The following is a 108,204-nucleotide window of genomic DNA, read 5'->3' as shown; positions in this document are numbered from 1 at the left end:
GCATAGAAAACGTCGCTCTTGAAAATCTAAACATGATTGATCATCTTGAATATCAGACAGAATCAGTAAAAAGGAAAGTCATCACTGGCCAAAAAATTCGAATTTCAAGTTCGAAGTTCGAAAGAAAAATGGCTGTGACCTTGACCCCGTTTGGAACAATTCCAAAACTGAACCATGACTTGAGAACTACAGTTCCAGCATCTACAGTTCCAGGCCTGTAAATAGTAGCAATTTTTGCGAACTGACAAGTGCAGATAAATATGTACATAAATGAGGGCATTTGGTTGGCAAAGTAAAGAAACATACCTCGGTTTGTTTAATGATCGTAACATTTCAGAGTCTATCAAGATTTAGCTTGTTATATCTTTAGTTCTTCGGGAAAATAACGAGCAGTATGATGGACTCACTCTTTACAGAAACACACATTTAATACTTTTTATAACTGTAGCACATTTTTCATTAGCAAATGCATTTGGTAAAGAACAAAATGATTTATAAAGAAAAACTGAATTAAAAAGATTAAACTGAACTGAATGACAAATTATTTGTTATTAAAACTTCCATAGTTACTACAAAACTCCCATCATGCAGAGAAAGTTTCATGTCAAACTAAATTTAAAATGAATATATAAGCTCTATGGCAGATGTGATGAAGTGTGATAATGAGTCTAATAACTCAGAGAATGAACACAAGTCACTGTCACTGGGCGGTTTGTTTTGGTAACTCGAGACATTTTGTTCCCAACCAACAGAAAAAACTAACAAAGTCCATAAGCCTCACCTCAGTACTGAAACATACTGCTCATTAAAATAGATGCGAGGCTGAACATGGACTTGTGCACAGAATCAGGGTCATACAGCATCAGAGTTTTGGAATGACATGGGAGAAGTTGTGCATTGTTACATTTATTTTTATTATACGACTATGCAGAGGGGAGGCTTTTTACTTCGTACATTATAGCACAGTGAAATTGTTTCTTCGCTTATCCCAGCGGAAGGAAGCTGGGGTCAGAGTGCTGCCAAATGCAGTGCACAATGGTTTAAGGGCCTTGCTCAGGGGCCCATGAGTGGCAGCGCTGCTGGGGCTTGAATCCTCTGACCTACTGATCAGTACCCCAAAGCCTTAACTACTGAACTACTACTTCTGCCAGTGTTCATCATGAGTTAAGCATATCGAGCACTTTTTTTTTACAACTCACAAAATGTCATTTATTCATAAAGAAATCCCAGAGAAATACTGTGAAAAGTAAAAATACAATCAGCTGTGATAAGAAAAACAGAATCATTCAAGCGGAATAAACTAGAAGACACAATGCATCCCAGAGGTGTATCTGAAAATCATACTTGAGTAAAAGTATAGATACTTTACTGCCAAACATTACAAGTTAATAAAAGTCACCAATTCCAATATGGCTTGAGTAAAGATCTGATTTAAACATTATTTGAGTATTTAAACGTAGGCTCAAAGATGCACCAGTCATCAACATAATATATTTTTTATATATTTGCACATTTCTTTTTCTTTGCTGCTGTAACACAGAAATCTTATCTTATGTTAACTTAACTTAACAACAGTCTCTTCAACATCAACATAACCTCTTCTGCAGAATAAATAAGCCACCACATATAAAGCTGCAGTGCAAAATGTTATTGGTAACAGTCATTGTCAATCACAATTGTAATTGTAATAAAAATTTAAATAGCGCAGTAAAATGTATATATTGAATCATAAATGTAGTTGTGTAGAGAGTGAATGTTGCTTGTATCTTTGATACTCTGTAAAACTAGAAAGTAGTTGAAAAATGACTTTTACTCAAAAACTTTACACCACTGCTTCATCAATATTTTAAACATTAAAAAAAAAAGTAATATAAGGCAATTATTTGTATTCATCCCTAATGAGCGGCCTGGGGTGACTGTGGCAAAGAAAAAATGCCTTAGATGGTATGAGGAAGAAACCTTCAAAGAAACCAGACTCAAAACTGGAACCTATTCTCATCTGGGCAACACCAATAGACTGATTATAAATCTTACAAACAATAAAAACACCAAAATATCATGAGTGTGTGTGATTATGAGTAATGTCCTTTCTACAGTCTTATTCAGTCAGTTGACGTTGTGGAACCAGGAGCTACTGAGCAACCTCATAAAATAGCTTAACATCTGAGCTCATCATAGACCCAACTCCTCCATGCCAGAGCCTTTAACTGCTCAAAAAAGTCCAATGTCCAAACTCTACATGAAGTGGAATACAAATGGCGCTGGTACATCTCTAGATAGTTTTGGGTCGGCATCTACTCTTTAAAGATCCATAATCTTAATGAGGTGGGACGTGACTGGAGCTGGCGCAACCTAGAGATGGGGAAAGAGAGAGAAACAGTGAGGGATGAATTAGTGTAGCTGCTGTTTATAATATTAACAAGCACAAGTTGATAATGTGCATGTGATCAGATGTACTGGAGCACAAGGTTATGATATGTAAAGTATGTTATGTGTAGAATTCGCTAAAAAGTTTTTAATCTGCGCTTAAATTGGGAGAGTGTGTCTGAGCTCCAAACACTGTCAGGAAGACTATTCCAAAGTTTAGGAGCTAAATGTGAGAAGGTTCTACCACCTTTAGTGGACTTTGCTATTCTAGGAACTACTAGAAGTGCGGAGTTTTGAGATGTCAAGGACCATGATGGATTGTAGCGTGTTAAAAGACTGGAGCTAAACCATTTAGGGCTTTGTAAGTAAATAGCAATAGTTTGTAGTTGATTCGAAACTTAACATGTAGCCAGTGTAGGGATGATAAGATTGACTCAGGATTACAGTTTGCTTCTGATCATCATCAATGTACCCCACAACATCATATATCTGCAATAAATGGACATTCGGTGCAACCCAGATGAGGATGGGTTCCCTCTTGAATCAGGTTCCTCTCAAGGTTTCTTCCTTATGCCATCTCAGGGAGTTTTTCTTGCCACAGTTGCTCGATCATCAGGGACAAACTTACACTTACAAAGAACAAATACATTTTTATCACCACATTATCTGTGTAAAGCTGCTTTGAGACAATGTTCATTGGTAAATAGCGCTATACAAATAAAAATGAATTGAATTGAATTAAGATTGGGGTTATATGGGCATATTTTCTCGACCCTGTGAGGAATCTGACTGCTGCATTCTGGATTAACTGTAGCTTGTTTATTTATTAATGATGCCGAATAACCACCTGGTAATGCATTACAATAGTCCAGTCTGGAGGACATGAATGCATGGATGAGCTTTTCTGCATCAGATATAGACATGTTTCTTAGGTTAGCAATATTTCTAAGGTGGAAGAAGGGTGTGTTTGTAATATGGGTGATCTGATTTTTAAAAGATTTTCACAAGAATATTTCACAAGCCAGCTGTCTAAAATAACTCCCAGGTATTTTACTGTTGAACTAGAATTTATAGTACAACCTTCTAAATGCTAGTTGAATTGCTGGAGCTTCTGTGTACTGGTTTTTGAACCGATTAGCAAAAACTCTATCTTATCAGAATTTAATAATTGGACCATTCATAGGCCTGAGACCTTTAAAGATGTCATGTGCGATAGCAGGTAACTGGTTAGAACCAAATAGAGCAGAAAAATACTTTTTTTTTAATTCTTTTGTTTTCGATTATACTACAAAATACAAGATCATGTTCTAGCAACCGAAGGCACAATACCTCAGCTCTGAGTGTGCTTTATCTAACGTTTAAAAGAGGATTATATTGGATTATAAAGGTTCTGGCGAGAATGCTGCGTCCTGTATTGAAACTAAGACTGGTGAAAATATTTACTCTCTATAGAGCACGCTTTTGAGCAACAGGACAGACTATGCTCTCTTCCACGGAGAGAACAAATAGCACCACTGACAGGAAGTTTATTAAGCAGGGAATAGTATATCTTTATATTTGCTGTCCGATGTGGTGTTTGTTTTAGCTGCAAAAAATAATCAGGCCATGCGATAGGATGTTAGTATGTGATTATTTACAATTACATCCTATGTGACATTTCAGCTATCTTTCAAAATTGCTAGTTGCAAATAAACACACACACACACACACACACACACACACACACACACACACACACACACACACACCCATGTAGACACACACCGCAAACAACAAATACTTTACAACACCTCAGTGGATGCCCCACCCACTCTTTAGTATTTGGTGCTAAAGCTACATGACTCAGCGTTGTACCTTTGTGGGATTTAAAAGGTGTGTGTACTTGTGAAAAATAAATGCTTAGGAATTAAAAGTCTGGTCAGACAGGTTAGCGATACAAAAATTTACTGTAGGCTTCTGGGTATGAAGCGCAAAAAATGACAAGAGCACAACACAACACAAATTACAGAAAGGAAATCCTTATACAGGTATTCTAATGTAAAATGTATAATAAATCTATAAATATTAAATTCAATTCAATTCATTTTTATTTGTATAGCACTTTTAACAATGAACATTGTCTCAAAGCAGCTTTACACAAATAATGTGGTGATAAAAGATTAATATGTTCTTTATAAGTGTAAGTTTGTCCCTGATGAGCGAGCCGGTGGCGACTGTGTAAAAGAAAAACTCCCCGAGACGGCATAAGGGAGAAACCTTGAGAGGAACCAGACTCAAGAGGGAACCCATCATCATCTGGGTTGCACCGAATGTCCATTTATTTAAGATATACGATGTTGCGGGGTACAGTGATGTTGATCAGAAGCAAACTGTAATCCTGAGTCAATGTAGCAGACTGTTGATGAAATGACAAATTTTCTGACACATTGAAAATTACTAATTACAAATACAATATTCGTACATACAACTTTATAACCTCTTTATCTCTGTAAAGCTGCTTTGAGACCATGTAAATTTGTTAAAAGCACCAAACAGATAAATACTTGAAAATACTTTTGTAATACTTTTTCATGTTGTCAGTCATATAATGAAAATCATAGTATCATTGTTGAAATAATGAGAATATGAAAGGTGACATTGTACATTGGTCACATATGGACCAAAATACTGGAACACCTGATTTTTTAAAGCCATATGAGGTTCTTCCCCAAACTGGTACCACAAAGTTTGAGGCACACAATTGTTAAGGACGTCTTTAGATGGTGTAGATTAAAATTTTCCCTTCACTTGAAATACGAGGCTCCAACCAGTTCAAGCATGACACTGCCACTGTGCACAAAGCCAACTTCATAAAGATATACTTTACATGGGTTGGAGTGGAGGATCTCCTGCTAAAGAGCTCTGACCTTAACCCTATTGAATAACTTTGGGATGAATTGGAGCACTGACTGCACCCCAGGCGTCTTGATCTCATCTACATCAGTACCTGACTTTACTAACTGGCTGAAAAGCACAGAAGAATGGAGGTTACTGCGGTTTAAAATAGGGATTCCTGAGCTGGGATTTGAGTAAAATGGTTATGGGAGTGTTTTTGTGGCAATTGAGTTTACAGTTTTTCTCAGTTGCTTTGGAGCGTTTCTCAGATCAGAAATAAAATTCTCAAAACTACTTGTTCAACCTCCACATCATTTAGTCATTTTTTGCTCATCATAAAAAACATTTCTTGTTGCTTTGATTAAATTGCGAATGCTTTTGTACATTCATTTAATCGATTGTGTACAAGTGTCTGCTGTTTCCTACATTATCAGTTGTTTATGTTCATGTTGATCAAAATGTATTATACTGGTTTCACCTGAATAGTTTTAACCCCCAAAACATCTCAGCATCAGTTCATTGCATAAGTCATTAAATGCAAAATGATTAAACCAGTTGTCATCATCTGTCATCTGAAATGTCTATTAAACTTTGTTTCTTGTAAATGTGACTTGAATTGATGAATTGTGCAGATGAATCTTGAATGTCACTAATGAACTAGTTCTCTAAAACAGGTCAAAGGTGAATCTTGTGAACCTTCAATTGGCAACAGAGCAAAACACAGAATTACAAATTCTAAAAAATAGATGAACAACCAAGAAACGAATAGACACTATTACAGTACAGTAAAAGTGTGAATCCTGGACTCAATCAATATGAATTGAATATCCAATCAAATAAATTTGTGCTGTTGAAATTCATAGATGCCATAGTGAAGAAATTCAAATTTTATGCATTTTTAATCACTGTAATCCAAATTGTAGTTTATTTTAAGAGATACTAAAACTGTTCACTGACAACAAGACAAAACATTTTAACGATCTTGTTTGTGAACAATGACAAAGGGACTCAGTCTGATGGGAATGACACCTTTGCGAGCTGAACTAAGGATCTTGAGAAGGATTTTAAGAAAAGTATAAGGTTTTGCAAGAAATCTAATGTATTGTGCTGTTTGTACCAAAGCAACTAAAAAAAATTTAACATTGAAAATATGAGAGAAAGCTGATCTCTAAATTGAAGTAAATTTAGTGAAAATTAAATATCACTTGGACAATCTTTTCACTACAGGGTTTCATGCTCTCTTACATTGTTACCTGCACTTTACAATTCCTACATAGACTGTATAGTTATACTTTCAGCTTCTCCCATTAGGGGTCGCCACAGCGGATCATCCGCATGTTTGATTTGGCACGTGTTTTTATGCTGGATGCCCTTCCTAACGCAACCCTCCCCATTTATCCGGGCTTGGGACCAGCACTAAGGCTTGTGCAACCCTAATGGCTGGGGTTGGTTCCCTGACCGGGGATCGAACCCGGGCCGCAGCGGTGAGAGCGCCGCATCCTAACCACTAGACCACCAGGGAACCCATAGACTGTATAGTTGATGTATTTAATTATTATTTTGTTATTTTATTTTCATAGTTTCAATAGTTTTTCATATTTTTCATATCACACCATGACAAATTTCTTGAACATGCAACCCATGATACTGGGCAATTAATTATTCTGATTGTCATTCTGCTGGGTTTAATTTAGGGAAGAAGCTCGATTTTTTTATTTTATTTAATTCAGGTTATTTTTATTTGTAGAGCATTTTGTTTTAACAATAGACATTTTGTAAAAGCAGGTTATAAAGTTGCATAAAAGAATGTATAAGTTTAGAGCCTATACGTTTGTTCCTTATAAGTTTATTCCTAATAAGGGATCCAGTGGTGACTGTGGCCAGGAAAAGGTTCTGAGGAAGGAGGCATGAGGAAGAAACCATGAGAGGTATGTGGACTGTGGTCCTGAGCCATTGCAGCACCCTAACTAGGTTCCTGGATACATAGGCCCACGGCCACACCCTCTACCATGTTCAACAGTAGATACTGGGATCTTAAAAAAAGCTGGGGGTTTTTAGGCCACTTGTGTGTGTGTGTGTGTGTGTGTGTGTGTGTGTGTGTGTGTGTGTGTGTGTGTGTGTGTGTATTTGAAGTGTCTTTTGCCAAAAAGCTTTATTTCTGCCATACACGCATGTTTATATGTTTATATAGTTTATATGACCTCAAAACACTGTACTGTGTTCTGCAGATCCCTTAAGAAATATTTGCATTTTTATTTACATAGCTTTATTGCAGCTCGAATCATGTTGAGAAAAAAAGGAAATATAAAATAAAGTAAAATGTTAATACAGTACAGTACTGTATACATAAAATAGCATTTTGGTGGCCCGTGATAAACAGGGGGATTACTTTTAGACAATAATAAACAAAGATAAATACATTAACTATACAGTTATACAGATGTAATGTGAGGCAGTGCAAATAATAATGTAAAAGTAAATCAGTGCAATGATCATTTTTCCCAAATAAGTCTGAGGTGAAGGGTTGCAATATAGTGGTCTTTGTTGATTGTGTTGAATAGATCATATGAAATGAACAGTGTGGGGTTTACATTACTGTAATGTTAGTGTTTATGGACACAGAGGTGACGGTGGGACCTTGGTATTGATAATGAGGTCAATTGTGGATGGAAAGAACCTGTTTTTGTGGCGGGGGTTTCGGTCCTGATGATCTGCAGCCTCTTCCCAGAGGGGAGTGATAAAAAAAAGCACAGCGACACACTGAGTCATCTGCAGGCCAACTTGGTGGTCTCTGGCTCATATTGTAAAACATGACACCATGAATGGTTTATAAATTCTTCAACTTCATAATGTGAATTTAAACTTATTAATTATAGAGGCCCTTTTTCACAATGTATTTAATCCATCTTTATCAAGGATACCAATAATTCTGAAACAGACGCTTCTAATGCTATAAAATCCTACTCGCATGTCAGAAAACTATCATACATCATATTTTTTTTACCAGTGTATGTTTCAAACATGACACATTTGGGCTTAAAGTGTATTTTAGATAGAATTAATTTGAATAGCAACCAATGATGAAATTAATTGTTTTAAATATTGATATTATTATTTTTTAATATTATAATATTTTATAAGATTTACGCAAACATTACTGCACACGATGAGACTAACTTTAAGGCAATAAACTAACACATTCTTTTATATACCCTTATTACTGTTTATCTGTGCAAAGCTGCTTTAAGACAATGTCCATTGTAAAAAAAAAGCGCAATACAAATAAAATTGAATCGAAATAAAAATGATCTAGAAGATAAAATTCTAATTGTTTTTTTATTTGTATAGCACTTTTAACAATAGACATTGTCTTAAAGCAGCTTTACAAAATAAAGTGGTTTTAAAAGAATGTATACATTTGTTCCCTATAATAATACATTTATCTCTAAAGAGCGAGCCATTGGTGACTGTGGTGAGGAAAACTTCCTGCCATGGTATGAGGAAGAAACCTTGAGAGGGACCAGATTTAAAAGGGAGCACATCCTCATCTGGGTGTGAATGTCTATTCATTACAGTTCCATCGTTGTTGAGGTGTGCAGTTCAGTGATGAACACAAACGCAAAACTTGCAACCTGGGGTTCTGAGCCATTGCAGTAGATTGTTGAAATGAATTACAGTCTAAAAGCCATCCTCAAGTTCTTTTAGTTGCTCAGTATCTTCATGGATCTCTAGGTTGTTAATGTGGAACCCTTCCCAGCTGCACAGAGTGGTCTCCAACTGAAGAAAACTCCACCCATTGGGCAGAGGAGAAACAGACAGGATCACTGTCCACTGGTACCTCATGAGCATGTTTAACTCAATAGAGAGGGGGTGAGAGAGAGGGAGAGAGAAAGAGGGGTGACGGGGAGACAGAAATAAAGATTGTTAAGTGTTCTCATTGTTTCATAAACATTTAAAGACACTGTACAATGTGCTTAGTGTGTAAGTAGGGACTGTACACTAGCTATAACAACGTAACTAAAAGGGAGAGGCAGAAGGTCCACATGCCACACCATCACCAACAAACCTGAGCCGGCAGATGACAGCATCCGAATGTCCCAGTTCACCAAAACACTCTAAATCCATGATCCATCCAGATCTGTTACATGTACAATGCTACACAAGAGGTCAAGTGGCTTTTTATTGTCATATACAGTTCAGTACACCATGAAATGAAACACCGTTCTTTCACGACTGCATGAAAGAACACAAAGCAACACTGTATGATGCAAAACCCAAAACTAAATCGTGCATGTTATAAAGTGCACGTGTGCAAACTACATAATAAGACACCAAAAATCAGACACAGGGGACACTGTAGAATTGATTAGAGTAAAGTGTGTTAATGAGAATGCATTGTCAATATAATAATAAATAATGTACATGTTAATGGTTTGCATGGTGTGTGTGTGTGTGTGTGGGTGTGGGTGTGGGTGTGTGTGGGTGGTTGTCCACAATGCTCCTGGTTTAAATAGAAACTTGCTGATCTTCTCAGCCTTCCTTAATTTCCACTCTAGGTGCAATTGACAAACCAGGCAGTGATGCACCTTCTCAGGATGTTCTTCTGTGATGATCCCTCTGTAGATTGTTGTGAGGATGGGTGGTGGGAGCTGAGGCCTTCTACAGCTTTCTCTGTGAAGGAGCTGGTGTTGAGGTTCTGAACGATCTCCACATAGAAGCTGTTGATGTTCAGTGGTGGGTTTTCACTGTGCATGTCAGCGCGGTCCAGGCTTCTGGGATGAATCAGTTTCAGAGTCGTAATGGTCTGAATGTTTGGCACCACTTTTCAGTCAGCGGAAGGGTGAAGAGTGTGTGTACAAGGTGCGTGGTTGTGCAGATGTTGCTTGTGGTGTAAATGTTTATGACAGAGGGAAATTGGCCAACGATGATCTTCTCTGCTGTCTTTATTATCCACTGCAGGGTTTTATGATCCAGGCAGTTGCTCAGGATGTTCTCGATTGTCCCTCTGTATAATGCGATGAATTAAGGATGAGTTTTTTTTTATAATTAATGTAAGTAATAAAAAAGAAATAATAAATGTAAGCGTGTCACAGCTTCTTCAGAAGTATTGAAAACAGAACCACTGCTCATTATTACATCAAAACTCTTTCACATAACTGGCTTTAGTTTGGTGTAATAATACTGCCACCTGTTGGTTTATTAGAGACATAGAAGGTGATGGGTTTTTTTTGTTAGTTTATTTTACTTAAATGGATACCAAATATGGAAGAAATCTCATGAATAATATCACGGTTTCAGAAACATGAACATAAATTGTCTTTAAACGGTGTGATTTGATACCCGACAATCAGATCGAACACTCAAATGCTCTTCCCATTGTTCAATACAAATAAAAATATGTGCAATAACAGACAGAATAGACAGAAACTGTTACGCAGTCTAAAGGCCGAAATGCTTCGGTACCACTTTCTAGGCAGGAGAGTAAAGAGTGTGTGTGAGGTGTGTGTTTGTCCACTATCCACTGTGGGGTCTGGCGATCTAAGATGGTGCATTTATTATTAATAAAAAGAAAATCGTATTATTAAAACTATTAATTTGCAATAGTTAAAGATTAAATACAACAGAGACAAGCGATGGCATATACTGTACATTAATTTAGCACTTTTATAGAAACACATGAAAACCTGTAACGTCAAATTATTGCTTAATCAGCCAATCATGTGCCAGCAATAACGAGGTAAATGTAATTTATTACTATATTTAAGTTTTATTTATGAGTGGGTAAAAACGTAATGGTCGAAAAACAACAGCAATCCTCCAATCAGGATCGAGCAAAACATACACTTTAACGTCACAACAACAGCATGCAGAACATTTAAAGAGGAATAAATGAATGAAAAAGAAACTCCTGACTTGAACTCGTCACAACACCCGAGACCTGTGAAAAGAAGGTTTGGGGCTCATGTTATTTTTAATAGATATCAATCTAGTGAGTGTTTGAGTCATTAATATCATTCTACTTATAGATCGATGTGTTGAGAGTCACATTCCAGTCTTTTCACATAAACTCAGTTGATTGAGCAAACAGTCATGTGATAAAAATAATAATAGGAACATTACAGATATAATAAATCATATATATCTATGACCCAAGAATAAAATTCAAGGTCATAAATTAGTCCATATTAAGTTTATGCCTAATGAGTGAACCAGTGGCAACAGATATTATAAGGAATAAACGTTGAGGGAAACCTGACTTAGAAATGAAAACCTCATCTTGGTGACACCAAATCCATTTATTATAATTCCATCATCGTTGAATTTCTTAACAGTTAGTAACATAAGTGCATATATTTTTATATTAATTACAGACACTATCCAACTTCATAGTTTTTTTTCCTTCCACAGTATCAGCGCAGATCTTTAGGATCTTTCCGATTGAATTCCATCCAGCCATCCAGAAGAAGGATTGAAACCTCCTCTAGATGCTTAATGAGAAATCATGGCAGAAACATTTAAAGCTGGAACTTTTTCCTCATTTGTTTCTCAGATCAGAAAAGTAATTCTAAAAACTGCTCGTTCAACCTCCACATCATGTCGTCACTTCCTGTTTTGATCAATTTGCAAATGTTTTGGTAAATGTATTAAATTGATTGTGTACAAGTGTCTGTTGTTTCCTACATTATCAATTGTTTAAGTGTTAATCAGAATATATTATACTGGTTCTCACCTGAATAGTCGTCACCCCCGAAACAGTTCTCTGCATAAATCACTACAGTTTTTCTCAGTTGCTTTGAAGTGTTTCTTGAATCATCCTTAATATTTGCAAACCAGTAAGTGCATTTCTCACAATGTGTACAAACAGCATTGGATTTCTTGCAAAAGCCTGAACTTTTCTCAAAATCCTTAGTTCAATCCTTAGTCAAATGACATCTCATTCCCATCAGAATAAAAAGTCCCTTCTTCATTGATCACAAACAAAATCATCAAAATGTTTAGTCGTGTTTTCAGTATGATGCTGCATAGTTTCAGGATTTCTTGATTTAAACTATGGTTTGGACTGAAAATGCACAAAATTTGACTGCCTTCTGTTTGGCATCTATGAATTTCAGCAGCACAAATTTATTTATTTGATTGAATATTTGATTGATATTGATTACAAGACACAGACAGGATTCACACTTTTACTGTACAAGTGTTTGTTTTTTAGTTATTCATCCATTTTCAGAATGTATAATTCTGTGTTTTGCTCTGACTGTATTCACTCTCTAATTAAAAGTTCACAAGATTCACCTTTGACCTGTTTTAGAGAAGAGTTGATTATTGGTTGATCTGATGCCGTTCACTCGCCTTCATCAGTGACATTCAAGATTCATCTGCACAATTCATCAATTCAACACATTTACAAGAAAAAAGTGTAATATACATTTCAGATGACAGATTCTGACAACTGGTTTAATCATTTTGCATTCAATGACGTATACAATGAACTGATGCTGAGATGTTTTGGGGGTTAAAACTATTCAGGTGAAACCAGTATAATATATTTTGATCAACATGAACATAAACAACTGATAATGTAGGAAACAGCAGACACTTGTACACAATCGATTAAATGATGTACAAAAGCATTCGCAATTTGATCAAAACAACAAGAAATGTTTTTATGATGAGCACAAATGACTAAATGATGTGGAGGTTGAACAAGTATTTTTGAGAATTTTATTTCTGATCTGAGAAACGCTCCAAAGCAACTGAGAAAAACTGTAAAATGTTTAAACTAGTTGTCTGTCAGGTTTCTTTTCTTCACATTTCTGTTAAACCTTTTTTTTTGTAAATGTGTTGAATTGATGAATTGTGCAGATGAATCTTGAATGTTGTCCCTATCGAAGGCGAGTGAATCAATGAATCAATCAAATGCAGAGAATCAATGATTGACTACTTCTCGAAAACAGGTCAAAGGTGAATCTCATGAACCTTCGATCGGCAACAGAGCAAAACACCAAATTACAATTGTTTTTTAAAAATGGATCAACAATCAGGAAATGACCAAACTCTAGCACAGTACAGTGAAAGTGTGAACCCTGTTCAGTCACTTGCAATCAATATTCCACATACAGTAATGTGTACATTTGTGCGATTAAAATTCACAAATGTCATACAGAAGAAATTCAGCCTTCCAAACTGTGTTTTACACCAGGAAACACTGAAACCGTGCACCATCACATTTTGACGATTTTGTTTATCACAAAAAAGGACTTGTAATTCTGATGGCAACGAGATGTTCACTGACACAAATACTTACTTTTGAGAGATGAACTAAGGATTTTGAGGAAAATCCAGGCTTTTGCAGCTAATCCATTGTGTTGTGCTGTTTGTGTGATTTGTTTTGAGACTTTCTGGTTTGCAGCTATTAAGAATGATTATTCGAGAAATGCTCCAAAGCCACTGTGAAAAACAGCTAAACTAACCTTCTATTGTCTGCATATGAGGAATAAACAGTGTATGCATGTGTAATGATAAAGACCGTTTACGCTTTTAATATCTATATAAACACTCACATGGACACAAAATGGGGAAAAATGACTTTATAGAACTAATCAGAAAGAACCATATATTCAGTTGGACAGTAAAAAGGACAGTGTATGATTCTGAATGTATCTAAAACTTCATTTCACAAGAAATGTATTGATCATTTTTTTTATTTTCTCGTGAGCTCACGTCAAAACTAGAACGTTCAGGCACTTTACAAAATTAAGGCATTCGATTGTTATTGGTTTATACGCATGGTCGATTTATCAATAAAAAGATAGAAATCCAAGTGTCATGGTTTTTCGTTTCGCTCGCTTCACTCCATCTTCAGCAGGTGGTGGTCTGAAGCGGTGATTCTGTCAAGATGGAGGCGATGCTGTTCGAGTCGAAGCATCCATCGTCCTCCTCTGAGCTGAGAGTGGACAGCAGCATGGGACGCCGTGTCTGCTGAATCTTCCTCCTGACAAACACATCACAAATCACCAAGCCAAAAGAAATCACAGCTGAGATTAGTGTCGCAACAGAGCCCCATCACCGCAATTATTTGGTTATTTAACACCAAATGGATGCAGTTGACAAAAAAAAATTGTAAAAATACATTTTTTTGACATTTTATTGAATGAATAAATGTGTTACTAGTAAACTTTCTAAGAAAATAAAATTTCTTTCAACATCCACCACTATTTTGCTAGCAGTCAGTAAACATATACTATGATACAGTAAACACTAATATATATATCATATCACAGAAATGTCTTCTTGTGATACACATTATATATACAAATGTTTGTGGACACATCTTGCTTTCTGAACATCCCACTTCACATGTAGTCTTCATTTGCTCTTCCCTTCACTCTTCTGGGAAGAAGTTCCACTAGATTTTGGCGTGTGCATGTAGAGATTTCTTCATCCACAAGGGTGTTAGTAAAGTCAGGTACTGATGTAGGAGAGATGAGGAAGCCTGGGATTCAGTCAGCGTTCACATTCTTCCCAATAGTGTTGAATTGATCTATAGCTGGAGATCTTCCACTGCAGCCCATGTAAAGCATATCTACAAGAAGCTGGTTTTGTGCACAGGGGCATTGTAATGTTGGATCAAGTGAAGCGATAATATAATTCTACCATATCCAATACAATTGTGTAGTAACAATTTGGAGAAGAATCCCATATGGCTGGAAAATTCAAGTGTCCCAATACTTTTTGTCTATATAGTGGATATCTAATGCTCCAAATATAGGCATCTGGTCATTGATTATCAGTATTAGTGCTTAAGACATTAGATTTCTGATCAAAAGGTCGTGAGTTGAAATTCCAGCACCTACAAGTTGCCACTGCTGGGCCCTTGAGCAAGGCCCTTAACCCTCAAGTGATTGTTTATAAAATAAGTGGATTTTGATAAGCACATCTGCTAAATGCCATAAATGTTAAAGTATGTATGCAGGAAGTAAATATGAACAGACCTCAGCTCGCTGTCCAGTGTGCTGACTTTGGCCTGCAGGACGTCCTTCAGCTCCTGCTGCTCCTCCAGGTCCCTCAGAATCTTCCGCCTCACGCCTTCCAGTCTCTCCACCTCTCCCTCGCTATCATCCAACTGCCTCTTCAGTGCCTTCACACGCAGAGCGAGCTGCACACACAACATTTTATTACTTTTATTTAGATCAGAGATCTTTATGTATCTTTTACATGTAGTATCTTTGCAAAAATGAAAAGACTGCTTTCATATTAGGATGTTAATTCTCCAACCAGGAGAGGGCGCTAATTTCTGACGTCAAAATGACTTAAAAGAAAAAGAACAATGAGAATCCCAGTGAAAACAGTGTTCAAACAGAAGAAAGAAACTTGTACAGGATCAAACCGTTTTATGTAGCACTTTTAAAGCCAGCACAAGATTTATAGTAAACTCTTTACATTAATTGTACACCGAGTTCCTTCAATAAAAAAATACATTGAGTTTTTATGTAATATTTGTTAGTCTGGATTAATAATCTGGCCTCGTGGTATGAAGGAGAAAGAATGCTGGCCCTCATTAATAAAAGTTACCCATCCCTGATTTAGATCCTCCCCCAAGTGCTGTATAAGGATGGCATGTGAGAAAAATCTGGAATGTTTACAGTTACTGCTGATACTCTTGAGTATAGTATACAGGATACAGCGTAAAAGTGTAAACGTTTTTTGTATTATGAATGAAGGCGATCTAAAAATAAGACTCTGCTTAAGAAAAGACATAATGAAGATTCTCCAAGACTCAGAGACCCCCACATGCCCCTGCACATGGAATGGGATGCTCAAAAAGCAAATACAAATCTTATGCTCAGGTGTCCACAAACTTTTGCAGCGTCGCATCAGACACCCGATCCGCTATCTGCCTGCATTTGAAGCAGGTACCCAAAGTATCTGGTAGACACCCGTATTCACAGCAGGAACCTGAAGAATACAGTTGCCAGCCGTATTCACAGCAAGAACCTGAAGAATCTGGTAACCACCCACATTTGCAGCAGGTATCTAAAGAATCCGGTAGCAACCTGCATTCAAGGCAGGTACCCAAAAAATCCAATAGCTGTCATTTTTGCAGCGTATCTAGAGCAGGTATCTGAAAAACCTGGTAGCCGCTCGTATTCACAGCAGAAACACGAAAAACCTGGAGACACCCACATTTGCAACAGATACCCAAAAAATCCAGGAGCCACCCACATTCGCAGCAGCTGCCGTATGTTGCAGTGTATTTGCAGCAGGCACCCAATTGCATATGATTAAAGTCTAGTTTGACTGCAGCCTTAATAAGGTAATCCTCATTTGTGTGTGTGTGTGTGTGTGTGTGTGTGTGTGTATATATACCTGGTCTCGCTGTTCAGCATGCTGGTTTCTCTCCAGGTCCAGTGTGGCACTGACATCCTTTAATTTCCTCTCCATCCTCCTTTGTGCTGCTTGAATGCTGCTTTTCTCTCTGAACAGCCGTTTTTACACAAAACCAACCATTTAATACACAAATACTGAACATGTGCTATTTTGCATCATATAATTTTAAACCAGTCATATGATTATACATAGGTGGTGTGTGTGTGTGTGTGTGTATGTGTGTGTACGCGCACCTCTCCTCGCTGTGCAACCGATCCTCCAGCTCCTGGATTTTGCTTTCCAGTATTGTGACTCCTGCAGAAGATCGAGGTTGACTTTCCATATCTGCGACACGAGACTTCAGCTCTTTCATCTGAGAAACAAAGAAGCAAAGGAAACTGAACTTCTCTGTGGAATCAGTGTGTGTTGTTTACTTGTACTTGTTCCTGTCCTTACACACTCTCACACACACTACAGGGCTTGTGAAAATTTTAGCATTTAGCACGGTGTTCCTAGATGCATCGTACTGGATTTTTAGGTATGTGTAAAAAAAATATATACAGACAGACAGAAAGGCAGACAGAGAGATAAACAGACAGACAGACAGACAGAGAGACAATGAACATTGTCTCAAAGCAGCTTTACACAGATAATGTGTTGCTAAAATGAATAAGATGTTCTTTATAATTGTAAGTTTGTCCCTGATGTAGTTGTTTTCTCCTCGAAACATCAACGACTTCTAAACAGAGTTTTCCCTCGCGGAGAACCTCGCCAGCCAGCAGCATCTCAACTTCCTGAGAAGGCTGAGGAAATCCTAGCTTTTTAATTCATGTGGTTTTATGTAGCACCTTGGTCCTGGAGGATGATGTTTCATTTCACTGTCTTGTAAACCAACTGTGGTTGAAATGACACTAAAATCCACTTGACTTAATCCACTTTCTTTTGAACACTGTTCTCCACTAGGGGGCACTGACCAATAAAAAACATCAAAAGCTTTTTAATAATAATAATAAAAAAAAATAATCATTTTGTGCATATTGCATATATTTCATTTTTTTTCGGCACAATACTTTTAGTATTCAGAAAGTTACCAATAATTTGTGACCAATATTTTATATGCAAATTCACTTCTCCTCACTTAACTGCATTCTTGCGATCGCTTCTGCCTCAGTTATGGAAATGAAAATCCCTAATCCTAAATCTTTCCAGAGACTGGCAAAGTTAGCCATTTTGAGTGTTTTTATTTGAGATATACTCACTGGCCAATTTAATAAGAACACCTTTACACCTGCTTATTCATGTAACTCAAATCAGAGAATCACGTGGCAGCGTAACATCAAGGGCTCCATTTAATCTGCACATCCAAAAACAAATCCAGGGAAAACTACTGATCTCCTGGGATTTTTTTATTTGTTTTTACGCACAACAGTCTCGAGAGTTTAAATATAATACCGAGAAAGTAATACTGCATATTGAGCGATTGTTGAAGAATAAAAGCTGTCAAGTATATTTTTTGCTTTAAATGCATCGTGAGGCGTTCATGATCATTTTGACACGGCCATATAAAAACCTGTGTACCTGTCTCTCCACTGAACTCTTGTCCATCTCAAGGTCATGTCTGGCTGAGCGCTCTTGCATTAAATCAGAGCGGAGTTGATCCATCTTTAATAAAAAAAAAAAAAAAAAACATACATTAAGAGGTTACTGTAAAAACAAATTATAAATAAATAAATAAATAAAAAACACTTGAGGATTTGGTGGAGATTTGGCAACCTGCTCACGGCTTCGTGTGATGCGCTCGTTCAAAAGCTCTGCTCCAGTCTTTTCCTCCTCCAGTTCTATCTCCAAAGTCTTTATTTTATCCTAAGACATGTAGGCAAATATGAGGGTCACATTAACACCCCACACACACACACACACACACACACACACACGCACACGCTTCTTTATATTAACAGGAAACACTCAGCCCATAACAGATTGGATCCTGCACTATTCCCATCAGACAATGTCCTGTGTCCTGTATTTGACTATCAAATGAACACACACACACACACACACACACACACACACACACACACACACACACACACACACACACACACACACCTCTAGAAGCCGTATCTCTCTGCTGCGGTCCGTCTGAGAAGTTCTCTCATTGTCCCGCTCACTCTCCAGGTGTTTGAGACGGCTGCTCAGTAGCTCCTTATCCAGCTGAGCACCATCCCTTTCCTCAGAACACACCAGCAATTCCTTCTTCAGACGTGACACCTGATACACACCACCACACAGGTCACCATAATCAAAGAGGAAATAAACAAAATTCAAGCAAGGGTTGATAAAAGAGCACAGTATATGAGTCTGTTAAGAAACTAAGAAGGTTATGGAATCTAGATCGAAGTTTACGCCAAACATGACAAAAATTGTGAGTGATATTTGCCTGAAACTGTTCACAAAAACAAAACAGTCAGATGCAGAAGTTATAGTGGCCAAGAAGGTCCACCTTAATTTCCTTATATCTAGAACACTAAAAGAGAAAGTTGCACAGTCTTGATGTATTCACATTGTGCTGAAAGGATTTTGTCTGTTTTGATGTGATCTGCTAAATAAGAAAACATTAAACTAAACTTGTTATTGGATCTATAGTCCATTGTAAAAAAAGCAAACTGATTCTACGAAAATCTTCAACAGAGTTAAGTTTGGATATGCACTGTAATCTGCAACTCAACTTTTGCAGATTAATTGGCACCGATGATTGATTTGCGGGACTATGGATAATAATCCATACTGATAGTTTTTCCGGGTTGCGGCTGCGCCGAAGAAGGACCGCAGTCCTTTTACAGTAGGAGAGCGGCCTCTAGAGGCGAATCACTTCCATTCCGTGCTGTTTGCTTCGACACGTCAAACTGCGTGCTGTACGTCATTCATTTTATAATGCATTAAATAAAGTTAACAGATAAAATGAGCATTTATTTAATAAAAAAAAAAATTAGTAAATTTTGAAATTTATTTAAATTTTGCATTATGGGTTCTGTTTGTTTTTTTTTTAAATCAGTATTCATTTTAAAAACTTTCTCGATCGGTTAATTAATCGGTTATGAGCAAGTACAATCCAATCTAGCTATTTGTATCTGTAAAATCCACGGTCGAGCTCTAGTAACTGAAATTCAACTGAAATTCAACTGTAATTGAATTGAATTTGAGTTCTCAAATTGGATTGGTTGCAAGGTGTGCAGAATTTCTGAATAGCAGCACGACTCAGACAGTGGATCTGGAGGTACCGTGGACGGCGTAATGTACTAATGCACTTGTTCTATTGATGTTTTGTTAGTAAAAGCTCATACGCAGAGCGCCATATAACCCAAAACTGATACAAAAGATTTCTATGTTTAAATAAGTGTACGGAGACGCTGTTAAAGGAACTCCTTTGATATAATATTATGCAAGTAGCAACAGGAACATGCCAGTCATTGATAAGTAAAACACCATGATAATTTGCTTTGGTATGAGGGGAATAATACATCACTTTCCATGTTGGAGCAGTGTGATGCCATTACTGCGTCAAACCGTTATAAACATCTCTGGTCTTTAGAAATAAAACAGCAATTTTACCAGACTTTTGTATATCAGGGAGGATCGGCCGGGCACGATGATGCTTCGACTTTATAGACAATTCACCATTTGGTGTTATAATAAGTAAAAAACTCCTGTGAAGATGTTCCACTAGATTTTAAATTGTGCTTGTGGGGATTTGTGGAGATTCATTTATCCACAAGGGCTTAAGTAAAGCGCCAGTCATTCCAGAGTTCCAATTTATAGTTCATTTGATCAGAGGTCAAAACTCAAAAGCAGGCCACTTTCACATCTTCCAACCCATGTAAACCATATCTTCATGCAGTTAGTTTGGTGCAAAGGGCAGTGTCATGCCGAAACAGGTCGCTTAGCGCAAGTGAAGGGAAAATTTCATGCTACCACATCCAAAGACAATATAATTGTTTGCCTCCAACTTTGTGCTACCAGCAGTGGTGGATGAAGTAAACAAACCATGTGCTTGAGTTGAAGTAGAGATGCATTAAGTAAAATATTACTACTTTTAACTTTCACTTGACTAAAAGTACAATTAGCACAACAATCTATTAATAGAATAATATTAAAGAGTCAAACACTGTTTGGTTTCTATTAAAAATTAGGTGTTGTGGTAAGTTGGAGTCAGGAGTTTCTTCCATCATTTATTTCTCTCAAAATGTTCTGGTTGCTGTAGAACTGTATTTTGGTGATAAGTAGATACCACTATGCCCTGATTGGTGGCTTGCTGAGTGTTTGACCAGTTAAGTTTTTTATCCCCTCATTAATTAAAAGGAACGACTGATTTCACAAATTGTAGTTAAGAAAAAACATTTGACTTTAAAATGTATATCGAAGTTCAAGTCTCCTCAAATGGAAATTACAGATACGTGAAAAGGCTACTTAAGTACAGCAACGAAATTTACTCCCTCACTGTCCTCCACTGGCTACCAGTCTGCAGAAGAACCAGGTATGGCTGGAAAAGTCACATGTCTCCATACTATTGTCCATATCATGTTTTATATGTATTATATTCATTTTGGATCATGTTCTACTTACTACTTACATTTACATTTTCCAGGTTATTTGTTCATGAAAGAAATACAAAAGATTACTGTGTGTATAATTAACTAGAGCAGGACAAAATGCCAACTAAAGGTCCTGTGGTGTTTCCTCTCACCTCGTCCTGCGCTGCTTTGAGGTTGTTCTGCGTTCTCTGCAGCTCAGCCAGCCGGTCCTTATTCAGCCTCTGGGACTCCTGAAGCTCTTTACGAGAACGATCCCTGAAGTCATCTAGCTGAGCCTGCAGGCTGTGAACGGACTGCCGAGAATCGCCCATCATCAAGTCTATCTGTAATACAATGACAAATAAATGTTTACAAACACTATTTAACGATCATTTTGAGGACAATATCGTATTCTAGCAGGATTTTATATTTAAAAAAAAAAACATCAAAAAGGCATAAAATGTAGTGATGCAAAATAAGAAAGCCTTCGGGGTGAATTTGGTGTAAGCAGGAGAGTGATGGAGATTAATTATTATTGATTAGCTAGTCATGTTGTACAAATTGCAATGAATTTATTTAATTCAATGATAAACAAAACAAAATAATGGCAATTTCGCAACATAAGATTGTGTTTTTCATACGCCCTTATCCAGAGCGACGTACAAAAGTGCTTTGAGTCTCCAGCAATGAAAAATCATACTTTGTTAAAAAAAATAATAATACCAGCAAGCAGTAAAATAAACAATTTTGAAAATGTCAAACTTTAGAAATGAGTTTATTAGAGGGACAGCGCATGTAGGACGTTTTGGAGACAAGGTGAGGGAGGCGAGATTGAGATGGTTTGGACATGTGCAAAGGAGGGACATTGGGTATATCGGTAGCAGAATGCTGAGGATGGAGCTACCAGGAAGGAGAAAAATAGGAAGACCATGGAGGAGGTTTATGGATGTGCAGGTAGTTGGTTTGAAAGAGCCGAAAGAAGAAGAAAAAATTAAAAACCACTTACATATACAGGTAGTCCCCGATTTATAATAGAGATGGGTTTTGATGACCCCTTCGTAACTTGGCCTAACCTAAGACCAAACTCGGGGACTACCTGTATACCTTCTGATGTAGGTGTGGGCCTGACTTTATTAACACCCTTGTGGATGAATGAATCTCCAAAAATCTAGTGGAATATCTTCCTAATAAAGTGGAGGTCATTATAATAGCAAATAGGGGCTAAAAATGCTAAGTAATGGTTAAAAAGAACACAAGAACCCTATGGTCAGGTGTCTACAAACTTTTCTCAGTATAGTACACCATTTAAAAATAGGACCATCAATCAATTACACTCAACACAAACTATTTGTAAAGTGGAAAAATCACTGCTCTACAGTTCGTGCCTTTGAGTGTTCGCTAAAAAGTCAATCGGTCACTTATGGTTTACAGAATGTAGCCAGTGTGAGGTGTCTTGTTTTATGCCTTTATTATTATCTTCACTCATGTTGCTTTGCTAGCTGTAATAACACTACAAGAAGCTGTCTTACACATTCAAAAATACCCACATCTTTGTTCATCTTCTCCAGTGTACGATCAAGCATCCTCTTCTGCTCTTCGAGTTCAGATTTGTTACGACGCAGAGTCTCTCGCTCCTTTTCCCGTTCTTCCAGTTGCCGTCCGAGTTCCTCTTTCTCGTGGCTGAGACGGGACGCTGCACGCCGCGCTTCCTCCAGCTGCGTCTTCAGGAGTCGGTTCTCGTCCTCCAGCGCATCTGGATCCCTACCATCGGGCAGGCTGGTGTGCAGCTGGGACTGGAAAAAGGAAGTGCATGGATTGTGTTTGTTACAGCGCTTGTCACCAGTTTGGAAACAGATAGTCTTATGGTTTTTGAGACTCATGCATGTTCCTTTTTGATTCTTTGCGACAAACTAGGTAAAAGTCAAAAACAAATAAGAATTGAACAGTGAATGCGTGGAAGAATGTTTTGTGGACAGATAAATCATAATTTGACCTTTTTGGCTCTAACAGAAGAACTTATATAAGACAAAGAGCAGGAGAGATGATGTTAGTAGACTGCCTCACCCACACAGTGAAACATGGAGGTGGAAGCTTAATAGTTTGCGGTTGTTTTGGAGCAGGGAAGGCTGGAGACTTATTACGGGTGAAAGGAACCAACATGGCTCCCATTCCATACATCAACACTCATTGGAACCAACTTCACCATCCAACAAGACAATGAGCCGAAGCGCAATTCCCAGCTCTGTAAGCGTTATTTAGAGATCGTATGGGGTGCTATCAATCATGGAATAGCCTGCCCAGGCACCGCACCTAAACCTTTTGAACTGATTTGGGATGAACTGGATTATTAGGTCAAAAAGAAATCTCCAACTGGCGAAAAACACCTTTGCTAAGGGGCAAGGTATATAGAGGCAAACTATTTCAGCAGAATGTTTGGAGAAATGAACTGTGTGTAAAATTGTTAATCATGCTAAAGGATGATTTTTCAATGAAAAAAGTGTAACATCTGTACATTTACATAGTTGTTTGGTCAAACATAAAATCTATACAAAATACTGAAGTGAATTGAATATGTGAGCACTGTACCATGCGAGCAATTCTTTCTCTAAGGCGAGTGTTGGCCTCTTGAAGGTCAAGAGTAGTGTCTTTGGTAGGATCCTGAGATGACAGTGAAGCCTTGGAAAAAGGCAGATACAGTAAGTAAGGATAATTGATAAAACAAGCAGAAGAAGTAGAATAACTATGATTATAAAACAACAAAATTAGGACAAAGAAATTGAAGTCAGTTCGAACTACTTCATGAATACACAAAACAATACAGCGTATAGTATTATTTATTAACCATCCACCATACCACTGCGCTGAAAAAGATCATTCCTGCCACTTTTACCTCACTCCAAGTCAAAAGTCAAAGGAAAAGCTATCGAGCTATCGATTGCTCAGTTATTAACACAATATATCTCTCATATCATTCTGTCATCACAAACATTTATGACAGAAGTCTTGTAGCTTTGACATTTTTAAAGCTTAAACTATGATGTGTTAAATTAAAACACTTCACTACACTATGGCAAACATGGCAAGACTCATTGTTTACAGCACTGGTTTGTGCATTTCCATTTGTCAGTGTTTTATTACTACAAAGCCGAGCATTTCTTAACTAACAAAATCATAAGGCAAACTTTTTTATGTCGTCTGTGAAGCTGAGAGATCTTCACATCGATCTCCAGCATAAAAACGTCCTGTGGGATACAACTCGTGTCTGCAAATGATTGTCTAAAGTTATACATATAGATTGCCTTAGTTTCCAAAATGAAAAGGAAAAAAAAGTTAAATTTTTTCTGGGTAGAATAATAATTAAATAATCTACATTTTAATGAATCTTTTTTTATGCTTTATCAGGCCAAATAATGAAAAACCGATGGAAAATTTTTCCAGCACCTTGGAAAGCTCCTCTTTGTCCTTCTTCGATTGGTCCTTCAGTTTGTCGATCTCGGCCTTGAGCTCCTGTTCTTTGTTTTGACTGCTTCTTCTCAGGCATGTGAGCTCCTCCTCCTTCTTTACCAGCTCAGCTTTCTGCTCATTGATTGTTAATCGTGCCTGTTTCACATCGTCGAGACGGCGCTGCAGCTCTTGGGCCTAATTAAATATGGTTGTTTTGACATGACCAACAATATAATGTCCTGAAAAAATTAATGTCCGACACAAGAGTCTCCAAGTTTGGGATTTTGTAGGCAACAAGCTAGCAGCTAACTGTAAATAACAATGTACATTATAAGGACACAAGCATTGGAACATCTAACTTAACCAGCCACAATGATTCTTTCCCAATCAGCTTCCACAAAAATTGACACACAGCACATCGCTGTATTTCAAACGTCTCTGTGGCAGAACGTATGTCAAACGTCTGTTGCAGACGTGGTAACACAAGTGGTGTTGATTTATTTATTGATAAAAACTTCCAAGCAAAATGCCCTAAATCACAATAGATGTATTACCTGAGTGAGAGAGTGCGAGTCTGTTTCACACGTCTGCTTCTTTAGGCTGAGCAGTTTTTCCTCAAGATTCTTCTTTTCTTGTTGAGCCTGCAGCAGTCTAGACAAGCAGACCGTTCAGGATTATATCAACAACCCCCACACACATTCACACGACTTATCACGGAGTTAAGATAAACCATAAATCCTACACACATCAAGCCCACATCAATCATCACATTATATTGTACTTGTTTAAAGAATTCACTTCTTTACACATTCAAAAAAACTAAACACCGTGTGAAGCGAATATGGAGTTCCAATACCATTTGGCATTAATTTTTTTTCCCACTTATACACTCCGAAATTTTGGCTCAGTCCTGTCGAAGCAATTCAGTAAACAAGTAGACATTCTTCGTGAACAAAATGGTGGCAAGATTGTAAACAAAAACATAATAATAATAATAATCATTCACACACATACACAGACAATCAAAGAATCAGACATTTTGGTAATATTTTTTAGTAAATAAGCACCAGGTTAGCAAAAACATCCCACCTGAAACGCATGATCTGGTTAGTCATAACCCGATTTAATCGCCTTTGATTTAATTCGCATTGCATGTTCATTATCGCTGCCTTGATCACGAATCCTGATTTGATGGCTGTTGCTTATATACATATATAATCATTGCTTTTGCTCATTAGGTTTAAAGCTTTTGCAGATTTCAAGATGATGTTATTAGCGGTTTGTTTTGATCAAAGAAGCAATACATAGCCTTTGTGGTAAATTGTGGTAAATTGTGGTAAGTGCTTTACATCAAGGGTTCCTTCATTATTTACTGCATTAGCTTACTTTAGCATGAAAACCATAACGGTAATCTTCAACATTATTTAAAAAAACAAACATTAAGAATGTTGTAAGCAAGTAAGTTATCAGTGATGTCACACCAAGTGTCTGCATGAAATGATATTCATTCTATTACCATAAATTGGCATTAATCATCCAATAATAATATGCATAAAATGTAATGATTTATTTGGACTAAGTATACAGCCTTTTGCCACTATCATTTATGAATTTTGCCAAATAACAAATGTAAATCTAAATGAAGACACACTGCCTGGCCATAGACATACCCTGTGCTCATGGAGAAGATACTCTATTTTTACTCGAAGTACTCTACTTACTCTATTTCATAAGGGTCTGGATTTGAGTGCATCAAGCACCAAAACTAACTAAGGAGACAGCTGAAATTACTAAAATTTGGTTAAGAGCTGTCACAATATTAAAATCAGGATAAATAAATCATCTTCAAGGAAGAAATGTGATCAGAAAAAAGCTGGAACGATCGTGATCAGAGATCCGAGACCACATTGGGACTAAAATTTGTGGTTAAGAAAACCACTTCAGCAAACCATCAGCAAGGCTAATAAAATTGAGAGCGTAAAAATTGGACTCTGGAGAAAAGGTCATGTTGTCCGAGTGAGGATAAGGGAAAGAAAATATATGCATCATACCTAGTTCCTTCTGTACAAGCCTGTGGGGGCAGGGTTATGATCTGAGGTTGCTTTATTTGTTCAGGTTTAAGTTTAATAAAATTATATGCCCAAAATATGAGGTCAGCTGACTACCTAAATACACTAAATGACCAGGTTTTTGCAGTTTACGCACCTATTACTACACACCTCAACAATGGGACTGCAATGAATGGACATTCTGTGCCACCCAGATGAGGATGGGTTCCCTTTTGAGTTTGGTTCCTTTAAAGGTTTCTTCCTCATACCATCTCAGGGAGTTTTTCCCTTGCCACAGTTACCACTGAGTCGAAACCTTGAGAGGAACCAGAATCAAAAGGGGACCCATCCTCATCTGGGTTGCACCGAATGTCCATTTATAGCAGATATACGATTTTGCGGGGTACAGTGATGATGATCAGAAGTGAAAATGAGGCCTGAGTCAAAGTAGCAGACTGTTGACATTAACTACAGTCCAATCCATCCTCAAAGCTCCCGTTCTTACTCCGGAATTTCATGGAACCACCCAAAGCGTTGATGAGAAACCGTCACCAGCTGCACAGAGTGGCCTCTAATCAAAGAGAACACTATCCAGAAGCAGGCCTTAACCCCGCTGAGAGTCTTTATTTTACGTTCGTTTTCTTGAAGATCTTGAAAAGTAATCACTTTAACTTTCGGTGGAAATAAATGCTAAATGTGTTGCTGCATGAGCTTATTGACACGATGCCACAGCAAAATATTAGTGTGTGACTTTTTTTTTTTTTTTTTGGCCAGGCAGTGTATTTAATCCTTAGTCTCTGCAGATGTATTATTATTATTATTTGTAGATTGGGTGTAATTTGGTTCAATATTAAAAATAGCATTAATTCAATCAAATAATTAATAATGTCCATAATTTGACTTGTAGTTAATCCATTCTGAAGTTCTGTTAAATGCTTCCTAATGCAGTAGATAATTTTGAAAAATAAAAAAAGACCCTTAATATAAATCTTTACCACATTTAAAAGTTAAAAGTAATACATGTACAATTTTTTATGTCTTTTATTTTATAGATAACTGTGGGCATTTCAATTATATAAGCCCAAATGCCTGAAAGTGATCAGTATGTATTGCTTCTTAATGCAGTCCGAAGCCCCTCGGTAAATCTAGACATCTTTCTCACTTTTGAAAAGTGCTGTGCTGTCTGTTCCTGGCAAACAGAAACCAGAGGTAAAGTCAGTCATGAGAAAAACAAAAGCAAATAAAAAAGCAAAAACAAAACACAATTTTTAACACTAAAACTTTTCGGTCTTTTATGTTCATAAAAATATGAATACACTATATGGACAAAAATATTGGGATACTTGACGTTTCCATTCATATGTGGTTCCTCCTCAAAAATGTTACCACAATCTTGAAGGCACACAATTGACAATGACAATGCCCATGTGCACAAATCCAGCTTCATAAAAATATACTTTACATGGTTCGAAGTGGAAGATCTCTTTGACCTTAACTCAAATCTCCACAAAATCTAGTGGACCATCTTCCGAGAGGAGTGGAGGTTATAATAACAGCAAATAGAGACTAAATATGAAATGAGATATACATTTAAAAAAGCTAATTGTCAAGTGTCTATGAACATTTATCCATATAGTGTATTTATACTATCAGTTTAATCATCCTATCCTCCATTCAGTTTAATTTATTTGTACTGTGCCATACATATAAATCGAGGTCAAACCTTATGCAATTTAACTCATGATACTTCACTATAATGTGTATAAGGAACTGACAAATATCACCTGCTCCCAATGTAGTCCAAGTGATTTAAAAAAACAACAACAAAAAAACACAAAAAAACACAAAAAATGCAGGAAGAATATTGCTGATCTGATGAATATTGCCTTTAAGACTAATCATTATTATTGTATTGTATTGTATTAAAACTATTAATATTAACAGAAAGTTGGCCCATTTGGTTTCAACTGTAGAAAACTGACAAAGGCTTTAAAACACACTTCTGACTCTAAAATTCACTGCAGCTAATCGACATGGGTTGGAGCACAAATCTCCACAAGTACCTTCCAAAATCTTGTTTTGAAAAGGAAAGGTTATTCCACCTGCAAATACAGACTAAAATATGGAATTGGATGTTCAAAAACCCCACAATCTTATAGCCAGGCATACAAACTTTTGTCCATATCGTATATCTGGACTTATTGTTTTTAGCACTGCAAAAGCGACAGCTGGGGCCATACAGATGAAAGGATGTGGTGTTTAACAGACCAACCCATGAGCGTGTTTACATATGATAACTTGCATGAGGGAGAAAAAAAAAAAAAAAAAAAAAACACCTTTGGTAAATAATGAGTCAAACATTGAGAACTTTCAGGCTGCTTAAACACCCGGTGTGTATTTAGAATTAACACACTTGAACCACACTACTGTAACCCTCCAATTAAAAAAATGTAATTAAAATTAATTTTCAACATTGACACTAATGATGGACAGGAGCATGGAGCTTGGTCAGAGCCTGTCTGAGCTTCCGAAACAACCAGAAGAGGAACGCTTGGGCTTAGACAGACACTGAGCACCATATTCACAAACTACTTCTTGTATAATTACAGGAGGAAACAAATAACCGAGGATGAAGCCGCCTTGTGCAGGGAAACTCCTGACATACAAATGTGTCCCTGTGCTAATCTAAAGTACATAATAAACTTTAGGCTGCAGATAAAAGCTTAAAAACCAGATTGTCGACTTGGTTCAGCCTTTTGCATGTGCAAAGGTCAGTTTGTATGGCAAATGAAGGTCCCTAAATATAAAAAAATACTACACTAAGAGTGGGACATAGTCAAAAAAAATAATAAATAAATAAAATTATATATATATATATATATATATATATATATATATATATATATATATATATATAAAACATTTTATATATATATATATATATATATATATATATATATATAGAGAGAGAGAGAGAGAGAGAGAGAGAGAGAGAGAGAGAGAGAGAGAGAGAGAGAGAGAGATTATATAATTGTTCTAATATAAGGAGAAATGTTTGTGTTTAATTATACACCGCTTTCGTGACAGTAATCTGAAACCTGAGTCATGTACTTTTCCCAAATATTAAATATTAGGCTTAAATTCAGGTTTAAATGTAGTAGGATGTTAAAAGTTGTAGAGGAGAATGAAATTGTGTGTGCTGAATGTAAAGCTCACTCCTGCTCGACCGAGGTTATCTGCTCCTTCCAGCGCTCGCCCTGCTCCCTGTAACTGTCCAGCTCCTCCTCCAGAGCCAGAATGGAGACGTTCACTTTCTGCCGCTCTTCCTCTATCTCCTTCTGTGACTGAAAAGAGGTGGTTTTATAAATAGGCCGCCTGAATGAAATAAAAGAGGCTCAAATAATACACAGGAATTCTGATGAACTAAAGGAGCCTCTTTACACCTCATATAATATGCCCAAGACCTCTGTTCATCCAAAACCGTCTTATCCGGGGTGCTAGGTGTTTTCTTGTAGCAGCGATAAATCGTGAAAACATTGCTCTGTATGCACTAAAAAGTAGACTTCTGTGTAAAATAAAACAGGGGTCCCCAATCTACTGCCAGCGAGCCGAATACAACCTGCCCCCACAGTTGAAACAACCCTTTTCATATTTTAAATGTATGTCTTACTCATATCTGATTTTATTTGGTAATACAGTTTGTTTTTTAAACAAAAAATTCCCTTAGATATTAATGTAGCCTAGTTATTTGTTAGATTCACCCACCCACCAACAGAATGGTACATTCAACATGATGTAACATTTTGATTTCAATAGCAAGGAATATGAAAAAGTGATAGTAATAATGCTCTTTTAATAAGCTCTATATCTTGAAAAGTCATGCTCCTTTGTTTGTATGATGCATAATAAAATATGTAACTAATCTAGCATTAGGAGCCTAGTTATTTGTTAGATTCACCCACCCACCAACAGAATGGTACATTCAACATGATGTAACATTTTGATTTCAATAGCAAGGAATATGAAAAAGTGATAGTAATAATGCTCTTTTAATAAGCTCTATATCTTGAAAAGTCATGCTCCTTTGTTTGTATGATGCATAATAAAATATGTAACTAATCTAGCATTAGGAGACTTAATAATTAATTAAATAATTCTTATCCTCCGTCAGTCATTGTGGAAGGAAAAAACAGCTATTAAATCCACACAAATGTATTTCAACTTGGGCAGTTTGCTACAGATGCGGTTTGTGAGCTCTGGCTAGTGCACGTTATTGTAAAGCAACATTTTCAAGCAACATGGAACACACACTGCTGATTCTGAAGTACTCATGGGAGATTACTTTTGATCCTGGCAGCACATGATGACTGAAAGAGTCGCTTGTCAGTGTTCAGACCGTACGCCACACACTGCAACAAGTCGGTTTGCACGCCCGTCCTCCCAGAAGGAAGCTTCTTCTAAAGCTGGCTCACAAGAAAGCCTGCAAATGTTTTGCTGAAGACAAACTGTTCAAAAGCATGGATTACTGGAACCATGTCCAATGGTCTGATGTGTCCAGCATGTGTAAAGGCTTGGGACACCCTGGTGGGGGGTACCAAAGAAATTGTGTCTTGCAAACAGTGAAGCATGGTGGTGGTTGCATTATGGTCTGGGTCTGCATGAGTGCTGCTAGTACTGGGGGGCTGCGGCTCCTTGAGAGAAACATGGATTCCAACATGTACTCTAATATTCTGAAGCGTAACATGATGCTTCTCCTTTCAGAAACTGGGCTGAACGGCAGCTTTACAACATAATAACCCCAAATGTTAGCTGAAGGTGATGGAGTGGTCATGTATGTCTTCAGACCTGAACCCTATTGAGCACCTGTGGAGCATCCTCAAGTGGAAGGTGAAGAAGCGCCAGGTGTCTAACATCCAGCAGCTCCGTGATGTCATTATGGAGGAGTGGAAGAGGATCCCAGCAACAACCTGTGCAGCTCTGGTGAATTCTATGCCCAGGAGGATTAAGGCAGTGCTACATAACAATGGTGCTCACACAAAATATTAACACTTTGGACAGTAAATCAGTACTGTTTCACAAGCTGCGTGTTGACTACTCTAAAGTATCTACAAGTTTCATTTCTATAGTATTGTTGCTTAAAAAATATACTAAAATAGTTGCTGAAATGTGAGGGGTGTACTTACTTTTGTGAGATACTGTACATATATACTAAGACACACGTACACACACCTGCGAGACCTGCTCCATGCTCTTCCGAAGTGCCTCCATATTTCGGCTGTACTGTTCCCGGAGTGCCTCCATCTCCCTGTCGTGGGCAGCCACCTCGTCCTTTAGTGCCCCCTTGAGTGCAGTGAGCTCCCTTTCTCTCATGTGCAGGGTCTCTTCCTGCTTCTGCCTCAGCATCATCACCTCAGTCAGCTCGGTCTGAAGCGTCATCAGGTCCTGATGGAAAATCGGCATAATGGAAACCAGGGCTGTTTATCTCTGGGCTGCATGTGGCTTGTGAATACAGTATATGGTGGTATTTATTGGTTTGAGGGTATTATATGTATTTTGGGGTACCTGAAGACTCCGATATTAACCATATAGTAGAAATAACATGAGAACATCAGGTGTAGTCAATAAAGCCCCTGTTTGGGACAAAGACCCAAGAAACATAAGCTGACGTGACCCAAGGATCACCGCTAAAAGACTTTTACAATATAAAATATGAAAGATTCCATGGATTGGCATCCTGTCAGTGATTCCCTAAATGATTCCCAGAATTGGTCTAGCCTACAATAACCATCCATACACACATCTCCTACAATCTCTTTACGATTACAGCATGGCACTGAAAGCCGAAATGCTGTATAAAGTCAGCCGAACATCTTCCACCTGAAAAATAGACCATGGGTGTTGTGTGTCTGCTTTACCATGTGCAGTGTGTCTGATTGAGGCGTGTTCTCCGATACTCTTCTCAGCTCATCCTGGAGCTGAGCCAGCTGATCCTCCTGCTGATGAAAGCGAGACTCCAGCCCTTCCTTCTCCAAGCGCAGCTCTGCCATTCTAAACGAAAAAAAAAAAATCCATTTGGATCTAAATTCACAATTTATTTTTATTTATTATTTTTTTTTATGTATATATTTCTATTTTTCATTTTGATGCAAAAAGGCAAATAAATGCACTAAAGGGGGTTAGTTTTCACAGATATTCTTGTGTGCAATTTCAGCAATAAAAAAAATTACATTTTTCTAAAAAAGGAAACAATTTATTTGTTCATTTTAAGGGTCTTATTTTCTAAATTTAGTATTGCTCTTTAATAAAGAAAAAGTACTTCTTATCCGATTACTCGATTATTCTTCGGAATAATCGGTAGAATACTGGATTACTAAAATAATCGATAGCAGCAACTTTCAGATGTCCAAACACTTTTGTCCATATATTGTATTAAAGTGATGTGTGAACAAGCTGGAAGTAAATTGTCTATATTTCAGCTCAATGAAAGATGGATTTTAGAAGAATTTTACCGAAATACTGATATAGGTGTATAGTGCAATGTTTTCTAAACTAGAAGAAAGGTCATGTTTTGTTCGGTCCCGGCTCCCAAAATGCTTTTACACAATGTTTACCGAGTGTTACACATTTACAGAGTGTTCCTGATCGCTGGTTTAAAGCAAACTGGAAGCCAAAAGTGGTCGAAGAAAATACTGAGATGGAATCATGTTGGAAAACACTGATACACAACCAAATCTCCATGTTGTACTTCTCACACATTTTATCTGCCATCAATCTATTTATGTTGAATTCATCCTACTTCCAACTTGGAATTACGACATTTCAGCACTCAGTGGGTTTGAGCTGCAAAGTGGAAAAAACATAAAACACTTCTATGCTTGTCTTTTGTTAACAATGAGCGAACTGTGACGAGAGATGTACATTTTCCTCAGCAAATCGGTGAACTGTTATATTAATAGTGTGTTGAGTATATTCATATGGAAAGTGGGCGTTTACTTTGTTTGTTTTTTGCTGGTCAGACATTCCGAGTTATAACATTTAGACGAATTTAGCATTGAATCGCTTTCTTTGAAACACACACACACACAAATGTTGTTTTTTTTACCGATCCAGGGTATGCTGCAGTTCTCTCTTGGTCTGAGCGAGCTGCTGTTGTAAGCGAGTGTCTGTTGCCTCCTTCTCCTCCTGCACAACCACACATTACCCTTAGTAACATCAATTGATTTAACAGAGAAATAAAGCAGAGATATACACATACACTCACACAGATACACACATATACACACACACAGACTGTCACAAAGCAACTTTAGAGAACTGTATACTTTAATCCTCTGATGAATCGGCATGAGATGACTCCTGTGAGGAAAAACCTCCCTGACATAATATGAGGAAGAAACCCTGAGAGGAATCAGACTCTAAAGGGAACCCGTCCTCCCTGAGAGACACCTGATACTGTCACTCCTTGACCATCTGTAGAGTTTCAGGTGAGTCAGCTGGCAGAGGCATCCCTACACTACACATGTGTTTTTGTGCCACTTCATCAGTGTGCAACAGTCTTCTGAGGTAACACAACACAGCTCAGTCTAATTGCTCACACACTTAATTCAAATATACACCCACAACTAAATCTCACAAACACACACACACACACACACACACACACACACACACACACACACACACACACACACACACACACACACACAGAAGCAGGAAAGCTGCACAAAATGCACAAACATTAAAATATCACCTCACACAAACAACAATTCTTTCCGGCTAACAAAGAAGAAAGTGTTGCGATTGTGACAAACTTGACCTATGTTATCAATTATAAACCATCAACTGCTCACGAAGCAACAACGAGAAAGTGTCTCAGAGTACAGATCAGAGAATATAAACACAAACTGATTTTCATTCAAATAAAACAAAACTCAATGTTAATCTTAAACTTGTTTGTCAGATGGCAAAAACTACAATATCTTATTTTATATATATTACTGGCATATGATCAGACAGAACCAATAAAAAATTGTCTAGGGGGTGCACACGTATTGATACCTAACCGTTCTGGTACAGTGGCTAATCGATCCGTACAGAAAACACGATTTGTCATACACATGTGCGAAAAACTTCCTGTCAGCAGCGCCGGTTTTACCACAGTCTAACAATATGGCTTATTTTGCGTTTTATGCACAGCTACAAGAATTTCTCTTAATAAAAGCCTCTTGACTTGACTTGGAAGGAAGGAAGGAAGGAAGGAAAGAAAGAAAAAAGCAAAGACAAGTAAAAAAATAAGAAAAAAGGGAGGACAAAAAAGAAAGATAAGAGTGGAAGACAAGTAATAGAGTAGATAAGCAAGAAGATAAGAAAGAAAGCAAGAAAGAAAAAAGCAAGAAAGCAAGAAAGAAAAAAGCAAGAAAGAGCCTTCTAGTTCAGCCATGGTACAGAGTGCTTCCAGCAAAGAGAGTTAAGGGTCATGTTCCGTTTTATTTATTATCTGATTTTGAACGATGTTTATTTTGGAAAATTACATCACTTGTAGAAAAGTCAGGTACTGTAGGTGATGTGAGGAGTGCAGTCAGTGTACCAATTCCTCCAAAAAGGTGTTCAATAGGGTTATAAAAGGTCTATAGCAGGACACTCAAGATCTTCAGCACCATTCAAAGAAAACAATATCTTTATAGAGCTTTGGGCAGCAGGACATTGTCAGTGAAGAGAAATTATTTATTCTACCACATCCGCTTCTTTCTGTTTCTCTCCTAATTTGCTGTCTTTCGAAGGAACATTCATTCAGTGACAAAATCTACAACCAAACACTAGGATTCAAATAATCTCATATCTGCTTCCCTGGCAGCTCAAAACAGTATTTTATTACACCCAGATGAACCGTGAGGGTTAAGTAAGTAGAAAAGAGATCTGGTTTCAGAGTCATGAATAGTGTAGCATGGGTATATCTGATAGGTCTGACACTGAAAGGGAAGCTCTCTTAAAATGTATTAGCTTCTTAGTTCTACCTCAATTGTTAATGCATCGCTGACTTGCACGCCACTCTAATCAGCAGTCTAATTTACAGGCACGGTTACTAGGAGACCGATGGAGGATGATTCATATACAAGGGGCCTTAGGCAAACAATGAATTACCACATTTGTGTACATATACAAACACAAACACACAGACATAGAGAGATAGCGCATATAAGGACATACACACACAAACATATAGACACAAATGGAGAACACCTCTTGCCATCTCATCTCGATCATCTCTCTACACACACTCATGACAGCACACTTCCAGGAAATGCAAATTTTTTTATGTGAACGTGAGCCTGCTCACCTTCCGTTCTCTGTACCGCTCGTGAATAATATCCGCCTTTCGTCTCAGGGACTTCTCGTTCTCAGTAGATCTGATGATGTCAGGTAAAAAAAAACAATGAAATAAAGCATATAAAAGGAGAAGGATGTGTTAAGAGCTGTGCAATATGACACTGTAATACTGATATTGTGAGAAATGTTGATCTCCTTTTGCAAACTTTTCTGTAAACGTTGTACAAAAGCGTGATTTGAACACGGCTGGGTTTTACTGGCCCTTTGTTATCAACCTTCTATGTAGTCATATAGATCATGTAGGTATGTCTTCAATTAAATATAGTCACGTGACCTTTTCCGTCATGTCACCCATCCCTCCGTTTTACATCTACTGTCTGCACTGCGAAAGATGCTTACCCTTCTCTGAGCACTTCGTAGATCGCCTGCTTTTCTTCAGCTTCACCTCCATTTGTCGAACCTGTACTTTGGTTTTGGAAACTCTGAAGAACAGGAGCTACCTACAATGAAGGCAAGAGCATTTAAAAGCTACATTAAACAATGGGAACAGAAGAAACCCCAGAATTATTGCTACCCAAAATTAGACCAGCTAGTTAGAGCAGTATCATCACTCTATTACAGGTTTTAACTGGCTATGAAGTAAATTTCCCCCAGAATTTAAAACACGTCGCAGATTTTCAAACAAACGTTGCAGTCTCTCAAACATGTGTCGCAGACTCTCAACCAAACACACGTTCCAGACTCTCAAACAAACACACGTTCCAGACTCTCAACCAAACACACACCCCAGATTCTCAAACAAACACACGCCCCAGACTCTCAAACAAACAAACATCCCAGACTCTCAAACACATTTCCCAGACTCTCAAACAAACAAACATCCCACACTCTCAAACATACGTCCCAGACTCTCAAACGAACACATCCCAGACTCTCAAACAAACACACGCCCCAGACTCTCAAACAAACACACGCCCCAGACTCTCAAACAAACAAACATCCCAGACTCTCAAACACACGCCCCAGTTTCTCAAACACATTTCCCAGACTCTCAAACAAACAAACATCCCACACTTTCAAACACACGTCCAAGACTCTCAAACAAACACACGTCCAAGACCCTCAAACAAACATACGTCCCAGACTCTCAAACAAACATAGGTCCCAGACTCTCAAACACATTTCCCAGACTCTCAAACAAACAAACATCCCACACTCTCAAACACACTTCCAAGACTCTCAAACAAACATACGTCCCAGACTCTCAAACAAACACACATCCCAGACTCTCAAACAAACACACGCCCCAGTCTCTCAAACAAACACACATCCCAGACTCTCAAACACATTTCCCAGACTCTTAAACAAACAAACATCCCAGACTCTCAAACACATTTCCCAGACTCTCAAACAAACAAACATCCCACACTCTCAAACATACGTCCCAGACTCTCAAACAAACACACCTCCCAGACTCTCAAACAAACACACGCCCCAGACTCTCAAACAAACACACGCCCCAGACTCTCAAACAAACAAACATCCCACACTCTCAAACAAACACATGCCCCAGACTCTCAAACAAACATCCCACACTCTCAAACAAACACGTTCCAGATTCTCAAACACATGTTTAAGACTCTCAAATAAACACACGTCCAAGACTCTCCAGCACATGTCCCAGACTCTCCAGCACATGTCCCAGACTCTCAAACAAACACATGCAATCTCTGGGATTTTTTTTGCAATCATATTCAAGCCTTTAAATCTCTGGAATTAAAATTTATATCAGCTCTATTTGTTTATCAGTGGTGGAGGAACAGCTCTAGTCCAATGTCCCCTGAAGGAAGAGGAAGTTGTTGTGGTCCACTGATCCAATGAATAAGTCATAGCATGTGACAATATTAGCACAGAATGCTTCATAATTCCTTTTACAAACGACAAAATTGCTTACCTGTTGCTTTGCTATAGCAGGTGGCGCTTCCTTGCTAACAAATATCCTCGGAGTTTGGTTAACAGTAGGTGCCTTTGAGGCAGGAACAGCAGGCACCTTTTCGACAGAAGGAGTGCTCTGGCCAAGACTGCTGCAGTTTGTACGTTTGGGTGAAGTAAGACTGGAGGTTGGGGTGGGGGTTACTGTAGAAGCATAGGGGTTGATGGTCGGTGATAGAGGAGGCTCTTCTTCCTTTTCCTTGCGGGCGTCCAGGCTGTGAGAGCGCTTTCGCTCATCAAACTGCAGACTTGCTCGAGCTCGAGTTCGGCCTCTGACGCGGCTTGGCATGGTGGCAGTGGAACTGCTGTTAAATTTACTGATCAGTTTATTAATGGGTGTTAAAGATTTTGTGTCGACGGCTTCGGCTGGCTCATCCTCAACATTATCAGGTATTGAAGATTCTGTAGCAGTATACTGAATTCCTCTTTTCACTGGTCCACCAATTCCATTCTGCCGCACTGGCTTGAGACCAGCTTCATTCAGCTCATCATGGTCTTTCTTCTCAGAGTCTTTGGATAAAGTAGGAGGCACGAAAAATGGAGGAAGAACGGATAAAGAAGCAGGTCCAGGAATTTCTGTAGTCCCTCTTTCCCCATCTCCTTGACTTCCTGCTTGCCCATCACCAGGTGGCCTCTTCAAAGGGCTCCCAAATTCAACAGGGTCTTCCTCTGGAGAATTTGGTGACCGAACTGAGCTGTAGGGTTCTTTAGAATTCTGAGGACCATCACGTAGTCTTGGAGGAAGGCTGTTATATGGGGACGAAAGTCCTAGAATTGGAGTCTGTGTCTGAGGCTGGGTCTTTAGCTGTACTCCATACGAGTCGCCCTTTTCTCCATCCTTGAGTACCACGTAGGGATGTCCAGAAATGCCCTGAACCCTCACTGCAACCCCATACTTAGATGGGGATGGGGAAGACCCACTGCCACCAGCAGCTCCCAATCCTCCAACGCCCCGACTCCTCTCTCCATAACCTCCACCCATATCATCCAGGTCTTTGATGAAGCGGATCTGGACACCATAGTCCACTGGAGGCTTTCTGTCTGCTGAGATGGAATTCATTGTGGCTCACTGTGAAAGCAAGGTATAAAAATAATAAGTATAACTGTTTGCAGTGGCAGACAATAATAACAAGATGCAATGATGCCAAAGGTGATCTGTAAATATTGTAGAGTTGCATGCATGTTCTCAATTACAGCTTTCAGACTAACAGCTAGCCCACACAGACCCACGATCCCATCCTTGATTCAAGCAAATATAAGATCACTGGATAATAAAATGGACCACATAAAACTTAAGATCTGCGCAGCGTGAGGTAAAAGAATGCTGAGTTTTCATCTTTATGGCGACTGGGTTAAGGTTCTTATCAATGCTGGGGACTTTAATCACGACGATTTAAAGTCTTTTCTATCAAAACTTAATCAGCACATAGACTTTCCCACAAGGGGCAATAATACACTGGTCTTGGCAATAACAAACAGCATAGAAGCATACAAAGCCTTCCCCCTCCCCCAGATCAACCAAGAAGGAGGTGCGTGTGTGGCCAGGGGGGGCGCAGTTCGCTCTTAAAGACTGTTTTGACACAACAGACTGGGATATCTTTAAAAAAGCAGCAATTTACAATGACCACATAGACATAGAGGAATATACTGAGGCTGTTACTGCTTACCTCTCAAAGTGCACTGATGATGTCACACACAGAAGAAACATTACTATTTGGGCTAACCAGAAACCATGGCTGAAAGGAAATGTACCAGGCTTCTGAGGGCTTGAGAGACAGCCTTTGAGCCGGTGACACTGCAGGCTTGTCTGTTCTTGAATTTTAGTACAGCATACAACACAATCATACCTGAGCAGCTAGTAAACAAACTGAGACTCCTGGGACTCAACTCTCCTCTCTGTAACTGGCTGCTGGACTTCTTATCAGAGAGACATCTAAGACCATCATGCTAAGCACAGGGGCACAGCAAGGGTGTGTGCTCAGCCCGCTGCTCTTCACCCTGTTGATGCATGATGTGTACACAGTTACAGCACCAACCACATCACCAAGTTTGTAGATGACACGACTGTAGTGGGCCTCATCACCAACACCAATGAGGCCAACTACAGGAGCAAGGTGAGCTGACTGATCCAATGGTGTAATAATCTCTTTCTCAACGTTGGGAAAACCAAAGTAATTGTCATCCACTTCAAAAGAGGACCTCCACAGCACCCCTCACTAACCATCAGAAGGTGAGCAGAATCAAGTGCTGTGAGAGAGTGCATATCATTAGGGACCTCTCCTGCATAACAAACACCACATCACTGGCCAAGAAAGCTCAGTCATGCCTCTATTTCCTCCGCAATCTGAGGAAAGTACGAGTCCCACCTCCCATCACGTGCTCCTTTTATCCTTACCGGCTGTGTCACTGTGTGGTACGGAGTCTGCACTGCCTCCTGTCAAAAGACTCTGCAATGCATCGTAAATGCAGCCAGCAAGACCCAGACCCGCCTCACTAGCCGAGCCATTAGCATCGCTGCTGATAGTTCACACCCATCAAACCTCTACCTTAGCCGTTTGCCTTCAGGGGAGAAGGTACCAGAGCCTCCAGGCTCACTCCACAAGACTTCCAAACAGCTTCATATATCAGGCTGTCAGGATGCAGTCCATTACCTCCCCCTCACCCACCTACTCCTGAACTTTAAAAAAATTGACAGCTCACCCCACACTTCTTCATTGCACATAAGACAACGTATACTCTCTGCATAATTCTGCATTAATATAAAAAGCATTGAACCATGAAGCTTTACAGGCTTGGAGCAGCTCTCAATTAGGAACCCATGACACATTTGACATGGGTGCAAAAAAAAAAAAAAACTGCTGGGCTTTTTTCATTCCTCCCACATCATAGAGGTACTGTACCAAAATACTTAATTAATTGTATCCTCTTTATATTATTCTGTACAAAATCAAGGACCCAGTAGCTTAATTATTTGGCCAAATGCTAACCTGACAACTATTTATTCAGTAATACTGTATTGAAAGTACATAATAAAAAAAAGTCTATATGGCCAAAAGTCACTATATAGAGATGGTAAGATTCACCGATTCGCATCGATTTAAAAAAGTGTGTTTATTTGCATTTGTATCGCAATGCATCGTTTATATTTGGGTCGGTAAAACATTTATTTATATATAATTATTAATCAATGAGTTATACTTTTACTCATTTATTTTAGTTACTTTAAATATAGATCGATTTTTCCTTGCTAATCTGTTTGTCAAGCACGGTGCACTCTTAGTGCCGGTCCCAAGCCCAGATAAATGGGGAGGGTTGCATTAGGAAGGGCATCCAGCTTAAAAACATGTGCCAAATCAAACATGCGGATGATCCGCTGTATCCCCTAATGGGAGAAGCCGAAAGAAAGAAAGGGGTGAATTGTATAAGATGCAAATTGCATCGGCCTCAGTTATGGAGAAGTTTTGTGGACACCTGACCTGATGATACTTATGTAGTATTCTGTAATAAATGGGAAATTCACAGCCCTGACCACATTACATGTACAATGAGTGAACTCAGATCAAATTTATTTGCTGTAAATTTGTGATGTGCCCGTTCGAATATGTTATTTCCATGGTAACAGTTTATCCCAGGGAATTGTACAGCAAACGCACCACATAATCTAAGCTTAATAATAAATAAACCAAAAATAAAAAGATGTATAATTGCATTTTTTGAGACATTAATTGTGAATTTATGGAAGGAGTCTCCAGTGTTAGTGCAACTGTTTTTGCACATACAACTGTTTATCGCACGTAAATACGAATAGAAAATGGTCTCTGAAATGTTTCACAACTAACAATAAACCCTTAAAATATACGACTGTTTGCTCTTATAAAACACTAAATTGGAGATAATTTTATGTCGTATAATAAAACAGAATTTACAGAATATACTGATATAACTTGAATATTCTACTTAGTCCATATTGTATAGCTGTAGTTCATACAGCAGCTGAGATACAATTATCATCTTCCATGATATAAGAATGTAACTGAAGCGAAGTCTATTTACAAAGAGCCTACATTTAGTGGTGTGTATTTGCAGCTCTAAACTGCAGGGCCGTGGCAGCGTTCTGACGTCAATCCACCGGCACCGATTTACATAACACTTCCCTTCTTTGTACACCTGACTTTTCCAGGTATATGTGGTCCTTCACACAATAGTAAACAATGTCTTTGAATGTGGTAGAATGAAGTTTTTGATTCACTTGAACTAGGAGACCCAAACCTTTTCCAGTGCCTTAAGATCAATGTTCATGAAGATTTGCTTTAAATGGATAGTCAAGTCAAGTTTATTTCTTTTGCGCTTTTCAAAACAGACAGTCTCGAAGCAGCTTTACAGAATTTAACAGTTAAGGTGAACGATGTGTATTTACCCCTGATGAGCAGCCATGGCAACGTTGGCAAGGACAAACTCCCTTAGATGTTATGAGGAAGAAACCTTGAGAGAACCCAGATTCAAAAGAGGATCCTCATTTGGGTGATATAAGGGAATGGAAGATCTTGAGTGGCCTGCTTTAGAGCTTTATAACCCTGTTGAACACCCCTGGGATGAACTAGAAGGTTGACTGCACCCCCGGCCTCCTTATCTCACCTACATTAGTACTTGACTATACTAACACCCTTTTGCCTGAATGAGCAGAAATCTCCATAAGCACACTACAAAATCTAGTGGAACATCTTCCCAAAAGAATGGTGGTTACTATAACAACAAATTGTGACTAAATGTAAAAAAAACAAAACGCACATGTTAATCTTATGGTCAGGTGTCCACAAACTTTTGTCTATACTGAATCTAGAGAATAAATGTTACAATTGAAATGGCATCATCTGTCTGGCACTAGCAAACAAATGTTTCAGGGTTTGGAAACGCCTAGTATTTGATGTTTTTTAAGCGACGCGTGCCATTTACATTTATTTCATGTAAGATTTAAGATTTATTTTGAACAAACAAACATATAAATATACTAACTTTATTTTCACTGCAAAATCGTCCCTTAGCATGAAAAGCAGCTTTTCATACAATCAGCATCCAGACAGTTTGTTTCTCCAAACACTCAGCTGAAATACTTTGCCGTGCCTCTTGTAAAACTTGTAGAACTTGAAATGATGTTCTTTACTAGTTAGAAAATTCTTTCCTTGTGTACCAGTTCATCCCAGCGCAGTTCAAGAGGATTAAGGTCTCGGTGACTGGGCAGGTCGTTCCATGATAGAGATCACTCTGTAAGCTTCGGCTCATTGTCCTGTTCTATGGTGAAGTCGATTCCAATGAGCTGCAGTGCAAACAGATTTGCATTGTGAACAAGTCTTCAACTTTCCCTGCTCCAAAACAACCCCAAACCGTTAAGCTTCCACCACCATGTTTGACTGTGGGGGGTGAGGCAGTCTGCTAACATCTTCTCTCCTGTTCTCCATCTTATATAAGTTCTCTTGTTCGTGTCATGAATGTCAAATTTAGACTCATCTCTCTATAGAACATTCTTTTAGTTATTTACTGTCCAATTCATGTGTGTTTCGGTCTTTTACCGGTTTTGTTCCATAGAAACAACTTCGTGGTAACAAAAATCAAGAAGGACCAAATACGGGTGAACAGTTAAATGTGCCATACGCCTTATCCAGAAATGCTTTATACACCTGAGTAGTTGAGGGATAAGGGCCTGGTTCAAGGGTCCAGAAGTAGCACCGGGATTTAAATTCATGATCTTCTGACTGGAAGTCCAGCGTTTTACCCACTGAACTACCACACCCAATGTGCATATTTCATGCAGAAGATTTTACATGAATGGCATTTAAAAAATGCCCTAATCCTGAGAGACCTACATTTATCTGACCACCTGATAAGGATAAGGACCTTGCTCATTTTTGAATGCTTGGCATCTTTGGATATCAGTAGTATTTTAACGTTGGCGGAAAGCACAGATTGGCGGTGCTGGGATTTAAACTTTTAAAGCAAAAGTCGTATATTTTAACCACCACTTCCCCACTACAAATGGCAGCACTAGGGCTCCACGCACACATTTAAACGGAGCGCTGACCTTCATAAGTCAGTGTGCTAAAAGCCATCATCCTGTGTACATCGAGGGCTGTGCAACTAGTGCTGACCACGTGCGTTACCACGTCCGCATTTTCATATGTGGCACGTGGAAAAATTGATTCTCCACGCCGACAATGCACCCGGTTACCGAACTCTCGTCACATGTGAGTTTTTTTGCTGGAAACAATATCTCACATCCACATGGCTCATTCTAGCCAGATTTGGCTCCTGCGGACGTCGCCCTCTTTCCGAAGATGAGGGTCGCCGTTTTTCAACACCATTCTCAAAAATCGTAGAAGGTGCTCAGCATGCTTTGAAAAGAAGACTTCCAGGACACATTCCAGAAACAGCAGGAACACTGGGAGCGCTGTATGGCTGTATGGATAGTGTGTAAATACTACATAAATAAAGAACTTTCTTGTCAACAATCTTGAAACTTTTTGATGCCACTTCTTGTGTATTAGCAGCTCATCTGGTAGACATTATTCATGTCGTCAAGCTGGTTTTGTATGCTGTCTTAGACAGTTAACAGAACACACACACACACACACACACACACACTCCAATGTAAAAACTACCAGCAGCTACAGACCTCAAACATTCCCTCCGGGATTTTTCAAATCAATCAGTACCCTCTGAGCTATCAATAAATAACCGTCTGGAATGAAGGGGCTGGGTTACACTGTAACACGCAGCACCTCAGTGAGGCCCACCGCTGATCAGCCATTGTAATTTGCACATAGTCAGAATTCCACACATTCTCACTATAGACTCTCAGCTCCATGTGAGCGCACAGGGTCGTCTCAGCAAGCACAAGACATCATTTTCCCTTTTCACCAAGACACGAAATGTCTAGTTACATTCGAGTTCATCATTACGGCAGATGAATTTGCGATTTGATTTCCGTACGGAAACCTTCGGTGTGTATGAGAAAGCGTCTCTAGTTCCCCATCCCAGGGTTCATACGACGCTTTGTAAACTTTTGTTCATGTTTAACCTGTTTAGTTTTTTACTTCCTCGCTAAAAATGACCGAATCATCCGGAGCGGGGACTTTAATCTGATTTCACCTCGCCTGCTACTGAAACCGATGCATCATTGTCACAAAGAATGTGACCAAACAGGATTACCTTAACACACACACACACACACACACACACACACACACACATTTTTTATTTTTTTCCTGTTGTCCTTTTAACACCATGTTTTTTCCTTTTTTATAATTTGGTTCTGATTTTTAAGCCTTTAAGCCGAATATTTTTGAGGTGTAACAATACGCCATCTTAAGCCATGTTCAATAGAATGCTCTGAAATCAACACATCTGCAAATCGAACAATATGTTCAGTAGACTGCATAATACAGTAGATTATTCATCATCAACTACCAGGTGGCAGCTTCACACCTCACCTAAGAATTCATCATTTTAAGAGCTCATACGGTAACACACTAGCACACTAGAGCTGAAAGATTTCCATGAAATCTCGAAAGTTTGGTGTAAAGAAACACTTCGGCTTCCTGGCAAAGGTTTGACCCTGATGGACAGTGAGCGCTGGACTGAAGTTACGGTATGTCAAATACAACAAACTCCCCCAAATATGTGTACAGTTCCTCTAAACTCTCACTCTCCAGTGTTCTGTATTGTTTAAAGATTTATAATCATACTCTTGATGTCACCCAAATAAGGATGGGTGATTGATATGTGCTTTTTGTACATCTAATTCCACATTTAGTCACCATTTGTTGTTATAGTAACCACCATTCTTCTGGGAAGATGTTCCACTAGATTTTGTAGTGTTTATGGAGATTTGTGCTCATTCAGGCACAAGTGTGTTAGTACTAATGTAGGTGAGATGAGGAGGCCTGGGGTGCAGTCAACCTTCTAGTTCATCCCAGGGGCGTTCAACAGGGTTATAAAGCTCTATAGCAGGCTACTCAAGATCTTCCATTCCCTTATATCACCCAAATGAGGATCCCCTTTTGAATCTAGGTTCTCTCAAGGTTTCTTCCTCATAACATCTAAGAGAGTTTGTCCTTGCCACAGTCACCATGGCTGCTCATCTGAGATAAATGCACACCATACACCTCAACTGTTAAATTCTGTAAAGCTGCTTTGAGACGATGTCTGTTGTGAAAAGCGCAATAGAAATAAACCTGACTTGACTTAAACTACTCTTTAGCAGAAAACGCAGGATTCTACAGAGGCTAAACTGGCAACCCAACTACCACAAGTTAGGTTAAAGCTCTGCTTTTGAATTGCAGCGTTGTTTAATTTTGACAATTTTCATTATAGATTGTCAAGAGTCTTAATATCTTACAAAACAAACCCATCATTGATTTTCAATTACTTGAAAATGGAATCCGAAAGAAAGATATTCAAATCCTACTCATTTATTTATGATAGTGTATTTGCGTGTTGATATCCCCCTATAATGTGTCAAAGCCACTACTATTTGCATGTAAATACTATTTCAGGGTAATGAAATATAAATATGGGACTACAAACATAAAGAAAACCATCTGGTTCATTTTGGAGTTGAATCCCTCAGCATTGAATAATACATCGAGCTCAGGTGTTTAATAAAAATAGGTGTACAATAAGTCTAGTTCCATATTGGAGTGGTCATCATGTCACAGAAGGTCCTGGGTTCAATTCCCACTTATGTTAGAAAACTGTAGAAATGCTAATGTACTTGTGAAGAGTAAGGTTTACAAATTCCTGCTTTTTGGGAAATGGTACAGTGGTACAGTAGCTCAGTGGATAAGGTATAGATATAAGCTCTGCTCGGATGATGGTTAGTTCAAATCCAGCACCATGAAACTCCCCCTCCTAGGTCCTCAACCCCATATGCCACGTCCACACTAAACCGGAACAATTTGAAAACAGCGTCTTCGTCCAAAAACACTCCGCGTCCACACTTTCGTTTTCAACCATTTCCCAAAAGTTGCTCGTCCACACTAAAATAAAAAGGCTTACGTCCCTGTGCTGCGAATGAGCTCCGAATGAGCGAAAAGTTTTATTTACTTTCCGGCTATTTTAAACGTCACAGCAAAGACTCAAAACGTGTTTCAGAAAGCTTCGTTTTCACAGTGTGACGCGAAAACGCCAAAATGTACCCAGTTTGGAGAGCGTTTCCGTTGACTGAAAACACCACCTCAGTGTGGAACGAAAATTATACGCTTCTTAGCGTCTACATGGCCGTAATTTCTAGCTTGTAGTAATGAGATAATTGTAAGCTGTTTGTGAGAAAACATGGAAAAGCCCATACATAAGACCACTGGTCTCACCGGTCAGATCCAGCACTCGTATCTTTAACAGATTGTAGGACGTCTTTAATTATTCATTCTCCTTTGAGCGGAGACTAACCCAACAGAAACCAACAGAAACCGCTTTCTGTTTCTTGCTGTAAACAACATGATCATTTTGATTGGCCCATACTGCCATGACATTCATTTCTAGAACGATTCCTAACCTGTGAACCTTTTTGAGGAACACTTATACAACAATTGCAAAATATTCACCTACATTACAATTGTACTGTATGTCGAAAGCATGAATAAAAAAAATAAAAAATGGTGGATGAGTGATTTGTAAATACTAAAAAATTTATCTGCTAATGGCTAATAAATTAGAGCTTAGACCATCTACACATTTTTTACTTATTATTGACTTCGATTTTTACTGCAACAGGAAATAACCACTCAATTTGTCAATTATCCAGAAAATAGTTTGACTCTTATTTGTTGCAGCAATATTGGCATGCGCTCTGTCAGTCAGTCTCTCTCACACTCTCACACACTCTCACACACACACACACACACACACTCCACATTTTAATCATACCACCCCAGCAGGTTGTGAGTATCGGTCAACACAATAACAGGCTGCTGAAACTCAGCTTTTTCGATTTGATGCTCCACAAGAGTTACTCAAGAAACACATTTAAAACAAGTTTCAAGTCTAAAAGCTATAAAATAAGATTTGATTTTACTCGCGTAGCATTTTATTTTTTTAACAATATTGCCCCGAAGCAGCTTTACATAAATAATGAAATAAATAAATATATATATATATATATATATATATATATATATATATATATATATATATATATATATATATGAATATATATTTATAGATAATTTATCAACTTTTCTAAAGCCAATGGTGAAAGTAATGAGGAAAAGAACCCTGAGATGATATGAGGAAAAAACCTTGAGAGGAACCAGACATCAAAGGGAACCTGTCCTCATCATTCCATTAAATTCATTTAAATTTGTATTGTGCTTTTAATAATAAAAATGGTCAGAAAGCAGCAAAGTTGGAAGGTATAAGTTTAGTGGCTGTAAGTTTTTTTCCTTATAAGTTTGGGGAGTTACTCTGAGCTACTGATCAAAAGGTTGGGGGTTTAAGCCCTGGTATCGATGGTGGCAAGGAAAAACTTCTAAGACCCCATGAGTAAGAAACCTTGAGAGGAACCAGACTCAAAAGGGAACCCATCCTCATCTGGGTGGCACCAAATGTTTATTTATTCATTACAGTTTTATCATTGTTGAGGTGTGCTGTTAAGCAATGAGCGTTCAATGTTCATGCAAACTGCGGATCCATTGTAGCAGATTTTTTATATTAATTCCAGTCCAAATCCAATTCATTACAGTTCCACTATCAGCTTCATGGCACTTTGTGATCTTGAGTCATCTTAACTCAAAAATGTATTCTCCAAATATTACATCATATGTACGTCAGTCCAGTTTATCATGTTTTTATACTATATGATCTTTATGTGTTCATTGTATAGATTTGATTGCTTGCCAATACATTGGCTTTTCTGGTCTGGGCAAATGTCCACATACATTTGTCACATGTTCTCGATTTTAAAGCTTTCTTGAGCTTGGGAACGGTGCAATATAATATAAAAAAACAATCCATGAAATTGCTAAACAAACACAAGACATTTTAGTATGGATTTGGACTGGAATTAATATCATTCCATTTCCATTTTGTGTCTGGATCCTGAGGGTTGTGCCATCTCAGGGAGTTTTTACTTGCCACAGCCACCACTGGCTCGCTCATTAGCTACAAACATACAATAACAAGGAGCAAACATACATTATTTTATTACCGCTTTATATCTGTAAAGCTGCTTTGAGGCAATGTCCATTGTTAAAAGTGCTATACAAATAAAATGACTTTATATTATACTCTAAATTCATCTCCACGGATCCTTCATGGTTCTGTCTTTACACACTGCCGACTCATCACACCGCTTAACCAGACACTTCTCCTTTCTTACACATTGTATTTAAACCAACAAGAGCATATATTTTATAAACCAGATTGTTTTTTAACCAGCTTTTAGCTTTGATGCAGTTGTCCCACTTCACTTTAAAAAATATTTCATTTGACTGTATCTCTGTCAGAGCTTTCTGGATTACTGTGCAGAATGAGCAACGTGTACACGGATATACATCGTACACGTGCGCTTTAGTGTGTCAGTGGGACTGGCTAATCAGATCAGGCATTGTGTGGTACGTAAGAGAGGCAAGCAGTTGGACGAAATCTTTTCCAAGTCATTAAACCGACCGAAAGTGTCTTATTGCACTCGGTGTAAATGTAACCTGGTTTTAGTCACTGTATCTGATACATGCTGGTTTTATGCTTCATTACTCTCAGCCTTCTTATTCATCTTCTAATTCTAAACATTACAGCACAGGGGCCATGTCCTGCAGTGGATCTGTCCATCTTTAAAAATAACTGTGTAGGCTATGACTTTATATGTTTAAAAGAAATATGTAAACCAGATAGATTTCTAGTAGATAGTATGACTCCAATTCCCTATTTAAGCACCAAAAATGTCTGGAATAGAGAGAGTTAATATACATTAAACAATACCAAGTAAACAAACACAAGAAAGAAAGAAAGAAAGAAAGAAAGAAAGAAAGAAAGAAAGAAAGAAGTTGAAGACATAAACAGAGATACATAATAAAAGGAACACAAGCAAAAAAGAAAGAAAAACAAGAAGAAAAATAAGGAAAGGAAAACAATACAAACAAGAAAGAAAGAAAGAAAGAAAGAAAGAAAGAAAGAAAGGGGTGAAAAAATGAATAAATAATCATAAAAAGCAAATGATTGCAGTGATGCTGTAACATGGACTGAGACTGAAACTTGATTTTTATCTCTTTGTAAAATAATTTATATATAAAACAATCACTATAGATTTATATTTGAATGTTTTTAGTGGATAATAAAAAAAAAGACAATTTAAAAAGGAAACTTGAAAGAAGAGTAAAAAAAAAGTGTGAGTTCGTCACTGATGATCGTTAAATACTCACAGTAGTGAAAGTGTTAATACTTTTGGTTTTAAATTTAACACGTTTTTTCATTACAATGATATGATCAGCAAAAAGTTAGAAAACTTAGGGAGGAAAAAAATCGAATTTGTACGTCCAGATTTAGTCCCGGTATCGGTATTGGCTCATGGTTTCAGTATCGGCACAGAAAGATATCGATAGAAGTATCGTACCACAGAAACCGAGCAGGAACAAAGCAGTCTGGAAGCAACAGGTGATTTCTCATCTCATCTCCACTTCTTACACCATCCAACACCAAAACCACAAACCAAACCAAACCAAACCGTATGGAGTGACTGTCGGTGTGTGTGTGTGTGTATGTGTGTGTGTGTGTGTAAGTGTGTGTAGGTGTGTGTAACGCAGTGTAAAGACGCGACAAGCCGCACAGAGTAAATAGCAGAGTCCTGCTTTCCTACCGGATCAAACCAAGCTGTCCAGGTCTTCCACTGATCAGCGATCAGAAGCAGGTTCACCTCCTCGGCATGGAGCTTCTGCTTCTAGAAGAATGATCGACAGATCGCAGTCAACTAATAATAGTAATAATGAGGATGATGAGGATGATGATGGTAGTAGTGATAATAAAACCTCTCAACAACCTGTTGCGGCGGCGTCACGAACCCACTCCTCGCCCCGTCTCATGCTGTCTCCGATTCGTCAGAGATGTCCTAGGGCCCGCCCTCCGGAGCACGCTATTGGTCGGAAGCGCCCGTCAATCTAATACGAATATTTCTGCCTTAAGTAGGATGTAATACTCGGATAACTTGCTCTGAGCTACAGTGAGTGGTGTGAAAACCCAGAAAATACACTAGAAAAAGTTTATTTTTGAGCTTCTCAGACAGACTCCATCACTACAGACGGCATCAACCGGACCATAGTGGTTCAGTGTTTTATAATACCCAATAATAATAAAACAATATTCAATATTTTGCAGAAGAGTAAAGAAGTGTGACTTGTATTTATCACTCATGATTGTTATACTTCAACTAGTGCAATCATTTTGGTTTTAAAATTAACACCTTTTTTAATTACAAACGATATCAGCAACAAGTTAGAAACCTTAGGGGGAAAGAAATCCAATTTGTACATACATTTCTGAAGTTTGTCATCACTAAAATTAGTTTTTTGGAGGTAAACAATGATATCAGATGCCTTTGGATGTTGTAGCATGAAATTTTCCCCTCACTTGACCTACAGGACCCAGACCTTTTCCAGCATCACAATGCTCCTGTGGAGTCAAAGTTCCTCGGTGTTGTTTACAAGCATACAAGTTAGTTAGTTGGAAGCACACTGAACTTCATCTACACTAGGAGACCCAGTCCTGTTCCAGCTTAACAATACCCCTGTGCACAAAGCCAGCTCCATGAAGAAATGCTTTACACGGGTTGGGGTGGAAGATCTTCATATATATGCGTAATAGCCTCTTGAAAAGCAGCCTGGAATTCTGTTCATGCATAAATCAAGCCTGAGCACATACTTTCACTGTATCAATCAGTATAGGAGTAAAACCTGACAAACCCATTCGACATCAGCCAACATCTTGCTTTATGTCATTCAAATTCATTCTCTTGCATAACAAGTGACTCTGTTACAAATAATAGAGGACAATTAGGACACGAGAGACCCAGGTGAAATTTGAACCCCTACCTAGCAGGATCAGGATTGAAATATAGTTTTTAAAGAGAAAGTAGTGTTTTGTTTTGCACAAAAGTAATGAGTGCACCTGATTCCAGATCAGTAAACTATATTGAATTAGATTTTCAAAATATGAATTATGCACCTGGTGGAGAAATAGGAAATGATATGTGGGCTGCAAGAACAGTCACATGCCTCGCTAACGTCCTGTTTAAAAGTCTTGTTTTGTTGTCACTGTATGAAAGTCCCCTTTGTGCGAGATAGTTCTCAATTACCACTTCCTACTCGAATATCAGTGGCCTGTCTTTCTGTTTTGGATCGTCGCTGCTCACCTGGTGGTCCCTTATCACTGATAAATAATGTAAAACGACAGCTTGCAATTCAACGACTGATAGATACCGTAAACCTACAAAGTGCATCTACTTCAAACAGCCTAAAGATCCATGAAGTTACTGAGCAACTCAAGAACTATGAGGATGGATTTGGACTGTAATTGGAACTAATTGGAATGATGGAACTATAATGAATGGACATTTGGTGTTGACAATGAGGTCGAATTCCCTTTTAAATCTGGTTCCTCTCAAGGTTTCTTCCTCATACCATATCATCATGCATTTTAACTTTATAGCTTCTTTTTTTTGCATTCCAAATCCTAGGAGACAAACTCAAAAGTTAATTCAACGTATAAACAAAAAAATCCACATTGTGGCCTTGAAAATGCTCACCACAAAAAATAACTTTCATATCAGATATTTAAACATTAAATATGCCTAAGCACTAATGTCTTCAGAATAAAACTCATGATTATACATTATTAAATACACTAGTAATCAAATAAATGAAAAAATAAATGTGAGATACCGTCATAACGGGCAATAAAAAAAAAGTGGAATTGTATTAAAGCAAGACATACTTATCCTAAAATTGGGAATATTTCTAAAATCCTTAAACGTGATAAAAAAAAAAACCTGTGCTATTCATCACACACTGCAGCAGCAACCATAATTCAAATATTGTTCTCTCTGATATGATGTGACTTTTATATCATTTGGAAGTGGAATAAAATGGTGCTAAAAGCAATGTAAAAGAATGAAACAAACCATGCATTCAAAAGAGAGAAAAATAATAAATAAATATGACGTCACATTAAATTCATGACTTGGTTTACAGGGTAGTCAAACCCAAATTTAATGCAACAATAGTCTACAAAAAAAATGGCAAGTAAAAATACAAATACGTTTTCCTTTCATAACATTACCTTAACTTTTGCCCACCTCAAATGTTACTGCACAATCCTGGACAACAGAGGGCACTAGAGTAAGCACACTAGACATCAGTACAAAAAAAAAAAAAAAGGATAATTGCTAAGAAAAAGGACAGAAATCCAGACAGAAATGTGGAAACAAAAAAACCCCCATCTTTATCAGCAACAGAAACGAGCTGATATACGATTTCATTGTTATTTGGTCTACTTCACACCCCTCACTGAGGCCTAGAAAGAAATAATACATTACAAACAGCAGACAAATTACTGCATTTGGGTTCACATGCAATCCAAAAACTATACACATCTGATATGGTTATGTAGCACTAATCCCTAGGTAGCCAACCATCCACAATGACCACTCAGTGTTCAGTTTTAAATATAAAAAAGAAAAAGAAAATGGTGAATTAATGAATATTAAGACAAAAACTTGGCAACTGAGTCATTAAAAGGTCAGAGATCTTTCAGTTTACATCACTTTTCCCAAAGCAACTGAAAAACCGTGACTAATATTCATTATATACATGTGTATACACCATTTCTCTCAAAAGGTAAAGGAATTTCTTTTGGACACTGAAATGGAAACCATGGACTAGAGGCGGTGGTGTGTGGAGATCTCGCTCTAGATTTAGTCGATTTGTGCCAAAGCATGTGTACAACTGTTTCGATCTGTGAGGTAGTGAGTTGTTGTCAGTGCTTTGCTGGTAGACAAGCTGCTTTTAGAGGGAAATTTGACTCTGAATGGAAACTCTGCTGGATATTATTTAATTACTTTCAAAATATGACAAAATTCTTTTATAACCATGCGTCCAATTTAAGCAATAAGAGAAATATTTTCCGTAAACGCGAGTCAAATCGTACCGGTCACATGAAATGGCTGACTCATTACTGGTTGTCATGGTGTTCTTGGGGGACATGCTCCAACCGTCAAGAAACATAAGCCCTAAAAAGTGCTTGTGTGGTTTGCAAGAGCACTCAACACAGAAAGTACAGAGACCACATTTTACAGTCATGCTCAATCCATTGGTTTTCTCGACATTTCTTACTCTGTCCTTCTGCCTCTGTAACGTTGGCTGAAAGCCATAAAATGATCAGTTCCACGCCATTTGTTTGAGCTTCTTTCGCCATTTCCTTTTCTCCCATCCAATCCCGGTCGCTTAGCCTTCATTGGCAGCCACCAGCTGCCCCAGGCTCTGGCGTACATATACCGCCTGAATCTCCTTGGTCTTGAGGCAGAAATCGCAAGCCCATACTGCAGCACTCTCTCTGGTCAAAAGGCCGTATGCAGGTTCGGTCAGGCCCGTGCAGTCTCTGTGAAACCAGCGCTGACACGATGCCTCACAAAGAATGGCCTCCTGGTCATCGTGTACTTCTAACAAGCAGAAGCCACAATGGAACACCATCCCACTTCCTAGCTTAGGTGGTCCTGAGCCTGGACCAACTGAAGGTGGAGCTTGGCCGGTGGGAAGCGGAGACTGTGTGTTAGGTGTGGAGGCTGAGTTAGATGGAGGATTAGGGTTACTGGCACCTGTGTTGTTTAGGTTGTTCTGATTGGGATTGGATGGCTGGTTTGCCATAGGTCCACCACCAGGAGCACTGTTCTGTTGATTGTATGGGGCAGAGCCTGGGTTGGAGTTGGGTGGCGTCGGTTGTTGCTGACTGGACGGAGTGTTCGGAGCAGGGCCGCTGGCAGAATTTACCGGAGTGTGCTGATTTGGTGGTACTTGCTGAGGTTGTGGACCGTTTAGTGGACCTGTAGGTGAGGAATTAGGATTGGGTGGAGGAGGTACAGATGAAGGTTGCCCAGGGGTGTTGGGTGTTGATTGCTGAACATCAGGGTGACCAGGAAACCCTCCTCCAGCCTGTTGGGGTCCAGAAGCTGGGGATGGACCTGGTGTGGCATTGTTAGATGGAGGACCAGAGGGATTGAGGTTTGGCGGCTGTTGAGGTGGACCTTGTGGACCACCGCTTGGTCCACCGACAAAGTTTTTGCCTTCTTCACTACCAGGAGTGCCTGGCCCAGGATAAGGGCCATCTTGTGAGGGAGGAAATGGTCCCTGGGGAGGCAACCCTGTGTGGCCACCTACCATATTACCTCCACCCATTCCACCCCCCATTCCACCCATCATATTCATTCCAGTTGGCATGCCACCCATTGGATTCATCGGGCCATGGGGAGGACCACGAGGGCCTACAGGCATTGGAGGACTATTGAAAGGATGTCCACCCTGTCCATGCTGAGGCTGCTGCATCCCAAAGCGTGGGTGAGGAGGACCGCCACCTCCAGGACCACCACCCATTCCACTAGGTGACAGTATAGGGTTAAAACCTTGCCCCGGGTGCATAGGAGGGCTAAAGTTAGGTGGCATGTTAAATTGTGAGGGTCCACCTGGAGGAAAGCCACCTCCACCACTACCTCCTCCTCCTCCAGCTCCAAATCCAGGCATTCCTCCAAATCCAATTGGGTGATGTGGTCCTGTGTTAGGTGGTGGGGGTCCAAAAGGGGGTCTGCGTCCAGGCTGTCCACCACCTGGTCCTCCAGGGCCACCCATGTAGGTCATGCCCCCTCCCATTCTACCTGGTCCTCCATAGCCCCCACCTCCCCCACCAGCCCCTGGGCTTGGCATAAAAGGTGTGCTTCCCGGACCCCCAGCTCCAGCGGGACGTGATGGTTGGCCAAAGTCATCGTCAAATGGGTTTGAGGCCACAAGATGGTCTACCATAGGAGTTGGAGGAGGTGCAAACTCAGAGAGGTGGGAGAAGTTCGCCCCCTGCATGCAAGAGAAAAAAATGAAAATATGAAATGCCCAAATAAACACAAAGCTGTGACTTTAAATCTGAATTTGAAATGATTATTATTCTGCATAATAAACAATCATGACCACATTTCTTGTATTGGTTATAATGCACTGAATCGAAATCGAAAAATTTACTCTTCAGTAATCGTTTTATCCTGGTCAGGGACTATTTGTCTTGGTCAGATATGTCTGGAGCCTATACTGAGAACACTTGATGCATCATGCATGCACGCACACACAATCATCCAGGGGCAATTTATATTAGCCGATCCACATCTCTCTTTATCTAGGTAGTAAGTAAAACATGCAAGACTCCATATAGACAAAATTCTGAGCTCAGGATCGAAGCACAGACTCTGTCCTAGTGCACACTGCAACATATGTCCATCAATGTCTGTAAGGAAAGGTTTCTAGAAAGTTATTTCACCTGAGTGCTGGACTTCCTCTTTTTTTTCTCTGGGCTTTTCATCTGGGAACCTAAAACACAAGCAAAGATGGGGAGAAGATATAAAAAAAATTGAAACATTTATTGATTTATGGGCCTGTGAGAATATTGCAGCTTTGTGGGTTTACTTGTTTTGCTTATTAGAATTTGCTATGAACTTTATAGCATGTGTGCATGTTCGCTCCAGTCTGAATCCGGGTGTAAACAGCACTTCCATTGCCACTCTGCACTCAAGTTTGAGACACTGAAAGCATCACTACGCCTCATAGTAGACGGAGGACGTTTTACAAATGCAGGGAAGCAAATGCAAACCGGGTTCCACACCACACCTGCGTGCTCATGCCCCAATATTTAAGCCCGGTGAGAGAGAGAGGGCTGAAGGCGGAAGAGACTCGAGTGGAGATGGTATGAGTGGACGGAGGTAGAGACCATTGAACAGACACGCTGACATACAAGCAGCTTCCCATTGAGAGACAGAAAGAAAGAGAGAAAGAAAGAGACAGAGACAGGGAGCCCATGGGGGGGTATACGGGGCCAGTCAGTGTACACACAAGGGTGGGAAAAGGGGCAGATTTGAGTTGGAGACTCCGCTCGGGCACAGAGATTCGCATATGGCCGTTTGCCTACCTTTGCCACGCTTCCCTTGACCTTGTCCCGCCTGCAGTCTCCCCGATTCGGCAGCCATTAAAATGATAGGCGGCGAACAGCCATGTCACCGTTCACGTACAAAAAAAAAAAAAAAAAGAAAGAAAAAAGGGGAAAAAGGAGGAAGTGACGGATGTCCTCACGTCCGAGGAACCGCAGGATAGGACTACAACGTACGGGACACCTAAGATCGCTGCACACAATACTGATCAGCCAGAGGGTCTGGGTTTACCAGGGGGACACATTATTCCCTATAGACGAGGGGAAGTTCTGGAACGAAAACGGGACCACGATCAACCGTATTATCAAGCTGGTGATGGGTACTGGATGAGTACTGAATGGATCCCCCTCCCTCCTTCCTTCCTTCCTTCCCCCGTTTCCCTCCCTGCCTCCCGTGATCACTTACAGATGTGCCGCTAACGGGCTAGCACCAGCAGCCTTGTCCCGGTCATGATGCGACGCGAACGCAGCTGCACACACGCTACACGCCCGCACGACATGGAAACATCTCCCCCCCACCCCCAGAACGCCCGCCAGCCAGCCAGCATGCGCGCTCCAGCTCCCCTGCGCGCGCCCCCCCTCCGCGTTGAACTCTTTCCGTGAACGCGCGCTCCCACCCCCCCTTGCTAGCTAAGCTTTAGCTACGTTAGCCGGTTAGCTAGCATAGCTAGTAAGCCAGCTAGCTCAGGCTTTGACTGCAAGCTGTATGTGGCTTCAGGTGTTAAAAGCAAAAAAGAAAAAAAACGGTTACATTTATTCCGTATTTTTAATTAATCCTCATAAAGCAAACAGTCAACGTCAAAAAGACTTACAATTAACATTTATCCTCAACCAGCCATGACTACTACGGCCTACAGTCGCTGCCGGACAAAAGAGGGACAAGCCGGGCTAGGCGCTTACACTGAGCAACAAAAACATAGGGTGGACTCCTGTATTAGTCGTTCGAATTTATTCCAGAAAACGCACCAATATTTACAGACATTCTCATATACAATTAGTTTTAAAAGTATTATAATTCCTGCACGAATGTATTTCATTAGAATGGAATACGTCGCCTTAATGAGGGGGTTTACTAATTTCCAGACACCCCCCTGCCAGTTTGAGATTGTGGACTCGCCCATATCATCCCACGAACGAGTATGGCTCAGGGCGCTCTTGTTTCACGTGGAAAGACGTGTGCGTGTTTAACAGTGTGCGCGCGAGGCCTGCGTGCGTTTTTCTTGTGCACCAACCAGTATTAATTATTTAAAAAAGGAAAGCAGTCTGTATTTGCATGCACATTGTGTTTATAAAGCATTAAAAAGTGGCTGTTTTCATCAACATCATTTTTATTGTAAATGGACTTTGAGCAGTAAGCAGAAGGATGGACAAGTGCAAAGAAATGTGCAAATGTAGCAGTAAAGCCTGTGCATGTGCATGTGCATGTGCATGGCAGGAAGACTGAACCCAGTGAAAGCGCTAGTGTGGAATAAAAGTGCAAATTTACACTGATTGGTACTCTAGTACCAGTGATTCTGTCCATTTCTTCTTCCCGGACCTTCTAGATTCATCCCCTGACTTTGGATGGGGTTCTCTGGTGCTGCTGATGAAAATGGTTTAACATGAACAGTCTAAAGATCCATGAAGTTACTGAGCAATTCAAGAATGACGCGGATGAATTTGGCCTGTAATTAATATAACCAACACAATACCTCATGACTACAGTTGCCATAAACAGTTTTTGCATAGTGAATGCTCTGTCCTATACCATACTTTTATTTATTTTTATTTATTTGATAGGGACAATGCTCATTGATCAACAGTATGATACTGTAAATATGCCAGAGTGGCTAATTTTCCTAGCCCTATTGGCTAATTATGATGATTATGATGATTATTATTATTATTACTTATGTTATATCGTAGACACTGCTGACAAATTGTCATTGAATGTGCAGCAAATTTCAATTCAGTTTTATTTGTATAGTGTTTTTAACACGGGACATTGTCCCAAATCAGCTTCACAGAAATAAAGATGTTATTAAGTTTGAATTTATAGGTTTAGTGCCTATAAGTTTATCCCTCATACACCCTGAGATGGCATGAGGAAGAAACCTTGAGAGGAACCAGACTTAAAAGGGAATCCATTCTCATCTGGGTCGCACCAAATGTCCATTCATTACAGTTCCATCATTGTTAAGGTGTAATGTTCAGCGATGGGTGTTTAAATGCCAAAATGTTCAGGCAAACTGTGGTCCTGAGCCAATGAACCTGATTGTTGATATTAATTACAGTCTAAATCTGTCCTTATAGTTCTTGAGTTGCTCAGTAACGTCATGGATCTTTATGCTGTTAATGTGGAATAATCCTCAGCTACTCAGGTACAGCTATTAGCAATCATATATATATATATATATATATATATATATATATATATATATATATATATATATATATATATATATATATATAAACCCTCTTACTCAGAGTTACATATGTATGTTGTTACAAAGAATGTTGTTTATAGATTGCCTACTGCCACGATCAAGAAAAAGACAGCAATTAGGCCTATATTTCAAATGTACTGCGGTTTCTTGTGGACTTGTTGCATGTGTGATTGTATTGTGGGCAGTGGTGTAAAGCATTTGAGTAAATGTACTTTGTTACTGTACTTACTGTATTTTTCAGACTATAAGCCGCTACTTTTTCCCCACGTTTTGAACCCCGCGGCTTAAACAACGAAGCGGCTAATTTATGATTTTTTTCTGGGTTTTTCCGGTTTCACAAACTTCAAGCCATAAAACTGAACCCCATAACATTAGACCAATGAAATTTCCGAACGGAAACGAAAAAACGCACCTCACCTGTGTTCTGAGCTGCACGGCATCGGGAGAAAAACTTCCATCAGGTGATTTTTAAACGCACGATGATGCCAAAAGATAAACTCCTCAGAGAAATACAGTAGTTGTGAAAGGAAGGAGGAAGACAGTGAACAATGACTTTCTTGGTAGGCTACTGTTTAGATACAAGCCGTTGTAACGCGTTGAGTCTGGGTGAAGGGAGAGCTCGCTAACTCCAGTTACAACAGAAATCATATAAGCACAGACAGGTTTCCAAAACTCGTACTTTTTTATTATTCTTGGCAACAGCGTTACTGGTTAGTCAAAAAAACTTAGGACATATTCCTCATTCTCACACGCACACACATGCAGTAATAGCGGCAGAATGCAGTGACGTGCTGTTCCCAAAATACCGCTATGCTCCTAAAGGAAGCGCAACATATTTCACCCGTTACACCGTGTAACAGACAGTGTCTTTCAGTAAAGCCTGTGTAAAGTTCATTAGTGTAGACAGCTTATAGACAGGTGCGGCTTATTTATGTTAAAAATAAAAATATTTGTAAAATTCAGTGGGTGCGGCTTATATATGGGTGCGCTTTATAGTCTGGAAATTACGGTAAGTCATTTTTTGGTTACTGTCTAGTTTTACTGAGTATCAAAGATATAAGCAACTTTTATTCTTTGCTCAACTACATTTATGATTCAATAGATGTAGTTTATACACTATTATATTTTAATTAAAAATCACCAACACGATTACATTTTGTCTGGCAGGTTTATTCAGCACGGCTCATTTATTCTGCAGAAGAGGCAATTTCACCTTCTACCAAACAGCTTTTGTTGAAGTTGAATCAAAATATTGTCCCTGAGACTGAGAGGTGCATTAAATCACAGTATGGTAGATCTTCTCAAGCTTTGTCATGGCAAATATCTTTGAACTGCCAGGTGAGCTCTTCAGCTCTCTTCACAGAGGTTTTTGATCAGGTTTTTTTTTTCAGTCTGGACTTTGGCTTCTTATGTACATTCAAAAATTTTATTGAATCTACTTCAGTTCTGTTTTTGTTTTATGCTTATAGCCACTGTCATGCTGAAATGTAAACTGTTGCCCTAGTTTGAGTTTACATGCAAGTTTCTTTCGATGATGTTTCTGTGTTTGGCTGCATTCATCCTCCTTTAATTGTTGCCAGTCTCACTGTTCCTGACTCTGAGAACCACCCCAATAGCATTATGCTGCCAGCTTCACCCAATGAGATTTCATCAGACCAGAATACATTTCAACTTCAAGTTTATTTCTATATCGCTTTTCACAATAGACATTATCTCAAAGCAGCTTTACAGAACTTAAGAATTAAGAATTGTTGCCAAAAAAGTCTCTGTTGCTAGAGTTCTTGCTTTCATATGTCTTTTATTACACAAAAACATCTGTCTTGCCACTCTACTATAAATGCCTGGTGTGGAGAAATGGTGCAGCGCAACAGCTCTCAGTCACAATCCTGCTGGAGTTTCCAGACCCGATGGGGGTAATACCATCAACACCCTCAAGCACTTCTGTGATCTGCACTGGATCTCCGCAATGGTGTCAAAATTGTGACCTTTGAGCTAGATCTTCATCTTCAGGAAGAGGCGAAGTCTGCAGGAGCCAAATCTGGCGAGTAGGGTGGGTTCAGAAGTGAGATCATGTGGAGAGGTCTTCTTCTCATAATTTTTTCAATGATGTTCTTACACCTCGAACGACTCATTGTAGCATCGCTGTTTGTTAAACGTATGTCATGTCAAACATCTCAGTCAAGACTCTTTGATGAATCAAATCAGTTTATGTGAAAAGACTCGAATGTGACTCTCAGCACACCAATCTATTAATCGAATGAAATGAATGAGTCAAATCACGCAATTAAAGTGAAAGAGTGTTATGGCGAGTTCGAGTCAGGAGTTTCTTCTATTATTTATTCCTCTCAAAATGTTCTGCTTGATGTTGAACTGAGGCTGAACTGTATGTTTGTGCTTAGTAGATAAACTAAGCTGTAATCAGAACAAGTTCAAAACAGGGTGTTATGTTTATATCCTCTCATAAATAAAAAGCAACAATTGATTTAGCAAAAGGTAGTGACCACTGTTCCTGCCCCTCTTTCCTCCGTGGATCTTCCCACTTCGTCCAGGCCTGCCTCTGGATGGTGTTCTCTTCGACTGGAGGCCACTCTGTGCAGCTTGGGACGGTTTCTCATCAGCGCTTTGGGTGGTTCCATGAAATTCCGGAGTAAGAACGGGTGCTTTGAGGATGGATTGGACTGTAGTTAATGTCAACAGTCTCCTACACTGACTCAGGACTACAGTCTGCTTCTGATCATAATCACTGCACCCCGCAACATTGTTTATCTGCACTAAATGGACATTCGGTGCAACGCAGATGAGGATGGGTTCCCTCTGGAGTCTGGTTCCTTTCAAGTTTTCTTCCTTATGCCATCTCAGGGAGTTTTTCCTTCACCACAGTCACCACCAGCTCGATCATCAGGGACAAACTTACTTATAAAGAACATATTCACTTTACTCACCACATTATCTGTGTAAAGCTGCTTTGAGACAATGTTCATTGTTAAAAAAGCTATACAAATAAAAATGAATTGAATTGAAGAGTTGAGTAAAAAGAAAAATATTGGACCCAGAAATGTAGAAGTGAATATAAAAGTCTCCCAAAATGGAAATACTTCAGTAAGTGAAAAAAGCTACTTCAGTACAGTAACGAATTACATTTACTTTGTTACTGCTCACCACTGCCTACAACACAATACAAACAAAAGGGTCTGAATGCTTTTTGAATCCACTGTACATTCGACATGTTTGTACTGTCAAATAAATATGCAGCAAGGATCAAATCAGGCAGCTATTTTGGCAAACACAGTCGTCCGGAGAGATTATGAAAGAGCCTTGTGCTGGAAACTGATGCCACGCTGTTGCAATGTGGCAGCGAATGGTGTAGCAGCTGCAGTCATTTAAAATGTTATTCGTTTCTTCAAAACGTAATCACTTGAGATTTTCTGCACATTCTTAATCACTGCAGAACAGACGATGGCAAACGTCAACGTTGCACTTCTCCGACCTCATGCACACGGCTTGCAGCTCTTCATGCAAATGGTTCAAAGCTATTTTGCAAGTCAAATGATATAGAGTTAGCTCACTAGGAGTGTTTTTCAGCTTTATTATGGCTTCCTTCTCAGTTCTTCTTCATGAGACGTGTACCACACTCTGAAGTTCTCCATATTTGAATAGTGGCGCAGCATGAAAACTGAATGCTGAGAAAAAGTTATGATCCCGTATGCATCTACGGGCCAATACGTTATTCACTGTTGTGGTTTTTGTGGTAATCTCACACCATCACACCGCCGCAGGTCCTCAGCCAAGTATCAAATCTGATCTTAAAATCCTACTCTGTGATTCCGTTTTAAAGATTATAAAAAAACACTTTGTTTTTTCATTATAATTCAAAACACATTTTACCCGCTCATTTCTGATGCATTAAATAAAAAGCTTTTTTTCATTTCTAATGCATTAAAAACATTTTAATTACCAGACCACGCATTCTATCAAACCCGAGTAAAGAGAGAGTTCTATTGCTATGACTCTGTTGATGCAAAGTAGCTGGTTAGCAAAACACTAACCACTTGTCTGTTACTTCATTTCTAAGGGAACTGCAAGATCTGTTTGTATGTACAGTACAGACCAAAAGTTTGAACACACCTTTATATTATATACATAACAAAAAAGTGTGAAACAACTGAAAAATGTCATATTCTAGGTTCTTCAAAGTAGCCACTTTTGCTTTGATTACTGCTTTGCACACTCTTGGCATTCTCTTGATGAGCTTCAAGAGGTAGTCACCTGAAATGGTCTTCCAACAGTCTTGAAGGAGTTCCCCGAGAGATGCTTGGCACTTGTTGGCCCTTTTGCCTTCACTCTGCGGTCCAGCTCACCCCTAAACCATCTCGATTGGGTTCAGGTCCGGTGACTGTGGAGGCCAGGTCATCTGGCACAGCACCCCATCACTCTCCTTCTTGGTCAAATAGCCCTTGATGCCTTCAGTGTGACTCTACAATTTTCATAGTCATGAAAATAAAGAAAACTCTTTGAATGAGAAGGTGTGTCCAAACTTTTGGTCTGTACTGTATGTGTGTGTTAAGAACGTGCCTCTCTATAACTGAGGCCGATAAGATTCGCATGTTGATGAATTTAAGACACATATGAAGCAGCTACCGATGTGATACGATACGATTCACCCCCATTTCGATGCAGTTTGATCCGATTTAGATTTGATTCAACACAAGACGATGCAATTTATTGCTTTGGTTCAGACAGACAGCAAATGGTTCAGACAGTGCTTTCTGACTCCTAACGCATGGCCCTTTCACAAACAGGCATTTGTAGTGCGAATATATATATATATATATATATATATATATATATATATATATATATATATATATATATGTATATATATATATATATATATATATATATATATATATATATACATATATATATATATATATATATATATATATATATATATATACATATATATATATATATATATATATATATATATATATATATATATATATATATATATATATATATATATATATATATATTATATATATATATATATATATATATATATATATATATATATATATATATATATATATATATATATATATATATATATATATATATATATATATATATATATATATATTGTATGTGTGTGTGTGTGTGTGTAATTGCATTATTATTATTATTATTATTATTATTATTATTATTATTTTAGTAAAGTTTTAAAAACGTGTAATAATCTTATATTTAGTTATTTTAGTGTTCAACAGCAGCAGTGCAAACAGTAACACGGGGTCCCTCTAGTGGCTGTATTGTCACACTGCACGGCAACTAAACGTAGAAACAAACTCGAGAAAAAATGTAGACATTCTGCATTAAGAGACTATTTATAATTAAAGAGAGTAAGTATGGGTTGTGCAATGCTTTAAAAAAAAACTTTTTCAAGACATCCTGGGAGGTGTAATGTATTACACTTATTAATGCCAATATGACTTTACAGTACAACAAATGGTTGTAGAGTAAATGAAGGAAACAAACATGCATCTCAGTGAGATTTAAGAAGGCCCACTGATCTGTTTCTTTATTTAATTGAAGGGTTTGCTGATGTGGGATAATGATTGTTGTATGACTAAGTCCACATGTAAGGAAAAAAAGAAAAGAAAGAAAGAATGGCGCTTTTTGCGTCTCAAATGTACTTTATAGCACAGTGATATTCTTTCTTCGCATATCCCAGCAATGTTAGGAAGCTGGGTTCAAAGTTCAGTGCCAGCCATGACACAGCACCCTGGAGCACAGATCAGTAATCCAGAGCCTTATCCACTGAGATACCACCTCACCCTGAAGAAAAGTATAGGTATTATTCTCTCCTCATCATATTCGCTTCTTCATTGCTGGGAAATTGAAGATATACACAGATCATAACATTACATAACATTATGACCACCCGGCTAATATTGACTGGTCTATTGATACACAGCCCCATATGTACAGTGGAAACTTTTCAGAGCCAGCATTAACTTTTTCAGCAATTTGATCTACAGGAGCTCATCTGTTGGATCGGACCACACGGACCAGCATTCGCTTGCAATGTGCATCAATGAGCCTCGGCCACCCACGACCCTGTCACCGTTTCACCACTGCGCCACTGGTTCCAGTGAACCCTGCCAGCGGATCACCTTCCTTGGACCACTTTTCATAGATACTGACCACTGCAGACTGAGAGCATTCCACAAGAGCCGCAATTTTGGAGATGCTCCGACCCAGTCGTCTAGCCGTCACAATTCCGGCCGTTATCAAACTCGTTCAAATCCTTACGCTTGCTGGTTTTTTTTTTAACCTTCATCAACTTTGAGGACAAAATGTTCACTTGCTGCCTGGTATACTGTATCCCACTGACTAACAGGTGCCATGAAGAAAGAGATAATCAGTGTTCTTCACTTCACCTATTATAATATAATGATGTCCCAATATTATGCCTGTGTAGGTATTTTGGAATCATCACAAAGGAATTATTAGCGGTCTTGTGAATTATGAAGTAAATTAAAGCAGCTTTAATTTGTTAAATCTCTCTAAAAAAAAAAAAAAAAACATAGCGAAAGGATGCTTATTTGAGCTAAAATACGATAGCGTGATATCCGTGTACATTTATAAACAATAGGTTTGAATTGAAAAATTTAAAAACAAATTAGATTTTTATGTAATATTGCATTCTTTTTCAGGTCAGTGTCCCAAACCAAGCATTTTTGTCAACCCAGTAGCATTTTATAGAGTGTACCCAAGTTTGAGATAAGATTTGTAAACATCTTATAGTGTATTCTACAGTTATCAATAAATGAAAATACATAAAAACTAAATGGAAAATATTGAATTATATTGAACTACATTTGAAATCCTCTCAAAGCTTGTTTGTGGTAAATAAACTCGACCAATTACATTACTATTCATGTATTTATTATTATTCTTATCCTCTAGCACAATCCTGCTTCTTCTTTTCTCATGATGTTTCCTCTTTTTCTTTTTAACTTCCCAGTAGTTAAGTCCACTGGGTAGTCCTACTCGTGTGGAGTTCACTGGTTGTTGTTGTTGTTGTACTGCTGCCTCTAATTTGCAATATGTTCTGACAAAATACAGTGAAAGAGAGAAAACAACAAAGTCATCACCAGAATCCCCAAATACAAATACAAATACACTCCAGACAGAATAGACAGGGCTCTTTATTAGGCTGGTTTTCGTCTGTCTACTGTCTGGAGGCAGGAAATGAAAAACAGAATGTAAATGAATCTAAAATGAATAAAAAAATGTTTTGCCATGGTACCAAATTAATACAGTATATTTAGTAATCGATGACAATGTATATACATCATATATAATGCGTAAATAATCATTTATAATGCTGAGTTAAAGAGTCTATAATCGATATCTATGATCCAAATGCTCATTTGGGAGGTTGTAGCTCAGTAGTTAAGGATTACTGATCAGAATGTCAGGGGTTCAAGCCCCAGTATTACCAAGCTGCCACTTTTGGGGCCCTTAACCAAAGCCCTTAACCCTCTGTGCTCCAGGTGCGCTGTAACATGCCTGACCCTGTGCTCTGACCCTGGCTTTCTGTGTCACTGGGATAAGTAAAGAAATCAAAATTTTCCTGTCGTATCAATCATTTAAAAATAACAAAAATAAAAGTGTTATTGTTAAGACCTCTGGCAGAGGTTGATATGGAACAGAACAAATATCAATGTAAATACTCCAATATTATTTTAAGTCATTTTACATTCCCACATTCACTTTATTTCAATATAAGACTTTATGTCTCATTTAAGACCTCGCAAATGTTGCTGTTGCACACTTCCATTAATGTACACTACCTCTCTCCAAGTGAGTTGTACTGTAGATCCCAAAGCACCTTTATTTATGACACCCAAAGGATTCTGTTCCAGCAGAACACAGTCCACCCCTGTCATCAATCCCCCCTAATCATTAGTTATGAATTATCCCGATGGTGTTACTCTGGTGTCGGTCTCTGTTAGTCATAATTAACCGTTTCTGCACACTTAAACCCTCATTAGGGTTAATGTAAGACCGGGTATTGAATAGCTCCTGGTATTGTCTCGGAGTCAGATCAAATGTTAACTCAGCGATGCTGTAATGGTCAGGTTAAAGTCACAGTAAAGGTTAGGCGAATGGAAGAGGGAGATGATGAGATTAATGACTGTTGTCAGATCGGATGTACACCAAGCATACAGACGCCAAGGTCAAAGCTAAGGTTAGATATGCAGCAATATGTGATAGCTAGAAGACAAGCAGGACAGGTAAGGGGGGAAAAAGCAACAGAGCACCACCATGGGATCATTTCACTCCTAGTAGGCACATTTAAGGGGGAACTGATACCATGTTCCATGCGTTAAGCCCCCTCTCTTTTTACCTTTCACACACCATTACTGTGCTCTTAGCTCAGTAATATGAGTGGTCTCTTGTTACTCGCTTACCGTAGCCTGACTCAGGTGTGTGAGAAACAAACAGAAAAACAGAGCACAACATGTGGAGTAAGTCAATTAACTAGTAATCTAGAAAAGGAAGCACATACGCATTAAAAGTTACCTTCATACAATTTCAAACCACAGTTTAGTCAACCAGAGCCGCCAATTTGTGTATGACTGAGCCATCTTTTCATCCTCTTCATTTAATCAGTAGAAAGGAAGCACCATAGGACCACCACTGACCTGAACATTGCCTGGGTGTTAAATGATTCTCTGCACAGCACCTGCACTGAAAGATACAAATTCATTGGCATTGCAGTGTTTTAGGTGCAGTGGTGGATAAAGTACACAAACCATGTACTTGATTTAAAGTAGAGATACGCTGGGTAAAATGTGACTCCAGTAAAAGTAAAACTTATTTTAAACTTTTTGCTTGAGTAAAAGTACAAAATTAAGTATTTGCCTTCAAATGTACTTAAGTATCCAAAGTACTATGATTTATTATGGCTATAATGATCCTATAATCATTTTTGTTACAAAACTCTTTGCTTATTCAACTCAGTTTATGTGAAAAGACTCGAATGTGACTCTCAGCACACTGATCTATTAATAGAATAATATTAATGACTCAAACACTGATTGATTTCTATTAAAATGATCATGAGTTCAAAACCTTCTTTTCACCATCATTTATTCCTCTCAAAATGTTCTGCTTGATGTTTAACTGATGCTGAACTGTATGTCGGTGATCAGTAGATACACCAAGCGCCAATCAAAACAAGTTCGAAACAGAGCGTGTACTGTAGAGAAGTTAAAAGTAAAAATCACCCCAAATAAAAATACAGCAGTAAAGTACAGATATGAAAAAGCTACTTAAGTACAGTAACTAATTACATTTATTTCGTTACTGTCCAACACTAGAGACAGTACCAAAATATCCAACAGTCCCATTGTGAAAACCTGACCACTAAAAAGCGCTACAGGAAATTCAGCACAACATGAAAGAAGAAGAGATTTAAAATTGTATATCCTGATTTCTGTAAAACCCCTTTGTGTCAATGTCTATTGTACAAAACTGTTGCTTCTTCTAACTGCAAAACTGACACCTGCTAACTATTGTTTTAAACTGTTGATGTTATCCACATAAATTAATCCATAAGATTATGGCTTCATTTTAAATTTGGTGCCAAAAAAATGCACAATAAATATTTGTGGACACCTGATCACTAGATTGCTTTGTGAACGTCCACATTTTGTCCCCTTTTGATGTTATAATAACTTCCACTCTTCCGGGAAGATGTTTCACTATATTTTGGAGTGTTGTTGAGGAGATTTGTGATCATTAAGCTACAATGTGGTTGGTCAAATCAGGTGCTGATGTAGGTGAGGTAAGAAGATTGGGGTCCATCAGCATTACAATTCATCCCAAAATTGTACCAGTGTGAGCAAGCAGGTCATTCTGAGCCAATGTAATGTCACAAGGAAGACACAGACAGGGTTGGTAGTGTAGAAGAGTAGCAGTGTGTGGTGTGTGAAGTGAGCTGGAGTGTCTGTCAGGCCTGTTGGAGACAGTGTGGCCAGATAAGAGTGACAGGGCACACTACAGTTTCCAGCGGAGTCAGACGACACCAACGCGTCAAAGCCACAACGACAGGCCGGGTCGGCGCCAAGACACCCAAGACACGGTGTACGTGAAAGGCACAAGATCACACAAATACACAACCATTACACGTAGCATAAACACACACACACACACACATACACACACAGACCTCATTCTGCTGTTAGCATGTTTTGTGCAATATGTAGCATTAATGTTACCAGGCTAACATTAACACCATAAATTAGCTCAGGAAATAAAAATGACTACATATAAGATCCTGAAATGATCTTTAAGCAAACATTCTTTATCATAGTTTGTATTTACACACATACAGACACGCACATTCCTTTGCTACTTTTGTTTTGAAAGGCATCCCTTCATTCGCTAAAGTACAGGACGTTACATCAGGTTTAAGGAATTTGCATAAGATCAAGGAATTAGCCTAAGGATAAAGCAAAGATACAGAGAGTGACTAAGGGTTAACGAAAATGACTAAGCACTAAATAAGCACCCAAGTTTAAACGATAGCACATGTGCTTCCGCCTTCACACGCCCATGCCAAACAACCAGAAATGTATCAGACTCGTTCTCTGATTTTCTCTCTTTTTTTTTCTTTTTGATATTGAAGCCATCAACGAATCTGTGAATAGAACAGGTCTAACAGGTCAGGCAGGATGTGTGTAAAGTCCAGGATGTGTCGCAGCAAGCTGCCTAAAGTTCCTCAAACACACAAACACATAGGGAGGCTTCCATACTCCATACACTCCGTAGTTCTCTTCTCAGTGAGAAGGAATGTCGAAAATGCTATATCTTTAACCACAAGAGTTGCGTAAGAAAAGAAAGAGATGCACCAGAGACGACTCGCTCATCTCATACATCGTCAGGCATCCTGGCTATCTCAAGAATTCTGAAAAAAACCAACATTGTGTGTATTTATATATACTGTATATAAGTATTATCTATATAAACACTATATGAACATAAGTAATTGGACACCTGACTTCTCCAGTCATACATGGTTCTTTCCCAGACTGTTATAGCAAAGCTGAAGGCATGCAATTTAATAGCATGTCTTTGGTTGCAGTAGCATGAAATTTTCCATTCAGTTGAACTAGGAGACCCAAACCTGTTCCAGCAAGTTCTCCTGCTATGGATCTCTGACCTCAACCCTATTGAACACCTTTGAGATTAACTGTAACGATGACTGCACCCCAGGCGTCCTCACCTCCGCTACACCAGTACCTGACTTTACTAACACCCTTGTGTCTGAATGAGCACAAATGTTTACCAGCACACTCCAAAATCAAGTGGAACATCTTCCCAGAAGAGTGGACGGGAATTATAGGAGAGAATTAGTACTAAATGTGGAATGTGATGCTCAAAAAGCACATAGAACACACACACATATATATATATATATATATATATATATATATATATATATATATATATATATATATATATATATGTGTGTGTTTATGCTCTATTTCAGTATGAGGCAGTGTATTTGATTTTATACACATCTGGATCCTCAACACTTATAAAACTTGTTTTTTTCTGAACAACAATGTGTTTTTATGGTCAAGAATTTCAGTGCAGTCATAACTGATTCTTAAAATCTACTACTAAATGTGAGACTTTTCCATGACTGAGTAAAAGTCTTAGTTCTTTTAGAAGTGTGTATAACTAGGCACAGGTCTGGCTGAACAGATGTCTATATACAGTGCCCTCCACAATTATTGGCACCCCTGTTTAAGATGTGGTCGTGGACTTCTAAAAATTCTCCTTTTTTTTAAAACAACATAGAACCCAAATGCAAAAAAAGAGAAAAATCCAACCTTTCATTTAAGTACATAACTTTGGTGGTAAAAAAAATTATACATTTAGAAGAAAAAAAAAACTTGAAATCATGTGTCCCACAATTATTGGCACCCCTGACAATTCCTCTGAAAAATTTAATTTTTTTTTTTTTATATATATATATATATATATATTTTCTGTAGTTGCTAAGGTTGAACACACCATTCAAGTAAGGCAGATGTGTGTCGACCTTCATAAGTCAGGCAATGGCTACAAGAAAATAGCCACTCGCCTTAACTTGCCGGTATCTACAGTCAGAGGAATCATTAAGAAGTTTAAAACAACTGGAACAGTGACAAACAAGGCTGGAAGAGGTCCCAAGTTTATCTTGCCACAACGCACAGTGAGGAGGATGGTAAGAGAAGTAAAAAAATTTCCCAAGCTCACCGTCACAGAATTGCATCAAAGAGTGGCATCTTGGGGTCACAGAGTCTCCAAAACAACCATCAGACGCTCTCTACATGCCAACAAGCTGTTTGGGAGCCATGCAAGAAAAAAAACTTTTCTCACTAACACTCACAAACGTAAACGTCTGGAGTTTGCTAAGCGGTACTGGGACTTCAACTGGGATCGTGTGCTTTGGTCAGATGAGACTAAGATTGAGCTTTTGGCAACAAACACTCTAAGTGGGTCTGGCGAAACAAAAGATGAGTATGCCGAAAAGCACCTCATGCCCACCGTGAAGTATGGTGGAGGATCTGTGATGCTGTGGGCCTGTTTCTCTTCCAAAGGCCCTGGGAACCTTGTTAGGGTGCATGGCATTATGAACGCTTTGAAGTACCAGGATATTTTAAATAAAAACCTGATGGCCTCTGCCAGAAAGCTGAAGATGGGTCGTCATTGGGTCTTTCAGCAGGATAATGATCCAAAACATGTGGCAAAATCTACACAAAAGTGGTTCAGCAGTCACAAACTCAAGGTCCTCCCATGGCCATCTCAGTCCCCAGACCTCAACCCAATCGAAAACCTGTGGGGCGAGCTAAAGAGAAGAGTGCATAAGAGAGGACCCAGGACACTGATGATCTAGAAAGATTGTGCAAAGAAGAATGGTCAAAATCCTCTCTGTGTTCTCCAATCTTGTGAAATGTTATAGGAGGAGATTAAGTGCTGTCTTGTTGGCAAAAGGAGGTTGTACAAAGTATTAACATCAGGGTGCCAATAATTGTGGCACATGATTTCAAGTTTTTTTTTTTCTAAATGTGTGATTTTTTTACCACCAAAGTCATGTACTTAAATAAAAGGTTGGATTTTTCTCTTTTTTTGCATTTGGGTTCTATGTTGTTTTAAAAAAGGAGAATTTTTAGAAGTCCACCACATCTTAAACAGGGGTGCCAATAATTGTGGAGGGCACTATATATATATATATATATATATATATATATATATATATATATATATATATGTGTGCTGTCATGGTCGTCTGCAGTATGTACACTACATGAGCAAAAGTTTGTGGACACCTGATCATAAGATTGGTAGGTGCTTTTTGAACATCGCATTAAACATTTAGTCCCTATTTGCTCTTATATTAACCTGCACTCTTCTGAGAAGATGTTTCACTAGATTTTGGAGTATGTTTTGGAGATTTGTGCTCATTTTGCCACAAGGGCGCTGAGGCCTGGTGTGCAGTCAGCGTTCCAATTCATCTCATATGTGTTCAGTTGGGTTAAGTTCAGATCTCTATAGAAGGAGATCTTTCACTTCAAACCATATGGTTTAATTTTCTTTATGGAGCTGGGGTTTTGCACAGGGGATTTGTCATGCTGGAACAGGGTTGCGCCTAGTTCAAGTCAAGGGAAAATTTAATGCAACCGCATCCAAAGACATCCTACACAATTGTGTGCTCCTACTTTGTGGTAACAGTTTGAGGAAGAAGAACATATGGCTTGAAAATGTCCCAAGACTCCAGTTCATGTAGTTTTTTAATTTCATTTTTCATTTTTCATGGATTATTTTATTGTGGGGCGAGTGTTTCCTGATGATCATTTATCTCACCAGTACTGTTCATGTAATTGAGCATTACACAATAAATAGAGACGGGTGAAGATCAATTAGACGTGTTTATTGTAATGATACAGATACATATCAACATTTAACAAAACAGGCTACAAAATAGGAGCCTTGAAAAGAACTGAAATGTTCAACACTGGTGGCGCTGTTCTTAATATGTGTGTGTGTGTGTGTGTGTGTGTGTGTGTGTGTGTGTATGTGTGTGTGTGTGTGTGTGTTACAAATCAGGTTAACCCCGCACTTCGGCCTAACCCTAACCCCATCTGGTCCACATCCTCATGTGAATTTCAGGAAGGTTTTAATAATAAATCATCAGGGTACCAGATGCACTTCACCTCTACAGCTGCATTGTTGCTTATCTGCTTACCTGGGGAATTAGATTCGGGTTGGGCAAATATGTTTAATGATTGAATATGTTTAGGGCACAGAGTGATGACAAGCAATATAACTGGAAATTTCAAGTAATGAATAACACAAAACAGACAGGTCCCTTCTCAGACCGCCACTGCTTAAAGAAACCACCCGATACATTGCTCTCATTTACATGCCCTCGTCATTACTCTTTTTTCTCTCCTTCTGACTTTGCCTCAGGCTTGTTCTTGGGTGCAGGGCTGTCAAGGAAGAAGTCATTGCAGGCCACGGTGAGGGCCCCCATCAGGATAATGAACTCAGTGAAGTCCACCTCACCATCATTATTGGAATCCAGGTCATTCATCACTCGCTCCACGGCATCCTTGTCTTGTGCGTTCTTTTGACGGAATGAACAGGATTAGTGTTGGGGGTGAATTTGGAAAATACAGAATGTTTGTGAATGATTGTAAACAGATATGGGAATTGAGTGGAAATGGAATAAACTGAACCATATCAACCTTAAAGCCTAATAACCCAGAATAAGTGGACATCATATTAGGACAAGTTAACTTTTTCCTCTCAGCGTATTGCATGCGTGATTTCCGATGTCTTTTTTTGCTATTATAGAGAGACTGTGATGTCATCATTTGAAAGGTATGAGCACATTTTATTACTGTGTAGTTCCAAACCACCGTGTCATGAGTGTGAATGGGGAAATGGTTACGCAAAAGCATTGAGAGAAACATTCCAGGTATGTATCTTTAAATGCAATGAGCATTTTCGCACGTTGCAACATGCCACAAAGTGTAGATTGTCTGATACTGTGAGTACTACTGTTGAGTAATTTAATATTATTCATTCTTACTTATTAGTCATCAGGTTCTGAAATGGCATGACTTGAAAGATAAATATTTTTCTGCTCATTTTTTTCCAATAGATTGTGTGTGTGTGTGTGTGTGTGTGTGTGTGTGTGTGTGTGTTATATGCCCAACACATGATGTGTCTTCTCACCCCTAGATAGTTCCCCAACTCCTCTGTCAGCAGTTCTCTTAACTCGCCTCGGCTGAGTGTGTACTTGTCCCCTTCTTTCCCTGAGTACTTATGAAAAGTCTTGATGAGCATCTGCATGGCGCTCTCCAGGTTCGTGCTAGGTTCTTTAGCCATGCTGCAAGAATGTAGAAGGGTCAAAGGTTAAACACAGAGTAGCCTGGTGCACACTTGTCCCAGCCGCATGTGAGGTTACATGCTTGGCATGGGCAGAGCTTTAGCTTTATAGAAGTGGCACAAGCACAAGATTTGGGTGGTGTAAAAGAAACAGGATTATCCGATTACTTGAAATTAAAAAAGGTTCAATCTTAGATCACCTAAAATGGAACAAGCTTTTTTTTCTTTATGATTCTTCATAGTTTTCTCATTTAAACTGAGAGCTAGAGGGAGAGAGAAAGTTGTGGGGGGGTTGGATAGAAAAAAGGGAGCACCGCATTCTTACACATCACAGTTTGAGCGTGGCATCTTGGTTCTTCTGTCTCCAGGCTTGCCGAGCTACTGGGATTATACAGACACAAACACAGTCATTAAAAAAGGAATTAAACGAGAAAAAAAGAAATGGCAAGAAAGACCTGGAAAGCGCATGCAATTTGAGTCGAGGGAATACGACTAATGAGAGTGTTTTGTTGATGTGGACAAACTGCAGAAACAGATAATTATTAAGAGTAAGACTTTTCCATGATGAGTGGGAAGTGTGAATGCTTTGTTGAATTGAGGTCATGTTACACAAAATGTATATAGACATGTAGAAGATGGATTTTTAAGCCTTTGATGAGATCTGACCAAATAACCTGAAGCTTTCAATAAGACTGACACATTAAATGGAAGGAAATCCATGTAGTAAAAGGTCTAAAGTGACCGTAATGAAAATACTGTCATTATTATGTTAATATTTAATTTAGATTTCTGACAATGACTCCTAATTACTAGCTACAAAGCTATTTTGCAATTATGAACAAATAGATGAGGTAATTGCAATTTATAATGTTTGTTTCCTGCTTATAAATATGTAAATATATTTTAAAGCTGAAAACAAATATACTGGGATTGCGTGTCTCCAGAACTCATACCAAACCCTACTCCATCTAATGTACCTCATTAATTCATTACAGATTCTAATTACGGCGCTTGGATGCTGCTGTGGAACTAATACAGCCAGTGTGAACGATGTAATGTTGGTTTTGGATCTAGTTCGAGTTACTATGAGACTATTGAATAATATTTTTGCAGATAGACAGATGGCACAATTACAGAACAGTAAAATGGGATTACAAGCAGAACTACTGTATGGCGCATCATCCAGTCAGGGAATCCAAGCAAGAACGCAGAATATGGCACTTTTCTGGAAGAATATAGGTTTGAAGGCAAATTCATTAGCAAGGCGAACATCTGTAGGATGAAGAATCACAATGAGAAGCCACAGCAATCATGACACGGATGAAAACAAAAACTAAGTGACCTTGTAAGAGCAACATTGTAAATGAGTCTTTCTGTTTGGCAAACTGTAGGAAATAAGGACGCATCCAATTAATATGGGTGGAAAATGTTATAGATACGAAGCATGTGTGAAAAAAGACCTTTAGATGAATGCAAAATGCTAAACATCCCAAACATAAGTGTTTTCAATTAGACTTTGGTATATCAAACTGTACAATTATGATTAGCAAAATGAGATGCTATTAATTTCCACAAGTCCGATCAGCAGCCATCAGATCAAATCTGGAAAAGAAACTTTACATTTGCCGATTATTTCATCTTACCTGAGAGCTGCTGAAGAGTGTCTTTTGTCTATGCCAAAGAGTCAGAGATGCAGGCCGTTAGAAAGATGCAACAAAACGGATGAATAGAGAGCACATCTCCAGGTCTTAAATATCCTTCAGCCCTATTCCCTCCCTCCTCTTGCATGTCTCCATCAGCTTATGTTTCTCCATTCCTCCATCGTCCCCTCCTCCTGTCCTTCATGCTGTCTTGTGTTCACTTACTTGATCATGCAAGGAAACTCAGATAGCTTTGAAACCTTTCATTGCTTTTTAAATAAGCACTTTTGTAACTCTACAGCAAAATGTAGATGTTTGACCACAGAAGAGCTGTGCAAAGCTGTAAAGTTCTCAAATAGAGACATGCTAGACAAATTATTTCACCAAAACAATGTCCAATTTTTGGGGAATTGGAAGTGGGAGGGAGATTTGGAGGGAGTAGGAGGATTTATGGTGCAAGTGCAGAGTATGTTAAGCCAAAAGTATCGCTCTGAAGATCTAATATTTCAAAAAAAAAAAAAAAAAAAAAAGGAATGGGCCAGGCAGGAAGCATGTCCAGCCACGTTTGTGCATATTTGTTATTGTTATTAAAAACATCAGTAATTTATTATGAAGTAATTCTATATACAGCGTATGAAAGCAAAAAGCTCTGAACACTGAGCAGCCTGCAACATATCCAAGTGCTGCATAATAAAAGACGTTAGCCACGCTAACCTGAGGAGGCTGTCACAGCGGTGTCCCATATCGCTCTCCAGAGTGACGCCGCATTGATAATGCTAACGTAATGGAGCCCAACGTCACAGCGTCAGCCACACCAAAAGCAAACACAACCATTACACAGCCAAAGGTTTACATAGTCGAAGCACACAAGGCCTCTTTTTTACTTGCGCTCAACGTTACATTGGCCAATTATACGTGTAAGCTAAATATTTTAAAACTTCTAAGGACTGCTTAGCTAATTCATGTGCTATAGAGAAACTTCTGTTAAACATTTCTTTTTGTGGTAATCTGTGTGTGCCAGGTTAAATGAGCATCCCATTTCAGAGTTTGTAACATTTATACCACGGTTTTATTGTTTGCAACAGTTGAATGAAAAGTGAACCTTCAATCTGGTTCTGTTTTTTTTCCCAAAACAAACTTTGTCGAATACACTGGTCTACTACTATCAACTATTTTTTTTTAAACTGCTCCGAATTAGACCAAAAGCCTGAATGATACAATATATAAATCGAAATAACTAGCAATGTTTCCCGTTTGAAACCCAGGTCAGGTATAGAGGCGAATAATATATATATATAGTATACAGGATTAAGCAAAACATGGACAATTGTAATAATAACAGACCAATATCATAATTATTTTAGAAAACATACATAAATACAAATGATACATTTTAGTGGTCACTGAGATGCTTTTTTATCATTAGTAAACTAAAGTAAACCCCAATCAAGAATGTCCAGAAGTGTTGTTAGAGAAAATGACAAATTTTGTGTGAATGCATGGAGCACAGCCATAGCATATACACTGTCAAAGTGGCAAAAATGCAGGACAGGAAGTGAACTAAACTAGCAGGTGGTTTAGCATTCTGTACCAATCTCATTCATTCAGTCACTGGCTGTTGACTGTGGTGTCCCACATTATGGTGATAGCTAACTTTTAAAAAAAAATCTTATTGGAGATTTCCATACTGGATTTTCAGTCAAGACCTTGCACTATCGCAGCCGAGTTCGTTAGCAATGTGTACAAGACACACAGAACACACCCAGTTGATAGAGCGCTGTAAAAGCACTTTACTCTTATTTGAATTTAGGATCAGTGGTCCAATACTTAATGGTCCTATGGAGTCACATGGTGTACAATCTTATTTATTCTTTATCACCACATTATCTGTGTAAAGCTGCTTTGAGAAGTGCTAAACAAATAAAAATAAATTGATTGAATTAAACGTTCAAATCCATACGTTCTTGTTTGTTAGAAGTATTGGGACAAAAGTCTTATAAATTAGAATGAGAAAGGAACAGAAATGTTGTATAATTGAGCCTGTGGAGCATGAAGAGGAATATAGCTTAAGCTGTGAAGAATAGAACGAGATTAGCCAAACCGGAAAGGAGCTAAGGATGAGAACACACAAGCTACATGATAAATGCTCGAAGAAAACTGTTGGTTTATTGTCATGCAAATGGGTTTTCATTCAGATTTGGCAGTGGTGTGACAAATAGGGCTGAATATTAGTCAGCAATTGTTGTGAAACTGGGTTAGCATACATGCTAAGCAACACAAAGTGAACAAGGTCACATACAGTATGGGCGTACCGTTACCTCAGGAGGAAACCAGGGTCGTTTTAATTGAACATGCCAATGAAAGCATCATTTGTAAACATATTGTTAGAGGTACTGTGTAACACATTGAAACATCCGTGTTGTAACGTAGTGTTAATGTAAATACAAATACAAATCCAAATCTTAAAATGGATAAAATACAATACATGTACATTGTGTTAGTTGTGTCTATTTAGACGAGTACTTCTCAAAACTGTCCTCACGCACCCCCCAGACAATCCACATTTTTTGCTCTAACGCTGTCTTTTGTGAGCCGGTGAAGAGGGAAATGTAAATTATCTGGAGGGGCTGGAGACCGTCTGAGAACTGGTTTAAAAAACAATGTTTTATACAATAGAAAAAAAAGGACTTCTGAATAGTATCGAGTGGTTTACACATTTATCTAGTGGTACAAAATTGTAGTGTTGGTCAAATTTAGCTAAGAAATAAGAACAAAAATCATTGCAATAAAAACAAGGATTATATAAGGTCTCGAGATGTTTTCTTCAACCGCCTCAAGAGCCTACGTGCATTCCTCTACTGCAATCACCTCTTCCTCATTTTCATCTTCCCCGATCAATTCAACATCCACAGCCTCATCTTGCTCTTTGGCTGGCTCTTCTTCTTTCACAGGCTTTACCACTTTCTCAGGCTCAGGCTCAGCCTTCGAAGCTCCACTGGCCTCTGCCTGCGTTTCCGGACCTGAACTCGCCACTTGGGTTTCCTTGACACAACGCTGCTGACTGACTGACTGGGCCATGTATCCGACCAGCGTCATGTACTCCTGGAAGCTGACTTTTCCATCTTGGTTGGCATCAAGGCCTTGGCGCATATCTTTGATGGCCTCAGAGTTCTCTGTATCCTGTAACATAACGACGCACATTTTTAACACTTCTCAGGTTAAACGTGTCTCTAGAACAATTGAAAACACTAAATAGAATCTTCCGAAGTCTTTATACACCACGTATTCTATCATTCACCATTTCACACTTTTAACTTACAAATTCTAGTGAATCATGACATTTTTTTACAAAGTGCGTTATTATAATGTTTAAGAGAAATTTGAGTTTTCGTGATGATTTTTCAACAGCTTCAGGTCTCACCTGAAACAGGCTTCAGCCAGCACAGATATGTGCAATAGTAAAATGAAAACATATCCAACCTTTCAGTTTCTGTTATCAGTTGATGAAATGGTGAATGATGGGGCTGAATAATTAGTCTGGATTTTCTAGAAAATGACCACAGATCCTAACCGTCAATATGTTCTTCAGCTGGTTCTTCACTAGGCTTTGGAATTCCTTTGCTCCGAGGTTCTCCTTGCCTTTCGCTGACTTCAAGAAGACTGTTACCACTGTCTTGATAGCTGCTTCCATGTTTGATCTAATTTTAGCACAAGCAAGAGAACATTACAATGAAATGCATGAATTATATAAGAGGGGTTATTCATCAAAGGTCATCATTAGGCATGCGGAAGGTTACCAAAAACAGCTTATTTTTATTGATTAGGTACTAAAATTCTAGAAATACAGAAACAAAATAGTTGCTAAGATTATATTTAGTAGACCAATGGCAAAAACGGAGCCTAGAACTGCCCTGAAGTGCTCACTCAGAGGATAAATCTCATAGCTAGTGACTGAACATTATAACTTATATTACCTGCATTTGTAACACAAATGTAATGCTGAGTAAGGACTCTTGACTATGCCAGAGACAGAGCCCTCACTCTAACCCCAAATGTCTTGCAAAATACTACTGTCGAAAAAGATCTGGCATTCGTACACAACATACAGAATGTGCAGCATAAATCCAAGGTCTTCGGCAGCTTGGTACGTGATAAACTCATCTGGTTTAACTTGAAAAGTGAAGTGAGTTCTATGTATGAAGGTCTTAGGCCTGACAGTTGAATGTAGATAAGGGAAAAGAGGAGGGCGCCGCCTCAATGACTCTCTTGATCTCCGATAGGTCATCTGATCTCCTGAAGACCTGACTGCACAGCCGCTTTGTGTTACCTTGAGGGATTACCTGAACCCAAACCATTTTTTTTTCGCTCATTGTATAGCTTGCCAGCTTTAATACACTGGCCATGTGCTCTGTTTACGCATCCATTCACTCTTCTTCTTGGTCTGACATTGTTCACTTTCACTCCATGCCACATATCACTACACGTGTCATAACACTATCATATTTTTCACCAGGCCGTTGTGAAGGAGAGATCGCCAGGGCAAGGAACAATAAAAAAAGAAAGTGATACCACACAGGGACGACAGAAAAACAGTTTGTTAGTTGCAGGAATTCCACGCATGGTTTAGTCACTTAAACATGACGAGTCAAAATCAAATCAAAATGTCAAATCAGAATAATCACAACTTTTAGTTTCTTGACTAATTTGGAAGCATGATTTTTCAGCTTTTCAAGTTCACAATGTCCAGGAAACCTGGCGATTAGGCTAATTAGCAAAGCGAGCACAAGCTGACACACTAGTAGCTTATTAAAGTATTTGGTTTCATAGAGCGGTTGCCAGAATCCTGAACGCACTACCGTGTGAATCTCTTGTGTACAGCACAGGAAACGGAAAGCCTGTCCTTCAAGCTCATGCTATGAAACCCAACCATTTCTGATCATACAAAGCGTGCGAGCCGAGATCTTCCTTTTCGAAAGCTCTAAAGATGCTCACCTGGCTAAAATTCCTCACTAAATACTCGGAAGCATGAGGAGGGCTTTCCCAAGGAACCTTACTTGACTGCCGTCTAATCTCTCACTCCACAGCATGTAGGAATGCAGTTTGTTTGTTACCATAGGGCCTGTGATCACCACATGAGACTTTTATTAAGCCATATTTTAATGCATTTATTTTTTAAATGAAAGCATTCAATGGTGCATGAGGCTGAATTGTATGAGGGTGTGGGAATGTCTCTTCAAGCTGCACATAAACAGCCACCTGACACACTGTGCACCATTTCTGAGATAAGATAAGCCAAAAGGCTGTTCTACTGTATTACATCTACAGCTACTACTGTTCCAGCTCTGGGTGTCTGACCTCTCATGACCTCTGCTTTTGCAGTCTCAGGGTCAGTTGAATAATTAAAGACGCACCCCAGGGTAATCATATACACATTATCTGCCCAAGTTCTGCTTTTTTCTGCCACTTTAGGAGGAGACTTGATCAGTCAGGTCGCTAAGGTATTTTTTTTTTTATCAATGACTAAGAGCTTATAATCAGCATTTAGTCTCGCACGGGGGCGCGCACGCCCAGAAGCGCGTCATTCAATATATGGGTGTCGTTTCTCTGCGAAGCGCGGCAGCACCGATGGAGGTTTGCGTTTCCTCCGAGGGTTGAACGCGATCCGACGAATAAAAAGAAAGAAAAAGTGCAACGCCACGCCATTAAAGATTCACAAGCAGGCACTGGGGCATAAATGCGCGTCGGCGGCGTTGGCGAGTGCGCGCGCGTGTCCGCTCCTGCGCGCTCCTGGAGAAAGTGCTCGCAAGGCGGAATTCCTTAATGTCCTCCATGTGGAAACTCTTGATTCCCAACAGGAAGCGTTTACATACAACCATTCACCCATTTTTTTTGTATTTTGCACGCTAAAACCTGTGGCTGATTAGAGACAAGACTTTTATCATTTCAATATAAACCGGAGTTCTGGATACGAATCGAGTTCTGGCACACGGAACCCACAATGAACATCTGGAAGATCCTGTAGAAGGTCCTGGGTTCTCCCACTGGCACTGTATTCATACATTCTATACAGGAACTGCATTGTTTCTGGTATTGCTACCAGAGGGTTCCTAAGGTTCCTAGTGAGAGTTGCATTTCTTCTGTGTATCACTAGAACATTTCATGATTTGAAAGGTTCAGGAATGACAATATTGGTCAGATCTTTTTGATATTGTTGAAAATAGTTTAGGAAAGAACATGCTGTGAGAAGGTTCTTGGTGTTTGCAGCATATTGAGACAGGCTATTAGGTGTGTGTGTGTGTGTGTGTGTGTGTGAAAGTGTGTGTAGGTGTGTGAGAGAGGTTTTTTTTTCCCCCTGAAGGTTATCAGAGACAGTGTGTAGGAGATACACATAGAGAACATTTCAGCTAACAGCTTCTTATAATCTTAAAGCAGAATAGACTGCCATGATAATAATAATAATAATAATAATACCCTCTGCTGTTTGTCTGCTTTTCTGCAATCATCTACAAGTACAAATTAGTGATTAAAGTGATTTTTCAGGATATAAATACTGAGATTCCTGATCATTGGAATAGAAAATCAAAACCAAAGTCTCATGGTTGAGGAAATTCCTGAGCAAAGCGTTTCTCTTTCTCTTTGGTGTGTACAGTTCGCCATGTTCAACTCCATACCAGCTTCAGAACTTCAGATCATCTACAGGATCACATTTCAACACGAATAATCAACTCTTTTTTTTCTTCATGTGATAAAAGGTAGAACCCGCAGCCCCGGCCCAGTCCCAGGCCAGACCCAGGCCAGACCCGGGCTAGTCCCAGTCCAATCCCGGGCCAGTCTGAGGCCAGTCCCAGTCCTGCACTGGAAGGGCGGATCGGAAACGTGGCGCTTCAAAACCCGCCATCAAAGTGCGCTCTAGAAAACCCGCAAAAATCTGGAAAGAAAGTAACCCAAAAAAAAAACTTTACAAAGTCCACTTACCATGAAACACACCGGTACTCAAGAGTCTAAATGATCTGTCTTTTCTTTTACGCCTCTTTTTTTCCCTCTTCCAGTCTCTTCTTTAACAACGGGAAAAAACTTGTCAAACTCGAACTGCTGGAGACAATCTCTTCCGCGATTTGGTTTTTTCTCTCTCTTTCCTCTCTGTTCACTTTTTCCCTCCCTCCCTGACACAGAGGGCGTGAACACAGGGGGAAAAGGCTGGAGTTGGCAACATATCTACAGGACGAGTAGAATGGGAATGTTGGAAAACTTTCAGGAAGGGAAGAAAAAACCTTTTACAATTATTATTTCATTTCATTAAGTTATTGTGATTTCGTGGATGAGAGCTGTCATGATATTTAATAAGCTGTGTGGAGAAGGGAGGGACTGATTCTGGGATTGTAGAAGGAAGGAGTGTTTATGATAAAGAGAAAGAGAGAGGATTGTGATATGTCCTATAATTTATTCTTCCATGTCCCACATGGTCAAGAAAGACCTTTTTACTGATTTCTTTCTTTTTCTGGAGTCTGGCGTCGTTGGACAAAACTACATCAAAATGTATTTTAAAATAAAATACCAAATACATTTACTTTAAGTGTATCAAAATAAACTACAAAATACAGCACCCACTTTTGAAAATACTAAAAAATACTTTATGAAATATTTTGCGAACCTTCCATCAATTGACCCATTTGATCCGTTCCTTCATCACTATACACTAACTTTGTTGATTTAGTAAACAATGTTTGATAGCAACAGCTTTTCTCTGGTGGATTCAACCAACAAATCTGACATGCAACCAGTTAACAGATCAAATATTCACATATATTTTCCTCTGATCTCCCAGATGATTATTTTTAAAGTAACCAACAGTAAAATGTTTAACAGTTTGCGAAGTAATCATAATTTTTTCCTAATTTAGTTCATTGGCGTTTGGTAACGAAGGGCTAATTTTCCTCAGCAACATCGACTCAATGACAAACACGTCATTCATAAGAAGACGACTGATGGCACCTGCATTCAGAGAAACCAGTTTCTAAGTGATTGATCGTTTAATGGTTGATCATAAATATATTATATAATGTGTCGAGCAGTCATTTACGCAATAGTATGCAAAATCATGATCCTACCAAACAACTACTTCAATTAGGGTACAATATACAACAATAAAATCTGTTAAATAATCAATTAGAAAGCTGGCAGCTGCACCTTTCTGACCATCACCACCTTCTACCCTATGGATCAATTTTTTGTTTTGATTTTAACAAGCCTGGGCACATTACTGAGTAGGCACCAATCAGAGATCACATTTTTATGATGTCATCTTGTAGAACTTCTTACGAATTCTTTAACATTCTTTTAAAACTACAAACATACAAAGTATTTCGATACAAAATTTTAAACCATTTTCATGAACCCTTTCAAATACAGATTACAAAATACTATTTTAGATTTGAAACACATGTATTATTAATAATGCTCATCCCTCAGTTGTGATTTGTTAGTTAAGCACTGCTCAGAAGGTTCTGAGGTAAAATCTCAGCATCCCAATGTGGCAAAGAGAAGAAGCAGAACAGAGAAAAAGTGTGTATGAAAGAGAGGAGAGCGTTTTTTATGCTGAAGTTTGTCCCATAATTCACTGTTCCATTTCCCACATGATCAAGAAAGTCCTTTCCACTGATTTTCCCTCTTTAAAAAGTCTGAAGTGCCACTGAGTCACTGCATAAAAGGTTTTGAATTCAGATCTCCGCATCCCAAAGTAGCCCAGATTGGATCCTTAAACTTCAAACCCTCAATGATATTCTGTCTAAGAGAAGGGACAGATTTATTTTGGTACTGTAGAAGAAAGAACTGTGTAGAAGAGAGAGCTTCTTTTGGTGCTGAAGTTTGCTCCATAATTTATTCTTTCATTCATAATTAATTCATTCGTTCCCACATTATCAGTACTCTTCTACAGATTTCCCTTCTATGAGAAGTCTAGAGTGGCTGAGAGGAAGTTGTGGTTTGTTAGTTAAGGCAATGAGTAACTACACAGAAAGTTCAAATCTCAGCATTACAGAGTAGCCCAGATTGGGTTCTTCAACTTCAAATCCTCAATCCTATTCTGTAAGTGTAAATAACTGTTGACGTATAAAACTTGTGAAAAAGAAATGTAAGTGTATGTCCAAACACATTTCCCACATTTACTATATTATTTCTACAGAGCTCGGTGTTTCGTTTGTGTGTAATCAGGCCTGAGGGTGGCACCACCCTGCTTATGTGTGTGACTGTACCTGTCTGTGTCGGTGTGCACAAACAACAATCATTACTTTGTTATGAGCCTACCTCTTCTGTGAACAAAAGAACCTCCTGCACAAGCCTCAGGGCACATAAGCTGCTTATAGCACAATAAATAAAAAAAGTTTACTAGGTCACATCAGCAGTTTGCCTGCAGGTCAGTCTCTGAAGGTAAACGAAAAAGTTTAATACAAGGGAGTAGCCTTGTTGTGCTTGAGCAAAATCTGCTGTTTTATAAGGCATGTTAATGAACGCTAGTTCGCCTGTTAGCAAGGCTGTGGTGGTGGGTTGGATTTTACCATCGAATACACTCGATTTCTTGAGAATAAGTTTCTTAGCTGTCACAATTCACAGTGACGGAGTATGTAAACAATCCGCTAATTCCTGTTTTTTCTTTTGTGTATTTTCTCTTGGTTACTTTGATTATACACTGCGTGACCCCCTACTGATTTAAGAACGAGAATGAGCCGTATATCCAACATGTATGCAATCTTTTATTACAAGGTCCACAAGGTCAATAAAACCAAGATAAATTTTATGACTTAGTACAACATTGTTTTTCCTGTTTATCGTCGATTGTCTTCATCAATGTTTAACTTACAATCTTTTGTGCTGCAGCTAGAAGGGGAAGGTCTCGCGCTTCTATCTCGGCCGAATCGTTTCCCCCGAGACAATTCGAACGGTTCGCCTGCGAAGTTATTGGCTGAAGCCGCCATGCGCGCTCGCCAGTTTACCAATAAGCTGCCAGAATTCCTGAAACGTCAGTTCACCGTCATTGTTCTCATCCAAGGAGCTCATGAGATGGTCGATCGCAGAAGGATCGCTGGCGTTCTGATGATGATAATAAAAATACAGGTGCTTTTTTTAATTATATGATCAAATACAGTATAGTAATGGCATTTCGTAGCAGTATAAAGGCACTGCATGTTAATTACTGAGTAATTAATGTCAAAATTTCTCATTTAAGCCGACAGTTTGTCAAATATATTACTTATAGGAATACTAAAAACACAGCGATTACATCTTACCTTAACTAGGTTCGGAAGTTGGGACGCCACAAGGGTCTGAAATTCATCTTTGCTCAAGGTGTGTGAGCTGCCATCTTTTCCAGCAAAAGTCTTGAACTGGGCAACGAGGACATTAATGGCAGACTCCATGTCTTGCTGGAATGGGAGTTTTACACTAGACAAAGCAAACATAATGCAAACACGAGCGTTTCTGTAGTTACTGAAAGAATTAATGTTACAATTAATAACACAAAGCCAATGTGCCCTTCAAAAAAAAAAAAAAACAGGTCCAGGTGTTTTCTACCATCTTGTTTAAACAGTGTTAAATTACATGACTGAACAGGTTTCCAAATTACTTTCTGTTTCAAAGCATTTGACAGAATAAGCGTTTGAATAGGTTTGTCAAAAAAAGACGTTATTTACAACAAATAGCTACATCCATTCTTCTGATTCTCCAACCTTCCCCGTACACGAGGGATAACAAATCATTTTCATTTCGCAATCTATTTTTTAAATCATAACTTTAAATAGTAAAAAAAAAGGAAATAAAAAGTAAGAAATAAGAGAATTGGTTTACCTGAAAAGTGGTGGTAGTAGAAGCAGGCAGACTGATATGGCGGTTCATTTTCACCTCCACTTTTATTCCCTGCACCTTAAAGCACAGGTCAGCGGAAAACGCTCGTTTTCCCCAAACAAAATGCAGATTCCACAAAGGTCCTATTATCTGTTTTGGAGATCTTTCCATTGCAAATAAAACACACAATCCGCTTCCATAGTGACACTTTTTTTTAATGGGCAGATTCTAAACATGTACAGAACATAAGCAAACTATAAGCATTTAATAATTAAGTTTTTTTCAATGCAATGGTACAAATGTATAATCTTTTTTATTTTTTTCACTGGTGAAAAATATGAATCATTTTATACATTCATTTCAATGATCTCTAATGCATTGACCGAGTTGAGGTCAGCCATTGAAGGGTCATAAATTAATTTTTTGACATGAAGGAGGTTTAATGGGATTTTGTCCTAAACTGGTCCAATTCAAACAATTTGGCTTTGTAAAAAAAAAAAAAAAAGTCCAGCTTATAATATAATAATTATATAGTGCAAAAAAAAAGTGGACCAAAAATGGACAAAATGATTATCGAATATATAATATATAACCCCCTTGTTTAAGATCCCTGGGAGACTTAATTCGACTCTCAGAATCACATTTAAGCAATAAGCCACAATAAAGGCACATTGTACATATCTGTAAGACGCAGCACGGAGGTTTAGTGAAGGTTACCAGGTTACACGTAATCGGCTCATCAATCAAAAGTGCAAGCATGCAACATATTTGTGAACAGTTCACAACAGAGCTTGAAACCTTTTCACAAGGTCATATGGACATGAGACAGCAAACAGTTTTGACACTTGAGCAGTCTGGGATACTACATGGTATGAGGGGTAAACAGGTATAAAGGTTGCCCGAAGCAAATTCCCTTCACCTTCCTATGTTTAATAATGCAGCCCCGGGCAACGTAACAAAACCGTTATGTCCTGAAGATGATTCGATTTTATTTGCAACACTTTACCGTTAACTACTGCTTTACAGAATAAGCAAGAATCGAGAGGTAGTGCAATACACTAAACACACGGCAGACTTTTCCTGAAATGACTCCAGAAACACACTTTTTACAAACACTACAAGCTTACTGCAGTTAGTACACGTAGCTTGAGGGAAAAAACGGTTTATTTATTTTGTATCGGTCATGTTTTTTTTTTTCTCAGAAGCACACTCCTCCTGGCAGATTAGGGAAAAGAACCGTATGTACGAGGTGGTATCAAACAGTTTCGAGACTAGTTTTGTAACAGGCCAACAGATGGCAGCACAAGGCTGCACGCACAGTCACAGGGAGCACCGACCTTCATAAGTCAGTGTGCTAAAAGACATCTTCCTGTGTACATCGGGAGCTGTGCAACTGGTGCTATTCTGAACAGGTGCGTTACCATGTCCGCGATTTCATCATGGACGGCAAGTTAGAACAAACGACAATGCATTCTGACACTCAGCTCTCCTCACACGCGAGTTTCTCGCTGGAAACAACATGATCTAACTTTCACACCTGCTCAAAGGTCGCAGTGTTGACACCATTGCGGACACGCTTCGAAATGAAGACTTCCAGGACATATTGCAGAAGTGGCAGGAACGCTGGGAGCGCTGTATTCCTGTGCAAGGGGATATTTTGAAGATGATAGTGTGAAAACATAGATAAATAAAGTATTTTTTTGTAAACAGAGTCTCGAAACGTTTTGCTACCACCTTGTATAGTGAGAGCATTGCTCAGCATTATGTGGTATCTTTCATTTAGGTCACGTGACTCCTTCACACTATATTGCAAAGTGCCACAGGACCTCCCTTTCAAACTCTTCCATCTCCTCTTCCAGCACATCATCGTCCATTAGAAGATCCGCAAGGTCCTCCAAGATGTCGGCCATGTTTTTTGCGAACTCGCTGAAAAGCATTTTGTTGTGCCGAAAAATGCCGTTGTGGAAAAACTGGCCGACGAGACGATGGAAAGCCTCCTTATTCTCTGCACCGAGCCCTTGCAACTTGTTCAGGTAGGTATCCAGGAGGCCCTGAAAAGCGGATAGCTTAACATGAACAAGGCCCTCTGCATCAGCACAGCTGGACATGCCCTGGCAGTGTCTAGGGGGATTTCGTTTTTTCCTCAGCTTCTTCTCTTGAAGTTTCCAGAAGTCCTTTGATTCAAAATGCTGGTCTGCTCTATGATCATGTTTCTGCTTGTGGTCTGACCTGGCTTGCAAAGATCTCTCCTGCTTTCTCCTCTCTCTTTCCACCTTTCTCTCAGGCTTCGTTTGCTCCCACTCGTCACGGTATTTCTTCAAGAACTCTTTGTGCTTTTGGACACCGTCACTCCAGCCTTTTTCCCTAGTTTCCGCTCCTTTGTGCTTCCTCCTCCATTCATCTTTCTTGCTTATGTGGTCCACCTGGTCTGATAACCTCTGCTGCATCTCAACCAGCCTTTCTCCTAACCATTTCTTAGGCCAGTCCTGTTTTTTCATCGTTTCCAATCGTGTTTTACTATGTTCCAAGAGAAGCTTTTGTCTTTTGAGCTCATCGTTATTTCCCCACAGTCTGGCAGGCCCTGCTGGACTTTGACCTTCTCCAGCTAAAACAAAAGAAGGTGGGGATAGAAAATATGTAAGAATGCTATGCTTATGTCATACAAATAGCAATAACCAATAAACATTATAATCACTTCACAGAACATTTGCTTCATTTTAACAATATAAAATTGATTCAAACATGGAGGTGGAAGCTGAATGGTTTGGGCTTGTCTTGGAGCAGATATTCCAGGTAAAAGGAACCATCTTAACTGCGACTCATTGGACCAACTTCACCATATATTACATTATGAAGGCCTTGGAGAGACATGTCCTTCAACAGCTACGGACCATGATCAGCCCACATACATATCCACTGCAGTTTGCATACCAACAAAGACTGGGAGTTGAAGACACCATCCTCTACCTGCTAAACCGGATGTACTCACACCTGGATAAACCGGCAAGTACTGTGAGGGTCATGTTCTTTGATATCTCCAGTGCTTTTGACACAATCAAGCCTGGGTGAAAAGCTGACAGCAATGCAGGTTGATTCCCACCTTGTGTCTTGGATAGTAGACTACCTGACTGGAAGACAGCAGTATGTGCATATACAACACTGTGTGTCAGAAAAAGTGATCAGCAACACCGGGCACCAGATGGCACAGTGCTCTTTGCCTTCATCTTTACCGTCTACACCACAGACTTTACCGACCAGACAGAATCGTGCCATCTTCAGAAGTTCTCAGATGACTCTTCGGTAGTGGGATGTACTAGTGACAGTGATGAGAACGAAGTACAGGAGAGTAGAATTTTGTCGAATGATGTGAGGACAACTTTTTGTAGCTAAATTTGGCCAAGACAAAGGTGCTGGTTGTGGACCTGAGAAAGAAGAACTCCTGTCTTCATTCGAGGTGACGGTGTGGAGATAGTGAAGGTTTACAAATACCTTGGGGTTTACATAGACTATAAACTAGAATGGACCAAGAACAGTGAGGTACTCTACATCAAGGGCCAGAGCCACCTCTATTTTTTGAGAACAGGGTTAGGGTTAGGATGTTCAATGAGACCGTTGTGGCCAGTGCTCTCCTGTATGCTGTGACATACTGGGGAAGCAGGCTGAGAGTAGCAGACATCAACAGACTCAACAAACTGATCTGCAAGGTCGGCGATGTTGTTGGGGAGGAGCTGGACTTTTTGACGATAGTGTCTGAAGGGATGATGCTGTCCAAAGTACACCTCCCACCCACTGCATAAAACACTGGCCATTCTGAGGAGTATGTTCAGTGACAGACTCAAACAACCACGATGCACCACAGGAGATCATTTCTGCCTGTGACCATCAAACTATACAACTCCATCCTCCGAGGGTTAAACAGCTGCTCCACGATATATAGATTCTATACGTTATAGATAATATAGATATGGTTATATTGATATGTAATATTTATAGATTTTCATGCCACACTAATATGTTATTGATACCTTGGGCAATTATCTGCAATACTCTCAGTGCAAATTTTTACATTTTCCTATTTGCTGCCATAACAGTCCTGACCAGTCGAGCATTAACAGCATTAATGTCTTCAGCAGTTTGAACTACAGAAGCTCATCTGTTGGATCGGACCACAAAGACCAGCCCTCACTCCCCACGTGCATCAATGAGCCTCGGCCGCCCACAACCCTGTCGCCGGTTCACCACTGTTCCTTCCTTGGACCACTTTTGATAGATACTGACCACTGCAGACCAGGAAACACCACGCAAGAGCTGCAGATTTGGATATGCTCTGACCCTGTCGTCTAGACATCACAATTTGGCCCTTGTCAAACTCGCTCAAATCAATTTTTTCCTGCTTCTAACACATCAACTTTGAGGACAAAATGTTAACTTACTGCCGATTATACTCCAGTTATTTACTTATCCGGTTTATATTGCTCACGGGTCATAATATTATAATTTCATAATAAAATATATATATATTAGGGGTGTAATTTTGTGTAACGGTACCCAAAATCCATGGTTCGGTACATGCCTCGGGTTCTAAGTCACGGTTCGGGTAAATTCCGGAACCGTAAAGGGGAACAAATGCAAAACACTAAATTGCTTGTCATTTTGTTATTAATGCAGTAATTATTAATATTCACATTTGTGATCAACATTTGAACAGTTAACATTTTTAAAACAATTTGAAATAAAATGCCTGTTTAGTTAAATAATATATAAAATAATATTTAATAAAAATGTGCAAAACAAATCGTATTTCCGGTACGGATCGAGTAGCCACAGTGACACTGCGCTAACTTTAGTTTATTTTTTATAACCCTGGCATTGTTGTGTATGTTTTCGAACTACGAGGTGGAGACTAAACAAACTTATTGAACTTGAGGGAACTCAGATTTAAAAGATGTTCCACGTGTAAAAAGGATTGCATTCCAAAAGCCCTGTGTACCGCTATACCCCTTATTTATATAATATAACATATAAGTATGTTATCCTTGTCAGGGTTGTGGTGGATCTGATGCTAACCCCTGGAACACGAGGTGTTAGGCGACAGTGCACCATTCGCAGGACACCGAGCAAACACTCATATATTCATACCATTGCTCAAATTTATAGCCAATTTACGGTGGTCAGACAATCAATCTGCATGGAGAGGTAGAAAAAAACTGCAATAATTTGAATGAAACCTACAGAGTCTATATCAGTAACTCGAGCTCAGGAGATTGCATGTGCGGTGCAACTGTGCCACAGTCGAGGTGTTTTTGACTTCACCTGAATGATGAACTTGACAAATTCAAAATAATGGAAAGGATTAATAAGAGACAAAAATTCATGAACATGTACTGTACCTGTGAGCTGGGTGAGCTCAGAGACCCTAGCTTTAAGTGCCTGTAATTCTTCTTTTAGGCCTGGTAATGCAGACAATTCTTCTTTCATCCTGGCATGCTCTTTGTCGGTGATACCCTTCTCTGCAGCTGCCCTCAACGCCCGGTCCAGTTCTTCCTTTTGTGCCTGGTACAAAAGGAAGCATATCATTTATTATTCTATATCATTTATACATCATTTAATTTATTATTATTTTTTATTTAATGCCTACTTTGTTTTTTCATCCGCTTACATGACAATACGTTTATATTTAAAAGGACAAAAGAACAAACTAGTAATTAATAAAAAAAATAATAAAAAATACACAGACAGATGAGAATGAACCATAATGTAACGAGGGACTGTTATTCCAACCTGTATTTGGGCTTCCAGTATGGAAATCTGCTTGTTTTCTTCAACGAGTTTTTCAAGGAGTTCCTAGAGTGGAACAGATTAGTCGTACTGATTAGACAAACCTGCAAAAGATGCATTTTCCACAGAAACAGCCAACAAGAAGTCAAATCGTATAAAAGCTGAACGTGGTGTCTGCTTGCTACTGTGACAAACAAAGCAGGGTAGAACAGATGAAATATGTAGAAAGGAGTCAACCTGGTCACTTAACTCTGTGCCATCAAAGTCATCTGGAGAGAGAGAGAGAGAGAGAGAGAGAGAGAGAGAGAGAGAGAGAATTAGGATAGAGAAAAGGAAATGAAATAGTAGCAAGTTGCAATAAAATAGATCAATTTGTGTTTTGTTTTGTTTTTTACCTCAAATAACCTCAAATGAATTCATTTCCATATAAAGCATTTCCTTATCGCAAAATAATTATATGCATCCAAATGTTTTCTCCACATGCTCTCAGCAATTCCACTCAGACAAGGCAACTGTTTATCGACTAAACAGTTACATTTAGTTCACAAATACTACTTGATTGCAATGGAAATTAACAGACACAACACAAGCACCTGGTAGTGTTTAGTAGAGTTAGCTTACAGGAAATGGTAGAGGTGGCCCTCTGTCTCTGATCTAGGTCTGAGCTTAAGGAAAAAGTTATAGCTAGTCATAGATCAGCTCTAAAGGGAGGCCTCTACCTGTATGCAAGATTAAACACAAGCTTATACTGCCATCTAGCTGTACCTACCGCCGGCTTGGTCGAAAAAGGTACCTGGAGACGCAACACAATATCATACAATACCTGAAGTTTCAAGTTATTTCTAAAAATCTGGAAATCGAGGCGCACGGATTTCATTGGTCTGGGAAATCAGCGGAACTGAATTTCACAACTTACCAGAGATCAAAAAGGCGCCTAGACACAACAAAGCCAGAGCTCCTATGATCAGGTGATTCATCGATAAACCAGGTTTCTCTTCTTTCCTTTCGGGAAGCCTAAACTCCATTTCCTCCACATCTTCCTCATCCGAGCTCTGTCTCGGCTCCTCAGGGTGGTGCACACGTCGCTGCCGCATTCCACTGTCCTCTCCTCCGTGTTCAATCGGCTCATCGGTACCAACAGGTTCTAAACAAAAAATGAGCATTTGAGAGAATAAAAATGCGCTAGAAAGCAAGAAGATATACTAAGCTGTAATTTCAGACTGTACCTGCCTGCCTTGCAACGTATGTGGATTTATGTTCATCTCGATCAGTTACAAGGTCTTTCTCTTCTAAGACTGAGGAAGCAGGGGTTTCTGGGTAAGGGTTCTCAGCTGCTGGGCTATGAGTAATCTCTGAAGACAGACTGGAAGATGAGATATCAGGGCGAATATCCAACCCAGGGATTGCAGAGGTGTGACTAATGTCCAAAACATCTGCAGTAACATCAGGAAAAGAAGACCGTGGGGGCTCAGGGGAGGGGCTTATTTTAAATTTGGGTTCTAAAGCAGGATCAGTTTCATCTATAGGTTCTGGAACAGGAAACATTTCAGCTATTGGTGCTGAGGAAGGATCAGTTATAATTGTAGGTTTTACAACAGGGTCAATTTCAGTTACAGGTTCTGAGGCAGGACCAATTTCCTGAATAGGTTCTGAAATCGGGAAAATTTCAGTTCCAGATGCTGATGCAGGGCCAATTTCAGCTACTGGTGCTGAGGCAGGTCCGATATCAGATAAAGGCTGAAAGGCAGGACCAATTTCAGCTGTAGGTTTTGATGCAGGGCCAATATTTGTTACACACTCAGGTGTTTCTTCAGCCACAGCTTCAGGAATGAGACAAGCCTCTTCATAGTATGCTTCAAGGAAAGGCTCCTGTGAAAGAAAGAGGGATGACTCTGTAGCTATGCTGAAGGGAACTGCCCCAAGCAGATCATTGTCTGGTGGAGAGGTTGTGATAGTAGCGTGGATGACTGGTGCGCAAATCTCAGGATCGTCCTCAGCACTCGGACCGGACGCCGCTCCCTCACCAAACAGTTCTGGGGAGGTTCCTTGGCACACCTGCAAATAAGACATTTCATATGTGTGTCATGTGTTTTACAAAATCGTATTTTTGATATTCTAGAAGGATATTTTTTATTAAAGAATAACCTGGTGGCCCTCTTCTGACAAGACGGTCTCCTGTGGAGCTTCGCTTTCACTCGGCTTCACCTCGAAAGTGCCTTCTGTGATAAACAGCGATGTAAAGCAATGATGCTAGGTCAAACACTGTTCCGGTAATCTAACTGTGCCTAACTAGAAGGAAAGTAGAAATAAAATTTAAGATGTAACCTGCAACTTCCTCAGTAATGCTTGGTACATCACCAATACTCTCAGTTCCATCATCTACTGGTCCAGCAGTGTCAATGGCAGCCTCCTAAAATATACATTTACATTTACATTTACATTTGTGGCATTTAGCAAACGCCCTTATCCAGAGCGACGTACAAAAGTGCTTTGAGTCTCTAGTAATGAATAAAACTACACTGGTACGCAAGATTATAAACTTAATATAAATATAACTCGAATTCTACAAACTTGGAAAGTGCTAATTTAGGTATTATATACAAAACCTGAATTGTTTGAATAATTTTACATAAATACATAAATACAAAGCAAGACATAAAATATTAAATAAAAAGAAAGATGTATTAAAGTGAGTGCAGAAGGTGTGAAATAACAGTTATCTAATTAGCTAATTGCCAGAAAGCCAATCATGCAGACACAAGTCAAGATCTTCAGTTTATGTCCATTTTAAAACATCAAAATGGGATGATCTCTGTGACTTTTGACCATGGCATGATTGGAGGTATCAGTTTGAATATTTCAGAACCTGCAAATTATATTATAACAGATAATAGACTGACCATTTACCACACACACCCGTCACATTCTACAACAAAAGGTTAGAGTTTTTTAGGTTTGGACCATTTTTATGAAAAATAGACATAAATAAATATAAAGGGCAAATAAATATAAAGGCAAAATTAAAAAAAAATTCCGTTTGGTGTCCTGATGATTTACATAATTTGAAACACCGTACTTACTTTAAAACATTTACAAGTATATTTTGTCTTCATGCTCTAGGTTGAGGTTTCACTTATAAACATACATTTGCATAAAGCATCCTTATCTGTCCATGACCATGTTGATTAGAGTATTAAAAACTTAAAAAGTATTTATTTGAAGTACATTTAGAACAGATAAAAATGTGTGATTAAGTTGTGATTAAATATTTTAATCGATTGACAGCACTAATATATATATATATATATATATATATATATATATATATATATATATGACCAGCTGTCTTATATTGTGTTGGTCCCCTTTAGTCCTGACCCATTGACAACATTAACTCCTTTACAGGCTCATCTGTTGGATCGGACCACACGGACCAGTCTTTGCTCCTCATGTGCATCCATGAGCCTTGTCCACCCATAACCCTATCACCAGTTCACCACTGTTTCTTCATTGAACCACTTTTGATAAATACTATCCACTGCACACCAGGAACAGTCCACAAGAGGTGAACTTTTGGAGATGCTCTGACTCATTCATTTCATTTCCTACTTCTCATCAACTTTGTTGTTCACTCACTGTCTTATATATACTGAAGTAGCTTTAAATTCTTGGGTGTCCATATCTCTGAGGAACTTTCCTGGACCCTCAACACTGGACAAAAAATAAACTATCCTGTGTATTGGGTTTCCATGTTTACCTCAGGAGAAAGAAGAGTCCAGCTGTTAATGGAAGACCCGCTGCTGCCGGTGCTGTTATCCGACATCACTGCCGTGTGGCTGTCTGTTAAATCTGTTAAACAATATATATATATATATATATATATATATAAAATCAAGTTTTAGCCACTTGACAGATGCTGTAAGGTGAGATGCTTTCAAAAATAGAAAATCCACTAGTTAATTTTTTATTAATTAGCAAAATGGAAAAGTGAATGAACATAAGGGAAATCCAGATCAGATCCATATTTAATGTTACCAAATTTTACCCTGAAAAACAGAACAGATTTTATTACTTTACTAGGAAAACTTCTGGTCGTGTCTGGATTTAAAATGGAAGTTGAGAGCTTGTCTTTGGTTTATAGTTGTAGTTGATTTGATGTAGTTTGTTAAACTTTAGGTCTAAAGTATGCGAAAGTGATTGAAAGGCAGAGGAAATCACACAAAATATTCATTTGATTACAATTTCAATTCTTTTTATTTACTTCCCTTTTTTTGTTTTTCAACAATAAACAATTAACGCTTCTATTTTTTGAAAGCATTCTCACTTCATCACCTACATGACTAATACTTTTAACATACAATAATTAAGATATTTTTTCCAGACACAGAAACAACTCAAATTCGTAATTTACGAGCTCAGACTAGGAAAAAACACAAAAACAGAAAAAGGCCACTTAATCACTTTTTCAGCAAAAGTTCAGCAAGTGACGTTCCCACTTCCAAGGTGAGCATTACTTATTATTATTATTAATATTATTACGATTATTATGATTGTTATTATGGTTTGTTATTATTAAGGACCCGGTCGCGGTAGTGACGTAACCCTGAGCGAGAGCGCATGCGCGAACGTCACGAGTCCATAGCATTCTGGGATGTAGTGACACTGGCAGATGGAGGCGCAGGTTCTAATCACAGCAAATGGGCTTACAAATAAACATCATGGCGGCTGACGGGCAGAGAGTTTTAGAAACTGTTTACATACATAATATCAGCAATATGCCATACTGAAATAAAAAAAAAACCCGGATGCACTGCATAAATCCCTGATTCATTTTATAGTATATTTATATGAGTGTTTTATAAGATGGATTATGCGACAGATGACACTGTTTCTCCAAATAGTTAGTATTTCACTGGCAATATGTGGTCGTAATTCGTGAAACTAATTCATTGATTGATTCATGAATAAAATTCCTACAGTCTGTCTACAGCTAACAGATGGAGCCTCACACTGTCCCAGACACGACATCCAAAATGCCGGTTTATTCCAGTCCTCCACGCTCCTACCGTATGTATATGTATGTAGAATCACCTGAATTTGGGTTATTCCTTCTCTCCTTCGTCCGTATTCTTTCCTAAGATCCTTTCGTGTCCAAACTTGGGAAGCTCGGGAATTCCGACTTTGCATCCCGCCTCCAGGGGGCGTAGTGCATGGTGAGGTCACAAGGAATTAGCCAATCAGATCCTTGGCCCAAGCTGGCGCTCAGGGTGATGGACAGTTCCAGGTGGATGTGACAAGCTGTGGACTTGTCAAGTTGGACGCCAGAGAGAAACCCAAGTGACATCATAACATGTCCTAAATATATACAAGGGAAAGGCTGGGATTATATTCTCTGTTCTCCAACCCTGTACTAACATGTCTGTAGAGCAGGTGGCTACATTTGTTGGGGTTTCCCAAGTGGACTGTCCCTTCCAAATAACATTAGTCTGGTATTGAATCATTAGGTCAAGGAGCGTTAGATAAGAATTAAAAAAATAAGTGAGTATGATGGATGTGCCACAAGAAAACAAAAAGAGTGCAAACAAATCCATCCAAAAACTATCACTTCGCTTTCTATTCACCTTTTCTGTTCACTCCATCTATTCTCTCTCTATTTGGGATGGTAAGATTTCCCGATTCGCATCGGTGCATTGGCATAAAAGTTAACCATGTGTTCTTAGCACCAATGCTGCTACGTGTGTTACCTTCTGGATCTGCATTAAAATTATGCTGCGATTATATGACACCAGCACCTGACCCTGATTCTGCTCCTACATGAATATCTGGATCTACATAAATATGACGTTATGACAACGGAGACCGAGGATGTCCTAAGAGTTACAAAGAATACAGATTAACATGGCAGAGGTAGAGCTTCATCTTCCTGGAGGAAGAACCGTAAAAGAACGTCTATTTTTTTTAAATTATAATTTTCCCTTTTTTTGCAATTTAAAGGCCTGTTTGTGTAAAGGCCATGTGTAAGAAGTCAGAAGGCACTATAGATATAGATAACTTGATAAATTTAAATTAGTCAAGGACAAACTCCCTGAGATGGTATAAGAAAGAAATCTTGAGTGGAACCAGACTCAAAATGGAACCTGTCCTCATCTGGGTGACACCGAATATCCATTCATTATAGTTCTCTCCTCGTTGATGTTGTCATCTGTTCACTGATGGAAACTTGACTGCAAAAACTGTTCATAGTAATTGCAGTCCTGAACCACTGTAGCAGATGGATTATATTAATTACAGTCCAAATCCATCCTCATGGTCCATCCTGATCCTCCACAGTAACCTTATGGATTTTTAAACTGGTCATGTGGAACCATCCTCAGCAGCAGCTAATGGTTTCCAAGTGAAATAATATCAAATCAAATCATTTTTTTTTACTTTTTACATAATTGCTTATTTTACTAAATTGACCTCAACCGGATTTCTGTGAAACTGATCCGAACCAATGTTAACTAATGATTAAACATCAGAAGTCTCGTATTTATTTGTTCTAATTTCCAGTGTGGGTTTTCTAACTAATAATTACAGCAGACACTTAACCTTGTGTTTTTTCCAGTTAGAAGCACATAATTACAGTAATTCTGCTGTGATTTTACTGCAGCTGTTTTGTCCATTGAGGTTCTGCGATAGTAAAAAAAAATTTAAAAGAGCATTTTTTAGACAACCACGATATGTTGCCAGATTTTTGTTTCTTTTTTTCCTTGAAACAAATAGATTCTCAAAAATGTTCAGATATACAATACAGTCTTCTTCTTCCTCTCATTTCAAATCCTGTCTATCGTCGTCACTCTCAACGAAAACCCCAACATCTTCAGCTCTGCTACCTCCAGCTCCACCTCCTGTCTTTTACTGAATGCCACTGTCTCTAAACCAAACAACATCTCAGGTCTCACCACAGTCCTATAAACTTTCTCTTTCACTCTTACAGATACTTTTCTATCACAAATCACTCCTGCTATCACTCTTCCCCACCCACTCCACCCTGCCTGCACTCTTTTCTTCACTTCTCTAACACACTGTCCATTACTTTGCACTGTTGACCCCAGGTACCTGAACTCCTCCACCTCTACAGGCTCATCTTAACCTGCTCCCTACTCTCACCACAAATCACAATATCATCCGCAAACATCATAGTCCATGGAGACTCCTGTCTGACTTCCTCCGACAACCTGTCCATCACCACTGTAAACAGAAAAGGGCTCAGAGCCGATCTTTGATGCAGTCCAACCTCCACCTTGAACCAGTCTGTCGTTCCTACTGCACACTTTACTGCTGTCACACTATCATCATAAATGTCCTGCACCACCCTCACATACTTCTCTGACACACCTGACTTCCTCATACAGTACCACAACTCCTCTCTAACCCCCCTGTCATATACGCTCTCTAAATCCACAAACACACAATGTAACTCCTTCTGATCTTCTCTATACAATAGCTAAAAAATATACCTTTTCCTTAAAAAATGCACCAGGTACACCAGTATAATAACGCAATTGGCCGGATAGTTTTTCAAAGCATTTTAGGAAATCTGAGGCAATTCTTCTGGGTATTTTCTTTTGCTACTAATCCCTTTTGTTGCTTTGGAAATTTGATGTGAAATTTGATTTAGGAACATCTGCAACCTTCTACTTCCTTGTTATGTTTTTTATTATATATGTGTCAGTACCCTACCTCTTCTCCTGTTTATATAATATTTATTACTACATGTTAGTAATTTTATGAGTACATTCTTCTGCGTAAGTGCTCCAATTAGCTCATATTGATTATAAGTATACTATCATATTTGCCAGCCAGGAGCTTCTCGGCACAGCGTCACTCATCTGAAGGCGTCGTCTTCAATAAAATGACGGTCAATTTCTACTCTCGCACGTGGCGGCTGATTTCGTGCTGGAAACTTTGGTGTCTTCCACATCTGCTCCTGACCCACGAACTTGGCCTTCGTTCCGTCTTGTATGCGTTCCTAAAGTTTCTGACTCTTCTACTCAAAACGTTGTCTGTCATCCTTACTCTACCCATTCTCCAGGGTATGATAGTGCCAGCGTCGCTTCATGCATCAGTGTTGGTGGACATGATTATGCGCCCACCTCACCTCTTTGTGGTCAGGGCAGTGATGATGATTCAGCTGGAGATTTCTCCTGAAGAATCAGCTCATGTGTCATTCTAAAACTTTCTTTCGGCTTCTCCTATTAGGGGTCGCCACAGCGTGATGCATGATTCGGCACGTTTTTACGCTGGATGCCCTTCCTAATGCAACCCTCCCCATTTATCCAGGCTTGTGCAGCCCTGATGGCTGGGGTTGGTTCCCTGACTGGGGACCACTAGACCACCAGGGAATCTTTCATGTGTCATTCTATGTTTCAGAAATAAAATAAATCTTTCCATTACCTCGTGTTCACTGTGTGCATTTGTTTACTTTATACTTCAATGGCTTTTCCACTAATTAATCACCATTAGCATTCATTTAGCCATTACTATAATAATTGATCCTACAAGTGAAGGTAGGAGAGCACATGTGATCCATCTCCTGATTTTTGGAATGCTAGTTGCACCACCCACTGACTTTATACTACAGTGACTGATGACTTGCAGTTTTGAAATCAATGCATTCTTGAGCAGAAAGGTGGACGATGTGTTTTTTATCTATTTTTTCTTACAGAAAACGTCTCTTTCTCTCTCTTTAACCCCCACACACACACTCACCCGTATACCAAACACGTCTCCTGTTATTCAGCAACAAACAACACAAAGTGGGGTAAATTATCTCTTTAATTCATAACATTTTTTATGGCAAGCATGTTGTTTATTCCATCAATTTCTTCTTCACTTTTACCACAGTGATTCCACATATAGAGAAATAGCGAAGGAATTCAAGCATGGTGGACCAAGTGTGCAATAATACCAAAGGCAGAAGGAAACTAGGACAGCGACAATGAAACATCAAGAAAGTAAAGGATTGGGGGAACAGCAGAGAAAGAGAGGAAAGGAGTAAAGTGTCAAGATAGTGAAAGGTTAAGAAACTTCCACACAAATGTGAGCGTGTGTACTTTTATGTGTGTGTGTGTGTGTGTGTGTGTGTATGTGTGTGTGTGTGAGTGTGTGTGTTTATCTGTGTAAGCTGATGGTCCATCTCTTTGACAGGGTCTGGTTTTTTTTTCTCTTTCCTTTCTTGATTTGTATCTCTACATGCACCAAGAGCTCTTGCCCTCCGTCTGTCAAGAATCTTTTTTCATTTTCATTTGCAGTTGATAAAAGTCATTCATGTGCATCAAGTTCAATTTTATTTACTCTATAATTAACAAGACATAGTGTGTTCCCTTTTGCTCCATCGCTTTGCATTGTCTCTGGTCATTTTGTGTCAGTGTAGGTCTGTCCTACATCCTGGATGTTCTACTGTACTTAGCTGTCTGTCCTGTCAGACATGTCTAGTGTCTGCCATGCATATTAGTAGCTTATTATCGTGGTCAGTCCAACTGTAGTGCATGTTGTCCACATGGTCCAGTGCATGGGCTTTTGTCAAAAAAGATTAGTTATCGTCAGTAGGTGTTCAGTGCAAATATTCATTGGGTATCTGTTACAGTGCATGGTGTCTTTTCTGTCGGTTGTTTTGTCTGGATTGTATCTGTCTTAGTCAGTGCATACTGTCTGGTGGTGTTAGTTGTGTGGACTTTGTAGTCGCAGGACAGCTCACAGAACGCTGGGATTTCTGAAGTTGTGGCCAGCGAATCGGGCTTGATTACCCAACTCTTCCTCAATTCTATGGAGCAGAAAATACAAGACAGAGAGGACATTGTGAACATTTTAGAATGGCATACTATACTTGCTGTACATGTCAGGATTATTGGTGGGGTTTAGGTTTCTACCCTTTTTTTTAGTTGCCTGCCATCCTCTGTTCACCCACCAGATGTCGCCATTGTGTCCCTGTGTCCCTCATTTGTTACCAATTGTTACCACCTGTATCCGATCACCACCCAGTGTTTTTAAGGCCATGTCACACGTATTATTTTCTTTCTTTGCCTTCCGTCTACACTGTGACAGCATTTTTAGTCAGTAAAAGGTGACTTTTTGAACACGCTCCTAAAAAGTAGATGTTTTTGCATCGCAGTGTGGACTTTGAAAACGGATGCTTTGGGGGGAAAAAATAAATTTTTTGTCATTGCCATGACATTTCAAGGAGCGAGAAAGTAAATAAATGGCTGGCGGAATTAATGCAGGTCGATTAGTCTTACGATTTGCTCATGCTCAGTACAGGGCTGCTGCGGATGAGCAACTTTTGGAAACGATTAAAAACAACGCCGTTTGCGAATTGAACCTGAATTAGTGTCACCTCATTAAAAGTTTTCCGTTTGTCTGTTTCTTTGCTTGATCAGTTGACATTATGGTGTCCATTTCTTGCATTTGTTTTGCTGTGTCTCAAACCTCGTGTAGCTCTGTGTAAGTCCGTGTTCATAACTTTGATTTTTGCTATTCCTAAAGATTTGAGTTGTGGACTGATTTTTGCTTTGCCATTTATTAAACAAGACCTATTTAGAATATTTTTGCCTTATTTCCGGAAGTACGCCACAGAGTGGGACAAACCACCAGAGCTCTTTCCTCTCATGCAGTCAACCCCGGTTCGAGCCACGACCCTTATAGTACAGCTATAGACGGAGTATTAACACGGGTGTCTCTCATAATGTGCTCAGTGTACATATTGCTTTAAAAACCTGAGCAGTATTACTCTGCCGCATACCGCTACCATCATGTCATTGTCACTGCTTTGCTGGGAAAAGCCGAACACCAAAAAAATTTCTTGTCAGTGGTGGTTCATTTAAAGCAGTATATCAGGTTTACACAATATGGGACAATGATAGTAAGAATTATGATTGTTGGACTGCATTTTCCTCTGAGATAATGGTGGCTAACCATATTTAAATGTTTTGCCTAATGTGGAAGCAGGGCATGGCCTAGAGCTGATTGTAAGTAGCACACCGGCAAAATTTCTCACCTCATCAACTGATTGTATTTGGCCAAACGCTCAGATCTACATGGAGCTCCAGTCTTGATCTGAGGAGAGAAAAAAATGTTAATGGTCTCAATACAAACCTAATATATAATACAATTGCATTGTACATTTTTATAATTCTTTGTTTTAGTAGCTTTATAAACTGCTTTATTTTTAGTTTAATTTATACATGCTGTACTGTATACATACAGAGTGAAGAAAAAGGCACAAATATAATTCTAAAATATTGTAAAATATACTTTTTTACTTTTGCCACCTGGTCAATGCTACTGAGTACCAAACACCAGGACAGAAAAGCACAAGAAAAGTTTCTTCCCTCGGGAAATCTACCTCATAAACATTTAGATCCGCTTCCCATTGTGTGATAAAATAACTAAAAATGAAGAATGAATGCAATAAAATTTTGTATTTATTTTCTGTTCAATATTACAATTTAAAAAATACAATACTGCTTTCTTATTTTTTTATGTTTTTTTTTTTGTTTTTTTGTTATTCTTTATAAAAATATGCAACTTCCAGTTTTTGGCACCAAAACAAATTCCTTGTAAATGAAAACATACTTGGTAATAAAACTCATTCTGATTAATAGTCATTAGCTATTGTTCCACTCTCACACACCTGTACTTTGACAGATCAAAATCTTGACCGGATAAAACACCAACCTAATAAAAATGTGGTTTGTGTAACTGGAAGCTTAGATGATTGTGGAAACACCTGGACAAGCCTGACACCGAACTGCAGATCATGATTTTAAACATACACCAGAGAATGGAAAACAGCAACTCAGCTACCTACTAGTGCTCTGTAATGACTACTGAGGGGTGAATTCACAATGGAAATGAATCAAATGACTGGTGGGAGAAATTTTGGGAGAATCAAATGTGGTTATTTATGTGACTACAACCCATATGTGGTTATTTCCCAAACAAATGGAAGCACACAATTATAAGCAAAGCAAAGTGACCAGGTGTGCCAAGATGTGTTCTGCACTGATCTCAACCCCACTGAACACCATTAGGATGAACTGGAACACTGACTGCACCCCAGACCTCCTCAAACATCAGTGTCTCATCTTGTAACAGAACAATCACAAATTTTCTCAACCCCAGTACAAAATCTAGCTGAAAACCTTCCCAGAGGAGTTATAACAAGAGAGGAGAAATAAATCTGGAATGAGATGTTCAACAAACACATGGCTATAAAGAATTTTTAGTCAAAAAGCTTTAGAAAGGTCCAGCTGTAATATTGTGAAAGAAGACCAGGGGTGCTGTCAGGGTTCCAGTTAACTCCACAGATGGTCCGTGGATCACCTCACATGTAACTTACAAAGGGGGATTTTCCCGCTGGAACATTTTTGAGTCTCTTACTTATAATGAAGGGAAACTGTAAATCTACAGCCTACCAAGTCATTCCAACAATTGTGTGCTTCTATGGTACAAATAGTTCCCTTTTATTTCTTTGGCTTAGACAGAGCCAATCGACTGAAATATTAAATAAAACCAGACGTTCTTTTACGGTTCTTTTTCCAGGATGTTGCAGCTCTACCTCTGCCATGTTAATCTCTATACTATGTGACTCTCAGGACATGTAGTGTGATACGTAGTGTTGTGATATTCACGTAGCAGCAGTGGTGCTGAGAGAAAGCGCTTGAGAAATTGTTTAGCAACGAGAAATCAACTTACATTGAAAATATTAGTCACAAATGATTGGCCACTTTTTATGAATAAAATAATGGTGCATCTACGGATTTTTTTATCTACGCAAATATATTGAAAACATTGCATCTAAATACAAATGTCAACAAATGTCAACCGATGCACACTTTTTTAAAATCGATGCCTTCCATTGTTAACTGTTATGCACGTACTTTCCTTTTCTCTCTGATAAATGCTGAGATGTTCTTACTTGGTTGAAAAGCTGCTAGACACTACTTGATTATATGTTAGATCTTGTTGGCTGTCTAATTGCTCCAAATACAGAAGTAAATTACCGTGGCATCACTGTAAATTATAGTTTGTCCTTTTTTGCAGACACAAGCAACATCCCTAGTGCAAGCTTTTCTCTTTCTCTCTGATATACATACAGTGGGGTCTAAAAGTCTAAAAATACTATTAAAAGAAGGATTCCCTTTTGTATTTCTTTTTAAATTGAATTTATTTTGTATTATTGCAAATGTTATTGACTGCAACTTGACTGAGTCTCTTTGTATTTGCTATGTCCTGCTTTTTTATTTTTTATGACAATGTGCACTCAAGCGTACACGGAGTCCACAAAATTATACATTGTACTTTAAATCCTGGGCAAGTCACTTGGTCACATGTTGATGCCTCACCAGAAGACCTGTGACTTAAGGAAAATCTGACCTTGTGTACACAGCAGTTTTTATAACAGTAGTGTAGCAAGACTGGTTTGGTTCACATAAAAAGGCTACGATGACTCAATTAATCACTATTCGTTTGGTTATCTCAGAATGCACAACGTATCAAACTTTGAAGTTGATAAACAGTAACCGACCCCATCAGGTTGCTCTGCTTTCATCCAAAAAGAGGAATCTGTGGCTACAGGGGGCACAGACTCCCTCAAACTTTACATTCAGCAGTCTTCTTCTTCTTCTACTTCTTCTTTGGCATCTCCCATTAGGGGTCGCCACAGCAGATCATCTGTCTCCATACCCCACTATCCTCTACATCTACATCTATATATGTGATATAATGTTGAAGTAAAGGGAAATTTTGAAAAAAATTGTAAGCTCAAATCCCAGCATCTCTAAGCTGTGCCACTGCTGGGCCCCTGAGCATGGCCCTTAACCCTCAACTGCTCAGTTGTATAAATGAGATACTGTTATTCGCATCTACTTCATTTATGTACCAAGGACTGTATAAACTGTACTAGTCAGCAGGCCTTTTGCGTACAGTGACAACAATCTATTTAATTACATTTTTGCTATGAGACTCCCCTCATAATAGAAGAGCTTGTGGTTGTTGTTGTTCACTGTTCTGTGTCCGGAGTGACATCATAACTACTGCCATCTGCCTCTCCCTTTTTAGCTACATTATCCTGCTAGGTGTGTCAGGACCTCAGCTTGCACTATGATTATCATATACACCATATGTGACATACTAGGTGCTTTAAAATGAATGAACAATCTGGTGTGTCTTTATGCCAAGTTGGACCTCTGGCATGCTAATCCTAGGAAAGACTTCTACTTTAGTGCAATCTTCTCTCTTCCACATGCAAAAGTTTACACTCATTATTGGTTATTGTTGCACTTTATTGACTTTACTGACTGCAATTCATAATGGCCTTTTTATTTGAGCCACTCGCTGGTTGTAGCCTCTTGATTATTGAGTTTTTAAGCTATAGGTTTTCATGCCACGCTTATATATTGTTAATATCCTGGGCAATTATGTGCAATAATTTCAGTGCAATAATAATAATAATATTAAAAATAATAATTGTTGCATACATGTGCAATAACTAGGGAGCATTCGTACCAAATCCTTTTTTCTGTGTGTGGAACATCGTTAAAATCTGAGATCCCTCACGAGTGTGTGGAGGACCGCAAGTTTGTTTAGTCTCCACCTCGCACTGAGCACAATGTCACTGTAGCTACTCGATTCATACCAGAAACACAATTTTGTTTTATGCATGCGCAAAATCGCTGCCACTTCATGTCATTGGCAACATTTTTACGACAGTCAAGCAATATGAATTATTTTGCGTTTTTTTAATGTAATTTAATAATGTTTATATAATAAATAATGAATGTAATTTTATTTACAGTTTCATGAATTTCTCTTAAAAGGA

At 38.9% G+C, this 108,204-nt stretch overlaps 7 protein-coding genes across 17 annotated transcripts in view; all 7 read right to left on the bottom strand.

The window, feature by feature from the left end:
* Window positions 1-13,815: 13,815 nt before the first annotated feature.
* Window positions 13,816-51,079, bottom strand: cgnb (cingulin b). Of its 5 annotated transcripts, XM_046844124.1 has the most exons (22): window positions 51,012-51,079; window positions 50,832-50,912; window positions 37,953-39,059; window positions 36,398-36,498; window positions 36,009-36,078; window positions 33,774-33,853; window positions 32,587-32,719; window positions 31,901-32,113; window positions 29,888-30,015; window positions 27,834-27,860; window positions 25,178-25,274; window positions 24,621-24,818; window positions 23,766-23,855; window positions 22,727-22,972; window positions 21,353-21,523; window positions 18,718-18,879; window positions 18,382-18,471; window positions 18,187-18,270; window positions 16,863-16,981; window positions 16,609-16,717; window positions 15,234-15,397; window positions 13,816-14,233 (listed from the first exon to the last, which is right to left on the bottom strand). In XM_046844124.1, the coding sequence occupies exons 3-22, from the start codon at window positions 39,048-39,050 to the stop codon at window positions 14,101-14,103; spliced, it is 3,513 nt and encodes a 1,170-aa protein (XP_046700080.1). In that variant the 5' UTR covers window positions 39,051-39,059; window positions 50,832-50,912; window positions 51,012-51,079; the 3' UTR covers window positions 13,816-14,100. The 5 variants fall into 5 exon arrangements, with proteins under 5 accessions (XP_046700080.1, XP_046700083.1, XP_046700082.1 ...); XM_046844127.1 differs by lacking the exon at window positions 51,012-51,079 and having other exon boundaries at window positions 23,766-23,837; window positions 50,832-51,005; XM_046844126.1 differs by lacking the exon at window positions 51,012-51,079 and having other exon boundaries at window positions 29,888-30,009; window positions 50,832-51,005.
* A 2,127-nt stretch (window positions 51,080-53,206) lies between these two features.
* Window positions 53,207-58,321, bottom strand: pygo2 (pygopus homolog 2 (Drosophila)). 3 transcript variants are annotated; one of them, XM_046844358.1, is made up of 4 exons: window positions 57,606-58,320; window positions 57,182-57,469; window positions 56,537-56,586; window positions 53,207-56,082 (listed from the first exon to the last, which is right to left on the bottom strand). In XM_046844358.1, the coding sequence occupies exons 2-4, from the start codon at window positions 57,237-57,239 to the stop codon at window positions 54,469-54,471; spliced, it is 1,722 nt and encodes a 573-aa protein (XP_046700314.1). In that variant the 5' UTR covers window positions 57,240-57,469; window positions 57,606-58,320; the 3' UTR covers window positions 53,207-54,468. The 3 variants fall into 3 exon arrangements, with proteins under 3 accessions (XP_046700314.1, XP_046700315.1, XP_046700313.1); XM_046844359.1 differs by lacking the exon at window positions 57,182-57,469 and having other exon boundaries at window positions 58,012-58,321; XM_046844357.1 differs by having other exon boundaries at window positions 57,182-58,320.
* Window positions 58,322-73,620: 15,299 nt separating this feature from the next.
* Window positions 73,621-77,642, bottom strand: s100s (S100 calcium binding protein S). 4 transcript variants are annotated; one of them, XM_046844191.1, is made up of 4 exons: window positions 76,243-77,642; window positions 75,413-75,468; window positions 74,935-75,088; window positions 73,621-74,320 (listed from the first exon to the last, which is right to left on the bottom strand). In XM_046844191.1, the coding sequence occupies exons 2-4, from the start codon at window positions 75,433-75,435 to the stop codon at window positions 74,129-74,131; spliced, it is 369 nt and encodes a 122-aa protein (XP_046700147.1). In that variant the 5' UTR covers window positions 75,436-75,468; window positions 76,243-77,642; the 3' UTR covers window positions 73,621-74,128. The 4 variants fall into 4 exon arrangements, with proteins under 4 accessions (XP_046700147.1, XP_046700145.1, XP_046700146.1 ...); XM_046844189.1 differs by having other exon boundaries at window positions 75,413-75,465; XM_046844190.1 differs by having other exon boundaries at window positions 76,731-77,642.
* Window positions 77,643-78,871: 1,229 nt separating this feature from the next.
* On the bottom strand, window positions 78,872-83,859 carry s100u (S100 calcium binding protein U). Its single transcript, XM_046844193.1, has 3 exons — window positions 83,703-83,859; window positions 80,299-80,425; window positions 78,872-79,907 (listed from the first exon to the last, which is right to left on the bottom strand). The coding sequence occupies exons 2-3, from the start codon at window positions 80,416-80,418 to the stop codon at window positions 79,569-79,571; spliced, it is 459 nt and encodes a 152-aa protein (XP_046700149.1). The 5' UTR covers window positions 80,419-80,425; window positions 83,703-83,859; the 3' UTR covers window positions 78,872-79,568.
* A 2,597-nt stretch (window positions 83,860-86,456) lies between these two features.
* s100a11 (S100 calcium binding protein A11) lies at window positions 86,457-87,680 on the bottom strand. The gene is made up of 3 exons (XM_046844218.1): window positions 87,567-87,680; window positions 87,011-87,164; window positions 86,457-86,813 (listed from the first exon to the last, which is right to left on the bottom strand). The coding sequence occupies exons 2-3, from the start codon at window positions 87,137-87,139 to the stop codon at window positions 86,679-86,681; spliced, it is 264 nt and encodes an 87-aa protein (XP_046700174.1). The 5' UTR covers window positions 87,140-87,164; window positions 87,567-87,680; the 3' UTR covers window positions 86,457-86,678.
* Window positions 87,681-87,762: 82 nt separating this feature from the next.
* pbxip1a (pre-B-cell leukemia homeobox interacting protein 1a) lies at window positions 87,763-98,535 on the bottom strand. 2 transcript variants are annotated; one of them, XM_046844216.1, is made up of 11 exons: window positions 98,433-98,535; window positions 97,099-97,190; window positions 95,667-95,751; window positions 95,487-95,560; window positions 94,568-95,396; window positions 94,258-94,485; window positions 94,111-94,134; window positions 93,579-93,610; window positions 93,345-93,407; window positions 92,954-93,116; window positions 87,763-90,168 (listed from the first exon to the last, which is right to left on the bottom strand). In XM_046844216.1, exons 2-11 carry the CDS (start codon window positions 97,162-97,164, stop codon window positions 89,366-89,368), a joined length of 2,367 nt encoding a protein of 788 aa, XP_046700172.1. In that variant the 5' UTR covers window positions 97,165-97,190; window positions 98,433-98,535; the 3' UTR covers window positions 87,763-89,365. The 2 variants fall into 2 exon arrangements, with proteins under 2 accessions (XP_046700172.1, XP_046700173.1); XM_046844217.1 differs by lacking the exon at window positions 94,111-94,134.
* Window positions 98,536-102,143: 3,608 nt separating this feature from the next.
* LOC124382192 (gamma-enolase) overlaps window positions 102,144-108,204 on the bottom strand; it is a 14,816-nt gene continuing 8,755 nt past the window's right edge. Inside the window, exons 11-12 of the mRNA XM_046844343.1 lie at window positions 104,380-104,438; window positions 102,144-103,149 (exon numbers count right to left, since the gene is read on the bottom strand). Of these exons, the coding sequence (XP_046700299.1) occupies window positions 103,080-103,149; window positions 104,380-104,438 (129 nt within the window). The 3' untranslated portion in view covers window positions 102,144-103,079. The remainder of the gene's footprint in view (window positions 103,150-104,379; window positions 104,439-108,204) is intronic.

This window comes from Silurus meridionalis, chromosome 29 (genome assembly GCF_014805685.1).
Source record: "Silurus meridionalis isolate SWU-2019-XX chromosome 29, ASM1480568v1, whole genome shotgun sequence".
Lineage (NCBI taxonomy): Eukaryota > Metazoa > Chordata > Actinopteri > Siluriformes > Siluridae > Silurus > Silurus meridionalis.
Note: the sequence above shows the minus strand (reverse complement) of the source record. Positions and strands in the feature narration are given on the sequence as shown.

Coding starts and splice junctions, on each gene's coding strand:
- cgnb (XM_046844124.1), bottom strand. CDS start 39,050: ATGAATTCCATCTCAGCAGACAGAAAGCCTCCAGTGGACTATGGTGTC. Junction 22,973..23,765: donor GAGAAAGAATTGCTCGCATG/GTACAGTGCTCA, acceptor TCCTTTTTCCAG/TCCCAGCTGCACACCAGCCT. Junction 18,271..18,381: donor TCACACGAAGCCGTGAGCAG/GTTGCCAAATCT, acceptor TTTTTATTAAAG/ATGGATCAACTCCGCTCTGA.
- s100s (XM_046844189.1), bottom strand. CDS start 76,359: ATGTTCGCCTTGCTAATGAATTTGCCTTCAAACCTATATTCTTCCAGA. Junction 75,466..76,242: donor GCCATACAGTAGTTCTGCTT/GTAATCCCATTT, acceptor TAATCCCAGTAG/CTCGGCAAGCCTGGAGACAG. Junction 75,089..75,412: donor CCACGCTCAAACTGTGATGT/GTAAGAATGCGG, acceptor ACATTCTTGCAG/CATGGCTAAAGAACCTAGCA.
- s100a11 (XM_046844218.1), bottom strand. CDS start 87,139: ATGGAGTCTGCCATTAATGTCCTCGTTGCCCAGTTCAAGACTTTTGCT. Junction 86,814..87,010: donor AACTTCCGAACCTAGTTAAG/GTAAGATGTAAT, acceptor TATCATCATCAG/AACGCCAGCGATCCTTCTGC.
- pbxip1a (XM_046844216.1), bottom strand. CDS start 97,164: ATGTCGGATAACAGCACCGGCAGCAGCGGGTCTTCCATTAACAGCTGG. Junction 93,611..94,110: donor CTTTTTCGACCAAGCCGGCG/GTAGGTACAGCT, acceptor CTCTCTCTCCAG/ATGACTTTGATGGCACAGAG. Junction 93,408..93,578: donor GCACAGAGTTAAGTGACCAG/GTTGACTCCTTT, acceptor GTTCCACTCTAG/GAACTCCTTGAAAAACTCGT.
- s100u (XM_046844193.1), bottom strand. CDS start 80,418: ATGGAAGCAGCTATCAAGACAGTGGTAACAGTCTTCTTGAAGTCAGCG. Junction 79,908..80,298: donor AGCTGAAGAACATATTGACG/GTTAGGATCTGT, acceptor GTTATGTTACAG/GATACAGAGAACTCTGAGGC.
- pygo2 (XM_046844357.1), bottom strand. CDS start 57,239: ATGGCTGCCGAATCGGGGAGACTGCAGGCGGGACAAGGTCAAGGGAAG. Junction 56,587..57,181: donor TCAAGGGAAGCGTGGCAAAG/GTAGGCAAACGG, acceptor CTTGTGTTTTAG/GTTCCCAGATGAAAAGCCCA. Junction 56,083..56,536: donor AGAGGAAGTCCAGCACTCAG/GTGAAATAACTT, acceptor TCTTGCATGCAG/GGGGCGAACTTCTCCCACCT.